The sequence below is a fragment of the Melanotaenia boesemani genome, chromosome 23 (assembly GCF_017639745.1).
Source record: "Melanotaenia boesemani isolate fMelBoe1 chromosome 23, fMelBoe1.pri, whole genome shotgun sequence".
In the NCBI taxonomy this organism is placed as follows: domain Eukaryota; kingdom Metazoa; phylum Chordata; class Actinopteri; order Atheriniformes; family Melanotaeniidae; genus Melanotaenia; species Melanotaenia boesemani.
This window is the reverse complement of record NC_055704.1, coordinates 7,914,126-8,057,500: the sequence shown is the minus strand read 5'-3', so window position 1 is coordinate 8,057,500 and position 143,375 is coordinate 7,914,126. Positions and strand designations below refer to the sequence as shown.

The 143,375-nt window shown below is 38.9% G+C and overlaps 4 protein-coding genes across 9 annotated transcripts in view; 2 read left to right on the top strand and 2 right to left on the bottom strand.

Moving 5' to 3' along the window:
* Positions 1-22,690, top strand: part of LOC121634633 (RAB3A interacting protein (rabin3)) — a 28,998-nt gene extending 6,308 nt beyond the window's left edge. The window contains exons 2-14 of one of the 4 annotated variants that reach the window (XM_041977440.1): positions 4,804-4,925; positions 6,559-6,675; positions 8,960-9,126; positions 9,232-9,403; positions 10,365-10,460; positions 12,342-12,419; positions 15,191-15,403; positions 15,509-15,637; positions 16,636-16,748; positions 16,862-16,885; positions 17,182-17,281; positions 19,067-19,136; positions 20,951-22,690. In XM_041977440.1, the coding sequence (XP_041833374.1) occupies positions 6,586-6,675; positions 8,960-9,126; positions 9,232-9,403; positions 10,365-10,460; positions 12,342-12,419; positions 15,191-15,403; positions 15,509-15,637; positions 16,636-16,748; positions 16,862-16,885; positions 17,182-17,281; positions 19,067-19,136; positions 20,951-21,033 (1,335 nt within the window). In that variant the 5' untranslated portion in view covers positions 4,804-4,925; positions 6,559-6,585 and the 3' untranslated portion in view covers positions 21,034-22,690. The remainder of the gene's footprint in view (positions 1-4,803; positions 4,926-6,558; positions 6,676-8,959; positions 9,127-9,231; positions 9,404-10,364; positions 10,461-12,341; positions 12,420-15,190; positions 15,404-15,508; positions 15,638-16,635; positions 16,749-16,861; positions 16,886-17,181; positions 17,282-19,066; positions 19,137-20,950) is intronic. The other 3 variants (XM_041977443.1, XM_041977442.1, XM_041977441.1) reach the window with 3 other exon arrangements.
* A 1,353-nt stretch (positions 22,691-24,043) lies between these two features.
* tmem19 (transmembrane protein 19) lies at positions 24,044-52,342 on the bottom strand. Its single transcript, XM_041977444.1, has 8 exons — positions 52,129-52,342; positions 47,992-48,139; positions 41,437-41,550; positions 29,364-29,501; positions 29,211-29,287; positions 28,949-29,126; positions 24,534-24,743; positions 24,044-24,444 (listed from the first exon to the last, which is right to left on the bottom strand). Exons 2-8 carry the CDS (start codon positions 48,119-48,121, stop codon positions 24,284-24,286), a joined length of 1,008 nt encoding a protein of 335 aa, XP_041833378.1. The 5' UTR covers positions 48,122-48,139; positions 52,129-52,342; the 3' UTR covers positions 24,044-24,283.
* Positions 52,343-61,537: 9,195 nt separating this feature from the next.
* Positions 61,538-66,612, top strand: kics2 (KICSTOR subunit 2). Its single transcript, XM_041977452.1, has 3 exons — positions 61,538-62,023; positions 63,715-64,003; positions 65,456-66,612. The coding sequence occupies exons 1-3, from the start codon at positions 61,792-61,794 to the stop codon at positions 66,273-66,275; spliced, it is 1,341 nt and encodes a 446-aa protein (XP_041833386.1). The 5' UTR covers positions 61,538-61,791; the 3' UTR covers positions 66,276-66,612.
* A 3,666-nt stretch (positions 66,613-70,278) lies between these two features.
* Positions 70,279-122,992, bottom strand: LOC121634638 (SLIT-ROBO Rho GTPase-activating protein 1-like). Of its 3 annotated transcripts, none has more exons than XM_041977448.1 (23): positions 122,372-122,992; positions 102,519-102,714; positions 99,973-100,027; positions 99,779-99,886; positions 97,266-97,328; positions 96,453-96,650; positions 94,918-95,046; positions 94,392-94,613; positions 94,006-94,107; positions 89,060-89,257; positions 86,285-86,369; positions 86,146-86,173; positions 85,965-85,998; positions 84,530-84,590; positions 82,622-82,699; positions 82,404-82,538; positions 82,021-82,126; positions 81,214-81,438; positions 80,729-80,808; positions 80,184-80,385; positions 78,103-78,234; positions 74,199-74,532; positions 70,279-72,490 (listed from the first exon to the last, which is right to left on the bottom strand). In XM_041977448.1, exons 1-23 carry the CDS (start codon positions 122,436-122,438, stop codon positions 72,029-72,031), a joined length of 3,300 nt encoding a protein of 1,099 aa, XP_041833382.1. In that variant the 5' UTR covers positions 122,439-122,992; the 3' UTR covers positions 70,279-72,028. The 3 variants fall into 3 exon arrangements, with proteins under 3 accessions (XP_041833382.1, XP_041833383.1, XP_041833384.1); XM_041977449.1 differs by having other exon boundaries at positions 80,205-80,385; XM_041977450.1 differs by lacking the exons at positions 70,279-72,490; positions 74,199-74,532; positions 78,103-78,234; ... (3 more) ...; positions 82,021-82,126; positions 85,965-85,998 and having other exon boundaries at positions 82,433-82,538.
* Between the last annotated feature and the right edge of the window lie 20,383 nt (positions 122,993-143,375).

The following is a 143,375-nucleotide window of genomic DNA, read 5'->3' as shown; positions in this document are numbered from 1 at the left end:
GCTGAGGCAACACTGGATTTTTGCTGAGAATCCAAAATAAGACGGTATTCTGTCTAACCCCAACCTGAGCAGTATGAAGGTAATAAATGACTAACAGCCAGCTGGCTCGTACTGGTTTCTCCATCTGTGGATCAAAATCCTGAGTGTATCAGCTGTGTTTTTGCCTCCTGCCTGCACTCGTGTTAGTTGCATCATGGTTTGTGTGTAAGTGCTGAGTTGAGGGTTTTTTGGGGTCAAATCAGCTGTTTGGTTGAGTTGTTGTCGTGTTTAGGACAACACAAAGCTGTGTGTAAACCTGTAAACACACAGGACGATCCTCTGTCAGGCGGTTGGAGTAACTGGATCTCCAACCAGCATCACTCAGTGTCGGGTTACCACAGGCTCTCTGCTGCTGGTCTCCATGGAGACGGATTGAACCAGAGAGGAGGGATTGGTTGGTTGGAGGCAGGTGGAGTTTCACCTGGGATTGATAGACGGGCTCTACCCCGTCATCTGTCTGTGTTTATATCATTATGTCCTGTTTATGGACACTGAAAACACACTGTGATGTAAACTGTGTGTGTGTTGATGTGTTGAACCATCTCTGCGTTTTGATTAGATTTGTACAGAAATGGTTTGTTACAGAAAATGATTGTAGATCAGCTGATCAGTTATTTACAAGTGATTTAAAATATTTAGTTTCTTTTGTAGGTTAAGGATTGGATATTTTTTTATGCTCCTTTTACTCACTTCAGATTTCATTCAGCCAGTTTCAGACTTGACTACAAGACAAGGAGAAAGGTGATTTTATTGCTCCAAGTGTTGAGGAACAGTTGTCTTAATTATTATCAAATAATCCCATCAAGGTAACAATATGAGCAGTTGTCCGCTCTGGGATTACACGTCGTGTGCGTGAGAAAAATCCGCGTAGGGAACATTAAGATGGTTTGATCCCAGCTAGTTTGTCATAGATTTCCTGTGTTTTCTGACCTCTCTCTGCTTTTAACCAGTGAACTCAGTCAGTCCCAGTCAAGCTTCACATTTCACTTTTTAACAAACGTTACTCGGACAGGAGTAAACCAGACTTTTGTTGTGAAGTTAGTACATTGTGTAAAATGTAAAAACAGAAAATAATTTGCAAAGATTTTATCAACCTATACTATACTACAAAGTCACAATATTTAATGTTCAATCTAATCAACTTTGTTGTTTTTGTCGCAAATATTAGCTCATTTTGAATTTGATGCGTGCAGCATGTCTGAAAGAAACTGAGACAGGGTCAACACAGACTGGAAGCTGAAAATGTTCCCCGTTTTTGGGGAACAGGTTAATTAGAAACAATTTACTACATAAGTACATAAGCAAATATAAAGTTAAAGTTTTCATGAAAAGTTCTGTCTGCTTGTTAGCATGTAAGCTAACATCAGTGACGCTGTGTTAAACTTGGCCTATGACGTCACTCAGTTCAACGGGAGTCATGGCTTTGTCCACTGCTTCCGTATTATCTAATTTTTCTTCACTTTCTTGTCAATAAAATAAGAAGGAAACAAAAACACATGTGTATGTGAAATGAATAAATATTTGCCACAACAAAAATAAAAAACAATGAACTTTATCAGTTTGAACAGTAGATACTGTATTTGTAGTGTATTCAAGTGAATATGGGTTGAAAAGGATATTGTCTTTATTTACATCTTATCCCCACTTACTTGGATTTGGGTTTTTGTGTTTTCATTTGTGAATCATGTTAAACTGCATACAATAGTTTGTATTAAGGAAAAACCTCCAGCAGAACCCGGCTCAGGTCAGTCATCTGCCTCAACCGGGTGGGGTGGAGAGGACAGGAAAGAGAGACCAACGGGCATCACAGCTTTTAGCCAGAAAGACCTGCTGAGAGAGAAGAGGAGAAAAACGTTAATGATGCCAGTACTGACATATGTTTAAACATCGGGGGAAAAAAAGGGGCAGAGAGATGAAAAGGAAGGACTCACTGCATCATGGAACGTCCCTCAGCAGTCTAAGCCTATAATGTCTGAAGTATTTCATAGTCGTGTCAGTGATACTTGGTCGTAGTGTCATGGATTTTATATTTAGCCTCTTAGTGCAACAATAATGGCTTTGTTCAGATATTACTCAGCTTTCTGTTCATGTTCCTTCATTCAGTCCTGTCTGTGAAAGTTACAGAGCCATGGTGAGCACTGTTCACTGTTTGCACAGGACTGAAGAGTCACTGAGTCTTTATAAAGTTTATTCATGATAAATTTACTTCCAATATCTTTTTATTAATAAAGCAAACAGTAGAGATGTGGTCAGTTAACTGGAAGATTGCATTTGCCTGCATGTTTCCCTGAACTGAAAAAGAAGCAACCATGAAACAAAAGTGTGTCTTTGCCGATAGAAAAGAATAACACAACTCCAACTAACTGCCTTCATTAATCTGTAGTACAATCACTTATTCTCTGCTGTTGTTTTGAGCTCACGAGAAACTTTCATCCAGTCATCTGTGATGAAGTCGGTTACGGGGACGTGAGATTCTGTGGCGCTATCACATGTCGGTGTGATCCTATCTGCTCTCTTAAATGCTTCCATAACTTCAGTTTTGTTGTGTGGAGATCACTGTCCATCAAATATCCTCTTATCGGATTTATCCCTGAACGCACCAGCGTTTACACACATAAACATGAATTCTTCCCCTCCAACGTGATTCAGGAATAAAATTCCTTCATGTCTGGCATCATACTGATACAGAAACACACTCTGGTCATGCTCAGCTCAAAGTTTTGTGAGTCACATCAGCTTTTGTCTTCACATACAGGTGTCATTATTCTGTCTTTGTGTAGACACTGAAAGGAGGACACACCCCCCTAATACACATAGACACACACCAGGCTGAGCAGGTGGGACCAGTGTGCTGCTCAGTCATCTAAACCCAAAATAGAGGAAAAGTTCACTGACATTACTTCATGAGCTAAATATAATAATCACGGAGGATCTGTTGTCTGTAAATAGACTTGTGGCGACTGGGGCTGCTTCTCTTGTTTGTGTGCGCATTTCTGCTGGAGTTTGACCCAGAGAGTAAAACCAGAGTCCAGTCTGCCTCCATAAAATCTATTATAAAATATATGAAATGGAGAAAGGAGGAGTGAATTGCACTGGGTGCAGAGCTGCAATTAAATAATCAAATGTTCACTCTTTCCTTTTTGAAAAGGAAACTGAACTGTAGTGTGTTCTGTGTGTTGCAGCTTTTCTGAAACTGCAAATGTTCAGAAGTCTTTCACTGGAAAATGCTGAAGAATCATTAAGTTTTAAAATACAGCACATCATGTTTGGTGGTGTTTATTTGGGTTGATATGAAAACTTTTGTTCAGTTTGCATCTTTTTGTATATTATCAACATGTATAATAAATTTCCTAGGAATCCCTGTGGATGAGTTATCGTATAATCTCATCGTTTGGCCCAGTAATAAGTTGCTGACACACACAGAACGTGTGAAAGTCAGGAGGATGCGTGTGAGCGTCTTCTGTGAAACTGTGTGAACTTTAGTGTAAACACAGCTGGATCGATAGAAGCATTGGTTCCATCAGGCGTTTGATAGAGACGACTGAAAGCTGCAGCTCTGGTGCTGCACTTCTAACCTCCATTAATCAAGTGATTCAGCCCTAACCATGCGAGGCAAAACTCAGGGCAATAACACCACACATAAGTTCCTGCTCTTTGCTTTTGAGACTAATACATTATAATTTTTTTGTCATCTTGATAAAACGGTGTTTACAGAGATTTCAGACCAAATGCAACTGAATTACTAAATGTAAAGGCACAACCCTGGCCCCTCTCCATATTGTTTCCTTTTTCTTCATCATATAAAACGCTTTGCTCTCAGTCTCTTTGAAAGTCACGATTCAGCACCTATAAACTGGCTGTGCTTCAGAAGTACAACCAGCTGATGTTGGCTTTTGTGAGTCATAAAAACCAGATTTGGACAGACAGGAGCCTGGATGAGTGGACCTGCGGCTGGTTCAGATCCAGATCTGAATCAGAATTTCATATTTGTGTGTTGTTCAGAAGGTCGAAACCAAAAGAACTTTTTCTTCATTTAAGCCAAACTAAAGTAGTACAACAGTTGCACTCATCAGTGACTTTGTCTACCTTGTTAGTACTGGGTTTGACCCCCTTTTTTCCTTCAGAACAGCCTTAATTCTTGGTGTCATAGATTCAACAAGATTCTAGAAACATTTTTGCCCACGCTATTATAGATAGATAGATAGATAGATAGATAGATAGATAGATAGATAGATAGATAGATGAGTGTGTGTTTTATATATATGTAATTTATACCTAAAGAAAAGTGACGTTAAGTGTCGTTTAAGTTTTTGCATTTTTTTCTCTTGCTATAACAGCATTTGATTTTTCAAATGAGGAAAGTCTGTATAAAATGTTTTGAATTGAAATTACTCTGGAAAAAAGTGCATATAGAGCCATAAGAAATTAATGCAACAGATCTGATTTTTTTTATTTAATGATTAATGTTGTTTTATAGGCACGTACTATTAGGATGTGTTAGTTCCAGGTTCAATGTGTGCAATAAGGTCATTTTTTAAAGGTTTTTAATAAACATTGAACCAGTCTGGACCTCAACTTGTTACAATTTTTTTGTTGTTTTTTTAATGTTCATTGCAAAATAACATTTTGTGAAAAAATCGTGCCAGAGAATCGTGATCTCAATTCTGAGCAAAAAAATCGTGATTCACATTTTTTCTGAATCTTGTAGCCCTAATTGTTATCCAATAACAACTTGCCCTCTCTGTGTCTTTGTCCCTACTTCAGGTGAAGGACAGCTTTTACCTGTGCGGTCTGTATCCTGACTTGTTTCATCATTAGACCTTCCTGGGTTTTTACTGGGAACCTGCATCAAGCCTGCCAGCCTCTCCATCCACAGCTGCACTATGGTACAGTAAATACAGGCTCAACCTCAGAAGATCTTGTTACCCTGCTCAGCACCGCTGGCTTTGAAAATGCAACCAGTGAGCTTTTACTGAATACTAATATAGTAAATTAGACCCACAAGCTTACTCAACTACTAAATAAATTACCGTTTGCAACCTGTCCTTTTTTAAATGATCAGATAATGCCATACACAAGGTGCACTGCAAATATTTTGATTAAAATATATGTTTGACAAATAACAACAGCATTCCCATAGCTACATTTATACCATCCAGCCTTTGCGGACTGGAGGAATCATTGACGGAGTTAATAACTGTAGCCAGAAAACTTGAAGCTCTAATCCAAAAACCTGCACCAGTGTAGTATATCGGTGTGAATGTACCCAACCTGTTCTAACACAGTCCCAGAGGGTGGGATTAATTTATGCTTAACAGGAAGCAGCAGTAAAAAATTGCATAGTTGCAGAAGGTGCACTTAAAGCACTGGTCACAGGAGAAAATGAAAGCAAACAATATATGTAATTACCCATCACGGGAAGCACAGGGTGCACAGATATTCACATTAAGTATCAAAAACAGCAAACTAGTCAAGTACACAGTTATGTAATTGTAGTTTCATCTCATACAGTAAACCAAAAAGTTCACTCTAGCTGGGTTAGGGGTTCAGTACCAGTAATGGTAAACAGTGGATGACAACCTGCTCAGCCAGCAGCACGTTCCGGATGTGTGAAATTCCCATTCATCTTCCTCTGGAAGAAGATGGGCGTCAGTCCTGCTCAATCTGTCTGTAACTATAAAAAAAAACAAAGAAACGATGAGCCCATTTTCATGCACACTGAATTTTTGATCACTACCTAATTACTGTAGTTATCAGATAATTAAAGTGGTCACGTAGACAGTAAAATATATCCTCTATCACAAAACTGCCATTATCATATCATATTGTGAGAAATTGGATTAATACATGCAGATTTTTCTCCAATAGACCAATGTTGTTTTTTTGCATGTAGATCCGTATGTCTGGTTTATTTTGTTTTTTTATAGCCGCACATGTGCAAAGAGCTGCATTGCTTCCGTCCAAAATCAGCTTCTCTCTCCGAGTTGATGCCAAAATTGGATTTTTAAAATAACCCTCTGAATAACTTTGTAAGGCTTGAAAACAATCAGAAATGTCACAAATGAGGATAAAGTGTTTTTGTTGGATTGGGTTTACATCTACATGCACAGAATAAACTTCTTTCATGTCAAATAAGAATTTTAATATAGCACAAGCAATGAACTAAAGACTATTTCTCTTTTTGTTTCTTCACATAAGGACTGTGGAATTGACCCCCCCCCCCCCATCTCTGACTGCAGTATTTTATTAGGACAAAACCTTTTTTTGTTTGTTTTTTATGATTCTGACTATTAACTATAAACTTTTACAGCAAAGAAAAAATGCAAATCAGTTCCGACTGAACAACAAAACAGCTTTGAAACAGTATGGTGCCCTGCTGTGATGATTGTTTGTAGACTGGACTAAAGCCAGACTACAGACGGCTTTCAGTGTCCTACGACTCATTGTGCACTTTTTCTAAATCAGATTATGTTTGATAAATTCATCCCAGCATCACTAAAAGCTGTGTGCTGTCTGCAGAGTGTATGATGTCTGAGAGCAGCTGCTATGGCCTGCAGTGGCGGTCAGAGCAATGCAGAAACACTGGAGGGGTTCCATGAGGTGAACTTGGCCTCGCCCACCACACCTGACCTTCAGGTAAGTGAATGGTTACTGCTTACCTGCTCACCCATTCAGAATTCAGACATTTCAGATTATGCTCCATAGCAGATCGGCTCATCCAGCAGCACAGATGTAGACAAATGCTTTTACAGGGTCTTATAAGGTTAAAGGACAAAACTATAGATGAAACTACACCATGCAGCAGACGTATTTGTTGTTTGTGGAGGAAACTCAGAAATCCTCTTTACGTTGTCCACTTAAACTGTATTTTACACCAGTAAAGGTCTAGTTTCTCCATAAAGTTTGTTTTTGATCAGTTCAGCTGTGTTTTGTTGAAGAGTTTGATTGTGAACATTCAATCTCATTGTTCTGTTAACAGCTAGCGCAGGGATGGGCAATGTTGGTCCTCAAGGGCTGCGGTCCTGCAGGCTTTGGATGTGTCCTGAATCAAGGACTAGTGTGTGTTATTTCAAAGCTGGAGTTTGGGGCTGTGCAGAGCCAAAACTACCAGACCTAACCTGGAATGTGCTGCAAAATGACATCACAGACAACAAGCACCTTCACAACTTATTGCTGTTGAGTTAAACTACATTGTTCACTGTCTGCTGTCGTGTTGCAGCTAGCGAAATTTAACAGACTGCATTTTTTTACAACAGCAGTGTTTTCTTGTTTATTTCTGCAGCTGCCAAAGGCTAGCATTGTTATGTTGTTAACTTGAGTTGCATTCAGTGTACCTCTGAAATACAAGCATGCCAACACATTCAGTGGAATCTGAGAAAAGAAACGCAGTCGGCTCAGAGTTTGCTTTGTTGCTGTTAACAAATCCTATCAGTTCTTTTGACTTAACTAAAAACACAAAATGTCCTATAAATGCTCTTAAAACATCTTGTTTCTTATTTGCCAGTCTGAACTTGGAAATGATGTGTTTGTAATTGTCAGCCTGATCTCTGCTCTCTGACCCTTGGACCTTCTTACTTGTATGGGTCATCTTATGGCCATAGATGAACTCTGTAGTTCATTAGAAGAACATGACTACAAAATTAGACATTTATTATGTTCAGTATTTATGGTCACAGCATGGTTCATTTGGGCTTTTAAAACAAAACAACACAACTGTAACTTTAACCCTTTAATGCTGTGTGGATCAAATTCGATACATACAGTATCTGAGACCCTTTGCATCACTTTATGGTAAAAATTTTGCTCAAAACCCCGTTGTACACAATCTCATACTTGTCTTTTGCCCCCTTGTGGATACTTTTTGTGCAACCATAATTTTGACATATTACCTGGTAATAAACAATAAATATACAAAAATTAGTTAATTTTTTTTTACATTTTTTTAAAGGGCCAAATAAAAACTTCAGACTAAAGAATTTTTTATGGGTTGGGCTTTAAAGGGTTAGAAGTCTGTGCTTCTGAGTGTTTTTAATGACAGGCTGACATTCATTATTTACATTTCTGGAGCCGTTGTTGCCCTGCAGCATTTTTAAGATTAGAAGCTGCACCTCACAACTTTTTCTCCACCCCGAAGCATCATGTTACAGCTGTGTTTTACTTTATGCCACCCAGTCACAAGCCTGAAACTAGATATAAACACAATGGAAGTTTTGAAAGCACCATGGCTGATTAAAACTGAAATGCAGCGACAACATTATTGGAGGAAGAGAAGAAAAGAAAGAGAAAAAGTGACAGAGCAAGAGATGGGACAAGAGTCATCATTGGACTGACTGACTTTTACTAACTGGAAAGAACTCAGAGAAGAGACAGGATGCAAGATAGATGTGGAACTAAGCTGGATTTATACTTGCGTCTGTGTACGGTAGGGCCGGTGTAGCTGACGCTGGTTAAATGTGCTATCTCACTCTAGTAATGTATTGTAGTTTCTCTTCCACGGTTAGTGCACAAATTCAGCAAAAAGCTAAAGAAATCCAGAAAGGTGCGCGTCAAGCCTTTGTGGACCTACACGTAGCCTACAACAGTCACACCTTAACCAACACCAGCTAAATAACACATGGAGCCAGGAGGCTTTTTCATTTAATGTTACTTAGAAAAAACCTGTCAGTCAGTTTCTTCCAAAAGTTTTAATGTTTTTCAATCTTTGCGAAAGACAATCTGATATTTGTGTCAGTTTTTATCTCTGCCATCAGAAGCACAACCGCAGTAAATCCTATAATAGATTTAAGCATTTTTGGGGGTCACAAATGTGGAATAATGTTGTTTAACTCTGCAGAGCTGAGACGTTTAGTTTGTCTTGACTTTCATGTGCTGTCCTGTTAAATATCTCTGTTTTCCTCTGTTTATCATCTCTTTGATGCAGAAGCAAACAGAGCAGCCCCCCCCTGCCCGTCACAGCACCCCACCCACCTCTCTGTACCGCACCCACTCTCTGGGACCGCCCCCTGCTGGCCTCCCTACTTCCCTGAGGGCAGATCAGCTCCCCACGCAGCCGGTTTACTCCACACCGCGACACAGCCACAATGGAAGGTAACCGAAGCAAAACGATCCGCCTCCCGACTTTTTAACTCCTGTCATCTTTGTCTTGTCAGATGTAGTTTATAATGCTCCACTGTTGTTTCCATGACTACACAGCGTTTTGGGTCTGGAGGCCGAGGCAGCCGAGGGCAACTTCCTGTCTGGAGAGGATGGGGAGGAGTGCAGCGCTTTGAGCGACAGCTTGTCGCGGCTGCGCAGCCCGTCGGTCATGGAAGTCCGAGAGAAAGGATATGAGAGGCTGAAGGAGGAGCTGGCAAAGGCTCAGAGGGTAAAACACACAGAGTCTGGGATTCAAGGGTTCATTTCCAGGAGACTTGAACCCTGATTTTTGTCATATATTTTGCATTAAGTTGGTAATTTTCCTAAAAACAAATAATAAAAAAAGCAAACAAACAACCATAAGAACTCTTCTCTGATATCCCATTAACAACTCTCATTCACTGAACCTGAAAATCCTTGGATAGTTTTTGCCCCCCACCCTCAGATCTCCCTTTTAAAGATGCTCACTAGGTTCTCCATAGGGTTGAGGTCAGGGGATTATGGTGGCCGGACCATGATTTTTCTTCCTTTATACCCATAGCAACCAAAGGTTGTAATGACATGTCTAATGACATGTCTAATGACATGTCCATTTTTTAACCTCTTTGAATAGAACACTATTTTTTTAAATGATAAGATGATCTTATTAAGTATCCGTGAAATATCCAGTCTTTCCATTCCTTTCACAAGGCATTGCGTTATTTCACACTTTTTATCCTTCTTTTTCCTCAGACTGCATGGAAACCGTGATTTGTTTAATAACGTGGAACCCTGTCTTTTTAATGAAGCTCATCTGGAAAACTAAAAATCAAACCTGAGGGTGTTAACAGTGATCTGACCAAAGAAACAACACAAACTAAATCCCTCACATAAAAACTACAACCCAAATGTTTCCTTAACTGAAATCTGCATTCAGAGTGGTTTGGAACAGTGGACAACTGAAAATGAGTGTGTGTGTGAATGTAAAACATCAGTACTTACATATTTAATTTAAATGCATCATTTTAGTCTCACTTTTCTTGTTTGGAGTGTTGATGTTTAATTTTTAAACATCAGATTGTTTTTTGTTTCACCTTTTTTGTTGTTGCCATGCTGTAATTTTTTTACCTTCATGTGTTTTTTTTATGTTTCTTTATCTGTTGTTTTCTGTTCGGTATTGTTGTGTGTGTGTGTGGTTGTGTGTGTGGAAGGAGCTGCTGTTGAAGGATGAGGAGTGTGAGAGGTTGTCTAAAGTCAGAGACCAGCTCGGCCAGGAGCTGGAGGAGCTCACCGCCAGTCTCTTCCAGGTCGGTCCGCATCTCCTCTGTCTGTCCTCTTATCTCCTGCTTCCTGTTTCCTTTCCTCCTGAGGCCTGAAAACAAGAAAGAAATCGATAGTTTTAAGTTCTGCATCGGAGTACAATAAGTGATCAAGAGCTTTTATAAAAAGAGCAATTTATTCCTGTCCTTTCAAACTTAGTGTCTACCAATAACATTAATGATACATTGTCAGCTCAGAACAGGAAACTGAGGCTACAATTCAAACAGACTCACCATTAACTGGACAACAGAAGCTAGAACAACGTGCTTGGTCTGAAGAGTCTCCATTTCAGCTCCACATTCAGATGGTAGGCTCAGAATTTGGTGGAAACTTCATGAAAGCATGGATCCATCCTGCATTGGATCAGCGTTTAAGGCTGTTACTGGTGGTAATGGTGTGGGGCATGGGCGTCACACCTGTGGGGTAATGGTAAGAGGGTCCAACACCCCCACTTTTTAGCATTTTTTTATTATTTTTTTTCTTTTCTACAAACTCCCCCCTCTCCCCCTCTCTCTCCTGTTGCTCCTTGAATCATAACGTGACTGTTGGTGATCAGCTGATTAGCTTTTCTGCCCAAGCGCCATCTCTTGTTTGTTTGTTGTTCAGCTTGTGCTGGGAGAAGGAAACTAGCAGGATGTTGATGCATAACGGTAGCCCGTTTCAATATGATGGCCTTTGTTTGCATTTATCTGATATTATTTTCATTATTAGCTGAGGTTTGCAAGTGACAGCTGTAAAATCTGCTGGTCATAATTCAGCCAGATGGATCAGGTTTAGATTTTTAGATTGAAAAGGGGTGTCTTCTCTAAATTCTTGGTGCTGTTCAAATGCTGGATAGTCAGGTTTATCTTTTAGGAGCCATGAGTGTGGTGAAGGGATCGCTCACACTTCTGAAAAGCCTGCTACACACATGGTGTGAAGGATATTTTCTTGGCCCACTTTGGGCCCCTTAGTACCAACGTGGCCTGGTTTAACCACCACAGCCAACCTGAGTATTGTAGCTGACTATGTCCATCCCTTTATGACACAGTGTAGTATCTTCTGATGCTACTTCCAGCAGGATAATGCACCATGTTATAAAGCTCAGATCATCTCCACCTGCTTTTGTAAACACAGCCACCAGATTTCAATCCAATAAAGCAGGTTTGGGATGTGGTGGAACGGGAGATTCTCATCATGGATGCAGCCGACAAACCTGCAGCAACTGTGTGATGCTGTCATGTCAATATGGAGAAAACCTCTGAGGAAGGTTTCCAACACCTTGTTTAATCCATCACACCAAGAATTAAGATAGTTCTGAAGGGAAAAGCAGGTCCAACCCGGTACTAGCAAGGTGGACCTAATAAAGTGCTCCTGTTACTCTGAATTGGATTAAGTGGTTGTAGAAAATTGATTTAAGACAAACACATCTCAGCAGAGAGGTTGGTAGGAGAATACCGACGGATTCTGAGTCAGTGTAAAAACCAGATCTTTTTGAGGACATTTCTTTTTGTTTCTTGGGTTCAGGATGCAGACTGAATCTTTCTGGCCAGCCTTCAGAACATGTTCTTCCTCCTTGTTCTCATCTCACTTTCTCCTTTTTCTCACAGGTGTTGGGACTCTGTGTGTGAGTGTGTGTGCTTTTCTGTATCTTATTTCTTTATAGAAAAAGAAGCATTTGGTAGCCAAATGATTTGCACTGGGATTCAAACCAAGCTGAGCTTTTGTTCTTACGGTTTTATAGTATTTAAGAGTTGAATGTTCCTTCTGTCCAAATTGAGTTTGTGTTGGTGCTGTTTCCCTATATTTAATATTTAATTTAAAAGAATTAAAAATAAATGCCAACAGGTAGATTTGTAGTAAAGCCATATTGTATGTGTGATTTCCAGGAAGCCCACAAGATGGTGAGAGAAGCAAACGTCAAACAGGCAAATGCAGAGAAGCAGCTGAAAGAAGCTCTGGGCAAGGTGACAACACTGAACACACACCATGCCAGCTTTACGTTACCCTTTATTTGATAGCTTAAACACAAATTTAACCTTTGTAGGTCATTGAGGACTTTTTGTTTGGTCCATTCAAGTAATTTTCCTTTTAGTTTTTGTCTAGAACAGGGCTATTCAATTCGGTCCTACGAGGGCCGCAATCCAGCAGGTTTTCCATGTATCCCTGCTTCAGCACACGTGCATCAAATTAAATGGATCTAACAGCCAATCAAGTTCTGCACAATGACTAATTAATTTGAGTCAGGTGTGTTGAAGCAGGGATACATGGAAAACCTGCTGGATTGCGGCCCTCGTAGGACCGAATTGAATAGCCCAGGTCTAGAATTTTGGTTGTTATCCCATTTGAAATGATTTTTGTAAGGAAGTTTTCTCCTTTAAGGTTAACAGGACACCGGGGACAGATTTACTACCCTTTTGGGTCATAGAGGACAAAAAAGTCCTCTCCCAAAAACTGTTATATAAACATTACAAATTAAAACTTTTTTTTCTCCACTTCTTTTTTTTCTTCAGATCTTTTAATCCACTTCAATCAAAACTACCAAATTGGTAATTGTTTTAAATTATTTTAGCTCTTTAAATGTCTGTTTGAGTCCATGATGGCACTGTTTTTATGAAAAAAAAGATGGAGTCTCAAACATACTTAAGATTTAATTGGTTATGCTTGTTAATAATTTTTTGAGAAATTACCTTTTTTGTCCTCGTGTTTTTTACACTGTAAAACCACTTACAATCAAAATCATTGTACTAATATTGAGTATATTTAACGACTGATCTTTTGAAAAATAAAAACAAAACCAACAAAAACCAAACAAAAAAACCCTCTCAACATAAAAACTGCTTAAAAAAATAAGAACACATAATTATTAGCATGTAACTCAAAGTCAGTTCCATTTCTGGGATATCAGTCTGTCCAGTTAGGAAGTCACTGTGATCACTTTCACCTGCTGTTGTACAAATGGAACAGACAACAGGTGGAAATAAGCATTTAGCAAGACAACTCCTATAAAGGAAAGGTCCTGCAGGTGGAGGCTAAGGACCATTTCCCTGTCTTCCTCCTTTCAGGATGATTTTTGGTCATGTTTGCATTTTTCCACTAGAGGTAACATGAGGCGATGTCTGCAACACACAGAAGTTGCCCTGGTAGTGCAGCTCAACCAGGATGGTACATCAAGGCTTGCAGTGTCTCTCAGCACAGTGTCCAGAGCATGGAGGAGTTACCAAGAGACAAGCTAGAATACCAGGAGACGTGGTGGGGCCGTAGGAGGACAACAGCCCAGCCATATGACCTCTATCTGCTCCTTTGTTCAGACTTTGTAAGGATATAAGGGCCCGACATCTATAAGTGGGCCCTCTGCTCCTCACAGAGAAGAGCAGGTTCACGATGAGCACATGTGACAGACGTGAGAGTCTGGAGACACTATGGAGAACGTTCTGCTGCCTGCAGCATCCTCCAGCATGACCGGTTTGGCAATGGGTCAGTAATGGTCTGGGAAAACATATTCTTGGCAGGCTGCACAGACCTCCATGTGGTAGCCGAGGTAGCCTGACTGCCATTAGGTACCAAGATGAGATCCTCAGACCCCTTGTCAGACCATATGCTGCTACAGTGGGACCTGAGTTCTTCTAATAGATGGCAATGCTCATGTGGCTGGAGTGTGTCATCAGTTCCTGCATGATGAAGGCGTCGATGCTATAGATTGACCTTCCCGTTCACCAGACATGAATTCAATCCATCAACTTTGGGACAACGTGTCTCGTTCCATTTCCTGCCACCACGTTGCACCACAGACTGTCCAGTGGCTGATAAATGCCCTGATCCAGGTCTGGGAGGAGATCCCTCAGGAGAACATCCGTGGTCTCATCAGGAGCCCAGATGTTGTAGGGAGTGTATACAGGCACGTGGAGGCCACACACACTACTGAACCACATTGTGAATTGTCTTGTGGAATTTCCACAGACGTTGGGTCAGACTGATCTGATCCTTCCATTTTTATTTTGAGCACGATTCTGAATCCAAGGCACGTTTATTGTATGGCACATTTCATGTACAAGATAATTCAAGGTGCATTACACAAAACATTAAAAACATTACAGCAGGGTGCAGGAAACATTAAAAAGTCTTTAAAAGCAAACTAGAATCCAGACCTCCATGGGTGACTGATTTTGATTTCCATCGATCATTTTGATGTCAACACTATGTGCTGAATAAAGATTTTCAACTGGAATATTTTATTCATCAAGATCTAAGAAGTCTTCCCTTTGTTTTAAGCATTGTGTTATATATAAAAAACCAAAAACTTGTGTATAGTTTTGTATATATTTTCTCATATAAACAGTGCCATAATGAAATCAAATTGGGTTAAAATAATTTGAATAATTGCATATTTGATAGTTTTGAATAGGACTGAAGTTGATTGAAAGAAGAGCAAAAATAAATAAATATAAATGGAAAAATATATTTATCTTTAATGTTTTTATAGCAGTTTTGAGGAGATTATCTCCACTATTGACCTGAGAGGGTAATAAATTAATTGTTAAGGTCAGATTACAGCCTGTGGGAGTTTCCTTGCCAGAGAACTGGCTGGATGGTGAATAGCTTGTGTATTAAACAGCCAGTAACTACAAGTATTTGGATATTTTTCCATTATGCTTTCTTCTGGGAAATACTTAACAACCAGTTTTTTTTTCCTGCTCTGTGGATCTAAATATGACCAGATCATTTCTATCATCTTCAGATCGATGTCCTCCAGGCTGAAGTCCAGGCCTTGAAGACACTGGTACTCTCCTCCCCCACCTCCCCCGTAGGTGAGCTTCCCTCTGTAGGAGGTGGAGGAGTGAAGACCCCCTTCAGGAAGGGCCACAGCCGGAACAAAAGCACCTCCTCTGCCATTCTGGGGACGCAGCCCGACCCATCGGCTACACAGCCCATCGTACGGGAGTGTAGAGAGGTGCACGACCCCAGAGCTTTATCTAGCAGATGACAACAAGACCAAGTCTTCTGCAGTGATGCCTTTAGTGTGGGCATGTGCCGTCTAACCACTCATGTCATGCAGGTGGACAGTCAGCTGTTCAGTGAGTTCAAGGCATGGAAGGAGGAGCCGACGCTTGACCGGACCTGCTGCTTCCTGGAGAGAGTCTACCGTGAGGACATCTACCCATGTCTCACCTTCAGCAAGAGCGAGGTACACAGATGGAGTTTTTCCTCTCCACTGCATGCTCAGGATGGAGGATTGAATCCAAAAAACTCAACTTTTATTATTTGTTTCCTTGCCATGAAATAGGCCCTAAGTGCTGTGTTTGACTTTGTTGTGAATTGACACTTTGTAAGTAAAGTTAAATTGAACTGAACTGAATTAATACAGTTTATTTCCAGATATATTTAGACTGTGGCTGATGAGATTCATCTTACTTCCAGAGTTGGAAATCCAACGCTTAGGAAGATTTAAGTTGCCTTTTCCTTCTTGAAACTGAACATGTAACTTCCAACTGCAAATGAACCACATATTGGTTTGAATCATTAGAAAAAGCTGCAACAAATGAGAAGGAATTTCTTTTTTTTCTTAATCGTGATCTGAATGTGCAAACCCTCCAAAGCAAGAAACAACATCATATAAAATGTGCTGCCGTGGGAGAAGCCTCAGACAGCCTCCAAACTTTCTGAATGTTTGAGATTTGGAAAATTCTCCATCAGAAGAAAGTCAGCAGTCTCCTGCTGCAGGGCCTTCATCCTCAGAAGCAGCTCAGAACTCCTGTTTGCAGTCCTCTGCTCTGTGAGGTCACACCAGCTCCCTGAAGCTGGATTTAGGATGAAAGTTTCTCTTCCATTGCAGGAGAAATGAAGTGGAGGAAGCTTCAGTAGTCCAGTTCCCTCTGCTTGGATGGCGGATTGTTGGTTTTAGAAAGTGATGAGTCTAAGTGGATGCAGACATCCTCTGATTCAGTCCAGACAAAACACAAGTCCACTTCTAGCTCTGAGTCCGGGTCTGGCTCTGAGTCTGGTTCTGGCTCTGAGATGTTTTAATGAGCTGTAGGAATTAAAAACACTTTCTGAAGTTAAAAGTGTTTCTGTCCTGTTCCATCCTCCTTATCCTCCTTCTCCTGTCCATTTCCTCTCCTGCTCTCTTTGTCCTCTGTCCTCTCCAATCCTCCTCCTCTATGTCCTCTGTCCTCTCCTGTCCAGCTGGGTTCGGCCATCCTAGAAGCCGTGGAGCAGAACGCTCTCAGCGTGGAGCCCGTGGGTTTCCAGCCGCTGCCTGTGGTCAAAGCATCAGCGGTGGAGTGCGGAGGACCAAAGTGAGAACCCCCCTCCACACACATGCACATATGTACACACTCTCTCTCTTTCTCCCTTCATCAGCTGTCACTCCATCATCACATCTCCATCTTCCCTTAATTTCCTCTTCTAGTGAGCGAAGGGCTGAGCTGGTCACGTAAGTCAGACTCTCTGCCGTCAGCATTATAATCTCTCCTCAGCTGCTCCTCGAACCCCCCACCCCCAAACACTCCTGCTAACTCTGACACTCCTTCTTCAGTCCCTCCCTCCCTCCTGCCATCCAGGTTTATCAAAGCCATGAGACCAAGCTAGACATCCATCCTTACCTCCTTTCCTCCGTCCTCGCTTCCTTGAATCTTAGTATTAGTCCTGCATAGTTTGTCCTGGTTGGTAGAAAAATTCTGTTTGTTGATGAAACAAAAGAAAACAAAGAAATGTTTGTTTCTCTGATAGAAAATGCGCCCTGAGCGGTCAGACCAAAACCTGTAAGCACAGAATCAAGTTTGGAGACTCGTCCAACTATTACTACGTCTCTCCTTTCTGTAGATATAGAGTGAGTAGAAACACACACACATACACACTGTACATATTTAATGACTCATGTCATCTGCCATAATGTTGAAGGAATAATTCAAAGCTGGTAATTTATGGTTAATGATTGAATGATAATTCATGGTTTGTAGACCAGCTCTACGCTCCCAGCGGGGGTCTGGTGGGTTCATGGGGGGTACACTAACCAGTCTGTATGTACTTCTACTCGTAGTATCTTAGGTATAACTGTTATCAGACAAATAATCCCTGTTATTCTGTGTTAATTTCCTAACACTCCTTGTAGGTCTTTAAATTTATTTCCATCTTATCAACATAAAATAATATAGAAACAAAGTAAAGGAACCAAAAAGTCTCATTCCAACTAAATCCCCTCTGTTCTGTAAAGAATATATAAATCATACTTATGAACTGCATTCCTCTCAGAGAAAACACATGGAGAAAGCTACCGGACCTCTACCTGGACTTGGGAGGCTTCTTTCTGGAAACTACATTATAAAAATGTAAAATAACATTTCTTCTGAATATGAGTAAAGATTTTAGAAACATCTAGCTAGCTTTGGGTGCTGTTTGACACGTAATACTGGAACAGTGAACAGACATAAAACCATACATCAGAAATTAATTAGTTTCTTCTACAGGACATTCCACACTCACCAGCGAAAATGTCCACACAAAAAAAGTTTGAGACCTTTTTGGTATTTCGCATCCGTATAACGTAACATTCAGGGAACACATTTTAACTCAACATGTTGTGCTGTAGTCACAAGCATAGTTGTACAAATTGCCTGAGTCATATTTTGCGGTCTGCCGAACTCTAGTCTGCTAACACTGCAGATTCACTGTTGTTGCATAAAACCTTAAAATATGACTTAGGAATTAATTAGGAATCAATTAAGCTAACATAACGATACAATAACATTTTATTTCAGCGTTACGTTAGGTAAACATTAACACCGTTCGACCCAGTTATTGTTTATTTACTTTTACTTGGCGTGCAAAGCTGGTTATCTTGCAGGTGGTGAAAGATATTCAGGTATTTACTTCTTTCTCTGCAACCTTTTTATGTCATTCTTTACAGCAGGGATCCTCAATCCTGGTCCTTGAAGGCTGGGGTCCTGCAGGTTTTAGAAGTTTTCCTGCTGCAACACACCTGACTCAAATCACTGGGTAATTAGCATCAAATTCTGCACATGTCTGAGTCTGAATCAGGTGTGTTTCAGCTGGTAAACTTAGAAAAACCTGCAGGACACCGGCCCCTCGAGGACCAGGATTGAGGATTCCTGCTTTACAAGCTGGCAAGTCATCCTCCACAATGACAGCTTGGTCATTTTCCTATAACCAAAGTATATCTGACAAGGATGTTTTAATGAATGTGTTTAGAGGGAATAACTCTCCCTCTGCTTGTTGTCCCACTCATACACGCCTCTCCTGCAGCTTGCACAGCACAAAGCAACGCAACAAAAGCGGCAACACGTGGATGGAACTTCGTTTCCATGCATGAGTTGTGCTTATCTGCCGTAAAGTTTCTAACATAATCAGGACAGAAAGTGACGATATGGAAAGATCTTTACGATTAATTAATCGTGGCTTTTATTTATGTGAAATGAAGTAAACGTGACATCTCCTGTTCTGATGGGACCAGAGTTTATGGAATAACTTGTTTGAGCCCAAACTTGTGAGTGTTTGTAACATCAGTCAGAAACTTTCTGTCAACTAAATCCTGGAAAAATGTTTCACAAACACAACATTCAGACTGTAAAGCTAATATTTATCTGGTTTTCTTTAGATCACAGCTGTGTGTAATTTCTTCACCTACATTCGCTACATCCATCAAGGGCTGGTCAAACAGCAAGACGGTAAGACACACACTCACACACTGGCCTTCTACCTGAACCATTTATCATGTCTTTAGTAACTATTTTTTGTGTTGAAATAAAAGTAACCAGAAATGGGAATAAAAGACATCATGATGAGGAAATAAATCTTTAAATTCAGATGTAAACAGGTTGATGGAAGAGTGGAAATCAGCTCTGCTGTTGCCAACTTCACCTTTGAAAAAATTTAAACGATACAAAAATACAATTAAACTGGGAAAGTTAATTGTTTACTTGATTAAATGTATATTTAAATATTAAATACTGATATATAATGTGATAATAAACGTTTAGGAACAGCACCAATTTCAAATTAGTTGGGATTCTGTGTAAAACAGAATACAATGATTCGGAAATCTCATCAAGCCATATTTTATTCCCAGTAGAACATAAACAACATATCAGATGTTGAAACTGAGACATTTTACCATTTCATGGAAAATATGAGCTCATTTTGAAATCGATAGTAAACTTAATCCTGCAGACTAAAGAGGAGAGGGAGCATCCAGCTTGTTATCACACAGGTGAAAAGCTGCATCTCTGATGGGATGGGGCTGCATTAGTGCCTACGGTGTGGGCAGCTTCCACATCTATGAAGCTCCATCAATGCTGAAAAGTACATGGAGGTTTTAGAGCCACATCTGCTCCCATCCAGACAACGTTTCTTTCAGGGAAAGCCTTGCAGATTTCAGCAAGATCATGCTGAACCACATCCTGCATCCATCACAACAGCATGGCTTCACAGGAGAAGAGTCCGGCTGCTGAACTGGCCTGCCTGCAGTCCAGACCTTTTTTACCAGTACACAACATCTGGAGCAGATCATGAAAGCAGAAATCGAGACACCAAGGTCCAGGACAAGACAGTTGTTAACCCTTAAACTCAAAGCCATTTTATACTATTTTTCTTCCACCTTTTTTTTTTTTTTTAATGTAAAACTACATGTAGAACCTGAACCTTTTTAATCCCAGTCAACATCCAGACATGGTTTTTGCAGGACAGCCTCAGTTGTCAGATTATGAGACTAAACTTATGTAAAATTAGTGTATCAATAGTATAGCAACAGTGACCAAGCCTTTTCTCATCTGCACATCATTCTCTCAAGTCTTGGCTTTCGGGAGAAAAAATATTGTCTTTAAAACAAACACACAACAGGAGCTATTTCCATATTTACACTTTTTCCTCATTTCCAGTTATTTCTGCTACTATTTACCTGCTTTTCTCACTAAACCAACTCCAGCTCAGCTGCTTTTAGGCCCCACTGTACATCACTGTCTTCTTGGCTTTATTCCAGCCATAGAGGAGCTTTATTTTTTCATCTTTTCAGACACACACAGAGCCTTCTGCTAGCTTGTTGATCTTTGGCTGCTCTTGATTGGACGTTACCTTCACTTTAACTCTGACAGGAAGTGGCTTTGTCCTATTTTCTAGGTCACTTTAGACCTAATTTAGTGGTGTCTTAGCAAAATAGTAGTGATCGTGATCTCTTTTTATGAAACTGTGATAAATGCTGCCGTGGATCACTCATTGTGGATTTACCATATAGTCTCTGAATAAACGCTGAGCTGGACGGGATAAAAATCCTACTTTTTTGAAGTGGGGTTGTATTAAATTATTACCAGTAGAAACTTTGCTGTCAAGCTCAAAGGTCTTCAGTTCGGCAAACTGATACACTCCATCAAATAATTCAAATGTAGGAACTATTTGATGAGTGAGGTGCAGATAACAGGATCAGTTATCGATCACATCGATCAGAAGATGCTCTGTTTGAGTAAACGTCTTCACTGTGTGTCTGCAGCGGAGCAGATGTTCTGGGAGGTGATGCAGCTCCGACGGGAAATGTCCTTCGCCAAGCTCGGCTACTACAAAGACCAGCTGTGACCAGATGCACAGCCCCGCCCTCCAATCACAGCAGACTCTTTACAGAAGCCCCGCCCACTCCTCCGGTTCGGGTTTCCCTACAGTCATCGTTCATTTCTGGAGCCACTTGACGCCTCCGCCCGCCCTCCTCATCTGTGTGTGTGAGCGTTTCAGTGTGTGTGGTTGTTTTCAGTCATCACAACAAAAAAAGGGACTGAAAGACGGCGACTTCAGCGTTCCGTTGATACGGATCTGGACTGGAACCCAGTTTGATATTTTCTCTTTACCAAGACGCAAGACACTCCGTTAGATGAAGGCGACTGACATGAGAAGAAAACTGTTTCCTCACGTTTAAAAACAAAGAGAAAATTACTTTTCACGCATTAAATCAGTTTGATAAAGATCAAACAGGTTTTCCTAAATTATTTAATTCAGCCAGAAGATGCAGCTGCTGCTTGGAGAAACCGAATATTTTAAGACATGAAGCTACAAGATCTTTAACATTAGAATAAAATGAAGTGTTTAATCCAAGTTCAAATTTGAGGAGAAAAATGTCCATGTCTGAAAAAATGATTCAAGAATTATTAAAATTTAATAGTTTTCATTTACTAGAAATTCATTAAAGTAAATTTGTTAAAATACACAAAAGGGTCAGTTAAATGAAACATGAAAATTCAGTGTTTTAAAATAAAGTTGTAATATTTCAGGTTCTTTATTGGAGCCAAATTAAACTTTTTTTTTTATTATTATTATTTAAACTTGAAATTATTGCTGGCCAAAATCTTCTCAAAAATAGTTGGAAAAGTTAATAAAGTTGTCCTTGTAAAATTCTGACTAAAATGATAAAATATTTGAAGACAAATCATTTTTCTGACACTTGTTATGCTTTTTTCAGATTTAACTATTAGAATTTCTTAAATTTCAACTTTATTGTGAAAACGTTTGATTTGTCACACCAAAAATAAGGCCCGGTACTTCTTTAACAATTTTCCCTTCAAAATTATACTTCAAGTTTAATAAAATTTAATGAGTATGATGATGAATAAAATTAACATTTCTATTGTATTTTTACAAATCTTGATTTTTTTTTTTTTTTTGTCAAATGTCTCGTGTAAACTTTAAAACTACATTTCAGGAAAACCAGAAATCCGACAACTTCATCCGAGAATCAGCTGTCGTTAAATAATGAAACTGTGTATAAGCTCATATTTAAATTAGTTCATGTAGAAGGAAATGATGGAAGGATGGAAAAAGTTGAGTTTTTAATCATTTGATGGACGTATGCTGCAAAGATAATCAGAGGATCTTGATGAATCAAATTAAATTTCTTTATCGAGACGATAAATTTCGTCTCTTTATGCAGGAAAATATTTGATGACCTTGTGACTTTCTGCTGTTTTGTTGTTGGGGGGTTTAGACTCTTGTGAAACTTGAGCAGAGCTATTGAAGCACTACCTTTTTTTTTTTTCCCTGCAGACACAATGCTGACATGTTGAACAGCTCCTGCTGTATTTAATCAGGAATGGTGTAGATAGTGAGCTGTGTGTGAATGCCTGCAGGTCTGTGAATTCTGTGTTAACGTAAACTGAGTCCACTCCTCCGCATCTCCGTCTCACTCCCGGTTTGGTTTAGTGCCTTTTCTCTCAGACACTCTGAAATAAATACAGTAATACCTCTAGAAACCTGTCGCTGTCTTTCCTCGCCTCAAATCGCTGTAACGGAGATCAAACCACCTCCATTTGGTTTTTCTTTTTTTTTTATTTGGGATTCTTTTGCCATCTTATTTAAGTTTGTGTAAAATAGTTTCTGTAGTTGCTCAGTGTCTCATTTTGTTTGCATCAGTTATCTTTATCCTTAAGTATCTCATAGTTGCTGTGTTTTTGCAGTATTTTTTAGTCTTTGTACAGTTAACATCTTTCCCACCTTGTTTTGCACCAGTGTTATCTTTGTCTGTTTTGCATTTTGTGCATGTTTTGTCTAGTTGATTTAACGCCACTTTTTCGGTTTCTATTATCTTTCCCTTTTTTTAGTTTGCATCTTTCCGACCTTGTTTTGCAGTGTGATGTTCTGTGTCTGTAATCCATCCATACATATGAGGGCTGTGACACCTTTTTCATAAAAGGTCAAATATCAGTTTGAACATAAGGAAACTTTAAGGCACAGTTTAAGAATTACTGCCATCTAGTGGTAAAGATGGGTATAAAAACAACTTCCAACGCCAAGCTAAGTTATGAATGGATGGTGGCCGTCAGTGGTCAAAATTCAACATGTGCACTTTCTTCTTCTATGGTCCTTTTAAGGTGTCTTTATCCCAAATGGTGCAGTAGCACCTATCAAACTAAAGGTGGTACTGCAGTTTTACAGCTTCACACAGACTTGTTTGTCCATTCAGAGACACTGTAGTAAAAATGATCCTTGAATGGAAGGGAACTTAACTTTTTTTTTTTCTCATGAAGATGTTCACCTTCTCATCCAATAGACTTCACTTTTTAACGTCTATTTAAATGGAAAACTGAATATCTGCAGATAATTGTCAGTGACTAACTCACTTCTATTAATCGCATTTAAATTAGTGAAGCCTTAAAAATAAAATCCTTAAACTTTCTATTTCCAATCCTGATTACACTTAGTTAACAAATTAAAACAAAAGAAATATTTCAAGTAAAACCTTTTAAATAAGTATAATCCCAAATGTTGAGAGCTTCATCATGATGACATACTATTATAAGTAATTTGCCTTATGATCCAGCAGAGGGCGCTCTGCTACCACATCCAATGCATGCCTGGATAACCTTTTGGCATTTACAAATGTTTGCAGTGGTCCCATGAACTGAGGGAACAGGTGACCAAATTCATAATGAAATGATGAAATGGTTGGGATTTACTAACCAGCAAACTATTTTCTACGTTAGAAATTTATTTTTCTCTTTTGCAATGATCAGTTCAATTAAAACAGCTGATGTTCTGACAGTTATGACTAAGACTGAAGATTTCAAATTACACATTGTATCATACACTGGAAAGAAATAAAAATCTTTAGCAGTTAAGTTTATTAAACCGCTGGACAACCTTTTAAAAATTTATAAATTATTACAGCGAGCAATGCTGCTGGAACTTGTCCAAACATTTGATGCAACAGCACTACAGATTTCTAACTTATGACATGGGTTTTCTGATGCAGGAATGTTTTATCTGACAGTTTATTCCACATTTGTTGACTCTCACGATCACAACCTTTGGAGTCATGTTTCTGTGACCAATCAGTTTCCATCTATTGTGGCCACATTCCCCACGCCATTCCAGGTAGAAACAGGGCGATGAGGACAGAGGAGAACAGGTTGACCGCATTGTTGTCCAGGATGGGCTTCCCACAGATCCTCCGAGTGGTGGCGGACTGATAACTCACCACCTTCCCAATGCTCGCGTCAAAGCCTGAAAACGTATAAGAAGAGATGCCTGCTCAAACCAAAATAGTTGCTGGTCACTGTTGTGGCAAACAGCAATCTGACTCCCATTCCTACCAGAGTACTGCATGTGAGCTCCCAGGAAAGAATCCAGCATTGACCCCAGCAGTCCGGCCATACCTCCATACACAATGACGGGCCACTGGGGGTCTGCCAGGTGAAGGTCGCTGACCATTAGAAGCTGTGTCACAAAGTAAGCCAGGCCTACCGCAGTCCCACCCAGGAAGCTGGCGACCAGTCCAACAGGAGTGACGCCTCCATTAGTTCCTGCAGGGAATGAATCAGAATGAAAGAACTTGCAGAGAAAATGGTCAAACAGAAGTCAAAGCATCAATAGTGTCTGTTTCCGATCATGTATGATGTCTGAAGGTCAACTGTTAGCATGAACAGAAAGCACCTCTAATATGTTTGGTACAATTGAGTATTTTGATGAGCAGGTTTTCTGAAAATTGAGGTATGAGAATAACAAAGCAAGAGATGGTGTAGTGGTTACAACAGTGGTTTTTGGTTCAGTACACCTGGGTTCAAGTCTCCAGTGTGACACCAGAAGTTAATGATTTAGGAAGGCCCTTCACCCCAAATGGTAAACCAACTACTTACTAATCCCCTAATTGGTATTAAATATTTCAAACTATCAAAAGGGGATGCCCCTAATGATGCTGAATTTCAAGATTAAATAACATTCAAACAGATGAGTTAGAAAAAAAACTCACACCCCCCCCCCCCCCCCTCACAGTTGTCATGAATGTAAACTTGACTTATTAACCCTAAAATGGATTTTTGTACCAGGCTTTAAACATATTTCCGCTGTGAAGTTGGCCTTTTTAACGTGGCAGTCTATGGGGATTGACTTTGTTTTGGAGCCACCCCCTAGTGGATGAGGGTTAAACTGCAATTTTTTGCACTTCCACATAGGCTTCACATTTTACCACCGGAGGTTGCCCCTTGACCATACGTTACGTGGTATAATACTTCAGCATATCATGCATTTTGGTATTGTGTGTGCCATAGACACAAGTCATAGTATACCATGTAGTGTGACGCATAACACTATACATCTGAGTACGTGGTCTAGTGAAGTTTTATTCCATCGGAAAAAAACACAACACCATGACAACATTTATTAATCAAAAGTTGGAAGAATCGAAGAATAGCCCCCAGTTGAAAACCTTGATCTTCATGGAAACTACCCTGTTCTCACATTAATTCATAATGCTCAAGGGTTTTCTCCTCAGCACACGCTAGGAAGCAGCAAACCCGAACGTAAGCTAAAGGTTAACATGTTCTTTATTTCATGTTGCCTACTGTACAAGGGCTGTGGTGTAGCTGTAGTTTAGAAGTTGTAACAAGAACATTTGCTGGTCGACTTATGTTTCAAGTACTCTTGTTGCGTAATGAACAGTTGTACATGTGCATTTAAAGGATTAGAAAGAGCTTAGTCAAGTTCACCTGTAAAGGTCTGAGTGGATTTTAGCTTCAGTCAAACTAAAAGCAGTAACATCTGGAGGACAACTGAAACCATAGCAACCTGCAGGAGCGCAACCGAATCCAATCCCAGCAATAAAAGTTCAGAAAAGAATGAGGTGGCATTAATACATTGGTCATTCATACTAATTACATCATCATTACACATAATAAAATGAATTATGCTCTTGCTGTTAGAAGACACAGCACCAGAACTACAACTAAGTTTGTGTTAAAACGTGAGATATTTGTTTAAAAATATAATACACAGACCACTGACTGGCCCTCCATAAAACATTTCAGATTAAACCTGAGAATAAATAGAAATGACAAAATATAAAAAGGTAAAATAATGTTTCATGTTCATTTAGACAGCTTTAACTATAAACTGGTCTGTGAGCCATTTGTAATCGATTATGGTGGTTGAGTGAACCAAACATTTTTTGTTTAATCTTTCAGTTCATTGTTAACCTTAAAGATACCATTCAAAGCTGTCCAACCAATGTAATGCATTTTGAATCAATGAAGCATGAAATGATGCAGCAGCGTTTTGAATGACTCCTTCGGGAGTAGGACTGGGTTAAAAAATAAATCGATTTATGGATTTTAATGGATTTAAATTAAATAAGTCCAACTCTCATTCATAAAACTCAGAGATCAATTTTTTTATACGTCCTCATTTCCGTGACCCTATACTCGCGAGACCTACCAAGGCTCGGCGAGATCTTAGCAAATGATGTGTTGCCTGCGTCCAAAATCAGCTTCTCTTGCCGAGATAATGACAAGTTCGGATGTTTTCATTTACCAGTGTTGATTACATTCACATATACTGCGTATTACCGCTCACATTAGCAACTAACGCTAAGACCGCGGCACTCATATTAGCAGCTAATGCTAACGGGCTCAGCCACGCTCAGCAACAGGAAGTGATGTCACAACGCACGTAATTTAAAATAAATCCGACATGGTCATTAAAGCCATATTTCTTCTAGAACAGGTTTACGTTTCGTCCTTTTATTAAACAGTAAACAATCTGATGCTGTTTATCTGATTTACAAGACTGCATGTCATAGCTGCTCTCTGTGTCCAACCTGCGTGAAGCTGGCCCCCCACCCCACGCAGAACACAGTGGAAATGGTCTCGATCGTTTGTGCTGCGTTAGTGCTGGTTTGTGCAGGAAAAATTTTATTTTGTGCTGCTTTAGTTTTTAAGATATTAAAACATGTTTTTAAGGTCAACCTAAGTTCACCCAGCCCCCCGACATTGTCCAAATTGAACAAAAATGGTCTCGATCGTTTGTGCTGCGTTAGTGCTGGTTTGTGCTGAAAAGATTTTCGTTTGTGCTGCTTTAGTTTTTAAGATATAACAAGTTTATTATGAGGTGATGACGTCACTCAGCCCCCCCGACATTGTCCAAATTGAACAAAAATGGTCTCAATCGTTTGTGCTGCGTTAGTGCTGGTTTGTGCTGAAAAGATTTTCGTTTGTGCTGCTTTAGTTTTTAAGATATAACAAGTTTATTATGAGGTGATGACGTCACTCAGCCCCCCCGACATTGTCCAAATTGAACAAAAATGGTCTCAATCGTTTGTGCTGCGTTAGTGCTGGTTTGTGCTGAAAAGATTTTCGTTTGTACTGCTTTAGTTTTTTAGATATAACAAGTTTATTATGAGGTGGTGACGTCACTCAGACCCCCGACATTGTCCAAATTGAACAAAAATGGTCTCAATCGTTTGTGCTGCGTTAGTGCTGGTTTGTGCTGAAAAGATTTTCGTTTGTGCTGCTTTAGTTTTTAAGATATAACAAGTTTATTATGAGGTGATGACGTCACTCAGCCCCCCCCCCCCCCCCCCCCCCCCCCCCCGACATTGTCCAAATTGAACAAAAATGGTCTCAATCGTTTGTGCTGCGTTAGTGCTAACCAGTCACGGTCGTCACGGCAACGCGCACAGCTGAACAAGCTGAATCTACTGTCATTGAAGGAATTTCTGAATCATATTATGACTTTAAATGGATCAATATTTGTAGGTTTTATTACATCAACACGTTATCTGAGATCTGAACTGTAAGAATATTTAGAGCAACTCCAAAAGGTGTCATCAGGACATTTAACTTTTTTTTACTGCCCCTACGGTTGTATTTTTTCCCCCATCATAGCATTTCTGGCTCTGAATGTGGGGAAATACTGTATTGCTATGGTACTTCAGAAATTGATGTAGATGTGTCAGATCAGATAATTACAGTAATTATTGCATTCTATTTGTGCTTTTCTTGCACCTTGTTGCTTTTATTTTGCTTTGTACCTGTATATATCCTGTCTTGTGCTTGTCCTGCTTTACTGTTGGTGTTGTATTGCTGCTGGTACCCAAATTTCCCTGAGGACTCTCCAAAGGGATTAATAAAGTATTTCTATTCTATCTATCATATATATATATATATATATATATATATATATATATATATATATATATATATATATATATATATATATATATATATATATATATATATATATCTGAGAAAGTCTATTATTCAAGAAAAAGTAGGTGGTGTTACATAATTAGCTGTAAATGAATTGATATTGATCCTGATCTAATCAAAATGGAATTGAAATAGGCTGTTGTGAATCAAATTTATTTAGGGTATTAGTGACGATACCCTGCCCTATTCAGGAAGAGTGTATCATTTGCCCATCACCAACTTATACATGTCCAACTTTATCATCCGTCGGACAGAGGATCAGAGATAAAGTGGACATGTATTGCCTGTGTAGACCTTTCCCAAAGTACCTTCTGTAGTTCTGCTAGGAGATGTGAATGCAGTGATATATACTCGTATATACATCACAATGAGCAATAAGCTGTATAATAAGTAATGACATACATATGATCTACTTGGTTTGTGCTGCCGTCAGACTCCCTTTTCGTTGTACTGATGATGGGAGATCGTGGTGAAAAATAAATGCAGCTCTTTTTAGCATTGCTGTGACAGACGTGTCTGTGTCTCACCTGCTGGGACTTCCTTCCAGGTGGTGATGAGTCTTGGCTGCGTCTCACTGAGGACAGGTCCCACCTCAGACGCCCACGTGTCACCAGCGCTGCACGCAAGCGCGCCCAGTAGAGAGAGACACATCCAGGAGCCAGAGTACTGTTTTCCAAAGTCAATGGGGATCTCGCCCGGACCAACCTGAGGGTCACAGAGTTACTTGCATGTAACGAGTTATTGTGCTGTGTTTTAAGGCTGCGTATGTGTGTCTATGTGTGTATTTACCTCTATCATATACAGCAGTGCCAATTCTGTAGGAACTCCTCCGTTACAGAAGACCTGAATCCAGTTTCTCTGACCCCCTAACACAGATACATTTTGTTCTAGAAAACCAGACATAACACAAAATGTATGCATCAGTTCAAGCCGTCGTCTTACCTTCCTTGTAGTCGACATCTATTTTCTTTTTCTGTGCTCCTCCCCAGCGAGTCAGCTTGGAGGAGGTGATGAAGAAGGTCAGCAGAGCAGAGAAGAAGCTGTAGTTGGCCATCGTCAAGACAAATCCCACCAGGATTGCTGAGAAAACACAATTCACAGCACAGAAATAACTGCCACTGGACCTCTGCTGTTAGAACAACTAAATTCACAGAAACAACGATTGTTTGCATTCATGCACCAAAACAACAGCTTCCAAAATACCTCGATGATGATCATCATCATCATTATTATTATTATTATTATACAAATCCTTTTTCAAACAGCAAACATGAGAAAAGGGACAATTTTCTGCAGCGGAATAATAACTTCGTCCTTTTGTGGGTATTTGTGGCTGCAAAATGATGTGAGTTTGTTTATAATACAGACACCTGACACTTTAAAAAAGAAAAAAAAAAAAACCAAAAGCAAAATTTCATTCCTTATTCTGCTTCTTTTTTATTTTTTTTATTTTTTATTTTTATTAGCCATAAATGTTTCAGTAAAATATGAACAATGCTCCCTTTTTAATGACTGCCTAGAACCAGTGCTGACAACCTTGTGACATTTGTTAAAAGAGAAAATATCTCTGAAATCTGAATAAAAAAAATCCCCTCTTTAATTGTGAAGCAGCAGTAAAGTAAAGATGATATCTGAACTGCAAATCAATTATCTCCAAACCCTGCTGCAGACATTCAGGAAGGCACGTAGAAGATGAACTTTGATCAAAGGGCAACACTGAAGAAGAAAGTGGTGGGATCAGTGGCTATGGATGATGTTTGAAGGGTTCACAATGATTCTTCGTCACACTGATGAAGAAGATGTCTTCAGAGTAAACGCTGAGGCTCCTTGTTTTCTCTTCATCATGTAATTTAGCTGCAAGAAAGCTAAACCACAAGCAAAGGCTCATGATTTAATACACTGCTTGGCCAGAAAAACAAAGTCACCACCTGGATTTAACTATGCAAATAGGTAGGAGCCTCCTACTGGATAATTACTGCATGGATGATTATCTTTCAGCTGCAACAAGTTATTTAAGCCTATCTGATGTAATTAGTAGCTTCTTGTTTCCTAAACAACCATGTGGAAAGACACATCCTGTGTGGAAAAGATGTTAGTCTGTTTAAGAAGGGTCAGATCATTGTCATCAAGTAAAGCAAACATCTAAGGAGATGCAGACAAAGCGATGCAGCCTTCATGATTAGTGCCTACTGTACAAGCCTGTGGGGGCAGTCTATGATCTAGGGTTGCTGCAGGTGGTCAGGTCTAGATTCAGCAACATTATGTGTCCAAAGAATGAGGTCATCTGATACCCGAATCTATTGAATGAGCAGGTTATTCCATCTTTCCTAATGGCAGAGCCATATTCCAAGATGACAACACCAGGATTCATGGGGCTCAGACTGTGAGAGAGTGGTTCAGGGAACAGGACACATCATTTTCACACATGGATTGGCCACCACAGAGTCCAGACCTGAACCCTATTCAGAATCTTTGGGATGTGCTGGATAAGGCTTTGCACAGAGGTCTGACTCTCCCATCATCAATACAAGATCTTGGAGAAAAACTAATGCAACACTGGGTGGAAAAAAATCTTGTGACATTGCAGAAGCTTATTGAGACAATGACATGGCAAATGCTCCTGGTATCAAAGCTAAACAAAATATTAGTATGACCTTGTTTTTTGGTGGTGACTTTTTTTGGCCAGGCAGTATAGTTGATGTATGTTTGGCCCTCTATTATGATCATGGCACTAGGGTATAAATCACAAGTTGATCCCAACACAATATATCGATTCAGTGGATAATGATTTGGTGTTTATATCAACGTTTCTTCTTCCAGACAACATTTCATGTAGACGTTTGTTTTACCTTCACATGTTTCAACTGTTGTCTGTGGGCTTCCTCAGAAGTGTCATCTGACCACTCATCAGCTGTTATTCTAGACGTGGCCAGATCTGCCAGGTTGGCCACACCACCCATCATCCAATGGTCTCTGGAGGAGAGACTCCCAGGTGTGAGAGCATGAAAGCTTCCTCAACACAGATCATAGCGTCCTTGGTCCATTTCTGATTTCTACTGCCTCCTTAATCCATCTTTTGCATTTGTTTGTTTCTGCTCCGATGACCTCAGAGTTGTCCCGGTCCATGATGTGGTTGTTTCTTTTAGAATGATCCAATATGGTTGATTTTAAGTGTTCTTGTAAACTGTCCTGCGGTCTCCTTTTCAGATTCTTTTAGTGTTCTTCTTTTCTTGTGCTCAGTGACCTCACCGTTTCTACCCTGTATGTTTTACTGTATGATCTGCACGGTATTTCATATAGTATGTTGCATTTTCTGTGAAACCTGGTAAATCTGTCATTTCCGTAACAAAACACTTGATAATGGATAAAGGGCACGTCATAGGGGTCAGATGATGCTTCTGAGGAAGACTGCAGACACAATTACTTTTATTCACATCAAATAAAAAAACATCTAAAATAAAAAATAAATAAATAAAAAAAAAGCTATTTTCATCCTGAGCTCAGACATTTAAATGAAAGGCAGTCAGTTCTGGTGTTTTGTTATCTATTTTTATTATTTATTATCTATTTATTTAAACAAGCATATTCATATTTTTTTCAGATTTGATTAATTTGACTTTTTATATTTGTTTTATGACATTTACTTTGCTCTTAATTTAGCTTTAAACTTGTTTTACTCATGTATGACTATGTTTTACTGTTGTGAAGCACTTTGTGACATTTGCACTTGAAAAGTGCATATAAATAACATTTAAATCTTTAAAAAAAAAAAAAACAGTCTGAACCTCATTCTGGATGTTGGGATTTTAAATGATCATTTTTATCATCTCAAATAAAACAAATAAATTTCCATTTGTAGACATAATGCAGGATAAAGTGGAAACCTTCCTCCTATTTAGAGTCTCAAACTGAATATTTTTAGGACTGTTATAATAACAGTCCATAATAATAGTAGTACAGTCTGACTTTATTATGGTTACACAGCAGATATTTGGATTTTGGCATTTTCTCTCATCAGATTCAAAGAAAAATTTTTAGTTGGAACAAAAAAAAAAAAAAAAAAAAATCTGCATTTTATTTACAAGAAATGTACTCTAATAAATAAAATAAGGACATGAACATCAGTGGAAATTAAACTTTGTAAATCAACACACAAATCATGTACTTACTGGACTTTACATACTTTCAATAAACGAGACAAAGGCATGAAACCTAAACAGTGAAGCAGCAACATGCCTGGATATCGTTTCTGATTACAGCACGTCTTCATCTGCAGTGTTAATAAATCCGTTAAAGCACTTGCAAAATCATACTTTTTTTTGTTAATTCAGACATATTGTCATTTGCATTCGCGTACTATGTTGGTTTTACACCTAGAGGAAGAGCCGCAGACAACAGAGAGAAGCTGAGCGAAACGACGCTAACAGGCGGTGCGCGCTCCCGTGGCCGTATAATCAATTTTTGGCAGACATTGGCTGTGTCCGAATGTCCACCCTACTCCCTAACCCCTTGTTCACTACATAGGGATGCACTATATAGCACACTACATAGTGACTCATTCTCTTGGCGATTGGGACACGAAGCTGCCTATTTTTTTTGTAGCCGCAAATCACGTGACTACCGCCATCACCACGGCAACCACAACCCGCGTCAAGATGTCATTCCAAATCCAATCCAAAGTTGTGTGTAAATATTTTTAGGGTCCGAGCCATACAAAGTATGGCAAGGCCCTATTGTTACTGAAATGTTTTTTATTCTTCTCCTTCTCCTTCTAAGCATTTTGAGCCTAAATATCACCCCCTAAACACCCATGAAAAGTTGTGAAATTTGGCACACACATCAAGCCCGGTGAAAAATTTGATATTCTAAAGTCCGTATAGACTTCAATGCAAAATTGGCTCAACAGCGCCACCTAGAGACACCAAAAATCCCCAAATGAATGGGGTCCCCAAAGTCTACTTCGACATAGGAACACGAAACTCGGCACACACGTATAACACCCCAGGCTGAGCAAAAAAGTCTATTGAACATCTGTTGCTATGTCAACTGGGTGCCCGCCATCTTGGCGTGTACGGCCATTTTTGGGCCATTTTTTGCACTTTACACACATCGTATTTGAACGAACTAGTCTGAGGGGATTCGTGCGACTGACTCCAAACTTGGTGGGAAGCTTCCTGACAAGTTGGGGACCAAACGCTATTCAAATCTTTCTAATAGCAGAAAGCGTGTTACCGTGGCAACCGACGGAAAATGACCTTCTTGCCATGAAACACGGTTTGATCATATCTCCAAAGACATACACGGGATCTGCACCAAACTTCACAGTATTCATACGTGTCACACCCCAAGTCCAGCAAACAAGTCAATCGAACACCTGTTGCCATGGCAACGGTGTACCCGCCATCTTGGATTTCACTGCCATTTGAACGAACTAGTCTGAGGGGATTCGTGCGACAGACTCCAAACTTGGTGGGAACGTTACTGACAAGTTGGGGAACAAACGCTATTCAAATCTTTCTAATAGGCAAAAGCCTGTAACCGTGGCAACCGACGGAAAAAGCCTCCTCGCCATGAAACACGGTTTGATCATATCTCCATAGAAATACACGCGATCTGCACCACAGTTCACAGCATTCATACGTGTCCCACCCCAAGTGCAGCAAAGAAGTCAATCGAACACCTGTTGCCATGGCAACGGTGTACCCGCCATCTTGGATTTCACTGCCATTTGAACGAACTAGTCTGAGGGGATTCGTGCGACCGACTCCAAACTTGGTGGGAAGCTTCCTGACAAGTTGGGGAACAAACGCTATTCAAATCTTTCTGATTGGAGAAAGCGTGTAACCGTGGCAACCTTCTCGCCATGAAACACGGTTTGCTCATATCTCCATAGGAATACATGGGAACTGCACAAAACTTGACATGATTCATACAGGTTGGGTCCTTAACGCGTTACACCACCTGTTGTCATGGCGACATCGGGTGGCGGGGTCCAGGCAGCTCGGACCCGATGGATGCCGCTTGCGGCTTTAATTATTTTTATTCCTTATGTTGTATTTTATTTTTTGTTTGTTTGTTTGCTTATAGGTAATTTCGCGCGGCTCAATTTTTTCGCCTCCTTGCGGCATGTTGAGCTTCTGCCCGCAATGCATTGTGGTTTATATTGGCTCGTCTAGTGACCATCGATGCTCACTACTTTTCAAGATGCATTGTGGGTAATTTTGAGTGCCCTACTTTTTTTCTCTCTGGACATTCGGACACCCCTACAAAATGGCGTGACCCCTATATAGGGCACTATGTAGGGAGTAGAGTGCACATTCGGACACAGCCACAAACTTTAGGGCACAACACCTGGCAAACAACTTGTATGTTGGAGAGCGCGAGCTGCTGCCGGGGTCTCCTTCGTGGCATCATAGAACTTTTTTGCCACTAGTTGCATACACCAGCTTCTTTAAGCACAACACAGAAACAAGTAGGCCTACCTGGCTCTCCTAGTTTCTGGCACCAGCTCCCAAAAAGCTTGCAGTCTTCACCCCTTCTTCTATCCATGCCCAGCGCCATTTGGTTCTAAGGCCGTTGTCAATTAGGACGTCTTTCCCTGGCTTCATGAAATTACTCTGCTTTTTTAAAAATCTAATTTCGGTGAAACAACCATCGGCTTGGATGCTGCGTTCAAGACCACTCAGAGATAACGTTCACGCTACAGGTGAACTCAGCGGAGAAAATGAAGTGTGGCATATTGTCACTATTTGCTGAACATTGAAAACATGCAGCAGCAAGTTCTGCTTATTTTCGAATATGAATACGTGTAATTTCCGACTTTAACGTTGTTCATTGTTCAATTTATTTTCTACAATTCAGAGTCTCAACCACTATACCCATAGTTAACAGTTGTTTTTTTTTCTCTCTCTGAATCATAGTGAAAAGCCGGAGATCCGGCACGGTGCCGAAATACTTGAAGCTCTGCAAATGATTACTGTATAGATGTTTAACTGATATTTTACTTTAAAAAAATCTATTTCCATCGATTCAAATTGATTTAATCCAATACTGATTAAAAAAACTTGGGGAAATAGATTTTTTTTAAAAAGTTTCCTTTTCCGGTGACAACAGTGACCCTACTCTCGTGTGATGTACCGATGCTCGGCGAGATCTTAGCATATATACATACTGAAAGATTTCCGGAGACTTCCGGCTGAAATGTCCGCCTGAGAAGACGCATGCAGAGACGCTTCGCACCAACTTCTGCTGAGAAATGTGCTAAAATATCTGTAACATAAGTTAATCTTCTCTTTCTGCAAGTTTTATGTGATATTGACACTTTGGTGAACATTACTACTCTTGCAATGGGGAAAAAAGACAGCATTCTTCCCACTCTGCCGAGCTAACAAAAACCAGTCTGACATGTGCGCTAGCTTCTGGAGGCCATCATTATTTATTGAATGCCGGGGCCATTGACCAGGATGATTTCCGCCCTCTGCAGACAACACCAAGTAATTCGCCTGCGCCAAAGAAAAAAACACATGATCCAACTAACCCTCCATTGTTGAGTGATATTCACTCACAGTTAGCTAGCTTAACAAAGCTTATCAACAACAGATCCGATGTGATTGATAGCAAAATTACTGATCTGAATGAGAAAGTCGATCGTGCTTTTGCTGACTTAAAGGAAATCTCTGCAAAAATGACCAAACTTGAGGAACGAGTAATAATGTAGAGGCACCCATTAAAAAGCTACAAAGGCGATTGGATGAGTTGGAGTCCTACACAAGGAGATGGAATTTAAAGTTGACAGGAGTCCCTGAGTCTGTCCATGAAAATATCCGAAAAGAAGTAATTAAAATCTGTCAGGAAGTTGCTCCAGATATCAAAGAAAAACTTGCTGATGTGGTTGACTCTAATCATCGTCTTGGGCGAAAGCAACAAGATTCGAAAGATGACAGAAGACCCAGGGAAATCATTCTACAGTTTACCTCGCGCATCTGTAGGGACGCTATTTGGAAGGCGGTGAAAAACTCTTCCTACTTGAAAAGCAACGGCCTACGGTTCAAGGAGGACTTTTCCAAGGGGGACAGAGACGGGAGACTGAAGCTGTGGCCAGAGGTGCAGAAGGCTCGCGTTGCAGGGAAAACGGCTTTTTTTTGCTGGTGCAAGAGCTTTCATCGCAGGTGAAGGTGAAATAAAACTTTTGGACTAATTTTTCTATGGTAGTCCACATATGGATGCTCGCTTACGTGTTTGACTGATTTGTTCTTGACTTCAAGCTTATTTTTTCACAGTTCCCTAATAGTTTAGGATACTTTTAGCTATTTATTTTTACTGGTTTAGGTGCTGCGTTTCCCAACCGACCTATTCTCTATAAAGTTCTAGAGTGTTAAGTAGCTGTTTAATAAGGTTATTCCTTATCTTTGTTCATTCATATTTTCCTTTATTCTTACTTGTTCAATTATGTATTTTTCTATTTTTCCTTAAATACCAGGGGGTTAAGAAATACTTTAAAACGTAAAGCTTTATTTTTATTTGCAAAACAGTTTAGAAGTGATTTCGTCTTTTTTCAAGCATCACACTCTCTTACTAAAGACTACAATTTTTGGAGATCTCAGTGGGGACACGACATATGGCTGTCACATGGCTCTGAACACTCTGCAGGGGTTTGTTGCTTGAAAAACAGTTTTAAGGAAGAAGTGCTGCTATCGGATTGTGACAAAAATGGCCACTTTGTTTAGTCTCAAAGATGTATAACAAGATTTTTATTATTGTTAATATCTATGGCTACAATTTAAAAGCGGAAAATGATTTGTTATTAGATTTGTTAGATGAGAAAATTCATATCTACTTGTCCAAGTTCCCAGATGCACATGTAGTAATAGGGGGCGACTTTAATGTTGTTTTGGATAAAGTTATGGACAGAACCCTCTCACTCAAACACAAACCTTAAAAATTTAATGCTCAAATATGATTTAACTGATATTTGGAGAGATAAATGTCCAGTCGATAGAACATATACCTGGTCTAATAAAGACCTTTATAGACGTTCACGCTTAGATTATTGGCTTGTTCCCTGTTCACTTGACAAAAACAGTGTCGTTATTCAGATCTTACCAACGCCCTTAACTGATCATAAAGCACTAGTACTGAATTTTAACCTTTTGCCAGGTGAAACCCTCTCCAAATGTTTCTCATTTTGGAAAATGAATAGCTCCCTTCTGAGCCACAATTGTGTAAAAGAAAAATTAACGCGGCTCATTTCTTTTTATTGGGAAAAAGCAAAAAAAGAAAATTCTTTTGGATCTAATTGGGAATTTTTAAAATACGAGATGGGTAAATATTTAAGGAATTATGGTAGTTTATTGGCTAAATCTAGGTCACTTGATCAAGAAAAGATTGTCAGGGAAATTACAAGTCTTTCTAATAAAAATGCAGTAGACTTAAATGATGAGGAGAAATTAAATCTTTCAGAATTACAGGAAAAACTGGATGAACTTTATAAATACAAAGCAGAGAGGGGCATTTATAAGATCGAGACAAAAATGGCTCGAGCACGGTGAACAAATGTCATCTTATTTTTTTAAGTTGGAGAGATGACAACAATTATTGATTAATAATGAGGTTACTGATAACAAGGAGGATATCTCGAAATTCTGTTTTGAGTACTTCTCCTCTTAGTATAAAACTGAGTTTAACAATGACTGCCTCTTAAATTTTTCACAGCGCCTGGGAAACATGAAATCGATTAGTCAGGAAGAAAAATTATTCTGTGATTCTCCTATTACTGAAAAAGAGATTGCTGAGGCTATAAAACGGCTAAAAAACAACAAGTCACCGGGCAGCGATGGCATCACCGCAGAATTTTATAAATTATTCTCTGATACTCCTACGCCTTTTCTTCTGAAAGTCTCAGTAATGCCACACTCCCTGTTACCATGACTCAGGGTGTCATCAGTTTGATCCCTAAACCAAACAAAGAAACTACTAATATTGAAAATTGGATACCAATAACCTTAATAATGACTATAAGTTGTTTGCTACTGTTTTTGCTCAGAGATTTAAGTTGATATTGGATAGTATTATAGATGAAAATCAATCTGGTTTCATGAATAATAGACACATCTTCAATAACATAAGACTAATACTTGATCTGATTGATTATTCCGATCTTATTCAGCTCGAACACTATACACATGTATAGTATACAGGTATATACAATTCATACTTATATCTGCAAATAACTCGAGTGTGCACATCTGTTTATTTCTGTAAATATTTTATACCTTAGATCTTTTATTTATTTATTTATCTTCTATACTGCTCTCTTTGCACTGACATTGGGGATGGCTTAATCTCATTGTATATGTGTATAATGACAATAAAAGGCATTCTATTCTATTCATTCTATTATTGATGAAGATAGTTTCATCCTCTTCCTAGACTTCTATAAGGCTTTTGATTCTGTTGAGCATCCCTTTATTTTCTTTTAGTCTAGAAAAACTAGGGTTTGGGAGGTTTTTTTGTTCCGCTATGTCAACCCTTTATGCTAATGGTAACAGTTGTGTTAAATTAAGTACCGGTGCAACTCCTAGGTTCCAGTTAGAGAGAGGTATTCAGCAAGGATGCCCTGTCTCTGTGTACCTTTTTCTTATTGTGGGGCAGGTCTTTTGTCATTTCCTGAAATCGAGCAATATTGAAGGAATTTCCGTTGCTGAAAGGATTTTACTATTGAGCCAATTGGCGGACGACACTTGTTTATTCTTGAAAGATGCTACCCAGGTGCAGCAGTCATTCGGCTTTTTCCAAAGCCTCCGGTCTTTGTTTAAACCTTAATAAGTGTGTTCTGTTCCCCTTAAAGACTTGTGCTATAACCTCTATTAATAATATTATGGTCAAAGATCAGTTAAATTATTTAGGTGTTACTATTGCTAAACTCCAAAAGGACAGAGTCAATCTTAACTTTGCACCTCTGATTAAGAAAGCAGAGAGCAAATTCAATCTTTGGTTACAAAGGGGCCTGTCCTTAAACGGTCGTGTTCTCTTGTCCAAAGCTGAAGGTATTTCTAGACTTATTTATGCTGCATCCTTGGACAATAAAACCACCAAAAATTGATCAATTATTATACAACTTTCTATGGAAAAACCATCTGCAATACATTAGAAAATCAGTTGTAGCCAATTCCTGTGAAAACGGTGGCCTTAATTTTTTGGACTTCTCTACCTTAAACTATGTGTTTAAAGTCAAGTGGCTAAAACAAAGTTTAATGAATGGCTCTTCCATGTGGAATTTCATTCCTAAATTTGTTTTTGATAAAATTGGAGGATTGCCTTTTCATTCTAATGTGTAATTACAAAATTAATAAATGGAATAATAGGGACATTCTACTTAAAAATAAAAGTTTTTTTTTTTTTAAAACAGTGGTTTGATAAAGGTATTTTCTCAGTTATGCAATTGATGTCTCCTAACAGCCAACTTATGAGTTTTGCTGATTTTATTTCTCGTTTCAATATTCAAATCTCTGATAAAGAATTTGCTATGGTCATTAAAGCTGTCAGTCTTGCTCTTTAGAAATGTACCACTTCAGGCCGATCCTGTTTTGATTCATCCCTCTAAAACCTTCTGTGGGAAAATTTGTTTTTCCTCAGGCCTTAAAAAATGTAACAAGGCTTCCGTATCTTGTTTTTTGTCTGATACTGTTGCCAAACCTAATATTGTTACAAACTGGAATAATTTTGTCAAGGATATTCCGTGGGCCCAAGTTTGGATGTTGACAAATAATTATATTTTAAATAACAACATTAAAAAAGTCTCTTTCAAAATTTTGCACAAATTTTATCCTGTCAAACATTTCATCAAGAAATTCATTGACGATGCTGATATTAACTGCTCTTTTTGTCATACTCACCCTGAAACTGTCCCTCATTTATTTTGGCATTGTGAATACAGTAAAAAATTTTGGTTTGATATTGTTTATTAATCATAACTTGCTTATTGATTTTTCTTTGTCCTTTGAACATGTGGTTTTTGGTTTCTTTAAGTATGATAAAAATTTTGTAAAAAAAAAAGCTTATGTGATTAATCTACTGATAATTATGGCTAAATTCTTTCTGCATAAGTGTAATTTCTCACAGCGTAAAACTCTTTTCTTATTGTTTCACAGAATGTTCATGTCTTATGTTAAATCTTTGACAACAGTTAACAACGATAAGGCGAGAAGGGCTGTTGCTTCTTGTATCACATTTAACTTATGTACGCCCTGATCTGTAATGTGTATTATGTAGTCTTTTTCTGTATCTTTATCTTGGTATTGGTCACCCCTGTTTATGTTCTCTTTTTATTTATTTATGCCCTTTTTTTTTTCTTTTTTTTTCTTTTAACTTTTTGCCCTTCTTGTTGCATTCTGTCTTGTCTTTTTATACCATTTCACCAATGTAATTCTCTCTTACTGTGATTAGTTTCTATATTGTTCATTATATGTCCTTATTATTTATTGAACTAAATAAATGGTATAAAAAATAATAAAAAAAACTACTGAAAGATTTCCTCCATCGCTTCAGTCCAAAATTGCAGAGTTGATGCCAAATTACTATTTTTAATATAACACTCATAACTTTGTTTCTGGATACCTAATGAAAAAAATTCTAAATGTAAGGCTAGAAAACCATCAGAAAGTTTATAAATAAATAAATATAGCTTTAAAGTTGCTAAGTTGTTAGCCGAGCTCTGATGTGCGCAACAGTCTAATCGGTGTACTGGAAACCGTGCACTGACAAATGTTCCACATTGTTTAGAATTCAAACTGCAATTAAATGTATTCATTTTTTTTGATGTGTGTATTTTTTTTTATTTAATTAATTGTAATTAATTAATCATGATGGTGTGAAATCCACCTTGATCATCAGTTATTTAAGAGGAACTTTTAAATGAAGATGATGAACAAAAACCAAAATGATGAACTGAAACAGAACTGAGAGGAGCACCAGAGTTGTTACACAGCGGCTGGTTAAACAGAGCAGACACACTTACCCCCTAGTGCTCCTGATCGGTCCAGACTGCGTCTCCTCAGCGCTCGCAACGTCAGCGTAAGGGGAATCAATATGGAGAACAACCATCGCCATGGCGACACAGGCTGTAAATTACCTGTAAACACGCACACAACCACAAAATTTTTATTGTTAATATAAATAAATACACAGTATTTGTATAGGTAGTAATTGGTCTCAAAATTGTTCCAGTCCACACAAAAACACCATAAAATTTGACCAGATATAAAACGATTTTACCAAAACATTTAAAATTATGTCTGCTCAGTAAGTTTTTTCTAAGGGTTAAAATAAGATCAAGATTATGTGCTACTGTGTCAGAGTAAACAGTAAAAAAAAAAAAAAAGTAAATGTTATTTTTTCCTAAAAAAAAAACAGTGAATTTCAGTGAAAACCAGCGGATAGTAGCTTAGTTCATCTAGGAATAAGTTAGGTAATGTCTGATGGGGAACTCTAAATTTAGAAAGCAAAATAAATGTTTTAATAGTGGGATTATGTAAGTAAATATTTAAGGAATCCATAGGTTGATTTTTGATTAACAATCCTCAAAAACCTCAATCGTTGGTCAGTGTGAGGAAAATGGAGGGATGGCCCCCAAATCCACCTTAGAAACACCATGAGCATCAAGAAAGAATTAAAGCCCAAGATAGTCTATGATAGGAAGAGAGAATATTTCACTATAATCCCCCCCTCACTCCCTCCATCTCCATGGAAACCAGCTGGACCCTCATTCCTCATTTGATTCATTTCAAACATAGATAGTCATAGGAGAACACATTAGCAAAGTTTTTTAGAGCTGGAATAAAACTTTTCACCACAAAACAAAAGTAAATTTTTTTTTCTTTGTTACTCTTTGCCTTGACGAGACAGACATCTTTATATTCAGTAGAGGCTCTGCTTTCATATGACACATTGTTCGTGTGGTTTGCCTGAAGTGGACAGTGCTTGACTGGACTTTATAACCCACAGAGATCTCCGAGGTCTTCTGACTAGTGATGTTATGTCTGACACAAAGGCCCCAAAGCCTGCGTCGAGTAAAGGGGGAGTGTCCAAATGAAGCCTGCGGCGAAGCCTGCAGTAGTTTCCTGAATATCACATGACCAAAGACAAATGAGGCCCTGTTTTTCCTAATTCACGCAAGTGTCTCGTTGTGCGATTCGGGATGCTGAAAGCCGCAGAAACTGCAAGAAATGCTCTGTGTAATTTGAGGTGACAGTGAGGTAATACAACACATGCGATACTGACAAAAGCAAGAGACGAAAGACATCAGCAGTTTGGGAATATTTTGATATGATGTATTCCAATAAAATATAACTTTATTGGATGGATGGCTGGATGGATGAATGAATTTACAATACAGTTGCATCATTATGTTTACATATCTGGACTGCTGGACGTCAAATGACCAGCAGATGTCAGTACTACTGTTAAAAGGGTCCTCGTGTAAAGACACGTTAAGCGATGCAATTGGCTACAAAGACTCAACACATAAACGAGGCTTCATTACACCATCACTACTTCTGACCAGGGACTCTTAGTAGTACAAAGATTCAGGCTGAACCTTAGGGGCAGTCCTTTCTTTGCTTTTCTAGCTCCTAAACTATGGAACAGCCTTTCCTCCCATTTGAGGGTGGACACTTTTAAAAGCAGTCTTAAAACACACTTTAGTTCCAGATTGGTTTTAATAGCTGGGTGTGTGTTTGTGTGTGATTTTTATGTTCTGTTGCTGTACTTTTAGCCGTTACTCTGGTATTATCACAGCCCTGTGTGTATTTTATATGTTTTATGTTGTAAAGCATTCTGGCAATCCTGGTTTTTTTTAGATGTCCTTTATAAATAAAGTCTACTAGGGGCGGCGTGGCTCAGTGGTAGAGTGGTCATCCTGTAGCCCAAGGGTTGCTGGTTCGATCCCGGCCCGGAGAGCACATGTGGAGGTGTCCCTGAGCAAGACACCAAACCCCTAATTGCTCCTGATGGGTCGTGGTTGAGCGCCTTGCATGGCAGCTTCTGCCATCAGTGTGTGAATGTGTGTGTGAATGGGTGAATGTTACGTACATGTAAAGCGCTTTGGATAAAAGCGTAATATAAGTACAGAACATTTACTTGACAGTGCTGTTATAAGGTTATTCCTACATTCCTGCGTAATTCACTGGAGTCTGAATCCTATTTCATTTGGATATTAATGCTTGGTAGAGAGTTTAGCTGAGTTTCTCCCTATCATTTTGGTATGCTGCATGTCATGAGCAACAATCTTCTTTTCTGCACATATTAAATGCTGCCTCACATACAGGGAGCTGTAGTCAACAAGAGGTTAACAAAACTGAAGTTAAAATTGTTTTGCGTGGTAAAACCTGGAACATTTTACACAGTAATCACACACATTTGTGATAATTTTGAGACCAATTATCGCCATGTGGACTCTGAACTCAGAAAACTTCTCGGGAACGTTTATCTAGAATCATTCAAATAAAAGATCCAAGATAGTATAATCACAAACAAACAAACATGTATAAATTAGGGTTGTCAAATTAATAAAATTTTTAATCAGAGCTTACAAATTTATCATGATTTATCACCAATGCCTGGAATGTGCCCGTTTTTATTGTATTGTATCAACAGAAAGAGCCAATGCTTACAAATGTTAACAGACCTTCACTTTAAATGACCACTTGAGTTGTAACGATCAGTTCAATACAACATAAAATCAAGAAAATCTAATTTTGCCTCCTGCTGTCTGTCCCCTCATCAAAGCTTTTCTGCATAGCTGAAGTATAAATCCTTTCTTTTCAAACCCTGTCCTGTCCAGCATCAAGACATGTAAAACAATGGTCTGTGTGCCACATTGTGTCGTACAGATTAGCTCTACCAAGGGAGGCATCTCGTATAAATCCTTTTTACCACCCGTCTCCTACTTTGTTAGTGATTTATATCTCAGAACCTGTTCATAATTTCCCTCATCACATTCATGACCCATAAATGATCAGAGCTGTCTCCAGCATCTGCACAGCATCAATCAACCTGATCTATCTTCATAGATGTGTGCATGGCTGTCTCACACAGCCGTTTCACTAGCAAACCCCATTAAACAGAAAAGTTATATGAAATAAAGGCAAACAATGTCTAACTGAAATAGGATTCTATTATCAAGTTTTCATTATTTAGCTTCACGTGACACGTGTCATGGATCTGATTGACATGGGACAGATAAATGTTCCCTACTTATGCTAGCATGTCCAAAAAATTATACTTTTGGGTAAATATGTGCCAGTGTAAACCCTGAACAGCTAGTTTCTTCCTTTTCAGATGAACGATATACACATACAACAATAGAGAAAAGCCGATCAGCTGGAGAGGGAGGGGGGAGGATGCCGCAAAAACAGTGACGACCAGAGCAGTAACGTTTGTGTAAAACTACACAAAAAGTTTTTTTTTTTTTTTAAATTCAGGAAAACCCTCTTATGAGCAAAAAAAAACAACAACAAAAAAAAAGCAGTCTTTAAGTCCACTAAATGTCTATATTGTTCATTCAAAGGTAAAGAAAACTATTTTTTCCCAGGTGAATAGATTCCATTTTTGTCAGATCTAAAAAAAATAAAATAAGGCTTTTTAACTTAAGGAAACATTTTCTTTGCCTGTCTTCTTTGTGCACTCTGTTGTACAGCAGCTATTTTACTGCTAAAATTTCCAGTTAATCATTAAAAACACAGGAGATAAGGAGACACAGGAGATTAATGCATGATTTTCTAAGCAGGTGAAAGTCAAACTCACTGTCAGATTACAGATTACTGTTCAAGTTACACAGATACCAGATTAATGCTTGAAATCATTATTTACTGCCCCCATCTCAAGATCAAGAGGTTTCAAAAGCTGGTTTTGTCGTAACAGAATTAATCACCATGGTTATTAGACATCAGGACAGCCATTACAGCATGCACAGAACTGGTGTACACTGCAAATGTCAAATGACAAACAAACAGAGTCTGGATGTCGTCAGCAGTCATCTGAAACGTTGCTGGTTGAAGCAAACCAGTGTTGCTTGATCTCTCATCTTTGGCAAATATGAAGATATCATCAGCTCAAATGACTGAACAGCAAACAAAGCTGCACATTTATGCCTCCTCTTAGTGTTCAGCTATTAACAGCAATGACAGCTATAATCAGGTGTGACGCTCATTTTCAAGCTTTCTATAATCATCCTTTTATTTCTTAAAAGCAAAGTTTTAGTTTTACAAAGAATACTGTTCATCCGTCTTAAAAAAAACTAAACAAAAACCAAAACAGGCCTGTTTAAATTTTAATATACATTAACTTGTTATCATGAGAAAATCTGAGATCATAAAACAATGAACGTGCAAGCTTATGAATGACAACAAAATAAATAGCTGCAGGCCATTACAGTATTTTGTCAGATATATTTTTTCACTTGCCTCAATAAACATATTAAAACAAAAAGAAAGGAAAACAAAAATGGAAGAGGTCGGGGGCAAAATTCAGGAAAAAAAAAAAAGTACAGATTACATATAACAAACAACTCTGCCTCTTCCGATCAGATTCGTTCTGTCTTCGATTATTAAGTCTCCATTTTCTTTTTATCAGACAGATGAGAAAAAGTTTTTTGTTACCTTGACATGTTTTGACTACACCTGTAGTCTTCCTCTGAAGGGTCACGTGATGGTACTGCGACGTCTTATCAGCTGTTAAATCAGCTGGTTATTGCGGTTACCAGACAGCAGGGGGCGTGGTCTACCCTGTTCTCTGGCACCTCGAGTAGGATCGCATTCCAGGTGTGGGATAACGTGGATAAGGTGTGGGTGGTTAGCGTTTCATTTCTGAGACCTATTGCATCACTTTATGGAAAAGAACTTTGCTCAAAACCCTGTTAAATAAAATCTGACACTTGTCCTCTAGATACTTTTTACATTATAATATTTCTGACATATTGCAAGGTAATAAACAGTACATATATGCAAATAGGTATTTTTTGATTTTGATTAAGGGCCTCATAGAGACAGACGAAAAAAAAAAATCTGCTCACTATTTCCTGGGTCAGTTGTTAAAACGGTTAAAGCAATTACTAGAAAGTGGAAAAACTAACTTCCCAAAACAAGGCAGAGAACCAAAGCTGGGGGACGGGCATCAGTAAGGAAGCAAAAACGTGTTTTTACATTACGTTACAGGAAGGTTTAACTCCATGCTTCAAAGATCCATGACAGACGGTCTCCCATCAACATGGGTGAGATCAACAGTTTATGACAGCGTCACAAACATGAAACTTTTTTTATATAATAATAATAATAATAATAATAATAATAATAATAATAATAATAATAATAATAATTATTATTATTATTATTATTATTATTATACTAATTTACGCCACAGGAAGCATAAAGCTGGGGTTTGTGGAAAAGTGGCCATTTACTCTGAACTAAAACAAAAAAGCATGTTTGGAGTTCACCAAAAAGGCAATGTAGATTCTCTAAACATGTGGAAGATGATGATCAGATGAGACTAAAGGCGCATTCACACCAGCACTTTTGATTCGAATCCCAGTTTATTTGCTTGGAAAGTCCACTTTATTTGGGGAGGTGTGAAACAAACTTTTAATATTACAAATAAAAATACTAATACTAATAATAATAGAAGTCATCATTATCACAATCATCAACATCCACGTCAACATGCCATCTGTCATCATCTCTATTAAGAACAATAAATCATAAAATATAATTATATATTGTTCATTTCACCACAAATCAGCAGAGCTAAGACCAGGAAACAAGCCAGGGCTCAGATCCAGAGGTTTCTCAAACCTGGCCACCAGGGTAGGATCAATCAGACCACAGGTGTTGTTTTGATTTCCATATTCCATCCATCTATTTTCTACCACTTGTCAGGAGTTGGGTCGCGGGGGCAGCTGCCTAAGCAGGGAAGCCCAGACTTCCCTCTACCCGGCCACATTCACCAGCTCATCCAGGGGGATCCCGAGGTGTTCCCAGGCCAGCCGGGAGATGTAGTCTCTCCGGGAGATGTAGTCCCCGGTCTCCTCCCAGGGGGATGTGCCCGGAACACCTCACCAGGGAGGCATCCATGAGGCATCCTAACCAGATGACCGAGCCACCTCATCTGGCTCCTTTACTACCGGGTATGAACTTCTTTTTTATTTCTTTTTTACTTTTCACATTATCAATGTGCTTTTGTGGAATTGACTGTAAAATGTTAAGCGGACTTTAAAACAGGTGACCGTGTCAGAAAGTTGACAGAGTGCAGCTTTGTGATGAAGTACAACCACGATGGAAAACTAAACCATGACAAATTTTTTTGAGGATGTTTCTTTATTCTGTGAAAAGTTCTAAGTTCTAATAACCACAAATGAGCATGAAAACAGTACACTATTCATAGAAGGGCATATGATTTAATGGTTTTGTCTAAACGTATTAGACGCAGGCAGCCATATATCCGCAGAGGAGCCGCTGGAGCGCAAACAAAGAGTGACAAACTATGGGATATGTGACACGAAGTCTTGCAGGCAGCTTACCAGAGATGGTGCTCATGGTGAGGGAGAGGAGCCAGAAGAAGAGAGACAGTGCCAAAGTGGCACACAGCACGATCATATCAGTCATCATCTTGATGTACTCCTTCATCAGGATCTCCTTCTCAGAGTCCATGATGGAAAACAGGCCAAGCTGCAGGAGGACAGAAAGATAGCGTTAGATCAGAGGAATCCGTCTCACATTTCTGACAACCACCATGACAGATCATGATTTTAAGATTAAGATTTTATTACGATCCCTTGCTGATGCTGCAAGCAATCCAGACTACTTTAAATGTAGCGTTACTAAGAATAAAACAAAAAAATAAACATGAACTAAATCAAACAAGCACTACACTTAATTTTGCCTCAAAGGTCTTTTGGGGTTTCTACTTGAAAATGACATACATTATTGATTCGATTGCTAAACTATGTAAACCATCTTGTTATCAAAATAAAGCTAATAAAGCAGATGCCACTGTATTAAAGTAATCAACAATCAAACATAGGAAAACGTAAAGAATGTTTTTCTAAGCTAAATATTTTTTGCATAACGCTTTGAAATTTTGCTTTCATCGACAAAAACCTCCAGAAAACCACGACAACACATGGACATTTTCTGTGCAAAGTTGCATGGGCCTGAACTGAAACACAACAAAGTTACAGAGGATTTAGAGAAGAGATGGCGAGGTGTATTTCAGTTTGGTGCATTTTGGCACTGATTAAGGTTCTCGTCATCCGATGGGGAATCTGGGACACATAACTCTGTCCCACTGTCTTTAAAACCATCTCCAGCACCTTTTTATTCTAAAGCAGCTAAAAAGTGGTCAAAAACACAGTAAAACACATGCAACCATGCATAATACTAGCGTGCATATAAACACAGAAATACAGTATATACTTTCTCTGTCGGGTACAGCTCTGAACTCCCGATTCAGCCAACCGATTTACATGATTAACCCCTATTATTAATTGTGCCATCCAGTAGAATTACACTTATATCACCATGTTTACATCCATCTGACCCCATCCACGATATGGAGAGAAGGATCTGAGACACAAACTGACTGACACTTATTATCATCCAATCAAACCCATGTAACTGGGCAAAAAATAGTGATTTTGAATAGGAAATTGCTCCCAAATCACAATAGACTGTTTTCCAAAAACATTACAGCTTATAGATCACAATGGATCTACAAAACATTTAATCACAGTTATCTGGATCCTAAAAAAATACAGTATTTCACATTTTCAGGATACAGAAGTAATTTCAAATGTACATAACTGTAGATTTCCACATCTGCGGAGTAATCCTACCCCAAGAACTAATCTCATAATACAAACTGAAGTCAGACCTATTAAGGTACAAAAATATAAAGTAATGAACATCTTAGAGCTGGGTGATTAATCGATAAAATCGATGAATCAAATTTTCCATTTTTGGCGATTTATTTAGATGAAAATCAGGATTTTTTTCCATAGTTAGTTAGCAGCAGACTTCGCCCTCCCTCCACACCAGAGCGGTGTTTGTCTGACAGGTTTTCAGTGAAGTGACCCTTCACTCACGCCTGGGATTTAGCTGTGTGTATAACTGCAGTGAGAAATGCTGCTCTCTACGAGATGCAGAAGTCAACTTAACTCACAAACTCTAGTTAAGAGACAACCTTCATCAGGGGAATTATTTCTGCAGTGGATCCTGTACGATAAGGATCCAAATGGAAAGAGATCACGGATGCAGTTGTGTTGCATATTTCTATGTAAGATATGAAGTAGTTTATATGGCCGAAGAGTTATGACATTATATGCTTCAGTTTTGAGGGCATTCATTTATATACATAAATAAATGTTTTTTAATAACTTTATTTATGTTTTGTATGAGAAAAGAAATAAAAATCAATTAAAATCAGAAATCGGATTTGGTTATAAAAGATCGTAGATTTTATTTTTAGGCCATATTGCCCAGGCCTAGAACAAGTTATCTGCCTTGGAAATGTTTTAGAGTTACACATAAATTAAACCTCATATGAACAAATTAGGAATTACAGCTACATTTATTTTAAACAAATGCAATTAATATCTTCTATGTCATTTTCACATTTGCCAAATTTATACTGTGGGCCAGACTGGACCCTCTGGTTCAGAATGGTTTAGGACCAAAACACATCAGTGACCTCTTGACCCAGTATGAACCACCAACCAGACCCCTCAGGTCATCTGGATCTGGTTTCTCATCAGAACTAGACATGGAGAAGCTGCATTCAGCTTCTATATGCTCCACATGTTCGGAACAAACTCCTAGAAAGCCTTAGCATTAGCCTTAGAATTAGCTGAAAAGCTCAAGTTTATTTAAATCCAGACCAAAAGTCCAAATCTGCATTAGTTTCTTTTAAAGGTCCCATATTAAGCAAAATTCACTTTCTAATGGTTTTCTAACTGTCATATGTGTCCTCATAACCTGTGTATGAGGCCCAAAAATGCTCCCTATCTTGCTCCACTTCTTAGCGAATGTGTTCTCAAATGGGTGAGTCTGAGATCTTTCCCTTTGTGAACTCCCGAAGGGAAATAACCACTCCCCTAGTAGTGGATACTTTCATTGACCTGACCTCCAAGCTAGCTGAGCCTGCCCTCTGAAATCACAGAGTGGGCGTCAGCGAAAGCCGGACCCTCTCCCAGAGAGGGGTGTGGACAGGCACCACTCATGAACATTTAAAGGTTTAGACACAGAAACAGCCTGTTCTCAGTAGAGCTCACTAGAGCCACATTTGGAACAGCTGAAATGAAGGACCAAAGCTGAATTTGGGGGTAATACACTTTGAAAACAATGTTGTTGGACCTTTAAGCTTCAACTTGATCCTGTTTAAATACTGTTTTTACCCACTGTTCTTTTTCCCTTTCTCTTTTGTTTTTAACATTACATTACGCTTCTTATTTTCTGTAAAGCACTTTGAATCACCCTGTCGTTGAATTGTGCTGAAGCTACCTGACCTTGCGTCTGGCAGCCGGTTTTGGCCCCTGGACTGTATGTTTGACATCCCTAATCTTCAGTCAGATTTTGGCCAAAATACTTGTTGCAGGGATTTCTATACCAGGCCGTTCTCAACATAACTAAACCAGAAACATTCCTAAGAACACTATATTTCAACTGGTGTTTCAAGTTGCACAATACTTAAATTTATGCTGTACATTTCAACCCATGTAAAACAATCCAAAAAATAAATATTTTTTTAATTCACCACTTTCTTCTCACAAAATCCTTAATATTGTTTTCTGACCAAGGCTGTATTAGGGAGAAGGAATTGCAGCACTTTGTTTAGATTACTGGCTGCTGCAGTGTAAATGCAGGTGGAATGAACCTACCAAAATTCCTTAGTTTCTGTGAGTGAAACACAGCCTAAGAGACTAAAAATGGTAGTTTTGATAAAATCATAGAGCTTACAAGGCCAACACTTAGACAATAAATTGAGTGGTCAATGCAGAAAACAGTACAGACTTTCATCTTCCAACACCACCAGGGACCGTGTGGTTGTTACATGGAGTGGGCATTTTGCAGACACATTTAGGTCCCCGTTTGCTGTAAACCAGTTGTTCAGTCTCATGACATTTATCCTGTACAGAAACATTTCTGTCCTGAAGAGAGTAGTCCCTCCCAGGATTAATAAAATTTCCATCCATAAAATTCATTTTCCTGGGTTAAGCATGAAGATAATGTGGGAAAATATCCCATGGCTTTCATTGGAGTCCTGTGACATTACTACAGATAACCTGCATGTGTGTTAGCCAAAAACGTCACATGCATGTTTTGCTGCATTTGTTTCTTTTAAGCTTTTCTTTTATCTGCATATCCATGAACAGAGTTAGCTAGTGTTAATAGTAACTAGAAACATGCCAAATTGACGCCTTCGATGACATTTCACAAGAACAGCAAACCATGTAGATCTTACCTAATATTTCTGACCACATTTCACATTTGTCATCACCAACTTGAGGACTTTAAATCATTTCGTGAGTCGATGACATTTTAAACGTAAACACGTGAAAATGTTTGTATCATAAATGGCAACAAATAAGATTTTAATGTGTTACTCAAGTCCCTGAAAACAGTTAAACATTAACGTAGCGTAATGTACTGAGCAAACTCACCAGTTGCTGCTGAAGCCATCGTGATTTAACGCTACCGCACCCTTTATTTAAACCAGCAAGAACTGTTTTAAATCGATACCAATATATTTTCCACTATTAAAACGCCTTACTTATAAAAGAAGTAACAAAAATCAAAGGAATGCGCTTGACAATCGAATTGCTTGTCATTAGATGCTCCGAGTTGACCACCGAATGATTTAAATACGACACGGAAGGATTTAACTAACGGACCGACTTCCGCAAAGAGATTCCTGGAGGAAATCCAGATTAAAAAAAAAAAAAAAACTGTAAACAACACAGTATCACTTAATTATGATGAAAATCACACTTACTGTTGATAAAAATTTACATATTTTTCAGTTTTTTTTAAAAACGGGATTTTGTGGGTAAAAATGGCTAATAATGCCCTCTACATGTAAAACCAGAGAGGTTATCTACATTAGTGGTTCCCAACCTGGGGTCCAGAACCCCCCCACCCCCCCACCCCCCAAAGGGTATCCCCCACAGGGGGTCCCCAAGGCTTTAAACATTCAGAGTCATTGCAATTAATGTTGACACATTGTCCCTATTTTAAGAAAGAAAAGTAAGGTAAATGTTGTTTATTTAACTTTGGCATTGTGGGAGGACAGTACTCAGCCAGAATACTTTATTTATGGTGACAATCTCACTTTTGAAAGCATAAAACCAGCATGGGTTCAGCACACAGTGGGGAAGGGGGGTCCATGTTTTTTTAGTATTTGCATGTAGGTTGGTCCCCAAGGAAAATAGGTTGGGAACCACTGATTCACGAGGTAATTTCAAAAACCCCACAGCCCCTCTCTCCAGATGCAAACAGATGGGTTCTCGCCTTGCAGGCATAGAAAACCACGCCCACCAACTCATGTGAAGGGATGTGAATGTATATGGTGTAGATTTGCTAGTTTCAGACTTCTATTCTTTCATAGAGTTTCTGATTAAATATTTCTACAATGGGATGGATTTGTGCTTTTGAAGGATGTAAAAGTAACACCAGACTTTATTGTTTACCTGCTGATCCTCATGTAACCAGAGACAGCAGCTCAAATTGTAGCAGTGGCAACTTAGAGCAGCACTTCCTACACCTGCCACAACCTGCTGCGAGTCTCCACAGCTTTCCAGAGCTGCTGGAGCTGCTGACAGGCTAGCGTAACAGCTCTAAAGGCTCAGACTGATACGGTTCAGGTCTGTAAATCATTTCTGCCTGTGTGTCCCAACATGCCCACTCTCCACCCCGTGATCACCCCACACCTTCCACCCACAGACTGTTTATAAAAGATGGACAGAGCCTCCGGGACGTCACCCATCGTTCCTGAAGAGCTGAACTGAAGCTCATTGGGCGGTTCCCACTGTCGCCATCTTGGCAGTGTCAAGCATGTTGTCATTCCAAAAATGGACAAAGAGGTGGAGCTGAGAGGGGGACTGTGAAGGTGGGGGTGGATGATTGACACCCATCAAACTCCGAGCTGCCTGTGGCTAAGAGCTAACCGAGCTAACCCGGAGCTAATGGTAGCTAACCAGTTAACGGAGGTAGCGCGCTGTTAGCCAGCTAAAAACCGCGGTTGTGGTGCACTCTCCCTTCTTGCCACGGATATCAATCAAAAGGACACACTCCTAATTATGCCAAATTTCAAGATTAAATAACATCCAAATGGATGAGTTATAAAAAAATCCACCCCCCTCACAGTTGTCATGAAGGTAAACTTGACCTATTAATCTTCAAATGGATTTTTGTACCAGGCCTTAAACATGTTTATTTCTGCTGTGAAGTTGGTCTTTTTAACATGGGAGTCTGTGTGGATTTGCTCTGTTTATGAGCCAGCCCCTAGCGGATGAGGGGTAAACTGTATTTTCTGCACATCTGCATAGACTTCACATTTCACTGCCGGAGGTTGCCGCTTGCTCCCTAACCCTTGCAGTTTCAGGCATTTTTAAAATTTAGTGTGGCAGTGGGTGGAGTTACGCAAAAAGTAGTAGTTACACTTTAAACTGAAAGTACCAAATATTACACATGGGGGACATCAGCTCATTCAATTAAAGATTTTGCTGAAAAATAAATTCACTCAGTTTAAAATTTTTGGTTTAACCCTAATCTTGAATAATATAGGATAATTACTTTGTTGATTCATATTTCATTTCAGAAAATCTGCAAAATAACAGCAAACTTGAGCTTAAAATAAAATTTACTTATTTACTTTTGAATCTTTAATTATTATTATTATTATTATTATTATTATTATTATTATTATTATTTCTTTCTCTGTTGTTTTTTTTGTTTTTGTTTTTTTTACTTGAGCATCTTTTGTCAGTTTCCATACAAGGATAATTTTAAATCTCTCTAGTTTCTGCTCTGTATTCTCTCTTCAATTAAGCTGGCATGATTATGCAACCTCTAACTTCTAACACAGGGATCATCCTCTCTGGACCTCTTGGGCCAGTGTCCTGCAGGTTTTAGATGTTGACCCACTGCAACACACCTGACTCAAATTACGGGGTCATCTACAGGCTGGTGCAGAGCTTTACAATAGGCTGTGAGAAACATCTAAAAACCTGCTGGATACTGGCTCAAGAGGTCCAGGGCTGGTGATCTTTGACATAAGCAGAGGCTTTAAAAAATGCACATTAACTGTTGATATATTAATCTAATGTATCCATAACTGCTGACTGAACAAGGCTGCTAAGACAGCAGTGTCAGTTGTAGAGATAGAATTACAAGGTGCCATTATGTATTATCATTTTGCATTTTCTATTCATGTAATAAATATGAGGGAATCCTGGTTAGAAGTATTTTAGGCAACAAATATTTAAAAATATATGTTACATAAAACATGCAAATTGATTACATGGAAAAATATGATATCTTACTTTGAGAAATCAGGATAAAACACAAATAGAAAGAAAGCCTCACCATTTTTTCTTGAATTTCTGAACCCCTGCTGGTTGTCACAAAGTTTAGAATGGTGCAGAAGATGTTCCCTGTAAGCCGGGATCACATGGGAAAAGTTTTCCTTCTTGACAGCAGGGAAAGCAGCAAAGCACAAAAAGAGCACTGTCTCTAATTTGCACTCTTCCCTTAAATTTAAACACAAGCTCTGTTCTTTTAGCGTCAGAAAGTGGAACTAATTCTTCAGATCATCTGACATTTAAAATCGAGCTCCACCAGCTGGTCAAAGTTATCATGTTGCTGTGAAAGATCTCTACATTTCCTGGAGAAAAAGCTCAGATTTTTGTATGACTGCCCATTAATTTATATCAGTTTAATAATTTACAATTTTTGTCAGGGATGAATATTTTATTCACGTTTCTATTTTTGTTTTTTCTTTCTTTCTTTTTTTTTTTTTAACTATTAATTAATTGATTCCTACAGAGGATGAAATTTTGTTGTTTTGGTGATTCTTATCCAATAAAATATGAAAAATAATCATATTTTCTGGATAAATAAGTCTGAAATTTATGCCCATGGTTGTGATTTCCAGTTGCATTGGTACTGATGAGATAAACAATTTTATATTTCTCTCAAATATATTCTCAGTTAATTCATGCATCATAAAATTGTGTACAGAAATGTATCCCAGGGGTTAAATCCTTTCAAATCTGGTGATTCTCTCATGGTTGATCTGAAGCTATTAGGTTAAAAGACTCTGTTGTAGGAGCTGGCCCAAGTCTTTAACTAAGTTGCTTATTGTTGAATGGATCTATCATCCTGTATCCTGCCGACTTTGGAGATCGGCTTTTACTTTTGGGCCACTTGACAGTTTTTAATCTTACTAAATGGATTACAATACCATGATGCTTTCCCCATGGGGGTCCTCCACATTGGGAGCTATGACTGCTGAGACTGCATGGTTGTTGCTGTGGTGATTGTCCTTGTGTGGGTAGTCAGGATCCTGCACTGCAGCCCTATGGTAGTGTGGCCCTGATCTGCCCTGGTGGTTCCCATGGTGATGACCTCTTTGGTCATGAGGGTGGTGCACCCCTAGGTTATCCTTTCCTCACCTGGTTCATTGGTGCCAACACATGTTATAGTTTTTTAGTTATCTATCTATCTATCTATCTATCTATCTATCTATCTATCTATCTATCTATCTATCTATCTATCTATCTATCTATCTATCTATCTATCTATCTATCTATCTATCTATCTATCTATCTATCTATCTATCTTGCTCTCTCTCTCTCTCTCTCTCTCTCTATATATATATATATATGTGTGTGTGTGTGCGTGTATAGGTATTACATATGCATGTATATGTATATGAATATATTTATGTATAGATACTTGTTTTATTACTCCTGTGGTTGTATTTAATTATTATTTATACTTATTTGCATAATTGTTTTATATATTTTGTTATACTTTCACATTATTATATTCTTCTTATTTTTATTTTTTCCTGATAGTGTAACAGTGCGGGATGTAATGGAACTTCTATTTTTCTGAGGAAACCATCCAAAGGGATTAATAAAGTTGTTTCAAGTCTGAAGTCTGAAGTCTGAAGTCTGAAGCAGCCTTACAAATGAGTACAATTATTTGATGATAAATAATTTGGCTTGTTTAGAAGACAGTTCTCATATAGTATCTGCACCAGTGAAAACGTGTGCAGCTTTACTCTAAAACAAATGATAAGATCCTCAAGGCTCAAAGAGAGTTTAGAAATCCCAAAGGAAGCTCTGCTTTGCACAATCTGCTTTTTCAGTTAGGTTGGTTAAGTTGTGGAATAAACTTGTTTTGTTTGGTTTGTTTTTTGTTTTTTTTTTAACCATGCCAAAGATGATTTTCTGTCATGACAGACAATAAAGTTTTTCTGCTTCTGATTAATGTGGGACTGAATAAATTGTTCTGAGGAACCAGTGCTGTCAACATTAATACATGGACATTGCAGGTGTTATAATTTTATTTTATTATTGATTTTTTTACTGTTATTTTAAAAGCTGTTAATAAATCCATGAGAAAAAGTGAAGCTGTTCATTAAAGGGGGAGTAGGTTTATGTACTGATATTTTATAATTTGAGTTTTATTGTTTAATTGTATTTGCACTGTTATAATTTAACTGTATTTATTTGCTTACTTGTCTGTCAGATGAAAATTAGTCAGTGGCTAAATGTGATACAATGTATATCTTCTACCCTGAGATAAATGTGTTTTATGCATTGAGGTCAAACTATATGTAATTTGCTATTTCTTTGTCTTTTAATTTAGCCATCTGTTATAAATCACAAATTCTGGGAGATGCGTTTATACGCTATCTTATGTTAGAGGGCTTTTACATTTGCTCGTGTGATATAATCTAGAGGTTTCAGACTGAACAACTTCAGTGTTTTCTATTAGCAGTATGTGCTGGAATGCTCCATCCAGACCACAACATAATCTAACATATAAATCTTTCATCAAGCTGAAACAGCTAGAAAACACCAAAACATAAACTTAACTCTGTCTATATGTGCATATGTAATTTAGTTAACTTTTATTTTACCAGTAGAGTTCTTAAGGTGATATATGATGTAAGCAAGCGAGAAAACACAGTATGACATTGTGTTAGGAAATGTGGACCATTTATGTGTTTTTACACTTTTACAAAATGCCATGAGCATAATTAGATACATTTTTCTCAGTAACTGGTGGCAAAAGCTTTATTTACAACCACAGTGATCATGATTTCCAACAATTTTAATGAATGTGTCCTCTGGAGTTTTGAAAAACTCTGTACCGCTTTGCCAGATTCAGGGTCATGGGGAAGCTGGAGCCTATCCCAGCAATTAGCAGACGAGAGGCAGGGTACATCCTGGACAGGTCACCAGTTCATCACAGGGCCAGCATAGAGACAAACAACCACTCACACTCACTCTTAGGGAGAATTTAGAGTGACCAATTGACCTAACATGCATGTCTTTAGATAAACTTCTATTTGGTAAAAACCTCAGTCTTACTGTCATTCACTCTGGTATGTTGTTTATTGTACAGGTTCTGGATGGGATTTGGATTTAGACTGGCTCTAAAGCCACAGCAGACCCTAACCCTATCGGGAATTCCCTCTTTTACAAGGATCTTCAAAGCTTCCTCGGTTTGACTGTTTATGGTCTGAGCATCTTAAGAAATACATAAGAAAATGGAAAAAAAACAAAGAAAAGAAAAGAAAAAGATTTCTGCATTCATCAAAGGTGGTCAAGAAATTGCTGGCAGAAGACAGTTTCTACACACATGTTGGAGAGTCCAAACCTAAATCTTATCTGGACTTTGTTGAGGAGACCAAGTCCTTAAACACCTGGAGATCATAGCAGAGGTGCAGTTTATCATCTGCAAGCTTGTTAGTGGTTATAAGAAATGTTAGATTGCTGTGATAGCAGAAAAAAAGGCTTTCCACTGAGAAGTGCTATCATCCTGGACAGGGCATTTTTAACCTTGTAAAACCAAAGTTCCCCTAGCTGGAGGGACTTTTAGAACAGATGGTACCAAACTGTGCAAAAATGACTATTTTGGATGCCTCACCTGAACTATCTGTTCCAGTTGTATTCTGCTTTGCTTTATCAGAGCTGGCCTTTGCAGAGATGATGTTTGTATGTTGTACTAATAGAGGTTTACAGCCATGACTACATCATTCCAAAGGAATATTCAGCCTGAAAGTGGTTTTCTTTTTTTTCTTTTTCTTTTTTTTTATTTTGTAGGGAAGCCTGAAACTTTTCTTATTTGTGCGATGTGCCATCATTTATTCTTCACCAGTAACATATATTGATATTTATACATCATAGCAAATCTCACAAGCATTTCTTTTATTAGGACTCCATTTTATAAGTTTTCAAATAAACCTCATAGTTTATATTAATTTTTTTTTAGTATGAGCCTCTTTCTTAGCGAAATTAAACTTCCAACTTCCAATAAAATTTCCACCAAATCCATGAAGATCCAAGCCGAATTTAATGAGCTCTTAAAAGTTACAGACTGTAAGAGGAGAAATTATCTGTTTATTTCTGAAAACAAAGATCCATCTATTTAGATTTAAAGTGAAATTCTTGATATAAAGCTGTATTTCTTAAATAAATAAATAAATAAATAAATAAAATGGAAAGACTGCAAATCTTGAAGACACATGCATGAGGGAGACAACTGGAAATCACCTACCGACCAGAGATGAGAGGATGAAGATCAGAGGAGATGTGGTGTGAGCTCGTTTTCAGACAGCTGACACTTTTTAAGATGCACAGATCCACCCCTTTGCAGAGATGCAGAGAGTTTTGCATGCATGCACATGGTCAAGATTCATGGGAAGTGTAGTTGTTGAATGAGTTCAATTAAAATGATGTGTGTATTTCAACCTTATGTAAATCAGTTCTGCTGTATTTAGAAAACAAACAAATTTATTTAAATAAATTGAACCAAGTTTTAAATTAAAGAATGTCCTCCAATGTCAACATGCATCCACCTCTTTGAGTCTAATTTAACCTGATTGTAATGCATTTAATAGTGAAAGGGTGGACTATCAGACTGAAATCCTTTTGTAAAACTGTGCTGTCAGCACACATTAAAACAAATGTAAACACAGCTACAAATAAAATTTGACCTTTGGCTGATGAAGATCTGACATTTTCGAAGAATAGGATTTATATAGTTGTGGCTAAGAGAAGCCCAACAATGTTACTTTTGATAATTAAGCTAACTTTCTAATAAAATAAGGACCACTTCGCAGAATCATCATATGACTGTGTGCACCACCTTGATTTCCCAGGATGTTCCCCTGGAAATGCAGCTGCTTCAAATTAGAATGAAATAAATTCCCAAAATTGAAGCAGAAACAATCTCATTTGCTCTGGCTGTGTGGGCTGAGCCAGAAAAACATAAATTAGAAGAGATCTGCACACATGAAAGGAAAAGGCAGAGGTTTGGTCATAAAAATGTAAGATATGGAGACATCACTGTTGATGTTCTTTGCAAAAATGTTTGATGAGACTCGTGAAAGCGTACTATATCTCATTATGTATTAAATACTGTAAATGTGTACTTTGGAAAAGTATGCAGACATCTGGAGAAGATGTGTTCTGCAAATTGCAGTTGTCTACACTAATTTGTAAATGTTTACACCAATGCATGGATATGTGATTACAATTGCAAATATGTACAGAAACATGTAAGCATCTAATAACAATCATAAATGTGCACTGAAATATGTAAAAATAGATTTAATGTTGGAAATGTTTTGATCTATATATTCACATCAATTGCTTGTTAATGTTGTTGTTGACATGGTGAAGACGACTTGATAAAGCATCAGAATGAGGAAGAAAAACTTACGAGAAAAGAAAGAAAAGAAAGACTTATGAGTCTTTGTACCATCTTCCAATGGTTACTTCTTTTTAGGATAATGCACCATGTCACAAACCTCAAATCATCATGCATGTTCACATGTGACTTGTGTACTGATTTACTCCACATATGAATACGCTTCAGCAGGAAATTAAGTCAACATGAAGTAAACATCTATAGTTTTAGCACAGAAGATGTGGAATACCTCTGCTGTGACAATACACTCATTCTTTAAGCTAATTCCTGGAAAGTTGTAGCAATAAAATTTTAAAAACAAATCCAAACTCGTTCCCATGACTTGGTGTGATGATACAACATTTTTGTACATAAAAAATAAAAAACCTTCAAGGAGAAAAAAAGTTGTGAACCACTGCTCTTATCTATATATATGTACAAGTATGTCTATATGTATAACTGTAAATGTGAACCCCTTATTTGTAACATATAGAACTTGAGATATGTAGTGCAGCCTACGTGTGTATTGAAAATTGTAAAGGTGAACCCTCAAACATAAATGTGTATTAAGAATTGGACTTTCATCTGCAAATACATTAATGCACTGTCTGGATTACAAATGTGCACATTAATCTGTAAATTAGTACTGAGAGATAAACCTTGTCTACACTTGTTTGTAAATCCATGCTATAACTTGTAAATCTGTGTAATTTATCTGCATGTACAATATATTGTGAATGCATACTCTGATTTATATGAGTGGTCTGAAAAGTAAATCTGTAACTGTGCATTCAGATTGTACACACAAATACCAAAATCTGTACTAAAATATGCACATGACTATATGTATACAAAGAAGTGTAAATGTGTACATTAAATGTAAATGTGTTTGCCAATGTGTAATTATGTACCATTTATTAGGTTAAACACATATGTCATGTCATCTGTGCAAATATATCTTCTATGTAATTTCTGTAGTTATAAAGCAGAATTTAACACCATTTTTCATTTCGTGGGCTTACTGTAGAACAATTTACAGGTTTCCTTACATTTAACATGTTATTACAAATATTCTAAATATGAAAATGTAAAAATTTATTTCTCCACAAAAATTTGGTACTGTTGACTTTCCGTACTGTTTACATCCGGTGTAGCCAATATGGCGTCGAGCAGATGAGCAGTTCGTAAGGATTCAGGCTCATTGTAAAATAATATTATTTTTGGCATCAATATGAATGTGTTAATTTTATTATAATGATAAGTTTCTTCAAAGTCAGTAGACTTCGTGTATTTTGTTTCGAGAAAATTATATTTTCTTTCCCGGATTTCATGTTGCTTACACGGTAAGTTAACTCCTAGCTGCCCCGACAGGCAGCCTCCGGGAGAACCTGAGAACCATGACGGAGGTAGAGGAGCTGCGGCCCGTCCCACGGGAGCGGGCCATTCTAGAGAGCTTCTTCACACAGCTTGGCATGTTTTCTTTCGACCGAGCCAAGGATTATGTGGAGAAAGAGAAGGACATCAGCAAGAGCGCCGGGGCCATATGGTGCGCGCTGCTAGCTGCTCTGGCTCACCTGGCCGCCGCTGAAAAGGTGTACCACAACATGACATTCCTCGGACAGAAGATAGGTAACGTTGATATATATATATATATATATATATATATATATATATATATATATATATATATATATATATAGCAATCTGCAGCTAGATTGCTGCAGTAATTGTTTTACACTAAGTCCCCATGTTTGATATTTCTAAGTTGTAGATAAACCGTAGATTGTAAACTTTTAACACTAGCGAGAATCCCCCCATCCTCTTAAAAAAAAAAAAAAAAAAAACTAAAACAGCCTTGACTCATTTAAGCATAGACTCCATTAAATCACTTTACGATCTACTGTTGTATCTGCCACCAAACTGTCAGTCCAAAAAGTTGCGCAGGGTGGGCCTCCATGGATAAGACTTGTGATTCTAGCACATCCCATTGATTCACTGTTGGACTAAGACTTGGAAACGATGGAGCCCAATTCAGTAGGTCCAGCTTGGGTAGATCATCCTGCTGAAAGAGGCCACAGCCATCAGTAAATACAGTTTCAATGAAGGGGCTGAAACTGATAGGTGGTGTGTCAAAGTAATATCCACATGAAAGGCAAAACTCAAATTTCCCTGTTGAAAACTGATCAAAACATCACACTGATGCTACCAACTTGCCTTCTTCCCATATTGCATCCTGGTGTCGTGTCTTCCCAAAGGAAATAACACTCACAGACCGTGCCATCCACATGATACAAAAGAAAATTAGATTCTTTAGACCAGACCACACTTTCTATGCTTCACTCTACAGATGCATGAGAGTCCTGGCGAGACATGCATATGCATATATGCTGGTTTCCTTCCTTTGACCATTTTTAGGAGGTGCTGACCACTTGCACACTTGGAACATCCTACAAAAGCTACTGATTATTGTGTTTTGAAGATGTAATGGCCCAACCATCAAGACATTGGAATTTAGTCCTCGTCAGTGCTCATATTCTTTGGCTTATCCATCAGCTTTAAGGACATAATAGCCGTATTCGGCCTGATTTATTTCCCCTCTGCCAGGTAGCATTTTTAAACAGATAAACAATGTTTTTAACTTTACATGTCATATTGTTATGGCTGATCTGTGTTTAATTGGGAATATGTTAAGAACTGAAAGTCCCCCGTCAGGTATTAAGACAAAATATAGTACAACACTTTTATATTAACAACAATGCTTATTTATTTATTTATTTATTTATTTATAATCAATGTTTTGATTATTGATTATTTAGATGCTGGAATTTAAAGGTATTCATTGCTACATTATAATGTTGCAATCAGTCTATTCATCCAAAGTTAATGGACTGTTTACAAAAGCAGCAAATAGATGCTGAAAGAAAATTAGTCAATCTATTTTTAGATTTTTTTAAAAAGAAAATACAGAAAATGTTATTTCATTTCAAATATTCTAGAAGTTAATAACTTTCCTCATCATAAATATCAGTATATCAAATATTTTCCAATTTTGGTCTGTTGGTGAATGAAAATAAGACTGAAACTGTCCAGTTTTACAACTTTTCTTTACAGATATATTGTTTAACAAAAAAAAAAGACGAAAAAATCAGCAGATTATTCAGTAATTTAGAATTAGATTTGTAAATAGTCAGAGACAGCATCATAAATCCAACACCAGATGGCGCTGTAGCACATGAAGCTAAGTCATGCTCGTCTTTAGGTGACACACAGTCCTCTGCTGGTATCTAAGCTTCAGCTTTCCTCTAATCCCCTCTCTGCAGGCGGCCAGTCTTTCTTCAGCCGCAAAGACTCCATCCGCACCGTCTACACCTCCCTGAACAATGAGCTCAGAAAAGTGGCGACAGGGCGCCACAGCCAGCCAGGCTCCTCTTTGTCCTACCTGGAGGACCTGCTGTCTCACCTGTCGGAGCAGCTCTGTCACTTCACCCAGGCTCGCATGGAGATGGCCGACCTGTACGAGAAGCTGCACTCACTGGGCAGCCAGAAGAGCATCAACTCAGAGGAGCTGGTCACCACGCTGGAGGCCATCATGCAGAAATACAGCTCCAAGTGTGTATCTGAGTACATCTACCCAAATGAAAACTATAAAACATAGAACAAATTAGTTGAGTTTCTGGTGCAGCAACTAGCCTCAGTTTGATTTAAATGTTCAAAACTTGAGATATTTTTGCTTTAAATTTAAAGTATGCATTTAAAACTTCCTATTCCTTCACTGACATTTTAATCTAAGCTGCAATAATGCCACAAAATCTTACAAAGGAGAGAGACATATTGAGGTTGCTGCAGGAAAACTTTTGCATAATCCAACAAAAACAGTATTCTAGCTTTTTCCACTGGAGTGTCCGCAAAACAGCATCCAGCAACTGGAACACAAACTGAGCATCGAGCTGTTGACTGAGCAGGTCACAGTGTGACACACTACACGTCGCCACTTTGACCGTGCACTGAGGGGTGAAGGTGACAGGCTCAGCAGCAGACCTGCAGAAACATTTGAGCACCAAATGCAGTTTGTGGTTCAGAAATACACATAGCAGCTCAGACTGCACCTGTCAGGTTGTGGTAAATTAGGTCAGCCACTGAGAAGATAGATGCACTGTACTGTCTCCACAGAGAGAGTTGGACTGGACTCTAGGGCCCTCATTTATCCAACATTTTGTAGAAAATGTTCTAAATTTATTCTTATTAATAAAATGAATAATGTACATGAGTACAATGAACTGTTGATAAATTCTACATGTTACACAACCAACATGCCTATTCATGATCATTTGCATTAATAAAACACTCCCTATAAACCATATACAGTAATAATACATTCCTATAAAAAATCACATAGAAATTGCTTGTGTGCCTCCTTTGAGAGGGAAAAAGAAGTGTTTGCTGCTGAGACCGAATCCAGCCAAACATTTATAAGGTGCATTGGATCCATAAGGGAAAACAATGTGTTTTACATAAATCAAATATTAAACATGATTTGAGGCACATTTATAAAGGTGCAAGAGCAGAAGATGAGCATATTGTGAAGCCACTCTATGTTCTCCCCAAGCAGATCAGTGCTCTGTCTGTAAACTAACTTGCTGTGGAGATCTGTTTGCAGAATCACCAGATAATGACACATCAGCAATGGCAAGTTTTCAAATACCTGACTCACCCGTTTTTTTTTCCCTCAAAGTTTTGACACAAGTTAGTTTAAAAATATACATAATTATTAAATAAATGATTATTTTGAGGGAATGTGGATGTTGGATTACCTTCTGCAAATCAGTGCCCTCTATTTAGTTTCCCTATTCTACCACTAGATTTCGTGCCTAAGCAGGTCAGGTCTTACACACTAAATACACTCAAATCTGTGTGTAGCCATGGTGGCTAAATTAAGATCCACATCAACAGGTTATTTTAATTTTAACTGTTTAATCAACTGTAAAATCTCCTGACATGGAGAACTGATCAGTATAGGCACAAATCTGTTTTTAAATGCAAACTCCTCTTTTTTTCCTTCAGGTTCCACCATCCCATCCTGGGCCGTGTGGAGGAGGGATTCCAGACCGAGGTGGACGTGGTGACCCAGCTGCTACGCTGCCAGGCCCAGGTGTCGGAGTGGCACTTCCTGCCTGCCCTGCTCAGCCTGCACAGTGCCCACACTAAGCTCACCACCTGGGGTCAGCTCTTCCAGCGGCAGAAAGAGACCCGCAAGAATCTGTTTGGTGGTCAGTCCCAGAAGACTGTGCAGCCTCCTCACCTGTACCTGTGGCTGCAGCGCTTCCAAGCAGCGCTGCTCGCCAAGTTCAGCTTCTACTTCCACGAAGCCCTGAGCCGGCAGACGGCTCCGGCTGACATGAGAGCGCTGACTGCCCGCACCACACCGGACTACCATGGAAAGATCTCCACCTTCATACGCAAACACGACGCCAGCAATGTGTCGCTGGTGTTTGACAACCGAGGATCAGAAAGCTTCCAGGGCCACGGGTACCACCACCCGCACTCGTACCGGGAAGCACCGAAGGGCGTGGAGCAGTTCCCCGCTGTGGTGTCGCTGCCATCGGGAGAGCGGCCACTCACGCACTGGCCAAACGTCATCATGATGATGGGTGATCGCGCCACTGAGCTCAACACTCTGGACAAGGTGGTGCACTTCTATGACGATAAAGTGCAGAGCACGTATTACCTGACGCGACCTGAGCCACATTTCACTCTGGTGGTGATCTTCGACGGCAGGAAGTCAGAGAAAGACCTGCACATCACTGCCTTCCTACAGGAGATCTCCACCTCTCTTAGAAACTCCAAACCCTTCAGCATCCTCAAACCAGGGTCAAAGGGCTGAGCAGCAACAAGAAGAAGAAACACAATGAAACTCCACTCAGATCATCAATTGCAGCTCGATGCTCCTCTCGTGTAACGTATTTTCTAAGGTCCAACTTCTGCTTGAGTTCCGTTTGAATCTCTTAGCCAAAAATGTTTTAGACCAAAGACTCAACCAAGATTCAACTGACCTGTGAATTTTTTTTACCTTCTGATTGTTGGACTCTGACAGAACCACAAACCGAACATCTAAAAGCCTTTATGTAAAATTATTTTTAATTAATTTGCATTAACTGTTTTACCAGCTTTTTATTTGTAAATTGCTGCACTTGATATAACTTAATAAAGTTTTGGGATGATGTGGGATGGCATCACGTCACATGACAAATTCTTTACTTCTTAAGGGGAGTTCACCATGTTGGCAAATTTAAAAACAAAGGGAATAGCAGACCTCTCATCAACGTTTGCCTTCACCCACCACCCAAGATACATATATCCCAAAGAATATTGATATACTAAATTGAATTCAAACTACCTTCTGTGAATTTGTCATTCTTTCTTTGGCTATGAGAGGAATCACCTATACGGGTCCTCAAGGTTCACTGTCCTGCAGGTTTTAGATGTTTCCCTCTGCAACACGCGACTAAAATTAAATGGATCCTCAACTGCTTGTCAAGTTCTGCACAAGTCTGCTAATGGCCAGTTCATTTCAGACCGGTGGGTTGTAGCGAAGAAACATCTAAAACCTGCAGGACAGTGGTCCTCGAGGATCAGGTCTGGTGATCCCTGAGCTATACAAGTACTATGTTTACTACCTTTGCAGTACCTTAAAGATAATAATTATAAAAGTAAATCTATTTTAGTAAAAAAAAAAATGTGTATGACAGCTGTTTAGAAAAAAAAAGGTGTCCACTGAATGAATGCAGTCTTTCTGTGCTGTAAACAGGTTTCTGACGAATGGCAAATTCATGCAAAATAGATTTAGCATTCAAAATTAAATGGAACGGGTTTCTTGTAGATTATTAGTTAGGGCTGGTCTTTTTTAAAGCAGGAGGACAGAAGATGTTCTCAGAATGCAAAGACAACAGGAGGGTTAAGAACAGCAAGAAGATAAGTTAAACGCACCCACAACCCTCTGACATTCATGCATGATACGCGTACATGTACACACATACACAAACATTTATTCATACCTATATATGCACACATGCATACATATCAGCTGACTTTTTGCTTTGTATATTTGTATACTATTATTCATGAAGTTATAAAAATAGGACAGTTAGATTAGCCATTTTAACCATACTTTAAAGCAAGTTAAAGTCTATATCAAAGGATTGAAAACTCAATTGACAGGAGCCCTTATTCTTACAAATCCTTCTCTTTATACCTAAGTGTTTTGTTTACTTCCTTTCTAAAGTGGAAAAGAATAAAGGAACAATTAACCCAACATCCAGTCAAAACTCCAGCTAGCAGGTTAAAAAAATGTTGCACTTGCGAACAAGCAATCTTAGATCTTGAATAAGATTTATAACAACTCAAAAGTCCACAGAAAATTCCGAAGAGTCAGAATTGCGTCCATACCAAGCAAAGTGGGAGCAGAGGGACATCCAAGACCCTGCTGAGCAGGTAACTGCAGTCTGACATACCCACAGACTTACCTGCAAGCTGCTCAGGCTTCAGCATATTCCCGTCCACCCCACATGAGGAGGAAATGGAGATCACCATCACAATTTAACCAGCAGCAGTTGATCTATCTGATAAATCAGGTAGATCAAGGATGTCTGAAATTGGTCCTCAGTGGCCACCGTCCTAGAGGTTTTAGATGTTTCATGCGGAATCACACACTTGAACCAGTTTAATGGTTCACCAACATGCTTGGGCAGAATTTGACAAAAGGGTGTCGAGGAGATCCATTTAATTTGAATAAGTTGTGTTGAAGCAGAGAAACATCTAAAACTTGCAGGACTGCAGCCCTTGAGGACAGAGTTATGACATCCCTGAGGTAGATGATCTAAAGACAAGGCTGCAGAAAAATCTGTTTCTCTCATGAAATATATTATATAAATATGACAATAGAAGTAGAAATTTAAAATTTTTTTCTAAAAATAGACCCGATAAAAAAGAAAAAAGCCAAATTACATTAAAACTAAAGACAAGCACCACTGTGCATGTCTATAGAAATAAAATATTGTGTGTGGAAAAATTGTGGCCACCTAGTCTGCCTCTAGCCTCCATAGAGGCGTGGTCATATTTGCATGATCACACTCATCTCTCATCCCTCCTCATCCCTCATACACTGCATGCTGACACAGTCACTGAGTTTTCCAGTGAGTTTATACACTAAGAGATGCTTTTGTTTAGGTTTATTTGTTTGTTTGTTTCTCTGGTACTTTGGTTGTTGCTGTGATACATGTTTGTTTTTTCTTTTATTTTTTTGTTTGTTGTGTTGGTTATTTTTTTTAGGAACTCCTCATGATTGTCAGCTTTGTTTTCCTGTAAAAGGTGTAGGAAATTCTCTGTTCTGTAAAAAGGTGTAGCAGTTGGTTGTCGGGTGTTAGGTTGTATTGAAGTGTTGTTGCTTCTATCTATTGTATCTTTGTCTCCTCTTTTTTCTACTTTTCTTTTTACTTCTCGTCACTTTTGTCATTTCTTTCCTGTTCACTCTGGTCAGGTCCAGCAAGATTTCATAAATTCCAATATTCAAAATAAATAAATAAGATTAAAAAACAAATCAGATTCTTAAGAGGAGCCTTATACCCATAAAGCTACTTTTGGCAAAGCAACTTTATTCGGCACAACACAGCAGGTAGACCATCATTCTGCTGCTACCATGCTGGACAGGACAAGTTGAAAATAAAAAAAATAAATAAAATGTGGCACTGTGTTTTAATAATTTATGTATCAGAGGGTTTATATTACAATAATAATCTTCCTCACCAAGTGGAGATATTTGCAACAAGTTCAAAACGGTCCTTAGAAAGATAAGCTGGTTCAGGGGTGCAGGTTCTGAGCTTGATGTGATAGAAGGGGGATCTGTTCTGGTTTACTGTCTGGTGGTGGTATTAGACTGGATCCTTGTGTGGCTACTCCACATTGTGAGCTGTCAGGCTGGAGTGGGGTTTGTCTTGGCTTGATCTGTCCTTCTCATTTCCAAAAATGTATTAAATATGCCCCGTTCTCTTCATTATTATATCTTCTGATTGAAAATCAGACTGGTTACAGGCTATACTTTTCCACATGTTCATGCTATAGCTAATTTAAAATCAACTAACAGCCTTGCTAAACTCCTGTTTAAATGAAACTGGATCAGGTAGTTCAAGCTTAATCAGTGCTAAGCATCGTGGATACTGGAGTACTCTTTATAGTTTGTTTTCAGGGACAAAATCTCTTCTAGAAACAAGCAGCTAAAAGTAAATATCTTTAAAGTATGATTAATTAGGAAACTACCTAAAAATCTGTGAAAGTGACCTGTCAATCACCTGAGGAGGCACCTGGGGTGTCCAATGAAATTTCAGAGGTGGCCCATGCCACCATGGTAACCCCTCTAGCTCCACCCCTGGTTTCAATTTGGTGTTTACAACCCATACACATCTTAACCTACATATGCAAACCCTGGCAACAGCTATAACAGTGATGTTTGTGTTTGTGTTGCAGAAGCTACTGAGCATGATGTGGTTTTTACAGCAAAACCTGTAAAACATCCAAAATCCACACAAATGTCTTCTTTTTAGTTCGATTCTCCAACGTCTTCTTCTGTGCATGTTTACACTTTTACGTGCATGCTCCACGTCTTATTGTCTGTTTTTGCTGTATTTTGTATTTCTATGTCAGTACTACAGCACCACTTACAGGCCTGGCATCCATCCATCCATCCATCCATCCATCCATCCATCCATCCATCCATCCATCCATCCATCCATCCATCCATCCATCCATCCATCAACTGGATGTAGCCCAAGTTTCCTCTTCAGGAGCAGCTGAGGGTTAATCTGGTTTAAAATAAAGAAAGTTTAACAATGCACTGATTTACACAGAGGTTTATTGAATGCTCAACAAAAACATTTAAATAAAAGGTTCAGTCGGTGAATGACTTGAGTGCTAATTTATTCAGGTTTATTTATAATATAAATACAACACATTGATACAATCCATTTGGCTATATGAGCTTAACTTCAGGAAGCTCAGTTTTCAAATACAGCAACACTAACAGACAAAAACCGTTTCCATTATTATCAAACACATTCAAAGAAACCTCCCTTTGAGTTAAAATGCACCAACATGTTATGATGCTACATGCCAAGTACACGATCCTATACATCAAAGTGCAATGTCACAATGGGTTAATGCTAGAATTCATAATTCAGTAATTTACTAAACACTATGATTATTTCATTCGGAGTGCTGCTGCTCTTCGTTCAGGACATGCGTGAGTGGATTCACAACTCTCAAAAAAGACAAGGATTAAAAAAAAAGGCACTTTCACATACATACACACACACACACACACACACACACATTTGCATCCTCAGCCATCTCAGCACGTCATGTTTCATTTAAATCACCACACTCACAGCCCGGTCGGAGGCCACATTCAGTGTGCTGTAAAAGTGTTTGTTTTTCTTTTTTTGGGCGTTTACACACAGAGCCCCACCCTGTTAGCTTATTGTGAATTTAAGGTTAACCAGTGACTTCAGTGTAACAAGCAGGTAAACCATTATTCGGACACATACATACAGAAAGTGGCATGCTTTTTGCACTCGTACCATTTTCCCAACTTGCACTCGTGTGTTCTGGCACTCAAAGGCAGGCATGAATTATCTATCCTCTATCTATTCTAGTGCTTCTGCACTTACACGGGGAGCAGAACAAGGGGCAGACAAGCAGGACGCGCACATGTACACACAAAATTCAACTTGCACACGCTCAAATAAACAAGAACGAAATCATACACACACCCCGACGACCCAGAAAAAGCTCCCTCCAGTTTTGAGGCTTGCTCTGGCTGCGAGGTTTCCTCAGACAACACAAGAAGGCTGTTAAAAAGCTGAGCGAGCCGCCTCACACAGCAGCTCACTGAACATTCAGTAAGATGGCTGAACAGTCGTTAAAAGCTGAAAACATTCATTTAATAGCAAGAAGTTGGTAAAATAAGTTTCCTGTCACTGACGACCTCAAGAGGCGCTTGAGGTGCGAGTGAGCTTAGCAGCTGAACAGAGTGAAAAAAGAACATAAAAATTAATTATAAGTCATCCAGACGTTGAACCATCGTTGTGTCATCCTCTTAACCAATCGAGTCACTCATCGCAGATACAGCAGCCAATTGGTGATAGCCTCTTCGGCTAGCATGGGCCTATCCTCATGACATTACAGCCAACGTTCACGTCACTGAAACTACATTTTACTGGAGCTGGACTACACTCCCCATGTCCCTTTGACGCAGGACAGGAAGCTCCGCCTACGCTCGGTCCTTTATCTCTGCATCAGCAGTTCTTTTAGCTATCCTTTGATAAAATGCTTCAATACATGGAGAAAGTAAACTCCTACACACCAAGAGAGTACACACCAACCTGACGACATATAAATATCATGGCATATCATATCATAGGTCATGTCATATATTATAGTTTATTACTACATTAAAAGCCTTTTCATCTGTCCTACTGTTTCTACCCTCATGTTGATTATAATCATTAAGCAGTACCCTGATCTCCTCTTCTGGCCCATTTTTGGCCCGGGTAGGCCTGATTTGGCCTTCTGTTGGCCTTGTTTGGCTCACATGGTGCAGGATTTGTCCAACGGTGGAGGCAGAGGTGGGGTGCTGCTCTTGGGTGGGACCATAGGTTTGGGCCTCAGGGCAGGGGGCCGCAGCGGAGCCCCGATGCGGGCAGCTGCCACAGGCTTAAAGGAGCCCAGGGCGTCTGGAGAAGGGTTGGTCGGTCTGGGAGGTCCAGGTGGGGGCCCAGGGAGTGGACTGATGGGACTCAGTGGACTGAGGGGGCTTGGGGTGCCAGGGGTGCCAGGGGTTCCAGGGGTCCCGGGTGTACCAGGGGTTCCAGGCGTGCCTGGTGTACTAGGGGTGCTGTGGGGGCTGGGAGACTCGGAGGAGCAGGTGGTGACCGGGCCGTTCTTCACCTGCTCCAGAGTGTCCAGCACTACGTCTGGGGCCGGCCGGCAGCCCTGCCGTTCCAGCTGCCTCAGCTCCCCGAGGGCCACGGTCACCGTCTCCTCGATGTCCTGGTGGAGGGAAAGCAAGGATTAAAGGGAAAGTTCACAGATTTTTAAATCCAACCTAAACCTAAACTTTTAGGGAGCAGACATTTTAAAAGTGAATATTTAGAATTTGACTATAAAATTTCAGTTAATTTTAATATATTAAAAATTGACTTTTTGGCCCCTAATGTGCATACAAAAAAAATAAAAAATAAAAAAGGGTAAATGGAAAGTATCTGATAGAAACAGAAATTAAACTTAAAACTATTTTCATATAACAAGTAATCATTTTGAACATTCGTTTGGCAAAAACTCATGGAAGTGACTCTGTACCATATTTCAGTTTAAAATGGACTAACAGAAATGCTTTTTCATTTTCAGAATACAGCTGCATTTTTTGACTCATAAATAAAATAAATAAATAATACAAACTGCATTTTCATTTTCTTCTCCAAGACTGCTCATTTTGTAACATAATTAAAATAATAAAGAAAAGAACATTTAAGATTTAATTTTCCAAACATTCCCCAGCAAATAGGAACCAAAATTCAATTTGAAATGTCAAATTTGAAAAGTAATATACATTAGCAGAAAGGCTTTTTCATTTCAAGGTCATAGGTGCATTATTTGACTCATAAATAAAATTAATAATAGATCATCCAAACTACATTTTATTTTCAACTTCAAAACTGCTCTTTTTATGACACAACTAAAAAGAAAACGTAACAGACATTGCTTTTTCATTTTCATGTCTGCCCAACAAAACATGTTGCAAAATTCAGTTTGAATTCGCAATCCCAGGCGGAGCAGGACAGTGGCGGATTTTAAAACATTAGCTCATTAATATTAGTTCAAGTCATGCAGTTCTCAGTTTCTTGCTTAGCAACCACAACCTTTATGAGTAAAATGAGAAAGCAGCTGTGGCTTTTATTAGTACATTAGCTTTAATTTAGACACAGCATAGCAGAGGCTAACAGAGAAGAACAATAACCAACTGAAAAAAGTTATTTACAAAATCTTAACCAAGCCATCACTGCAGACTGACATGATTTGACTCAGCTCCTTATGATCAAACGTTGTTTTCCAGCAATAAAGAACACATCCGTCACACACACCAAATGGGGTTTCTGGAGGTTGCAGGACTGCAGGTTGTGGTTTCATGACTGTGACCACAGTAACACTTTCAGCACTGTTTATGTCCAAACATGCAAAAATGGTTTGAGTGAAGGTAACAGTACAAGGCAGGGTTGCATGAGCTCTTTATTACTCTTATTGCTGTTAATTCGTACTCCTACGAAGTATCTATTGTGAAAAATGATGTTGCTAATGTATCAATTCTGAAACTGCAGCCTCTGGTACGGCAGACAAACCTCTGTTCCAGGGATCTCCAACCCTGGTCCACAATGTCCACTGTCCTACAGGTTTTAGATGTTTCCCAGCTGCAACACAACTGATTAACATAAAATGAATCTCCGACAGCTTGACGTCAAACCTCTGCAGAAGCTTGTAAATGACCCATTAATTTGAGTCAGGTGTGTTGCAGCATGGAAACACCTAAAACCTGCAGGGTAGTGGTCCTTGAAGAACAGGGTTGGTGATCACTGCCTTACGCCACACGTGATCTGGTTTACAATGGGTAGGATCACCACCACTTCATGCTGCGGACAACTAATGGCGCAGATTTAATATCATGTGAACACCAGCCACAACTTGTGTATGTGTATTTGTCTACCTGTGCAAGTGTGTCAGGGTCCATCGCTCTGGATCGAAGGGAGTCGCTGAAGCTGTGCTGCCCGCTGCTCGAGCGCCGAATAGGCGTGTCCTCTGGCCTCCGCAGCGAATCATGACGGCTCACCGTCATGGTCACAGCGGCAGAGCGGCGGCGGCGCTCGGGACTGTCTAGGGGCGGAGTCAGGCCTTGACCTCTCCCCAACAGCAGCTCTCTTGGGCTGAAATGACCTGTCACAGGTGGAGAGCTTCGCTCCATCACTCCTCCGTTACCATGGTTGTCGTTGGAGCGGCAGAGAGGGCGGCGGAACAGACCGTCGGTTCGCTTCCTCCTGTGACTATGTCATCAGCAAAGATAACCAGAATTAGCTTTCGGTCAAGTTACCTGAACAATAAGCATTAATCCATTTTCTTGATTTTATTAATCTTCATAAATGAATTGGTTTTCTTAAACATACATTAAAGTTATGTGACTGAGGTTTTATGGTTTATAAGACAAACGACATTTTAAAACATCAAGCTGTTTCAACTATCCAAAACAATAAAAATAGAAAACTACAAATCAGATTGAAATGATTCCCATTACATTTAAAATGACCAAAACTGCTCAGTCTACTCTGATCAACAAATTATTAAGTATTAAGAAACATTTGAGGCAATACAAGTTTTTTTTTCTGCTTAGCTACTGTTTCTTTGAAAACTCTAATATAACAACCTTTTGTTACTTTGATGGTATCACATATCATCCAACTCTTAATCTACGCATACATTTACCTTTAGTCTCATTATCCAACACAACAGATTAACACTGAGTTTTGTTTTCTGAGCAAAATAAGAAAACTTTGATGTATGAAACGGGATGTAAAATAAAAAGTAAACAAACAACAATCCAGACTTCTAGGAAGAGAAAAGGTTAATAAATAATGAAAACTGTTATGAAGTGAAAGAGGGATGGGAAAGGGAAGAGTTAACAAGAAAATAGAATTGCTCTGCAAAGAGAGTCCAGCCACAGTTTCAGTCAGTCCTGATCTGAGTTTACAGCAATGAAACTTCAGCTGTTTTTCAAAGAAAACTACAAAAACTACATGAGATCCTTCATTCCGTACATTCTTTCCATGTAGATGGAGACTTCATGGGGGGTTTGAGTAAACCAGGTGGGTCACCAGAGCAGTGGGTTGTCAATTAGATGATGGGTTCCACACCAGTCGATTTTAAAATTGACACCAGTGCGGATGTGAGCATCATTAGGGAGAAGACCTACCATTCACTCATCCCCAGCAGCCCGCTGGAGCCTGCGGACATGACACTGGACAGCCCAGGTGGTGAGCTGCAGTGCATTGGAAATTTCCGGAACACTGTGACCTACAAGGGTAAGACATACCCACTCACTCTTTGTCATCCAGGGGCCTACAGTAAATAATCTACTCAGCAGGCCGATGTCAGTGAAAATGAATCTAGTGAGAAGAGTGGAAGAAACAGCGGTTAACAAGGAACACAGCGGACATGTGGAAGCATATGGGGTGCATGGGACATTAAAGACTGAACCAGTAATAATACTGCTGAAAGGGGGCGCTCAGTCTTCTCTTAACTGGATGCCGCTTGTGGATTCTTCCAGATCCCGTTACACCCAGGCAGCTGTAAACTCACTTCATCACACCGTTTGGCAGTTTAAATTTAAGCTGCTGCCATTTGGGATCACAAGTGCATCGGAAATCTTCCAGAGGAAGATGATGGAGACTCTCGATGATCTACAGGATGTTGAGATCTTTATTGACCATGTCTTCATCTATGGGGTCACAGAGAAGGAGCATGACGGTCGTCTGAAGAAGGTAACGCAGTGCATAGAGACAGCTGGCCTGAAGCTTTATCGTGAGAAGTGTCTCATCAGTGTCTCAGCTACAGTTTCTCGGGCACATCATTGATCGGTCCGGGATCCAGCCTGACCCAGATAAAGTGGATGCTATCCAGCAGCTCTCCTTGCCGAAAGATTTGCAAGAGTTGAGGAGGGTGCTGGGAATGGTGATTTACCTTGGCAGGTATGTTCCAGGCCTCTCAACAGTAGGAGCGCCGGTGTACGAGCTCCTGAAAAAGAAGAACGCATGGACGTGGAGCCATACCCAGCAAACAGCTTTTGAACGCATCAATGAGCTGCTGTCAACATCACCAGTTCTCACCTTCCACGACATGAGCATCCCATTGCCATGTCTGCTGATGCCAGCAGCTATGGGTTAGGGGGTGTGCTACTTTAACTCCATGGCGAGCAGTGGAAACTGATGGAATAGTGTTCACTGCACCTCACCGGAGCAGAATTGCACTATGCCCAGATAGAAAAAGAAGGTCTGGTGGGCTTGTAGGCTTGTAAGAAATTTGAGCGGTACCTCAGTGGACTCTGCCAGTTTAAGCTAATAACAGACCACAAGCCCTTGTGCCTCTCATTAACAAACACAGCCTGGACAACGTGCCTCTCAGATGCCAGCAACTCCTCATGAGGCTTATGAGATTCAGTGTGGTGGCAGAGTAGGCTCCTGGAAAGACTCTGTTCATTGCTGATACTGATAGTCCCGCAGCCCAATGGCCAACACATGCACTGACACGGAGATACAAGGTGAGGCATGCTGTGTGGCTAGTGTAGTGGGGGGGTCCCCAGCGTCCGCAAGCAAGATGGACAAGATTAGAGTGGAGAAAGCAGCTGATGCTGAACTGCTGTCAGTCATGAGACTTATCAAAAAGGGATGGCCTGAGCACCTAACCGATGTGCTTATTGAGGCGAGAGGGTATGTCCTTCTGAAAAGTGAACTGTCAGAGAACAATGGACTAACACTCAGAGGGAACAGGATTGTCTTGCCGGGGCAAATGAGAAGAGAGACCCTACAGAAAATCCACCAGGGCCACCAGGGTCTACTAAGATGTAGAGAGAGGGTGGGAGCAAAAGGAGTTTTTGTTGCACCGAAGCACCTCTAACTTGAAATACTGTCTCAATGCCAAGCATTTGATAAGGATTTAATTTCAAGTGCAGCACCTAGTTTGCAGTCTGGCACAAGCTAGATGTTAAAGTTTGTAAGTGATTAATTCTAATTAATCCACATCTATCCTGTGATAAATCAGATTAAAATTTTTAATTGTGCAACAGCCCTATATATTGTCACAAATAAACTGCTAAATAAATAAAAAATAAAAATAAATTGCTGCTATTAACATAGCTAGTATAGGACTGTGACTTATTTCAAATGTAAGATGTAAGATTTTAGCTGAATACAGTTCTGAACACAGGATTTTTATGATATAGGGAGTACGGTTGTCACTTTTTCTCAACATACTTAAGTTACTTAGATTGTTAGTAGTTTGTCTGAAGATATTATTTGTCTTAGCGAATTAGCTAACATTGTGTGTGCTACGTTGCTACAAAGACAATCATGACGCCAAATATTTAGAGAAGCCGTGTTTGAAAGTATTTTTTGATTTGTAACCATAAAAATGTTAGTAAGCAACAAAGACAAGGCCATTTAATTGTATGTAAAAAGTATTTCTCTTACTACATGATTCACTTGCTAGCTAGCCAGCCACTCAAGTGAGTCTGCCAATTAATTCAAAACTGATATTTGGAAAAAGATAACAGCCCCAGTATGAAGTATCTGTATGTTCCACCACTGTTTAACGCACGAAACATTTGTTCATAGCATTTATACCGCCATCTTTGATATATGGTTGCACATGGCTTGTGAGGAATGACTGTGAGACTGTGAGAGGTCTCTGGAGTCAGCAGACGGGCAAACTGATTAAATGAGAGGCAGTTGTGAAAACAGCATGATGAGATCTGTAGGTATTTTTAGAGGTAAGACAAGAAGCTAGAAAACGGGTTTATTCTCCTTCTCGCCTGGTGATGAAGGGAGGTGTCTTACATGACAGACCTGTTATAGTTCTCTGGTGGTCGGATGTCAGTCGGGGAGCTCAGCTCACTCCTGGACCTCTTATCTTCAGTGCTGCTGCTTCCTCCGTCGCTGTCAGCTTTCTGACTGAGTGTGTCGGACATGGCATCAGCCCTGAAGACACAGAGCACCAACTCAATCAAGGGCAAATCATTGTTGAACTCGCACTTACTCCAATCATCAATTAACTGATCAATGGCACTGTGGTTAGAGAGTCTGTGTTGGTTAACGAGGCGTGTAATCCAGTGACAAATCCACTCAAATCCATCACTGCAGGTTGTCAACGTATCAAATGGGCCAATTACTGTCCATCAAATTTCAAGTCACCATTTCCTGTTACAATGTTTTAAAAATAAAAATATGAAACGTTTAAAAGCTTTGAAACAGTTGAGCTGTGTGAAATGTAATTTGTTAAACATCAAGACATTATCATATAAATGATTCAAAACAAACATATATTGTAAATTAAGTATAACCTCTTTCATTTCTAAGGCTTTATATTTCAGAACATTAAAAACATATATATATATATATATATATTTGCTTCTTAGCAGGTCTTAAAATGGGGTAGATACAACCTCAGATGAACAGCAAAACAAGACAAATTACACTTTGTTTATTATTTATTTACTAAAAAGAAAAAATGCATAAGTAGTTTCTAGAAAGTAAGCACACACCATAATTTAATAACTGTTTTTAGAGAAGAAGCTTTCTCTTCCAACCCTTCCAAACAAGCAATACTTGTTCAGTCTTTTTCTAATGGTACTGTCATGAACTTTAACATTTAACATGCTAACTGAAGTCCTGAGACTGTCTGAGACGCAGCTTTTGGGTTTTTTGCAGTTTCTTTGCAGAACTCAGACTGATCTTGCTGGGAATTCCACACCTGGGAAGACTGGAGTGTTTTCTACCTATGAATAATATTTCCTTCTGTACGGTGGCTGTCAGTGGCCATTGATGGACTCCAAATAATTTGGAAATGACCTTCTAACCATTACAACACCTGATTGTCCACTAGTCTTGATATGAGCAACAAACTGACAAAAGGTCTGCTTTTACACTGATGATGATGAATTAATAAAATGCATTGATTAGCAGCACCTGGCTGCTATTTAACTTCTTAATTAATGTGTAAGCAGAAACTTCTTTTCAAACTGCTTCTGTTTTTTTTGTTTAGTTTGAGTTTAATAAATAATAACTCAGCGTATCAACTTATATGTTCTTGTTCATCTGAACACCTGTAAATCTGTTGAGGTTGAGACTTTAATTATGTTAAAAATGTAAAAAAAAGAATATTTAAAAAATTATACGTAAACCTTAAAACTGAAAGAGGACATTTTTTATAAACATATATATGCAGATGATCTATTACCATTATATTAATATTAACTTACAATGCATCTATTATTGTTATAGAACAACAATAATAATAGTAAAAAAGCTGAAAACTTGAAAACACATAAATTTAGCTAAATATGTATAATCATATTTTCACATGAACTTTACATGCGCATGCAACACTAAGGCACAAATTACACAATAATTGCCAACACAACTTGACAGGTATATCTAAATAAACATTCAATATTTGAATAGTAAATTAAAAATAAATAAAATTACATATTTTAATTTGATCAATTATTTAATTCATAATCTAAAAATATTTCTAAAAATGAAGTTATAAAATAAATCTGATTCTTTAAAATATTTATAGATTAATGTATAGGGTGTTTAATTAAATTAATAAAACTGAAATTATGACAAAAAAGAGGTAAAAAATTAAAAAAACATGCAAATATTTGGGTGTAATTACATTTAGAATAAAATCACAATCAAATGAATGACTTAGGATATAATTTTAAGCGCCAAAACAAAAAAAACCTAACTTAATATTTTTAAAATTTAAAATTAAATCAAACCAAATTTTCTTAAACATATCAGTAAGAAAAAAAAGATAATCTGTCAAACTCAGCCAACAAAAATAATTTTGTACTACATACAGAAATATTTTGAGCTTGTTTTCAGACTGCGTTGTACTTATTTTATGTCTGAAGTGTACAAACCATCTGGGGCTGTGCACTCGCCTGTCCTTCACCATGATGTACTGATGAGGCACCAGGCCGTGGTTGCCGTTGAGTCGGCCCTCCCACCAGTCATGTGATGCGCGCTGGAAGAGCTGCAGGGACACTCCCTTCTTGAAGGAGAGCTCGCGGCCGGACCGGCCAACGTAGTCGAACCTTGCCACCGCCTCCACGGCTTCCCCCTCTACTAGGGAGATGGTGAATGAGAGGAGAGGAGAGCAGGAGGTGAAGATAAGAGCTAGATGTTAAAACAGGTGAATCTGAACCTGCCAATCAACCGTATGGAAGGATTTTATCCTCTTACAGCTGAACCAATCAGAAGAGCATATATAAAAAAGTCTTTTGTATTAATTCTGATAGGGATGAGAGAAGTGAGGAAGGGTAGGTGGGTGTTCAGAGGGAAGGAAGGGAAGGAGGGAAGGAGGTGGTGTCTCCATGGCTGCTGTTGCCGTAGCAACCACTCTCCACCAGGCGGGTATAGGGACTGGAACGTGGGCGATTGTGTGAAGGTCAGAGGTCAGGCGTACCCTCGTCGCTGGTCTGGGTCTCAGTGCCGGCATCAGGCTCAGCCTCCTCCAACGCTCCCGGCTCGCTGAATGGACTCTCACTGCAGAAAGAGGCAGAGGAGGAGGAGAAGATCAGGCAATGAAGCAGGCTGGCAAAACGTCCATTCAGTATGGAACAAAAGGGGGAGGTGCAAACACAGCGGGAGACGATGAGTCTCATCAAAGACATTTACAGAAAAATCTGAATGTCAAGATTTCTTCACTGTGGCTAAAAACAGGAGCAGAGCCTGTCACAATGAAGGAAAGAGGTCTTCCTCACCATGTCTGGTAATAACATCTCAGTGTGACCCTGCAGGAATTATAACTGATATGCATGTGAACAAACAGTTAAATCAGTGAGGTTAAGATGTCTAAAGTAAACATTAAAAAAGAAAAACAAGGATTCAGAGGGTTAATCTGAATGGAAAGCAGGAAGTAAGTAATCAAAGCTGATCTCTGAGCCTCACCAGTACTGGTCTCCGGTCATGCACTTCTCATAAACGGGGCCAGGAAGCTCCTTGGTGTCAGGAAAGATGTTGTCATGGTGCAAAATGACCGTTTTTATGACCTCATTCACGTGCGCCTGGCAGGCCACCTGATCCAATGTGTCGGGTGTCGGGAGGAGGGTGGGGCCGAATACGATGGCCAGGTTTCCAGCATCCATCATGTTCTCGTCACTGTACTGAGAAAGGCTGTGAGAGAGAGGAGGCAGCATGAGAGCACTGAAATATTAGAAAAATCTCCTCAAAAATCCCTTTATAAAAAAAACAAAAAAAACAAAAAACAACATAATCATGGAAAAGTGTTAATTCATAAAAGACATCCTGGAAAATGCTGGTATCCAGCAGTGCAGCTTTATGTTTCATGTTTGCATGATTCAATGAATCTCCACCTCTTTTCTTGTGATAATAATAGTGATCTAAATGAAAATACTCTCATGCTGTTCCTGCTTTAATAACATTGTAGCTGAATGCATTTCAAAGCTCTGCTAATAAACACATATTCATCCAGCTGGTACATCACACTTTCACATCACACTTCCTGCTCACACCTCCTGCCTCGCAATCCCAGGCTGTGCCTCATTCTATGTTTAAGAGGCAGTGAAAAAAACAAAATGAGCTCAGTTTTATCATTTCTACAAGTGTGCACTTTCATCCCCTCTCAGTACAAGAGCTCTCACACCTAAAACCACGTGGGAGCTCTGGGAAAGTAGAAAGAAATGGGCAGTTATCATTAGATGAGAGGGGCCTGGTTTTGTGTGAGTGGACACTCACTGGTTGAGGAAGGCGAACAGGTAGCGCATCACCACCAGCGTTGCCCTAGGGACGCCAAGCAGGATCTTACGGATGCACTGTGCTCTCTCGTACAAGTTTTCCATTCCTGCGGCAAGAAATATGCATAACAAAGTCATCACAAGTACCGAAGACAGCACGCGGTGTGTGTAAAACACAAAGCGACACATCCTGAAAAACATCAGCCGGTGCCAAAATAATGAGAGGCAGCCAGCTCCATATCTCTGCTGCGGAGGGGATGAGTTTCAAAAAGACAAAGAGACACTAAAGAGAAACAAAGATTAAGAAATTGAGAGGGAAAATGAGTGTGCGTGGGTTGAAGATGGACAGATTCAGCCTGTGTTTTCATGCATCGTGGTACTCACGGATGCAAGAGATGAGGTCATTAAACCTGTCCTTGGGAAACAGAGGATTTTCCAAACCCCTGAAGTAGAGCTTCAACACTCCAGCCACAGAGTTGATATCATGGTTGCTCTCCTCATCAATCAGCGGGTCGTTACCTGGACAACAGACATCCTCAGTCTCCGGTTTTCCGGTTTTTCAGTTACATGACTCTTTGATTATCTTTGAGTTGACTTCTTACCTCTCTCAAATGAGTTCTTGATGTCGTTGACCTCAACCTGGGATCCTGACACACGAAATATGCCTTGATGCTGAAGACCTGTGGGGAGCAGCGAAGGGCGTTCATCTGAGGTGTCAGAATTACGAATGTGTACTGATTTTCAAATCCTTATTGAATTATAAGAAAATTACGATGACAGAGTGAGAGAAAAGCATTAAGCTCTTTGAGAACTGCCATTACGCAGCAAAAGAAGAACTTTATTAACACCTGACTTCAGTAAAACATGTGTGGTGCTGTGTGGGCGTTGTATTCTTGGGAAACTTCCTAACCAAGTGAAATGACCCTGAAGTGTCCAAGAAGCAGCCATGATATAGCTCTTTGAATCCTCCAAAGACCAATGAAGGGAACTGAGGAGGAGTGAGTCTGAGCAGCATGACTTTTTTGGCTTTTTCTTATCTTCTTTAATTATGAACCATGATAGTAGAGTAATATTTTATATTAAATCTTATCACACTAATATGATATACTGTCTCAGTGCAACACGGTGATAAGATTGCTCTAGATGGTGAACATCTTTAGTTTCAGTTCTCTAGCTTTTGCATCAAAGCTTATTTGAAGTGTGGTGAGATTTTCATTGGAGTGTGAATCCTTTCAAATATCTCCTACCACCTTTAGTTGACCCTGTGATGTCTTCCAATGAGGTAAATAGAAAAAGAACTTAGAAAAGTTATGCAGGAGGAAATTTATTGTAATTTTTAATTCATACCCTTAATTTAGGACAGTGCTACTCAGTTCTGCCCTACAAAGGCTGCAGTTCTGCAGGATTTCAATGTATCCCTGCTCAAACACACCTGAAACAAATTAAAGGGATCCAACCGCTTATGAAGTTACATACAATGATCCATTAGTTTGAGTCAGGTTGGCTGGAAAGGCAATACATACCTGCAGAATGCGACCCTTCTAGGACCGAACTGAGTAGCCCTGATTCAGGGTATCAAACACTTAAGGAAGCCGGAAAATTAACAGGAATTTTTCTTAAAGGCACAGAGTGCTAGAATTACTTGCATCTAGTGGTAAAGATTGGCATAGAAATGCCAAGTGCAGTTGTGAATAGACGGTGGCTTACAGAAACCTGTTTTTCTTTTGTTTGTCGATGCAGAGGTACCATAGTAAAAATGGTGGCACAAATATGTTCAGTGCCATGTGTGTTGACCCATGGCAAGTAAATAAAAACGGTTCATTGTAGTTATTCTAATAAATTAGTGGTTTATTACCAACAGAAAGTTTTCAATAATACATTACACTTTTCTGTCATTGTTCTGTGATTTTGTTGCACCTTTAAAGCCTCCTGTCCAGGGTTCGAATTACAGGGGAGCCAAGGGTAGCTTAGCTCCCCTGAAAGGCAGAGGAGTGCACCTAAAGAGATTCAGCTGATACTTTTGGAGGAGCCCTAAAAATCTTCCAAACAACGAGGATGATCCATTCAGTTTCCTTCAGCATGGTGGACAGCAGCATTGTTTGTTGTGTGCTGTGAGTGTCCACACAACCTCCTGGTGTGCTTCTTTTTGTGGTTAAAGAGCTTGTTGTCACTGTTTCTAATTAAACAAGCTGCATACAGAAGTTTTTTTTAATAGTGACCATAATTTTAACCACGCTAAGTGCACTAATATAAATGCGTGTGCATGTGATGCGTGAAGTCACAGTGCACGTGCAAAAATAAGACTCCCCCGAAAGCCCCAGTGTAATTCGAGCCCTGCTCCGGTCACACAACTAGCTCAACATTTGGTCAACATGTATAAAATCTGATAACTACCCTACAACACATGCAAAAAATAAAAAAAAGCATGTTTTCTTTACTTCACTGGCAGGCACATTTTAAAATTGCAAAAATGCCACTAAAATGGTAACAGCTGATATAATCAAACTCACCATGAAGGTTGATGTAGCGAATGCAGCTCTCCACAAGCAAAGGTATGGCTTTGGTTGAATCCTATGAACACAGTAAGAGCACCATCTTAGATTTGATATTTCATTTTTACTTATTTAAGTAAAAACACGTGTAAAACTTTTTTAAAAAACACATTTTGACTTTCATACATAATAATGTGTTACTACTTCCAAGTTATTTACTTCAAAGAAGTTAAATAAGAGTAGGCATTGTCTGTCTAGCCTCAACAGAGTTCAGTTTCTTGTGAGCAGAGAAATAAAGACTTTAAGCAACTTTAAGAGGAAACAATAGGAGGAAGGTGTCTTCTAAGGTGTCAGTATGAAGTTAGATTGGCAGCTGCCATTTGAGATATAGTTAAGAAACACAGGGAAAGATGTGGAAATGCACAAACCCTGCACAAAAGAAAAATGGCACAAATTTCTACATTTTGGCCAAACTAATCCAATCTATTTCATTTTTTAATCTTCTTATGAAAGAGATCCTAAACTGTCCAATGATTTCCAGCATCTTTTTACCCTTTAATGCCTGATCCAAGAAATAATGGGCAGAAATTGCATTTTTTTTTAATCCAAAGTCTTTCTTTGGCCTTTTAACTAAATGTAAAATATATAAATAAAATAAAAGATAAATAAATAAATAAAATGGGCATATATGTGCAGTATATTACCATGTGATGTCATAATTATTGCAGTACAAGGTGATACAAGTTATGTCTACAGGCATCATCTCAGTGACATGTAGCTAGACAAGCCAAGCCAACTTTATTTATAAAAGCACTTTACTACAGCAACCACGGAACAAAGTGCTGAACATAAAATAACTAAAACATTAAAACATATCCAATACAGATAAAAACAATTCAAGCAATAAAAGCAAAACTTATACTGGGTGAAACACCAATGAAAAGAGATAGGTCTTTACAAACTCAGGGCACAGTAACCCCATAGCCCCCCTCTTTGTTGCTTGTTAAGCTTGTTGTGCTTGGGGGAGTGGAACAAGGAAACCAGCTAATATACATTAATCCTTACGCTGATGACACCTTTCTTTAAATTTGTACAACTTCCTCTCCCTTTTAGTCCTTTTTATCTGGTTTCTAACCCTAACTTGTCTTAGTCATAACTCATTTAGGCTATAAAATTGATAATATCTTTCACATACAAATCATTTTCAGACTCTTGACAGCTTGCATTGACGCTCTAGGTCTAGTAAATTCAAAGTTTTCTGCAAGGACTCAATTATTCTATGACACTCATTAAGTTTCACTGGCTCCCTTTTAGAATCTTCAACTTAACTTTAAATAACGAATTATGAAAAGTGCATGCCACATCAACAGTGGAAATTACACCCCTAACTGGGAGCTGTCATCATATACTCTCAGGCAAACCCCTTTTCAGCCTGACTAAAGTAAAACTCTACCTGGTGCTTGCTATGGGAGTTCTTCCGCCCACGACTGTGATGATCAGAAAAGGGAAGAAAAGACAGAGAGAAACAGGAGTGTCTCAGTTTCACAGAGTTCAAACTCAAGTGGTGGGAAGAGAAGTAAGACTTATTATTAACATAAAAAGGAAATGAACACTGACATGAGAGAACACCTTACCTGGTAGTAAGCAGCTCAGCTTTATATCCTGCAGGAAGAAAAATGAAGAAGACAGAGAAATTTAAAGGTAAGAAATACAGATTACCATTTGTATCACAACATATATGATAGAAGACAAGGGACTTTTGTTCAGTCTTACCCTCTGCCAAGGCTTTCTTTAATACATCGTGTTTGGCCTGGAGTTTGGAAATGAGATTACTTCCCTCCAGGTACTCGCGGAATTTCTAAAGGATTGAAAAAGAGACAGATGGATACTGGCCTTTATTAATTCCAGTGGGAATTGCAGAGTAACTGCAGCCACTTCATATAAAACATAAAAACAAAAGCTGAATTATGGTGAAGTTTGAAATAAAGAAGACCAATGACAGAATTGTAGTTGCATTATGTGATAAATATGCAGAATAATAATGAACACTTTTTATTAGTGCAAGTAGAGAAGACACTCTAAGAAAAGCTGTGCATTAAGGTGCAGACTTGACCATATTTGAGCAGATTAAGAAAAATGACAACACACGAAGAAAATTATTATGTGATTACATAATGGAATAAAATCTAGCTTGGTTGTATGCTATGCTATCAAGGACAGTCAATAAAACTCAAAAATACCAGTTGGGTTCATTGTATAGTATCTGTTTATGCCATAAGGCTAAAATCAGAATATTTAGACAAATGACATCATATCAATCTATGCATGACAGTAAATAACAAACCTTACCAAATGCATTTTATTACCTGTCATTAGCAGGTTTTGTGGTTGTTTAATTTTGTTTACTATATATTTGTTTCTTAGCAGGATTAATCAAAGGGGGTATGGATGGATTTAGCATGAAATTCTACCACTGGTGGGTAATAATATGACCAGGATTTTTTAAATTGAGATAAAAGAAACAAGACGGTTTCTCTGTGTTCTCATTACAAGAAGATTTTATCATATTGGTGTTTGTGAAGTCATATTTAGAAGATGAGAGGAGATGTTGCAATGAAATTGGGTGGCTAATGGCTAAAGTATTTAAGTAACATAAATTACATTAATGCATGAGGTTGAGAGAGGTGAAAGCTGGGCTTCAGAGTGTAGTATTGTAGCAGGGCCACCACCAGAGGGGATCTTGGGGTGCCACATTTAGACAGGCTGTGCCTTCAGTAAAAAAAAAAAAAAAGGAAGCTGTGGAATAATTTACGACTTACTGTAAGGGACTTCTCAACATACTTCACCTTTAAGACTCAAATAGACCAATGGTTGGAAGAAGATCAAGTCTCTGATGATATATTGATGATGTATATTTTTGTTTTATCTGCATTTGTGTGATCTCTTGGAATATTTTCTTTTTATAGCAAGTTTGCTAATTTACTTTCTTCTTACCAGCCTTGGTAATATGAAAGTAAATTAGCAAACTTGCTATAATTTTAACTAAAAATTCACTTTTTTGTCTCAAATTATTGGTGTTTAGAATAAAAAGGGTTTGTGGTAGGTTTAAAACAGTACCTTGTGGTTTTTAAAAGAAATCCTTTTGAAATTTTGTATTGCTAGTATTTACGTGGTGTCACATCCATTCCATAAATTGTGTGTAACATGAAGCGGCGGTCAAACCTAGCTCACTGCAGACCAGAGCGTTTGTGACAAATTTGCTCTCGACTGAAAGAAAATGCCTAAACTTACATTAGTTTTGGCTTTATCAATAGTTTAAACCATGAAACTGATCAATTGGATGGTTCCTTGTAAAGTAATTTAAGAGGAGAGTAATCCAAAGATTTTAAAGATAATGAGAAAAGTAGCTTACAAATGTTTCGTAGGAATCAAAAGAAGCTGAGTTCTGAAACAGTTTAGAGTTAAAAGTTTAGAGTGATCACCTGGTTCAAAGTTTGTAAATGATTTTACTTTTAGTTAGGGTCCCTCTCTTAATTTCTGCTATGTTCTGGGTAAATAAAGCCATCACTGCTTTCCTGTTTTACTCATCAAGATTGCATAAACTCAATAAAAGCCATCAACAACATGTGAGCTCATTTTAACATTAGCTAATGTTTTGCTTCATTCACCAGGATGCCCTATTGATCTTTACACTACGGATGACATAGACTCCACTCCCTACAAAGGATCCAGGCCATAATAGAGGGAATCAAACTGAAACTGACCTAATGATGAAACTTGGCTACCAGTGTCCATATTTATAGCCTGATCTGTTTGTTAAGGTCATGTCATCAAAACAGCATACCTGTGTACCTATGAACAAAATCACGCTACCTATGTATGCCATTTTGATAGCTAGAAAAAAAATCAAGAGAAAACTTCACTTTTAGAACATTTTCATTCACTTCATCTGGGGTTTTAAAGTTAATTTACCTCAAGCTTTAGTCATACAAGAGATTCAATGTAATATGACACAAAAAATAACTGCTAGTAGCTTCAGTCCCTGTATGCCGATGCAATTTCTGAGTAGTCGGAGGTATGATGAAATGATGGGTCTTTTGCAGTTTTCTGGGCTATGCATGCACATTAACCAAGGGTATGCCTTTCTGATGGGCATGCCAAACTGTCAGAACACCAGTGGTATGTGAACTTCCAGAAGTAATGGAGTCTGGGGCAGTTGCATAGTTTCTAGTTATTTGGGAGCTTATAGGACAGAACTTCAAGTCTGTTCTTGAGGTGCATTGTGAGAGATTTAACTAATTTTCCTACTTTTTTATGGAAGGTTTATGCAGCTAGAATGAAAGATGTGGATTAAGCAAACAAAGAAAAAAATTTTGTTTTTTAAAGCATACAGCAGATTTGTGCTTTACATCAATCCAACCGAAAAAAAAAGAAACACAATGAATGAACCTTACACAAGAAGCACCATTAACAAGTTTAGTCTGTGATTTGAGACATTTTGACATTAACCCATCAGAGTGTGAACATGACGCCCTGCAGCACCCTCACATTAAAATAGAAGAGCTCTGTCTCCTGCTGGTTGGCCCGTCTCTTGGTCAGACTCGGCTTGTTCAGATATCCGTCAGACACGCTGGATTTGACAGACTCTGAGGACGGGCTGTGGGTGAAGCTCTGAGAGACGTCGTAGTCGTCCAGCACCGTCATGTCCTGTAGGGTGGTCAGAGTCGCGCCCCAGGTTTTCTTCACCTAAAGGGAAACAAATACAGAGTAGAAGTTGAGCTATGGTTCAATTAATCTTAACTTATAAATTATGAATTTGTAATTATTTAAGGGTGTTTTTTTTCCCAAAATGTTTGAGGCGGTGTGTGCATTCCCACTCACTACATATGCAAAGTGAGCTGATATTTACAGCTGGGATAATGGATGTAAGGGTGTTTTTATTTGCCTATGATAATCAGGGTGTGTTTTTGTGTATGTTGTAAGATGCTGAGACGTGCAGATGCAGCTCATTAATCCCAACCCCTTCAGCATTTTTATGCCCTTCAGGCTGAGTTAACAGCTGCCCTCTGTGCTAGACAACAGTGAGGACACCAACAGACTGCAGCACAGAGGCGCTCTCACATGGCTCAATTTTATTTTTAGAGGCTACATCTGCTACATTATCACCCCATTAAAACTGTATAAATTACCATAACTCTAAGCAAAGTTTTAACCGACAGAGAAAATCTTTAATGTGTATTAAATGAGTTTTTGGGCCACTTCAGGACAGTTAAACAGCTCTAAAACTACATGACAAGCCTTTAGAAAAAAAAGTGCACACAAGAAAAGTCTTGAAGGATTAAATCCAAAGAATTCCCTGGTCAAACAGCTCTGCCACTGAGCTCACTGGGAACTGTTGGAATGATAAAAAGAAGAAGCAACTACCCCAGCATGAGAAAAAAAGGTCAGAAGTAATCTTTACATCAAAGCATTTCGTTAAGAATTGTAAAAAAAAAGAAAAGAAAGAAAAAGCAAACTGCAAATACTGAACCTAGTCCTGAACTCAATTAAACAACTACAGGAACCAGGATACATAGAACTGATGATTTTTGACAAGATTAACAAGAGCTCAATTTTTGTAAATACAAAATTTGATGGAAAGCTTCATTTTTAGACATTTCAATCTGAATTAAATTGACTTGAGGACCAGCATTATGGGGCTATTATTGTAGCAATATTATCTACAAATCCGTGTTGAAAGTCACAAATGCATACAGAGAGTCGTGTATCCGTATCTTAATTTGTGTGTGCACAGTTGGATTCGCAAATGTGTAAATAAATCCACAAATGTGTGATGAGATTTCTGTGTCTGTACAAGAATCTGCAAATGTGTAAAACAACTTGTGTGTAACCCGGTTTGCAAATGTGTAAAAAAATTCCACAAATCTGTATTTAAAGTTGCAAATGTGTAGACCAATCTGTAAATGCGTGCTAAGATCTGCACATGTGCAGACCGATCTGTATCCACAGAGAGACATGAATGCCTGGAGTATTTCAGCTACAAGACCCAGAAATACAGACAAATCGCTGGTTACGAGTCAAGCAGCTTCTGGATTGGCTCTCTCTACACACGTGGATTTTGCTACACTTGTTCCGTGAGAAATCCACAAATGCGTGTCAGGATTCGTATCCGTAACGCTTGGGTTTGCGTGCCCTGACCGCTGGCTCACAGGCTGCCTCACTCCGGCTGCCGTTGGTTCGCTTGCTCTGCTTCTACTGAGTGCGCGCGAGTTTCACCAGGGCAGGAAAGATGGCGGTGGCTGCTAATAGCGAGACGGAAGCTGAACTTAGCTTCCGATTCGCACAGCCTCCGATTCGCTAGTTAAGGGAAATTTTAAGGGACCCTTAAGTCAGAATGCAAGTGACTGTATTTCTCTATTAACCCTGCGTTTTACTGATACTCAGTGCCGTCAAATATGGGGCTATTATTGTAGCAATATTATCTACAAATCCGTGTTGAAAGTCACAAATGCATACAGAGAGTCGTGTATCCGTATCTTAATTTGTGTGTGCACAGTTGGATTCGCAAATGTGTAAATAAATCCACAAATGTGTGATGAGATTTCTGTGTCTGTACAAGAATCTGCAAATGTGTAAAACAACTTGTGTGTAACCCGGTTTGCAAATGTGTAGACCAATCTGTAAATGCGTGCTAAGATCTGCACATGTGCAGACCGATCTGTATCCACAGAGAGACATGAATGCCTGGAGTATTTCAGCTACAAGACCCAGAAATACAGACAAATCGCTGGTTACGAGTCAAGCAGCTTCTGGATTGGCTCTCTCTACACACGTGGATTTTGCTACACTTGTTCCGTGAGAAATCCACAAATGCGTGTCAGGATTCGTAGCCGTAACGCTTGGGTTTGCGTGCCCTGACCGCTGGCTCACAGGCTGCCTCACTCCGGCTGCCGTTGGTTCGCTTGCTCTGCTTCTACTGAGTGCGCGCGAGTTTCACCAGGGCAGGAAAGATGGCGGTGGCTGCTAATAGCGAGACGGAAGCTGAACTTAGCAGATTTCACTCATTTTTCTGCTGTTTTTACCCATAAGACCTGGTCCAGATGTTATAATATCACACTGAGTCAGGTCAAACCTGTCCTAGATTATTCTACAGAGCCTACTGAAATCTGCCTTTATTGCATTTTCACAAATCAGAGAAAGGTTTCACAAATCAGAAACTATGTTTTTCAGATTCAGTAGGCTCTGTAGAATAATGTAAGACAGGTTTGACCTGACTCAGTGTAATATTATAACATCTGGACCAGGTATAGTGTGTAAAAATGGCAGAAAAATGACTGAAATCTGCCTTTATTGCATTTTCACAAATCAGAGAAAGGTTTCACAAATCAGAAACTATGTTTTTCAGATTCTGTAGGCTCTGTAGAATAATCTAAGACAGGTTTGACCTGACACAGTGTGATATTATAACATCTGGACCAGGTATAGTGTATAAAAACGGCAGAAAAATGAGTGAAATCTGCCTTTACTGCATTTTCACAAATCAGAGAAAGGTTTCACAAATCACAAACTATGTTTTTCAGATTGTGGAGACTCTGTAGAATAATCTAAGACAGGTTTGACGGCACTGAGTATCAGTAAAACGCAGGGTTAATAGAGAAATACAGTCACTTGCATTCTGACTTAAGGGTCCCTTAAAATTTCCCTTAACTAGCGAATCGGAGGCTGTGCGAATCGGAAGCTAAGTTCAGCTTCCGTCTCGCTATTAGCAGCCACCGCCATCTTTCCTGCCCTGGTGAAACTCGCGCGCACTCAGTAGAAGCAGAGCAAGCGAACCAACGGCAGCCGGAGTGAGGCAGCCTGTGAGCCAGCGGTCAGGGCACGCAAACCCAAGCGTTACGGCTACGAATCCTGACACGCATTTGTGGATTTCTCACGGAACAAGTGTAGCAAAATCCACGTGTGTAGAGAGAGCCAATCCAGAAGCTGCTTGACTCGTAACCAGCGATTTGTCTGTATTTCTGGGTCTTGTAGCTGAAATACTCCAGGCATTCATGTCTCTCTGTGGATACAGATCGGTCTGCACATGTGCAGATCTTAGCACGCATTTACAGATTGGTCTACACATTTGCAAACCGGGTTACACACAAGTTGTTTTACACATTTGCAGATTCTTGTACAGACACAGAAATCTCATCACACATTTGTGGATTTATTTACACATTTGCGAATCCAACTGTGCACACACAAATTAAGATACGGATACACGACTCTCTGTATGCATTTGTGACTTTCAACACGGATTTGTAGATAATATTGCTACAATAATAGCCCCATACAGCATACTGACTGTGGAAACCACCACAGCCAGTGCTGCTGGCAAAGCCAAAAATGTCCAGCACCAGAAGTTGATCCATGGAGACCAAACATGGATCCTGGATTGTTCAGTCACTGCACTGCATAGTCCTACATAGAATAAAAACCAAACAAGCTTCTCCTTGACTGGCTATAACAGTTGTAAAGTACAATGTACAACAATGTATTTAATATACATCACAGAGTCTTGCATGACTCTTTAATGTAGCATCATTAAATCTCTCAAAGACTGTTCTGATGTGAAAGATACTTTAAAATTTTCAGACATGCCTCTGCTACGGCATAGAATTGTGACGTCTGTCTCACTCCAATGACACAAATGCGACGTGATTGTTCAGTGTAAGGTTGCTTTGATATGTATCTGATTTAGTACACGTGTGACAGTGGTCTGGGTCAGATCTGTGTTGTTCAGACTGTGAAAAATAGCAGATTGGGTCACGTATGAGCAAAAAAAGTCCAATTTGAGTCACTTTTGCCAGCAATGTGAACAGAGCCTAACAGGATTTAGGCTCTGGATTTAGCCACATTTAAAGATACAGTGGGTAATCATTACTGACATCTAGTGGTAAAGATGGTCATAGTAATTACTTCAAATGCAAAACTCAGTTGTGAATGTACGGTGGTCGTCAGTGGCCAAAATTCTTCCAGACATAACAATATTGTAATCCAGTGTGGATCCAGTGGCCTCAGGTGCAGGAGTAACTGCACCACAGGTACCTACTTCAGTACTGTGTACATGTGTACTGTCTTCTTCTATGGTCCTTTTAAGACGTTACTTATCCCAGCTTCTATCAAAATAAGCTGGTTCTGCAGTTTTAAAGTTCAGAGCATTCTCACTTCCCACATGGAGTTTTGTCTCTTCAGAAACACCGTAGTAAAAATGGTGACACAAATATGGCAGCTGCCATGTATGTGGGCCCACAGCAAGTAGATATTATTGGCTCATTCTAAGAGAATTAAAACATAACATTTATTTTAGTAAAGTGATTAGATACCAATAGAAACAGTTTTTAATGACATAAATTTTTTGTTAGTTTTATATACCTTTAAGTATATTGTTACTCCTCCTGTCCAGGTAATACATTTATGTACTTTGACAAACATGTTTTTGTGGTACTGACCTCCTCATTCTCTATTTTCAGGGATGCCAGGCGGGTCTGGAGCTGAGTGAGACGGAGGGTGAGCTCAGCCTGGACCTGCGGCTGCGATGTAATCTGGGCCACCTGACAAGAAGTGAAACAACAATATGACAATAAAAAAGTCGTTTTGTCCTTTTTTACAGCAGATATTCTGGTCATTCCAGGTTAAATTGTAGGGTAGCTTGCAGTTAGGGTCACACTCAATTAGAAGACTTTATTTACAATCTAATTAATTCTGCAATCGTAAAAACAACCAATAGAAAGAGGATCACTGGTTTCTATTTGCTTTGCTGAGGTTTGAATTGGCCGTCTTGTATAATTTAAATTAGATTAAATGACCATGTTTGTAAATATTAAATAATACTGACTGCGTCACCCATGTGGGCCTGGAAACTAAAGCGTTGCGGCGGGCAGAAGGCAGTGGGGTAGAGGCCCAGCAGGCGTTGCCTGTCCCGTGCTGGGTCCAGGTTCTCCACAGCCCCCTCCAGCACCTCCAGACCCGCCCTCCTAGAAGCTTCAAGGCTCAGTTCGGCTGATAGGTAGGTCCTCAGAGCCCGGCTCAGACTGGAGTGGTACCCTAAGTCACAGCACTAAAACAGAGATGGAGGAATCATGCTGAAGTATTTAGAAACCATTTTAGGAAACATTTAGTGATCACATGGACTTTATAGCTGGTAAATTAGCAAAGTGAATCGATTTAATGTATTGCTTTTCATTATTATGTAAAAAACAAACTTTGGCTTTCACACAGTGTGACAGATGTTAGAGGATTTAAAACTCTGCTTGGTTGTTTCTTGTTGAAAGCAGCTTGGGAGTTTCTATAGACATCCTGCTTTTAGAAACACAAAACCCTCTGACAGTTTGTGCCATTAATGCAAGAAATAAAATACTCACATCTATAATATCGGGCAGATCATGGATGTAGTATTTAAACACAGAAGCATTGGTGGCCTCCAGAGTCAGTAGATACTCATTTCTGGCTTTCAGGGTCTTCAGTTTGTTCTCTGAATATTTTGCCTTTCTCTGATCAAGAAAAAAAAAAAAGACATGAAAGATAAAAATGTTAATTTTAGTCCAGATATAATGTAATATGTTCATTTTTTGTACTGCCTTGTGAGCAGTAATGAGGGCACTGCACCAGTATGTTGTTGTGAAGAGGGAAAAATACTAAAATTGTGACTTTCTGGTCCATTTCCATTCCAACCTTCACCTATGGTCAAGAGATTTGGGTAGCAAACAAAAGATGGAGGTTGTGGATACAAGGTGCTTTTTCCTTTAGAGCAGGGTTATCCAGTCCAGTCCTACGAAGGCTGCAGTCCTGCAGGTTTTCAGTGTATTCCTGCTTTAACACACCTGAATCAAATTAAATGGATTTAACAGTCTATCAAGTTCTGCACAATGACTTATTAAATTGAGTCAGGTGTTGGAGCATGAAAAACCTGCTGGATTGCAGGAGCAACCCTGCTTTAGATGCTAACTGGACTCAGCCTCAAAGATACAGTAAGGAGCTCGAGTATTCAGGGGGAACTGGTAGTACAGCTGTTGTTTCTCTGCATTGAAAGGATTCAGTCGAGGTGGTATGAACATCTGCTTAGGATGCACCCTAGTTCCCTCCTTTTGGAGGTTTTTTGAGCAAGCCTAACTGGGACAAGACCCCAGGGGAGATCCAGAATACCCTGCAGGGAATATATTCCTACTGGTCTAGGAACAACCTCAGGATTCTCCAGGAGGACCTGGACAGTATCACTGGGGAGAGGGATGTCTGTTCTTCTGTTGCTGCTACAACCTGACTTTGGAAAAGTGGACGTTAATCGATGGATGGATGTTATAAACTGTATTTTACTTTGTTTTCATTTTTAAACTTTGCTATCACTGTCTGGCTGATTTTGGTTGGTACTGGCTTGTTTGATAATCAAAAGTCCCCAAAAATAACGAACTTTTCTGGTCTAAAGTTACTTTTCTTTTCTCTTTGCTGATCCAAGTTATCACAGATGGTCATTGGCGAGTAACAGAGGAATCATTTCCAACTCTTAGGCTACAAATACATGAGATGAGAAGAGTATATGTGCCTTTTTTGTTCAATGAAACTAAACCTTTAACATATCTGCCTTAAATTTGGGAAAAAGCAGAAGTGAAACCATCCATTCATCCATCCATCCATTATCTATTCCCACATATTCCAATGCAGGGTCGTGGTGGGTGGGGTGGGGTATAGGGGTGGGGGATGAAAGGGAAGAGGGCATCTTGGCCAGACTGGGAAAGGGAAACAAAATATATTTAAAGAGCTTTATAATTCCTGTTCTCATTAACAGTAAAATGTTAATATATGGTACGAAAATCTTTAGTTTCTATATTGCTGATTTTTGATGTGCAGCACCTTGGAGACGTGCTTTATAAATAAAGTAGATTGGATTGGATAAGAGTGTTACCTTCTCTCTCATCTTCTCCATCTTGCGGGCGGCGTTGCGTCTCTGGTGGCGTTCTTCTATCCGCAGGCCGAAAACAGGCTCCACCCCTCCACCTGTGCCAGACACGCCCTTTACGCGACCCTCCTGACGCTCAGCTTCCCGCAGCTTGGTTTCTGCATTGATCGTCTCCACGTGGTACATGTGATATGTCTTCATAACCTAGGTAACACAGCCCATAATGCCACAGTCAGACAGAAGAACAATGTTGCAGAGCAGCCAGGACCCGCCATCTTAATATGCCCAAGGTTATCAGGCTGGTTCTAATCTGATTTATCGTGATTACACAGAGAGCTTGAAGGGCCACAACTCTGACCTTAAATAAACTTTGATGGGCTGCTGATAATCAGCAGATTTTCTCCTTCAAAGCTCTTTTCAGGCTGGGCAAACAAAATGCAGAGGTTTATCATGGCCCAGAAAAACATCTTTGAATTTGAGGCATCGAGAAATTCTATCAAATTTACATTTAAAAGGAATTCATTTTGAGCTTCTCAAATATCCCTCTGTGACTCCTCTTTGGCCCAGTTTCTGTGTTGTTACAGAAAAATGCACATTAATTATATTTCAACCTTAATTTTGGGCCCTTTTTTGTTTCCAGGTGTTATGCACATAAAATAAAGACTCTTTTGAGACCAAATATAAAGGAAACTGTTTCTGTTTTCTCTTTGCCGATTATCTCCAAGGGAATCTTCCCAACATGTTCCATAATAAGTATAATAAATTAAATTTCGTGCAGAAATTCTGGTTATAAATGTTAAAGAAGAGAAATAAACTTACAGTATAGAGCTCATTCAGAAGCTTCATGAGATCTTCCTGGAGCTGAAAGATGATCTCTTTACTCTGAGGGACAGATGAGTACAGAAAATATATCATTAAATGGTTTAAAAATAGCTTAATTTTCTAATATCATTAGTTAATTAAGCAGCAAACCACAGGATTCAGTATCATAGTATTACAATGACGTTTTAGTACATTTTATTTTTTAAAGCTGCTTTAGGTAGAGCCCCTTAGTCCAGTACTAGAGTACATGAACTCACCACCTTTGCATTGTTTTTGTGTGCAAACCTCTAGATTCTGCTTTTTTTCTTTTGCTTGCTTAATAAAAAGTAAAGTCTGTACTCCCCTGAGTTCTGCTGGTCCGCTGTGGAGTTTAACAAATTAAACACACATGCACACACACGCATGCTCTGAGCCGCCTCTAACTTTAGCTCTGCATGTTTATTATTAATCTCGCTTCCGGCTCCTCTTTTATTCATGCTAACTAAAGTGCAGCGGCTGCCAGCAGCTATGAACAGTAGGACCTCCATCACATCACTTCGTCCTCTCAGAAACTCCGCTCTGAGGAGGGACATAGAGGGAGGAGAGACAGAAGGCTGAGTGTCCATGGAAACGCCAACAGCCCTGTGGCCATGGCGACAAGCTCAACTGATCTTTTCTCAGTGGGTGCTATGGGAATGGGATTCATCCATCCTGGGATTCCACAGTCATTTAGCATAATGCAATATTGATGCTGCCACATAACTCCTTCCCCAAACTGCCCGGCTGTTTAATGTATGAGGCAGAGATTCAGCAGAGCAGGCAGCATAGCTCGGCTTGTTTCATTTATGAATTCATTTGTTTGTGTGTGGTCAAATCCATTTATTTATCTGGAGCTGCTCAGCATGCCTGACAGATCTCCAGTGTTTCTGGGCAGTGTTTGAAGAGGTGCTCACACCCTTTACTTGAAGCAGCTACCAGTCAATAAATTATAGTAAAGAATCGGATAATCTCTTCTAGTGATGAACCTGCAGGAGAATAATCTGAATCTGCAGCTCAGTTCAGATGCATTCCTCTTTGCAGCAGGTTTCATGTCATTAAACTGTCCAGCTACAACCTCACTGTTAAGGTTCACCTTCATCAGGCTGTTTAAGCATTAGCAGTCACTCATTTTATTCACTTATGACCTCCCTCTATGGAATATTACATATAGATTGTTTTTATTTCAAAAGACCATCAAAGTGTGAAATGCAGGCATTGTATATAAAACATAGTCATCCTATACAATGCTGGGTGTTTTTAGGCATTGTATCAAATATGCTTGTTCTTACATACTTTACCTATAGTTATTCTATAAAGTGCCTCAGCATTATAAAGAATTACAAATACGGTTTAGGCAAAGTTTAAAATGTGCACATTGGACGGGTCACAAAACAACTAATGTGGTTATTTTGACAGAACAGGATCTTGTCCTGGTCTCTTAAGTTTTCTGATGTTCTGGATCAGATGGTAGTGAAGTATTCTGTAAAGGGTGATACGCTGAGATGCTTGTTGCTATATTTTACAATATTCTAGACTTTGCAGGAATAAATGTCGACATCATCTTCAAGAAGTGCAATGGCTTGAAGGAAGTTTCTGCAGCAGAACATGCAACAGAAGGGAATTGGATCAGGAGCAGAGAGGCGATCTGTGCTGGCTGTTGTTCAAGCCTCATTGTAAATAAGTAAATACCTAATAGTTAATAGTGTAAATAGTTATTTAATATAAATATTAAATACCTCGTTACTGACTTCCGTTTGTGTGTTCTCTATCAATTTATTCCACCCCTGCTGACTGATGTTTAGGGTTATTGTGAACATTTAGGTTATATGCAAATTGGTGATTAGACTTTGTTTCTGATAACTGAAGCTACAATTACTGTTGTTTTATAGTATCTTATTTTTTTTTAGGATTTCTGAGATAAATGAATCAACAAAAATTGCTTCTGTAAATATGTGGTCTGTTTTTAAAATGTTTGCAAAAAGAAAAAAAAACAAATCGATAATTAAACTTTATGAAATATCTATTTTGGTTTTACTTTGTTTTATAAAACATTATTAAGCTAAATAATTGTAATATTACCATAGCTGTATAAGAGAATACAGGATAGTTTCTGTTGCAGCACAGCGGGGTCATGTGCTTCGACCTTGGAGAAAAATGACGCAGGTTCCACTGACCAGAATATTTTAGACTCTGGTTTTCCTTTTAGCTTCATATAGAATGCTGGATTTCAGACTTTGACAGTAACATATAAATAATAATAATAAAATAATAATAATGATAATCATCAAAATACTGTAATGTACCAAATAAATAAATAATGCTTTTATCCTAGCAAAATTAAACTTTACCATTTGTTCATTAATTAAATTCTAGCATCGCCATTTGATTTGTCATCATTTGATCAGTTAAGGACACTCCCATCAAAAATAGCACCAGTCAAAAACTAAAAAAATGTGTTTTTCTTAATGTTTAATTATGAAGAGCAGGTTCACCCTCTTCAGCAGGCGAGCTGAGTCCTCACTGATGTGCGTCAGGCGGGTGATGACATTGTTCAAGTAGAGGTCGCTGAGGGTGGCATGGTCCTTACTCTCTCTCCTCACCTAAAGACCAAAGACAAGGTTGAAGGAATGTGAGGTTTTCCCATTTTAAATTGGTTTTGGGGAAAGTCCAAAAGACATTTACTGACCTGGTTTAACAATAAGTACCAGCAGTTGACAGGAGAGAGCAGGTTCTGGTCCTTTCTAGAAGAGGCAACAAAAAAAATACTTAAAGGAAGAAAAATAAAAAATCACAGCTTATTTGAGTGGTTTATTAAATCTATATTGCCCTGACACAGACAAAAAAATTTCCTGTTTATCCAGTTTTCTGCATTTATAAACAGAGACTGTATATAATTTCATATAAAGTTAGTCAACATTCAGTCTGATGTAGACTGAGATTACAACCGAAATTTTAAGCAATTTAAATGTAATTTATTTTGCTCTGTAGGTTTGAAAATGTAAAAGAAGAACATAAATCTGTGTCTAAAAAATCATCAGCAGTTTGCTTGTCATAAGCAAGAAAGATAATGTTTCATTATCTGAGTTATCTGGGTGAGTAATTTTTTAGATGCATTGCAATGCAGACGTTGATGATTTTAAATGAATCATTTATTAATTTATTTTCTGTACCGCTTAGTCTAATTCAGGACCGCGGGGGAGCACTCAGACCATTTGTGGCATGACAGACTTGATAGTTGAGCATGAAATCCGACCGGTACCCTCTGCATTAAAGCTAGCATTTGGAGGTACTTTGGCTTCTGTGGGCGGCTTTGTTTGCTCAGAAAGTCCGGTATATTTGGGGAGATGTGAATGTGCAAACAAGTTATGATGCAGCTCAAAGAAGCAATCTCTGCTCAGCCTACAAATATAGCTCTCAGTTAGCTTCAAGGGAACCAACAGCGGGAAATGGACTACAATGCAAAGGGCATCGTAGATTAAATGTAGAGCATTGTGGGTAAACACAACCAAAACATATGATGTGGGACGACAGCCGGCACTGGCTGTGAAAAGGCTTGCAGTCCTCTGTTGAAGACCGTGATAAGAGTTCTAGCATGGTGATCGTCCTTGTCGGGGTGGCTGGGGGCCCTGCACTGCAGCCTCGTGGTTACGGCCGAGGCCCCTGTATGCTCTGATCTCGGAGGTTTAGATCTACAGAACTATTTGGGGGAAAAAAGAATTTTGTTTGAAGGCTTATTCATCCTTGAATAGATCATGACCCTAGACTATGAATAATCAAGTCATAAACTAATTGTAATAAACAAAAAATATTAAAGGTACTGTGGTTGACATTTGATCTCACGCAAATCTCACAATCTCCATATAAATTTATCCACCTGTTTATTCTTCAGTTTTCTTACTAGTTTGTTGAATAATTTTCTAAATAGAAACATTTACAACCTTAACTGAATGGTGATTCACCTCAAGAGTACATTAAAATGATAGCAGGAAATAAGAGCTGATATTTTAGCTGCTATGTTAAACTATGTTATGCTCGGCTATGCCAACATAAGTGATTCAGCTTACAGCTGGGCTACTTTATTTTTCGCCCCATTATGTTTTACGGTTTAGTTAATGTCATGGGTGTAGCATGCCAAATCAAATACTTAGAACAAATAAATAGAGAAAACAACAAGAGTCTGTAAATTAGCTTTGGCTAATGCAACCGCCATTAAAAATCTAGAGTCAGTGTAATGTCATGCCTGCTTACATCAACGGAGAAAAAGGTGAGCTTCAGTGTAAACATGAAGTTAAAACAGCAGTACATGAGCTCGTCATTTGACCCAATGTTTTAATTTTATCAGTCATGTCGTACATTCTGCCCAATGTGCATCATAAAGCAGCATTCACAACTGTCTTAGCAAATGGTTTTCAGTGTATTAGTAAACTATGTTTGCAGATGAGTCATTTATAAGCAACAGGTTCCAGCGCCACAGAATTTAGTATTATGGTGCAGAAAACAAAATATGTGACATCCCCGTATGAGGACGCTAGGGATCAGGAAGTTATTAAATAAAAAATTCTGAATCTCATTCATGCCATGTGCTCTGTCTCCAGCATTTAGTACGTTGAGTGACAGATCTTTCTTGAGCAAAAATCCTGCTACGTTTTGAATTGATTTTGTGATTTTAACACTAGTTGTTTGGTGCAAATTAGACTTCAACATAACCTTTCTCATGGAATGAGTCAGCGATTTATCACCAGCTGGCACCTACAGATCCCACTCAAACCAATAAATACTTAGCCAATAACGGGCTCTAGGGCTAGCCTACCATCATTGTCTAGTCAAAAAAGGTTTAGTGAGAACGGATTTGGGCCAGTTTGGACTGGAAATTTATCAGGTTTAGAAGTATTGAAACCTTCTCTAGATCCCATGTGGTGACATGGACTTGGTGAAGTTTCAGCGCCCGGACTCTGACCAGTGACCAATCTTGAGGTCTACTTTATTTCTTCTGACATCATGGATTTAGGTCATTATAAATCTAAAACATTTCTGCAACTTGGGCTTTATGAATGCATTCTTTAATATTTTAAATTTTTTTTTAGATTTAGTCAATTTGAAATCTAATATTTACTTTTTTTACCTTTCATTGCAAACCAAATCATCAGACTACATTGTACTGATTTAGCTGAAGGAAACTTACTGTACACAGATGTATAGATATTTACACAAATTAATAACACATAAACTTACTTGTATTGCTGATGATCTTTTGTGCTGCGCGTTTTGGCCATGAACCGCTCCGCCAGCTTCTCCAGGTTTCGGGAATATTCAGTTTCGATCTCTGCCTTCTTCCTGAAGAAGTCCTGCAGGTCCTGAAGCAGCTGGACACGCATCTCTGTCTGCTGCTCCAGACAGCGCTGCTGCTCCACCAACTGGGTCCGCACATCTGCAGGCAGTCGAAAACACATTCCCAAAGACACTGAGTTATGTGACAGAAAACCGGATGACACAGCTGTTTGAGAAGCTCATACCAGTGAGTTTTAGAGGAATTTGAATGTTGGAAATAAGTTTTCTGTTTTCAATAAGCAATAAATCAAAAAATCATCTCTATGCTGCTGAATGGCTTCGGTTGTCTGGAATCAAGAAGACATGGACATTTATACATATATGAGTTAGTATGAAGTCTAAAGGGGCTACCTGATGATTTAACTCAGTCCAGTATTTATCATGACTACAGCCTCTAGAAATAAATATAACCAATGTAAAACTGAAAAAATGATTCATAAAAAGTGTGCAGCAAATTACTAAATTATGTAAATAGCTCAATGCCAGCTTATAAATAAAAGATGATTACCTAGATCAATTTAAAAGACGTCTTAAGATTGAATTACCTCCACCAGGGTGGAGGTCATGTATTCAGTAGTGTTGGTTTGTCTGTCTGTTAACAAAAAGGTATGCACAGACTTTGATGAAATATTATTTGAGAAATATTTTGTGTTCACGTGTGAGGTTGCCTCCTGGGCAAACGCATTTGATGTAGCCAGAACTGGCAATCCTTAGACGGCGTTTGATCATTTGATGATTCTGGTCATTTTGAAATGCACAAACTTCCAGTGGCAGCCTATCAAGGCTGCATAAAGACGTAGATGAGACAGATCTGGGCATTTACTGGCTTGCTGATTTTGTCTGGTGTTTTCAAAGCCCACCATGAGTCTACCTTGAGCTTGTGGTACAAGGAGATGGGCTCCTTTTTCAGGCCTCAATGACAAGGAAAAGCTGCAGACTAACAAGCTTAATCCTAGAGTTTACTGATCTGCAGACAAGAATCAGTGATGACGGTCAGGCCAAGGGTCTGGTACCCCATTTTTGTATTTTTGCTTTAATTGAACATTAAACTGTAAAAAACATTGAGCTTAACTGCATGAAAAAAAAACAAGGGATACAAGGGATGGCATGCATTATTTGTCCAAATAGTAGAGTGCAAGTCTATATTAATACAGCCGAATTTCCAATAAAGCTGCTTTTATTCACATGCTTTTGTTTCTTTTGTCAAGAACGAAAAGTAGCCCATTAGGACTCAACTTGTGGTCATTTAAAGCATTTCAAGACTGTAACTTTGCTCTAATAATGTCCTGATTTTTATAACTGGAGTCATTTAAAGACAACATTTGTGCAGTAAATTCAGTTAAACTCACATGTATGACGATCAGAAGTAACAGAATGTCCATCCACAGCATCAAGCACACTTCAGTCAATAACTCAATTCTCCTTGCATCCATGCATACTGAGACAAGGACAATCGTCTGAGTAAACAACCAAACTCTTGACTGTAAGTTGACTCTCCTGCACATCTAAATGTACTGAATGTCCATATAAAACTGATGCAGGGATTTTTTTGTGTCACTGGAGATCATGGTAAATGCTCTGTATTTATAAAGAGCTTTACTGTACCTGGAATGATACCCAAAGCGTCACATCTACCCATTCACACACACATTCACACACTGATGGCGGATGCTGCCGCGACCAATCAGGAGCAATTAGGGGTTCGGTGTCTTGCCCAAGGACACCTTGACATGAACCCAACTGAGCCGAGAATCAAACTGGCAACCCTCGGGTTACAAGATGACCGTGCTCAGGACCTGCAGGACATATTCCTCAATTCTACACCCGAACTGGGTGTAGAATTGAGGAATATGTCCTGCAGGTCCTGAGCAAGTTCTGAGTTGTCCCTATCATGTTAGTAGCACCAACAGCTAAGAGATCAGTGCCACATTGTTCTTGATCTACAACAAGTGGATCACTGCTAAAAGGCTCACCTTATAACCCAGTTTACTGTTCTGATTGGCTCCGCTTTCTTGCTAATGTGACTGGCCGTCCCATGTCCCTCTGCCTAAAGAGGTAGCGCTTCTGGCTAGATAATGGTGGATATCAGGAGTTATGTTAGTATGAGTTACATAGAAATTATTTTCTTTACTTCAGATAAGTCATTAATGGTGATAATTCGGATTCCTTGTTTCCTTATCATACATGAAGGAGAGTTTTAGCAGTCAGAGTTATGACATGGGCTACATAATTAATTAAAACCTAATCAAAGTCATAATATGGCTGGCTGAAACATTCACCTCACTCACGTGATATTGTACGGACTTTAAAAGGCATTTGTGTTGTTTTTTTCAATTAAAATTACACTAATAGTGATTTAAAGATTAATATTGCCTTTAATTTTACAATTTTTTGTAGTTATGAGTCAAAAAGATCACATATAGTTTCTTTTTCAAAATTACTATAGCTACAAATATGATGATATACTGTGTAGCAACAGTTTATAACTGTGTTTGGATTATACACACACCTCCGTCTGTTAATGACAGAAAAACCCACAAGTCACTGAAAATAACTTGAAACTGATGAAATTAATAATAAATAAAAATTTACTGGAAATCAACCAGTGAAAATCAGACACTGCTTTTGAATTGTTGTTCAACGGCATGTTTCAGCTCCTTCCAAAGATGTTCAGTAGAATTTAGGTCATGGCTCATAGAAGCCACTTTAGAATAGCCCAGTGTTTTGCTGCTAGCCATTCTTGAATGTCTTTAGCTGTATTTTGGGTTCTTCTCCTGTTCGAAAACTCATGACATTCGAATGAGACCAAGCTTTCTGACACTAGGCAGCTCATTTTTCTCCATTATGCCTTGATAGTCTTGAGATTTCATTGCATCCTACACAGATTCAAAACATCCTGTTCCAGATGCAGCAAAGCAGCCCCAGAACATAACAGAGCCTCCTCCATGTTTCACAGTAGGGAACGCAGAGCTGATGTGCTGTGCCAAAAAGCTCCAGTTTTGTCTCATCTGTCCATAGGACATTCTCCCAGAAGCTTTGTGGCTTGTCAAAACGCACTTTGGGAAATACAGTTTCATGTTCAACAGTGGTCTCCTCCTTGGTCGTCTCCCATGAAATCCACTTGGCTTCAAACAGCGACAGATGGTGCAATCTGACCCTGATGTACCTTGACCTTGGAGTTCACCTTTAATGTCTTTGGAGGTTGCTCTGAGTTCTTTGGTTATCATTCCCATTATCAGCCTCTTTAATGTGTCTTAAATTTTTCTATTGGCGACCACATCCAGGGAGGTTGGCTACAGTCTTGTGGATGTTACACATCTGAATAACATGCAGCTGTAGTCAAAGGAACATCAAGCTGCTTGAAGATGATCTTATAGCCTTTACCTTTAACATAGTTGTCAATGATTTTCTTTCTAATCTCCTGAGACAACTCTCTCCTTGGGTTTCTGTGGTCCATGCTCAGTGTGGTACACACCATGTCAATAAACAGCACAGGGACTACTTATCACCCTTTAAACAGGCAGACTGACTCATTACTAGTTTGACACATTAGAGGACACTTGTTTAACATGTTCCTGTAGTCAAATGATTGTCAGTGTTTTCTGGGGCTGCCATTATTTTTGTCCAGGCCTGTTTCATAATTTTGTTTGTGTCTGGGTAGAATATTTTAAGTTATAGTATAAACATCTGCTACTATTCTGCAAACCACTGGTGCTCAGGTCCTTGATATCTTCTATCCTGTCTCTTTTAGATGCATCGCTTCTCCAACACATCTGAATAAAATATCTGAAATCCCTCATCAGCATGTTATTCTGCGCTGCAGAGGCTGGGTAGAGACCCATTCATATGATTCAGGTGTGTTGCATCCAAAAGTTACAGGATAAAAGATATCAAGGACCAGACCTGGGCACCCCTGGTTTAGATTCTCTATAATATTGTAAATTAACATTTGTTATAAATACAAAAAAAAAAAAAAAACAATATATACATATATATATATATACACATATATATATCAGAACGAATGTCAAAATCTAACTTACACCCTTGCTAGAAACTCCAAAAATAATGTCCTTAAAGGTTGGCACTTTATCTTCATTTATACACCAAATTAAAAATCCTTATTTTAATATTTTTTTCTGGTTTTACACTTCTTAAAATATAAAAGTGCTTCAAAGAAATTGTATTTGCTGTATTTATACTTTTGCAAACAAGAACTGATGATAAAAACCAAATGATGAAATCCACTCAAACATTAATGACAAAAGTTGCTTTAAAAAACACTCATTACCTCAGTTGTTGCTGGCTAAATGTGATGGTTAATCATCATATTGATTTTAGATGATTTCACCCTGGCCGGGTTTAGCACGTTTGCTTAGTATATCTCAATAAAATGACAAATTCTTTATCAAAATGTTTATTTTTTCATCTTTACATTCTTCATTTTTGTGTTATTAATGATTTTTCTGTGAGGAGTCACCTTGGACCCACACACACACACACACACACACACACACACATGCTACAGTCAGCATGGTAAAGCCTGGCTGCACGCTTCACCGCTCGCTGTGTTTTAGAGCTCGATTTATCTGCAGCAGCCCAATAAGAAAGCGAGTACAAAACACAGCAACTCCACCTCTCTCCCTCGTACACACACAGAGACACACACATGAATCCCCAGAGACCCTATCCACTCCACTACCTGTTGTCTTGGTAACCACACACTGTGTGTGAACCATGTGATGAGGAAGGTGAAGAGCTTGTAGCTGCCGCATCGACTCAAACACACACACAGTTTGCCGTGCAGATCTGAACAGAAAACTGCAGACTATAGAAAACTCTGTCTATTGTTGTGTGTGTGTGTGTGTGTGTGTGTGTGGATTCTGGTATCGTTTGCTGTTCTTTGCTTTCTAAATTAAAATGGCTGCCATCTCATGTGGCTCACATACGCTGGGAAAGTGGTGAGCTGCAAAAATTTCATATGAATGAATGTGAGTGTTGCTGCTCAACACCCCTGATGGCCGTTGCAAATCTTAACCAAGGCGTTTCTGATTGGGTGATTGGCCAAACGGGAGTTTTTTGTATCAGAGTAGTAGGCATTTTTATCACTCCCCTAAACAAGTGTTGACGCCACGTTATTGTTTGAAGCATAACTACAACCATCTGAGAGGGAATAATATAAATTGATCGGCTTCTTTATTAGGTTTTCAATCACTTGTTAACACAAATATTTAATCAGCCAATCACATGGCAGAAAATCAGTGCATCTAGTCATGTAGACATGGTCCAGCTGAAGTTCAAACTTAGCACCAGAATGAGGAAGAAAGGGGATTTAAAAACTTTGAATGTGGCATGGTCCTACAGGGATTTTCACACACAACTATCTCTAGGGTTTACAGAGAATGGTCTAGGGTGCCTCCTGTCAGCTAAGAACAGGAAACTGAGGCTACAATTCACACAGACTCACCAACACTGGACAATAGAAGATGGAGAAACGTTGCTGGTCTGATGAGTCTCAATTTCAGCTCCACATTCAGATGCTAGGCTCAGAATTTGGTGGAAACATCATGAAAACATGGATCCATCCTGCCTTGGATCAATGATTCAAGCTGCTGGTGGTTAACGGTGTGGGGGATATTTCTTTTTTTTTCTTGGCCCACTCTGGGCCCCTTAGTACCAACGTGGCCTGGTTTAACCAGCACAGCCTACCTGAGTATTGTAGCTGACCACGTCCATCCCTTTATGACCACAGTGTAGCGTCTTCTGATGCTACTTCCAACAGGATAATGCACCATGTCACAAAACTCAGATCATCTCCACCTGCTTTCTAGAACATGACGATGAGTTCACTGGACTCCAACGGCCTCCACAGTCACCAGATCTCAATCCTACAGAGCAGCTTTGTAATGTGGTGGAACAGGAGATTCTCATCATGGATGCAGATGAAAAATCTGCAGGAAAAAAATGAGGTCCAACCCAGTACCAGCAAAGTGGACCTGATAAAGTGGCCCGTGAATTCATGAGAACTTCGTCCTTTGGCATGGCAACATTGCTAATGATCAGCAATCACTTAAACATTTGGAGAAGTAAAAAAAAAAGTAGAATTAGGCTATGTCCAATAAACATAAGAACATTTCTATTCTACTATTCTATTCTACAGTCATTTAGCAGACGCTTTTATCCAAAGTGACTTACATTTGAGAGTAACTTCCACATGAACAATGTGAAGAGAACTCAAGGCACTGGAACTAAACAGCTGTGTAGCCATAAGAAAACCACTAATCAATAAGGCTAACTAGAGAAAAAGGCTTCAGTTTGCTATAGGAAGCATAAAGGATAATGCACCAAGTCACAAAGCTTAAATCATCTCCAGCTGGTATATTGAACATGACAATGAGTTTACTGGACTCACTGGACTCTAGGGCAATGGAAGAAGGTCATGTGGTCTGATGAGTCCAGATTTACCCTGTTCTAGAGTGATGGGAGCATTAGGGTAAGAAGAGAGGCAGATGAAGTGATGCAGCCATCATGCCTAGTGCCTATGGTAGTCTATGATCTGGGGTTGCTGCAGTTGGTCAGGTCTAGGTTCAGGTCTACGTTCAACATTATGTGTCCAAAGAATGAGGTCATCTGGCTACCTGATATACTCAATGAACAGGTTATTCCATTTTTTCTGATGGCAGAGCCATATTTCAAGATGACAATGCCAGGATTCATGGGGCTCAGATTGTGAAAGAGTGGTTCAGGGAACAGGGGACAATTTTTATTTAGTGTATATAGTCCCATGATAATTGTACTGGCTGCTGATTATTGAGTTGTTCCTACATGAACTCAATTAGTAATCACCAGATTCTTCTTTTATGTTTAAATATATTTATGTTTAAATTAAGTTAATTTTCCTTCCAAGGTTTGTATCTTTCCGTTAAACACCATTTCCATTACAGAAACAAAAAACAAAGGATTTTGGACCATTTTTTAATGCAATATCATTAAGCTGAACTAATTTTCAGTCTGAAATGTCAAACTTTAAAGATATTAAATATCACATGTTTTGAGTCTCATCCAGTTAGTCATATTTTATCAATAGCATGTGTGGGTGTTAACATAAAATGTTGATTGTCTGGAATCTGTGACCGACACAAGAAGAAAAGTAATCTCCGAAGAATGAATAACTCCCAAGTTTTTCCCTGTAACAGGCCACAAATGAGTGAAAAAAAATTCCATCCAAAAGCCTCTAGTGAAAAATTCTAATTCCATAATATTAATGCAAGTTTATAAATATCATATCATCATGTATTTACCTCTGTTTAAACACATTTTCTCATCCTGTTTCACAGAAGCTTAGCATTTCATTTATGGCTGGTTAAGAGACAAAATACAAAGCTTGCTGATGCTTTTTTTATTTGGATTTTTTTCATACCTATTTTATTTCATGGACCAGACAAAGAGCAGCACTTTTCTTTCTTGAAGTTCCCTTTCAACCAGGATTTCAGACTTTAAAGGGTGTATTTGCTAAACTGGCTGCGAACATGAAATGATTCAAGCATATTAGTCCTCATACACTTCTTATCATTTCCCAGCTGAGACCGATGTCAGCGGTAAGAAATTTGTTTAACAAAGATTTAAACCAAACTTCAGCTGTAAGTACAAGAGATGTGGAACTTTAAACTGTTCTGGCACTGTTGCATTAAGAAGCACTCTTTTTCTTCAAACACATATTTGCTTCAAGCCATATTCCTCTTTGTCCACAAACATTTTTCAAAGGTTTTCACTACTGAAGGTGGTATTTTTTCTTTGACCACCTCTTTTTAGGTGATGGTAAGCCCCCTAGGCCCCTCTACAACAATGAGTTTTGTCAAATGCAATAGTCCAATCCTCAGTAAGGGAGAAAAAGCTGCTTCACATTTAAAATGTGTCTTAATTTTTTCAGACATTTTTAATATGTGGAAAAATCTATACAGATTTTAGCTGGTGAGGAAAAAGGCAAAGTGCAATATCGATGCGTTGCTTATTTGTTTATTGATTTGACTGCATTTAAGGCCCATTTAAGCTCAGAGCTAAAGACGGATACAGAGCCCTTTGTCTGTTTTCTGTGTCCTTTATGTGCGTTTTTGGGACCTTTGCAAATGCGTACCCTGACGTAGCAAATGGAGCAGTACCATCAGAAACCGTGGGGCAGTATTAAGCAGTATTGCTGACGTGCAACCAGCGAAAGAAACAAAAAAGCAGACGCTGCAATGTATTTAATGGCTACACAGACTTAGACTTTACTTCTCTTTCTGAAACTGTACATTATCATGCTCTCTTCCACTGTTGCCATATTTATTATTGTCTGATACAGACATTGATACTTGGAGGTGAACTCTGACCTCTGCACTGCCCTCCTGTGGATGTATTGGCTAACAATCACACTGACCTAGACTTAGAGTTTATTGTTATTCAGATATACAGTGTATACCGAACGAAATGTTGTATGCGCTCACAACAGTATAAAAAAATATAAAATATAAAACATAGAATATAGACAGTGATATAAAATAAAGACAGTACAGTGCAAATGACAAAAAGCAGTGCAAAATGCATAAGAAGTACAAGTGCAGTACGATACGATTTAAAAAAGTGTCAGTAGTGCAGTAGAATAGTGCAGACTCTGGATTTAAGAATTTAAGAGTCTGATGGCCAAGGGGAAAAAACTGTTCATGAACCTGGTGGTTTTGCATCGGTTGCTGCAGAATTTTCTACCGGAAGGCAGAAGTGAAAAAAGACCATGGTGTGGGTGTGAGGCGTCCTTGATGATGTTTCTGGCCCGGGACACACAGCACTGAGAGGCAAAGTCCTGCACAGAAGTGAGGGAGCTAAAAGGACACATGGGACTGTGAGGACAGTGACGATTTAAACAGACATACCTATTTACGTACAGTATGTAAAGGGAGCACAAATGGAGCTTTACATAGGATTTGTGCATTCGTTCTCCTCATATTTAAATTTTAGGTGTAAAAATTTAGAAGCAACATGTTTTTAGTATCACTAGCTCTTGCTAAAAGAATAGAAAAACTTACAAATATAAATTTGGACTGACCAGACCACATTTATTACTTAAATGTACTTTAACAACACAGGGTGTTATGTCATTGTAGTTATCTTAACTTGACCACTGCTGATTCAGTTTTTAAAAATACTTATGAATTAATAAAATATAGATAAAGTTCCAAAGATGTCAACCATTGGTGTGTGTCATTTTGATACCTCAAGTCTGACATTTGGTCACTGACATTCTTATCTTTTGGAGTTATTTTACACCATGTCTGTACAAGACAGTTCAAGAATAAGCTTTTAAGGGAGGATATTTATTATTAATATGGAATTAATTTTAGAAAGACAACCAGCACATTAATCAGAAGGAACTAATGACTTAATAACGCCTTGTGGCACCAAAACAACTTATTCATGCAGGTCAGCATAGACAATATTTCATACAGTTAATGGGGCCAACAGAAAGTAACCATCATAACTAAGTAGCTGCAAAACTATCAAATGTTATGACTGCTAAACAGAAAACAATGCAAAAGGCATCAAAAGCTGCAAGCTAGGCCTCTTAAAAAGATCTTACTTTCAGCAATGTGAAAAAGCTGAAGAGAACTGATGAATATTAAAACTGTTTTAACCATAAACAATTTAACAAAACCTATGAACAGAAAAAATGTCTTTTTCCCCCGATTTCATTTTCTAAACCAAAATTAAATAACAGATAATGAACTAGTATTCGTCACATGACCCAGAAGTTATCTCTACTCTGTGTATGCCGTGTTGATTACATGTCCAGAGCTGTGTGGAACTCACTTAATACTCATCATACAAACAGAATGCAGTATTTTTTCAGCTTTGTCATTTCAAAGAAAAAAAAAAACAAATGCCTGAAAGTATATGGACCAGTTCCCAATACCTTCCTCTGAAAACCTACATACAGGGATAAACACAGCCTCTCAGACTCTTCAAGTCTGCTTTGCTTTGCTTTACACACCAGTAAAAGAAAGCAATACATTAATAAAACCAAAACAATTAGCTTCCCACTGATGGAATCAGAGCAACTGGTAGCTGCAGGCCTAAAGAGAAGCATCCCTCTTTGTGTCCTGAGAAGACAAAAATGAGATTTGCTGTTACAGAGCAGGAGGAGGAGGATTCCTCCAGCGAGGCGGCGAGATTGTATCAATGAAACTCCTCAGCTTGGATCACAGTCGAGTGGAAGTGAAAAGAGGACATCCGCTGTGTTTTACCTTTTGATCTCTGAAATGCTTCTTCTTAGAAACTTCTTGTGTGTCCTTGTAACACCCCGAACGACAAGACTCAACCTCTTTGATCAGACGAGCTGCAGACGGTACAGTCAAGTGAAACACTGAGTAAGCAGACTAAGTAACGAGCAGCGATTTTTTTCTAGTTAAATCTGTGGAATGATTCAATCTGAAAGCTCCCCAGAGCTCATTTTAAAACTTTACTGGCGTAAAGTCAGAGAATAAAGAAAATAATGCTTGAGCTCCACAGTGAGATTATATGAACACAGCTTTGGTCTGAGATAGAAAACACAGAAGAATGTGCATAAATAAAAACCTGGAAAGTGCCAGCTCCTACAGGAAAATTATTTTAACTGCATTCATTTTGGGCAACTAGAAATAAACAAGATGATTAGCTATTTTCATCTCTTAAAGAAAAATAAAAATATATGTCTCTTCAGCAGCATTTTACAGTGCATGTAATATTCAGACTTGACCTTCTTGTGTTTAGTAAAAGGAAATGTATTAACAGACAGAAATGTTACTGGAGCCAGTAGACTAATCATTTAGATCACTTTTTAAATGTCCAGTTTTAATTATGCACGTGGAGATAAAACCAGTACAAACAACGCATGGCAATAAAAAAGTGCAGATAAGCCTGTTTGGTGCAACATGTCAGACGGTGTATAAAATACTACACCTACAATCTTGTTCATTTACCAGATGGATTTAACCAATTTAACTTTTATGCTAAAGCTGACTTTAACTTCTCATTACTAAAATGATCCTGATATGATCAGTTTGACCATCAGCATCATCAGAAGCTGGTGGTCAAACGTCAGTATTTTGTTTGCTACTTTGGGGCTCAAACATTAAAGTAATTTCTGCACAACAAATGCCAACATGCAAGCCTGACAATGGCTATGTTTTACATGCACAGCTGTATCATGATATTACACATGTACGGCTATATTTAGAGTGACCAAACTTATTTAAACAATGCGGAGTGTGAGACATTACTCCACATGTTGACATGTGTGCACCAAAAATGAAGTATTCTGTTCCTCCAACCGCAGTTTTCAAAGCTTGCTGCAGGCTTGATATAAAGCATACAAAGCTCCATAAATTGGGTCAATTCAGTCATCTAGGCATGTCACTTTTTATTTTTGCTTCTCAGGCGTTCATTGAAACATGTCTTTTAAAGTGAGCAATGGTGATATAGACATGTGATATGTGGCATTTTGCAAAAATGGATGGTTGCACAAATATGGTGTACACAGTAAATACACACCAGTCATTTTATTAGGTCCACCTTAGTAGCTCTGGGTCTGACCCTTTCATCCTCCAGAATGGCCTTAATTCTTGGTGGCATAGATTGGACAAGGTGTTGGGAACATTTCTCAGAGGTTTTGCTCCATATTGACATGACAGCATCACACAGTTGCTGCAGGTTTGTCGGCTGCATCCATGATGAGAATCTCCCGTTCCAACACATCCCAAAGCTGCTCTACTGGACTGAAATCTGGTGATGGTGGATGCTGTTGGAGTACAGTGAACAGATAATTTGAGCTTTGTGACATGGTGCATTATCCTGCTGGAAAGTAGTATCAGAAGATGCTAAACTGTGGTCATAAAGGGATGGACATGGTCAGCAACAATATTCAGGTAGGCTGAAAACTATGTCATGTTGGTACTAAGAAAATATCCCTCACACAATGACACCACCAGCAACCTCAATCATGTTTTCATGATGTTTCCACCACAATCTGAGCCTAGCATCTGAATGTGGAGCTGAAATAGAGACTCATCAGGCCAGCAACGTTTTTCCATCTTCTATTGTCCAGTGATGGTGAGTGTGTGTGAATTGTAGCCTCAGTTTCCTGTTCTTAGCTGACAGGAGGCACCCGGTGTGGTCTTCTGCTGCTGTAGTCCATCTGCTTCAAGGTTGGACGTGTTGTGTGTTCAGAGATGATATTCTGTAGACCTTGGATGGAACCAGTGCTTATTTGACTTCCTGTTGCGTCTTTGTCATCTCCAACCAGCCTGCCCATTCTTCTCTGACATCAACAAGACATCCTGATCCAGACAACTGCTGCTCACTGGATATTTTCTCTTCTTCAGACCATTCTCTGTAAACCCTAGACATGGTTGTGTGTGAAAATCCCAGTAAAAACTCAGACCAATAACCATGCCACATTCAAAGTCACTTAAATCCTCTTTATTCCTCATTCTGATGCTCAGTTTGACCTTCACTAACTCATTTTGACCATGTCTGCATGGCTAAATGCATTGGCAAGCATGCAGTGATTGTATAAAACAAAGTGGCGGAAATATCACTTTTGATTAAGAGTGTTGTACTGTCTGGGGGTTTAATAGCAGCACGTTAACTATGTAGCTGTTATTGAATTAGGAAAGGTGATCTTACGTCATCTGATGACACAGATTAATTGATGATACTGTAACTGCTTCAAGATGAAAAACTGCAGCACTGCACAAACCTGTAGTTACAGTTTTCTGATGTCATTTTGTCATAAAACATCATTTTAAGCTAAGAAGCATGCAGCACTGTGTTAAACAAGACAGAAGTGGGGTGGTGACAGTTAAAACACTGATAGAAATTTATTTACATCATGCAGAAACTGCAGCAGCATGTCAAACAATTCTCAACACATTGTTCATCAACAGCCTCCTGACAAAGCTGCCTCGCAATGGAAAAAGGTCTCCATTCCCTTCTTTTTTAATTATCCATGATCTCATCTGTCAATGCTGATATATAAAAAAAAAAGAAGCAAGCTGCATCCATCAGCCAGTTCCTCCCTGACTTCTGTCTGTCTGGCACTGCACTCGCGCAGTGAGGTTACATATTGTCTGATGACAAGGATGTCTACAGGCTACGTCGGAAACTGTATGCTCAAGCGAATATGATACTGTATGTCGTAAGTTTAGCATGTGCTCTGTATCTGGGAAGATCTCACTCTATAGAGCGTATTGTACAGACTGTGGAACCATTGGCAAACTTGTCTGCATGTTAGACATTGAACATTGTGGAACTTTGTATGTTTTAATTATTTTTGTCTGTTTGATTGTTTGTTTTTGTTTACTGTTATAGCTTTTTGTGATATGGATTCCCCTGGGTCTGAAATAAAGTGTATAGGTTTTTTTTTTGCTCCTACTGTGAGATCCCTCTGCATTAATTTTGACTGTTTGAAAGGGAAGGCACATATATCTGGACATGTATGACCTTGATGAAACTGAGGGCTCTAAAAACCCATATTTTGTAGGTTGGGACCACAGACTGTATATAAAAGATGGATGGAGCCCTCTGTGACGTCACCCGTAGGTTTCTGAAGAGCTGAATTGAAGCTCATTGGGTGGTTCCCTCTGTCCCCATCTTGGCAGCGTCATGCGTGTCATCATTTCTGGAAAATCCAAAAATGGGCAAAGAGGTGGAGCTGAGAGGGGGACTGTGAAGGTAGGGGTGGATGATTAACACCCATCAAACTCCGAGCTACCTGTAGCTAAGAGCTAACCGAGCCAACCCGGAGGTAACTGTGGTTGTGCTACACTCTGTCAATCAAAAGGACACGCCCCTAATTATGCCGAATTTCAAGATTAAATAACATCCAAAAGGAGGAGTTAGAAAAAAATTCACCCCCCTCAACGTTGCCATGAAGGTAAACATGACCTATTAATCCTAAAATGGATTTTTGTACCAGGCTTCAAACATGTTTATTTCTGCTGTGAAGTTGGTCTTTTTAACATAGGAGTCTATGGAGATTGACTCTGTTTTGGAGCCAGACCCTAGTGGATGAGGGGGGAACTGCAATTTTTGCACTTCCGCATAGGCTTCACATTTCACCACCAGAAGTTACCGCTTGGTTGGTGCATTATTTTGCTTCTGTAGATCAGTGATTCTCAAACTTTTTCAACATTGTACTTCCTGTAGGATCATTTTTCAGTGAAGTACCCCCTAAACCAAAGGGTGTCAAACTCATTGTAGTTCAGGGGCCGCATGCAGCACAATTTGTTCTCAAGTGTGCTGGACAAGTAAAATCATGCATTATAACCTATAAATAATGAAAAATCCAAAAGATTTCCTTTGTTTTCATGAAAATAAGTACATTATCAAGATGTTTAATTTAATGAACTTTAGTGCTTCTGTTTGAGTCAGAGAACTTTATGGGCTCAATATTAAGTCAAAGATTTTGCAGTTGTAAATGAATGTTTGCACATAATTTCAGAGTTTGCATCTGTAAATCAAGCTTGTCGCCCTGTAGAAACAATCTACCTGAAAAATTCAAGTTTGCAAATGTGCAGAAAAGGGTTTGCATGGTTGTAAAAAAGGTTTGTATTTGTGGAAAAAAACATAACGTTCTTTTGCGAAAAACCAGTTCACTGATGCAAAGCACAAAACTGAGTGTGAAACTCTGAAGTCTCGAAATCTTTATAACTTTTATCTGATTGGATGGTGACAAATCAAACTATCCAATTAGAGAGCAGACAGCTTCCCATCCTTCCGCACAGATGCAAACTCTGAAATTATTTGCAAATATTCATTTATAACTGCAAAATCTTTATGACTTAATATTGAGCCCTTAGATGTTCCCTTTGGTATTTTTGCCCCACTTTTGTCACTTTAAAAAACAAATGATTAATCAGAAAAAAATGTGAGGAAGTAACTATTTTGCTCTCAGATGCTCTTCCATCACTGCTGGTGGGAGATTTCACTTCCAGCTGGTGATAAAGATTCATTAATTATGCTCTAGAATGATGCATAACTGAGATGTTATCCATCAAAACCTTGTCTCTGTAATGAGAAAATGTCTATGTGTGTACAAGATGTTGTGCAGAAGTTTATGGTTTAGACGCTGATTTGAAAAATTGATTAATGATTCTCTTCATACTGAAATCACCTCGTTACGTAGATGGGAACGAAAAACTGACACTTTTTTCTTTCTATTTTGTTCTAGTTTTATCTTGCTCATCTTCTCTAAGGCTACGTTCACACTGCAGGCTGAAGTGATTTTTTCAAATGCAACCCAGGTCACTTGGATATGTGGTTCTAAATCCGATACGTATCTGATTTTTTGCCATGTGACTTCAGTCTGAACGGCCAGGTCGCATTAATCCGACCTACACCTCATACACAACATTGTTTATAAACTCCTTATCTGTTAAGGCGCTCACATCACTCTCCCACCACTCCTGGCTGCGACTCCTTACCCACACGTTTCTGTGTACAGACGTTGCTGCTGCTGCTCCACAAAATGCCATGGCCAAAAATCTGGCTCTCCTCTTCTGCAATCTCCTCCTTAAATGATGCCATCGGAAATGTGCTGGCTACGGTTGGATAATAAATTAAAAACTGCAACATAAGCTCCGCTGTTACCGTCCATGTTTATTTCTGCAAACACGAAGACGTCACACGCCACTGTCACGTCGTTGTGTCTTCTACGCATGCGGGACACTTTTGGTGCGCATAAGGTTCATACAGGAGATCACATGCAAGTCACATTTAATTGGAAATGTGAACGGGCTCTCAAAAAAAATCGGATTTCACAAATAAATCTGAATTGAGCATTATGCCCTACAGTGTGAACCTAGCCTAAGCTCAGCCAATCGAGGAAGGTTTTTTCCTGTTAAAAGGGAACTTTCCTTCCCACCTTGAGCATGCTCAGGACACTGGATTAAACTGGAGTAGATTTTATGCAAATCTTTGGTTTCCTTTGCTATGATCTGGCATTATACCATGGTCTGAGTGAATACTCAATTATAATTGGCTGTAGGGTGTCTGTTAAAAAGTGTTATAGCACACCTATAAAAAAAGGTTCCGGTCAAATAGCCTTGTTGTTGTAAATTATTGTGCTGGCCAGACGCTAGTTGTTCAACACTGAGAACATACGCTAACATAAGTTATTTCACCGTTTATTTATCACAATGGCAAGACAGTAGATGAAACATGAGTGATTTTATTTGAATGGTGGAACATATTTTTTTTTAAATAACAACGATGTAGGAAACTATCTGTGGACTTTTATTGTTTGAAACAGAATTTCGTATCCTCCTCTGGACACACAAGCTGTAAGAGGTGCACCTGCCTTCTGAAATGATATTTTGTGTCATGTAACATAGCGTTAAGCAATCATCTCACGTCCCTCCACTGATTATGTCTAATACAACAGCTGCGGCTGGTTCTGTGTCAGAGCCGGTTACCTTGGCAATGCGTCACAACGAGATATATTAAATAGTCCACTCAGTTAGTTCTTGTGAAAAATTATTTTAACGGTAAAAAAAAAACAACATTAACGTATCAATAATTGATTTAATATTTATTTCTTTTGTGAGTGACTTTGCTTTGTTGCTTCTTCGCTGACTTCACAGAAGCAACCGTCCTCTGCTTCGTGTCAGATGGTTCACACCTTCGTGTCGTCCATTCATTTCTGATAATGGACACCTCATTTGGCATTATCCCTTACTAATAGCAATGAACTGGATTGAACTATATCTTTAAAGAAGCACAACTGAACTCAGGCAGATTTTCTCAGTGAGTCACCCTGCTAATTGACAGCTAGTTCGACATCCATCTTACATCCAGTCTCTTCTCAGAGATCTCTCCAGCCAGTAAAAGTCAGTCTGATGTTGACTCGTCTTATGTCTTTCTCTGTTCATTTATCTCTCTCTTTTAATCACTTCCTCCAGTAATGTCCTCTTGCATTTCTTTGATAAATCTGCCATGGTGCTGAAGAGCAGTTTCTCAGCCTGGGGACGCTGCAAGGCATTGACGGCTCAAGGTATGTGCATGTCATGTTGCCATCAAAACAAGTCAGAAATACATATTTTGAGGGTTGGAATGTTACATGGTGCTACTTTAAAGTGCCTTAAGATTACTTGTTGTGAATATATCAATAAACCAAACTGAATTACCCTTTTAAAACCTGAGGTCCCCTAATTGGGGGACATTGAGAAAAGATCCTGCCAAACTACCGACACAAAAAAATTCCTGATTTTTTTCTGCTTTACTTTATAGGAGTTGGTCTTTGCAGAAAATGTATTCCAGTAATGTACTATGATCTGATACAGGTTTGCATCATTCCAAATAAATATTCATATTCGTCCAGAAAATGTTTGGATTTTTTTAGGTGAGCCTTAAATTTTCATTTGTACTATGTGCCATTTTTAATTTGTACTTCACCAGTAACATATATACTAATATTTATACATCTTCCGGACTCATCTGGGCCATGAGCTCAACATCACAAAGTCAGTTTGGACTGCACACAGAAACAAACTGAATTTACAGAACTGTGGAAAGTTCTCAGGCTCCTGGAATCACCAAAAAGTTGTGCACCAAACAACTAAACAAGACCAGGAAGCTGAAGAGAGGAAGCAGTCCAGACTCTCCTCATACCCGACCTGCGTGAGCGTCCCACAGCTGGTCCCACAGCTGGTTTCAGACAAACAGATAACAGAAAGAAAAACCACCGATCAGGTGTCAGAGAGATGCAGGTGGAGGATGTTTAATTGATACTATCCGACATGCAATAAATCTATCTTGAACCCAAAAGAAGCTGAAACTGAAGACTGAAACAACAAAGCCCTCTTAACTGAGGAATTAAAGACATTTGAGGCTGTTATTTAACTGGAAAGCAGCTTTATTTAAACTTCTGCATTTGCAATACAGTGTATAAGATGGCGTGACCATTACTATGACAACCAGGTTCAAGGACAAGAGGGTAAAGTAGCAATGAAAGATCATTAATAAACACACCGATCAGTGCCTTTAAATTGCCCCTTCAGATAATTTCCTGGCTGAAGGGTTACTTTATTATCCGTCTCCTCCTGCTCACCCTGTCTGTCTCTGTATCAGTTTGTCGGGCAGGCATGCAGATGAAGTCACTAATCACCTGCATGCAGACGGAGGCAAAAAACCCCATAAGAGCTGCAGCAACTGCATACAACAGGAATCACCTCATCTCTGCCTCAGCTTCCCCTGCAGAGCTCCTTTTATTCCCCCCCACCCTGGTTTCATTTGCATTTTCTCATTAAAGCCATCCTTAAATCCTTCATTCAGACAGAGTAGGTGTCACACGTTGGCACGGCGACAGTCTGACATCAGTGCAATTCCAACCAGGCCATTAACAAGCATACAAATATGTATTGTCAGCACTGTGCATAATCTCCCTGCTACCTTTTCCGGCAGGCTCACCTCACCTCGCTGAGCGGACCCCACCTCCCCTGTGAGAGAGCGGCGGCCACCTTCTGTGTATACATTACACACCACCTCCTGCATCGACCAATCAGGAGCCAGAGCAGAGAGGCAGACTTGGGAAGCACATAGTTACAACAGTGAATCTATATGTTTGGCTCTCGGCAGGAGAGGACGGGCGCAGTGAGGGCCGGACAGCCGGCCGGCCAGAGGAACAAGAAGAGGAGGAGGAGGAGTGCTGGCTTCATCCAAGCGGTCATTACAATGCAGGGCATCCCCGAGTGTGTTTTGGCAGGGTGCCAGAGCAAGGGCCACATGCACACAAACACAAGCAGACGGCCACAAACAAGACAACAACACACACCTCCGATACTCTCCATTAAATCTAATCACTCAGAGTCTGTGTCAATTCATTGTGCGGGAAGCAGGACGGCAGCCTGCTCTGGCACAAGAATGAGACAAGAAATGATTAATTTCTGAATGAAACTGCTGCACTCCTGAACAGTCTCCCTTTCTCTGTGGATTCAGGTAAGAAAAAGCAAAAGCCTTTCAGAAGAAATTTATAACAGCAAAGATGCTGTGGGCGTAGGGGACAAGTGGATGTGGCAGAACAAGTGTGAGAATCCATGTGGAGCTGAGGGATGTATAGGAAGAAATGCTGTTGGGGCAGATGATCAAATGAGGTGTCGCACCGTTAAAGGTCAGACATTTTGAGCTGCTGAGGTGAAGCAGCGTTATGAGCCGAATGAGTGATTGAGATCATGAGATGAAAATGAGAGTTTTCACAAAAGGTCATCTAACATGATGGCCTCTCAAACAAGCAGGAATGATGGTAACCATGGTGCCCGAAGAAGAGGAGGAGAGAAGGTTAACCAACGGTCATGGCAACCACGGTTGAGTCTGTCATCACCTGAGCAACCCTCCAGGTTATCAGGTAAACACTGCAGTCATAGTCTCAGAGGAATACCAATAGCAAATCTCCCAGACAGCTCTGAGCATAAAACCACACACACATCAAATGAAAGATTTGAAGGGGCTCCACAGAACAGACAGCCCTCTTCATCTCCTCCTCCCTGAGGCGCCATGCAGCACTCAGGATGAACCCAGAAATCCTGACGTCTCGCGGTGAGGCGTCAGCTCCCGTGCAAACACACCCTGCACGGATGCATTGCATGGGCATGAGTGCAGACAGGTGTGTGAGTGTATGCAGTTTGCAGGCGCGTGCAAAAAGGTGTGAAAAGGTGGGTGTGACTGCAGAGAAGATATGAAATGGTTTGGCTCACCTTTCACTTGACTCTCGTATTCTGCGAGGATTTCTTTGTCCTTCTTGCTTTTGTTTGTGTTTGACATGTCGCCAGGATGGAGGTGACAGATCGACAGGTTGAGATGGAGGAAAAAAATAAAAACAAAAATAAATAAATCCGTTTTATTTCCCTCCGCCCGAGGCTTCACCCGCACACATGCTCGTTACATCCATCCACTGCCGCAACAACACAGCGTGTAGTGGCCCCGCACCTCCACGCTGAGGAGCAGGAGGAGGAGAAAAGGAGGGAGGAGGGAAATCACGCGCGCTCAGAGACAAATTACCCACTCGTAACCACCGCCGCTGCCGCGTGGACCCGCATCTAGCTGATAAAACAGAAGATTAAAAACTATCTTAAAGTGGGCTTCACCTAGAGCGTTCAAACGTGCAATCTCACCCGCGCGCGTGCATTCTCACGCACCGGTTTGCACGACAGGAGGGAGGATCGGGCACACGCCCACTAGGTACACATGCGCCGGCTGGACCGACCACACACACACACACACACACACACACACACACTGAAGCAGACAGACAGCAGGCTCAGCATCGGTGTTTGATGTTCTCGTCACCCCGCCATAACCTTTTACACACACACAGCGCGCGCAGCACGCACCTGAAGACCGCGGGTTTAGAAAATGCCAAAAACCTTAAATGAAACAGCCGGTGAGGGGAGATGGGTGTGTCCGCACTGAGGGCGGGGCTAAATGCGTGGTTGACAGCTGATGCGGCCACTAAGTCGCAGCGGACTGTGGAAATTAATGAGAAAATGAGAGGGCTTCATTTTTACGTTTTGATGTTAGTTTGTATAGTATTTTTTTCCTCATCAGACAAACACACAAATCAACTGATAGAAAACCCATTAATAACCGCATTAACAAGAATAAAGCAGTGTTTCATGTTGTCCGATTATACATAAGCTCAGTTTCAGGAGCAAACAGCAGTCTGTATCTGAACAAACACAGCAGAGTGGGTCAGTTACACATCACATTACCAACATTACAGACAACATCTTCATTAAATAATAACAATTTATATATACATATATATATATATATATATATATATATATATAGAGAGAGAGAGAGAGAGAGAGAGAGAGAGAGAGAGAGAGACATTTAGTATTACGAGTATTTGTCTCCACCTTGTGACTGAATGTAATAATGCTACATGTGTAACTGAAAATCACTTATTCTGTCTTCTCTTGCCATTTATATCCATAGATATATATAATAAAGTCCCATTTATTATATATGTCTATGTTTATAGCTACTTGCCGTGGGTCCACATACAGCAGCTGCCATTATGATTCACCATTTTACTTTGGTGTCTCTGAAAGGACAAACAACTCTGTGTGTGAAATGAGAACCCTCTGAGCTTTAAAACTGCTGTACCGGATTTGTTTGATAGGTGCTGATTGACAAACCATTTGAAATAATACCTTTAAAGTAACAGAAAGGAAGTACAAATGCTACTACTACTACTACTACTACTACTACTACTACTACTGGTACTACTACTACTAATAATAATAAATTTAATAGATTAGATTCCTAAAGCACTTTTCAAGACACCCAAAGCGCTGTACAGTTAATTCATTATTCTTTTACAATACAAATAAACTCCTCTAAATGAAATAGTCTTCAGCTACCCCTTATTTCTTTCTGATCTAGTTAGGAAAACAAGAAACAGGTGCATCAGTTTCTTTGAACATTCACCAACATGAATATGAGGCAAAGACAGATTTTGTACAATTCTAGCAAGCTTGAAAGTTAACTTTTGGTCTGAGCAGCTTCATTTTTTAACCCAGTCTGATCTCTTTTAGAAATCTTTAAGTTTTCTTCAGGAGTAGTTATCCAGGTTTCTTGAGTTTCTTAATCTTTTCTTTGGATTTTTCTGCATTTTGTTCTGTTCTCTAGCCAGATAACACCACACTGCTCTGGGAAGGATCCATCCCTCCATCAGGCCTATTGCCACTGATTTTCAGTCCAGTTCTTGTGGCGTGTGACATACCTCAACCTTTTCTCCCTGTTTCAGTCTATCAAAAATGGCTTCTTGACAGCCATCTTTCCATGGAGACCATTTCTGATCATGCTTCGGCCAACAGTAGATCAACTGAAGGTCCAGATGCATCTCTCATGTTCGGGTTCAGGTCTTTGCTGAATTTGTTCTTCAGGACATCACTTTCAGATCCTGATAATCTGCTGTAGATAGTTTATTTATTTATTTTTAGTGCTGACACTTCTTCTTTGTTAAACTGTGTTATCTTTGACATTTCTCAAAGTCTCCTTGAAAGAAAATAAATGATGGCTAGTTCAGGACGTTTGCTCAGTACTGAAGGTAGTTTGGACTCACGTCCACCTCAGATGTCTTAAATTTTGGATAAATCTCACTGACTCTTGTGAAATATTCTCATATCTTCAGAAAAATTACCAAAATATCAAACTGAAAATAAACCAACACAGACTGAAGGACCCTTGTGAATCTTCATGACTAAAAAAACTATCATCCACTTTAAGTACTTCAACAATATTATTCCTTCTTACTCATAACTCATGGATTAGGTTGTATGAACCTAATCCATGAGTTAAGCCTAACCTATGCCTGCTGTGAAAGGGCTTTATATTCCGTACCTGTGTGCCAGGCCCCTACACAGGGTGACCAGACAAAAATGGATCTTTGCTGTATTTGCTCTTTCAGACCACCTCCCTTCATACCTAAAATCTCCAAATGTAAACATCACTGATGGCTAAAACTGATGAGGAAAAATCTGCCTCAAATTTTTTTTTTTTACTGTGAAAATTTTCTTTTCTTTGTGCATTGCATCATATCTTCAAGTCCTGCCTTGCTTGTCACACCATTTTGGTTTTCTTTTTTTTTTTTTTTTTTGGACACTCTGGCTCAGCGGTGTGTTTAGTTTTCCTTGATAAAAGGGGCAAACCTAGAGGGGTGGTACAATGTCACTTCTGACATTCTTGCAGGTGATTGTTAGGTTGCTGCAGGAGCATCTGTCCAGACAAGCTTGGATGACTACTAGTTTGTAAAGTCAATTTTAAAGTTGTTTCCTCCCTAGAGAACCTGTGAAAATATTGACATTTGGCTGTACGTTTCCAGAAGAGATTTAGTAACTGTGCAAGTACAACTACTCTTATACAAGGCCTGATGTTAGCATGAAGCGACGTAGCAGTGCTAATCTAGTTATATGGTAACACTAGATTAGTTTTAAGATAATGTGGGGAAACCAGGTTATATTTACTTTTCAGTGAGTATATTAGGGACTACCCATCAACTAAGTTAACATTTTCACACGGAAGCTGAAAACAATCTATAAACATGCTCAAAGAGAATCTCAGTATTTACATTACTTAGCGCTGATTAAGCTAGCGCTACATGGGCCAATTTAATTTAAACAGGAGGCTAGCAAGGCTGCTAGTTAGTTTTAAAGTAGCTACATCATGAAAATGTGAAGAAATATTTTATTTACTTTATTCTTTTAGTTTGTTTAATTCTAAATTTCCAGATTATTAATAAAAAAAAAATGAATTTGTTTCTAATGTCCCTCTAATGTTTGCAGCTATCACAGTACTGTATGAGTGTGTGTTTTAGAGAGAGAAAAACAATCATTTTCTTTCTAAGTATTTGACAGCCCGAAAAATATAAAATCAGCATAATGACAAAATGACAAAACAGTGAACAATGTTTTCCATGTGTAGGAGCTGCAGTATCAGACATGTAGACTGAAACTTGTAAACTAGTAAACCACCACTAGGTGGCAGCAGAGTATATCAGTTCTTCTCCAGCTGCTCACAGTCCTCACAGTTCAAGCTAGAAGAGATGCACAAACCCAGCTGAGGTGCAGCAGCTCAGACCGGAGTAGAGCCTGACTCAGTAACACACCATCACTGATCCGGCGTGAGACATTGATCAACTCTGATCTGCAGCTGATGACTGCAGGAGGAGTCGGCTCACTGAACTCCACAGCTAACTGACCTTGTTTCACAGAGTCGAAAAGAAAACTGAAACTGGTGCATTACAGTAAAACATCTGCAGAAGGTGGTGATTTTTTTGTCTTTTTTTTTGTATTTTCCTATATAGCAGGGGTGTCCAGCTCCGATCTTCAAGGGCCACAATCCTGCAGGTTTTTGATGTGTCCCTGCTCCAAAACCATCTGACTCAAATTGATGAGTCATTGTGCAAAACTTAATAGGCTGTTAGATCTATTTCATTTGAGTCAGGTGTGTTGAAGCAGGAAACACTGGAAAATCTGCACGACAGCTGCCCTCGAGGACCGACTTTGGACACCCCTGCTACACAGGCTAGTCTCTAATTGTGAAATATGTGCTTCTTTTCTGCAAATTTTCATTTTATTTTATGTATTAAATTTATTCTCAGTAATTATTTCTGTATCCTGCTGTATTAATTCTGCACCTGCAAATGCTTTTGATATTTTTTTTTCTTGTGGTTTTCTTTATATGACTATTTGTGTTCTTCCCCCTTTGTTGGTCCTCTTTCTTCAATATTTCTTTTTTTTAAATCTAAATGTAGTTTTGTAGTTTGGTTTTTATAATGGACTTTGAGGTTGCTTCGTTTATATTTGCGTTTATTTTGCAATTTTGTTTTAATTTTGTTGTTGTTGTTTTTCAACCATTTCTTTTGTTTATTTTGCTTATGAATATTTGTAATCTCTTTACAACTATTTTGGACTCTAATTGTTTTGAGCCTTGTGATTATATCTTTTATCTTTGCAGGTGTTTTATACGTTGTAGTTGTTCACAGTTGTTGCTTATTTTGTGTCTATATTTATGATTGTTTGGAGTATCTTCACACTTTTTTCTTATCCTTTCTGTTTGTAAAATCTGAAAATTCCATCAAAAATCTACACGTCCGCAGGTTCTCAGGGGCTTTGCCTTTCCAGACCAAACCTCGGTCTCCACCTCTAACCAAATTCCCTTAATGAGTTTAAACTGTTTCCTTGTTTTGTCAGCCTCCTCCTTTAAGAAGAGCAGCAGATATTATCAGCCACGTCTCGGAGGTAATAATATATGGAATGTAATTTGTGAACCCTGCTGGTATACATAGTCTGCGCATCCATTAAGACCCAGAGACTTAATGGTTTTGTTTGTCGTATAGCTTCCTGTTGTTCCGGCTTATCTGTCCTGAGCAGAAAAACATGAGCCAGGGTCTGCAGGCCTGAAAATTCAGGGTCTCAAAATGTTTATGCTGGAGTCCACAAGGACACAAAGACGTGACCAAATTTTCTGATTACCTTGAGTTTTAAAAAAAGTTAGAGAGAAAAGCTTCTTCTCATTTTAGTTTCAATTATTATTCACTTTTAGTTCAAAATAAGTATACTCATAGTAAACTTGAATAAACTACTTTTTGCTAAGGAAAGTCTTGCGCTGATGGTGTTTTTTGATGGGACTTAAACTTAAGCTTAACAAACCTTCACCTTCAGCTAAACATGATGGGAAGCGTGTCTTTAGCTATCATCTTTGAAATGAGGTCTGCTATTTGCTTTAATATCATATTTACTTTGTTTGACGACAAAGCTAGCCATTGGCTGATTTGTGGATGGACTTGTTGGATGCTTCACTCTGAAATGGATAATCTGAATAATCCTGTAGATCTACGATACGCTAGCTTTACCAGCATTTGTTGGTGTGCCCCCTTGTGGAACTGTTGATAACAGCAGTCATCAAATTAAATCAAACTTTATTTATAAAGCACATTTCATGCAATCAGTAAAATAAAGCAAGCCTTCACACATCAAAGTATAACATAGTAATTTAAAAACACACACCTTACAATAATCTCCTTCACATGCAAAAAATAAAGAAAAAAGAAAGTACACAGAGGTCAGAGCTGTTTGTCTGCAGGAGCTGGAAAGTAAAAAACCCAGTACATTTCTCTTCATTACAACACAACTAAAATATTTTAAGGTGATCCTTACGATCTGTTTTAACAAGATTTTTGAACAATAGAAAGCTAATTGTTGAATGTATCAGAATGAACATGCAGTGACTAAATCTCAACACGATGAATGGAGCTTTGTAGATAAATCCTGAGGTTAGAACATAGAGATTACAGACTCTTTGTCACTTTGCCATCTTTTCAAATCTGGTAATGTTTCCCGTGTTCCAGTTATTTCCTGACCTCCTACAGTCAGTCCACACATCCAAAACTGTTTGATTTGACTCTTTAACACCAGTTTCTTCTCTGGTGGTCTTCATCCAGCAGAGAAAACCCACCAACACATACTCACACATATACAGTAAACCGAGAAGTGGGTGGTAAAATGAGAAAAATATTTCAAGAAAATCAATGACTGGAGGCAAAACATGAATGCAGGAGAAAGGACACCAAAGGAGCTAAAGGATGCATATTAAGGATGTCTTTTTCTTTTTTTTTTTTATGAAAAAAGAACATGTGTAGTTGTGTATGTTCACTCAAAAATGAACTTTCTGATTGCTGAAACTGGGTTTTTAAATTGCTTTCTGGCCACAATTACATTTCTTTTCACAGTTGGAACTCAGAGCCTTTTCAAATTATCAGTGAGGAGGGATAATCAGCACTGTTGAAATTCACATAAATCTCTCTAGGATTTTTGTTGAAGTTGTGAGGTTTCTTCCATCAGATATGTCTGGAAGTACATTTTAATCTGATCCAGAGTAAATATCAGGCAACCCTCACCCTACTAAACAGACGTGAGAAAGCAAAACAAAGGAGTCAAACAACTGGATCTGAATGACTGGTCATAATGAACGCAATGAATAACAGCACACATATTTACTGTGTAATTTTGTTGCTTGAGTGAAACACTCATCGCCTGGGATTCTATTTATTTTGGCTGTTCTGACCAAAATAATCAATTTGAACTATTTGTTATGACTGTCACAGCTTGTTGCAGCCAGCTCATATCAGCCTGTTGTCACAGCAAAACACAAAACACTTTTTATTTTAACACATGAGCCAAATACAGAACTTGACTTTTGAGGTTACATTTCAGAGACGCCTGTTAAATGTCTCCAACACAGTGAAATGCATCCTCCTAACAACTTATTGTCAAGTGTTGCACAAGCCTGTTAATGACTTGTTAATTTGAGTCAGGCCTGTTGAAGCAGGGATGCATCTTAAAAAAGTACAGCGTCCATGGAAGGCCAGAATTGGACAACCCTGGTTTAAGGGTTGTAGATATTAGGGGGGTGTAACAATACACTGATTAGGATCCTACTGGAAAATATTGATCAAACATGGATACAAAAGTAATTTATAAGTAAGATCATGTGGAGACATTTACATTTACTTTGTGTTGAGAACTAAAATTTTGTAATTTAATGAGGAAAATGTCAATATCCAAAAGGTGGGGTGTGTAAGGCTGGTTATTATAACTAGGTTGTAAAAGTCTTTGGCTTGAAACACTAAATAGGAGTCAGGTTTACACTACATCCTGCTTTAATATCTACAAATAGTTTATTTTAGTTTTATTTCACATTATAGGAACATTTTAAAGCTCAAATTACAGGATGTTGTTATGTCTGTTTTTGTTTAAATATCAGATTGTTTTTTATTTAAATGTTTAATTTAAGAATAAAACTATATTAAGTTCTGTTTTGTGATTTGTGTAAAGACCCGATAATTCAGCCTCACACTAAAGTAAATGTTTTAACAGAAACAGATTTATTTCACAGGGGAGGTAGAGCAGGAAACATAGGAGTAATCCTATGGACTGGTGGAAGGGTCCAGGTAGACTGCGGCATTCAGGAATCTGCAAAACTCCAAAACCTTAAGGTTTAAATCCAAGAGGGAGGGTCAAGAGGGAAGACAGAGGTCAAAAACAGAGAGGCAGTTACTTATCCAGGCAGGCAAGATTTCATGGTTGTTACAGGCAGGGTCAGATATCCAGAGATTTGAAGCATGACAGTCCGTTGTGGGTCAGGCAAGGATAACCCGTGGGCAGAACAGGGTCGATGACAGGAGTTCTGAAACATAAAGCAAGGCTGGATATCAATAGAGCAAGTGCAACTGACCATCTGGCAGGAAATCAGAGACTGGAGAGGGTTTAAGTAGAGCAGAGCACAGGCGAGACAAGGGAGCAATCAGGGAACTCCAGGTGGAGCCAGTGAGCCTGATCAATGGACTGGAGGCCCAGCACAGCAGCAACCATGACAGATTTGATATGAATGGAAGTAAAAGCAGCATCATCACATATCCATCGCTGGATCTGGAATCAAATTTAATAGAAATCGTATCATGGCAGAGTTTGTTATATCAGCAAACATCCACTAAATCCATATATTTTATCTTGATTAAACGTGTAATTTACTCTCCATTAGTACAACATACACTAAACAATGCAAAAACATATGAGATCGAGTGACATAACGTAACGGGCATGAGGTCCAATACAGAACCACGAGGGACCTCACAGGTGAGCTGTTTTAAAATACTGAAGCGGCATATCTGGGAAATTTTTAATGATATGTAAAGAATTTAATTCAATGTAATTCAGCTTTATAGTGCTAATTCACAACAGCATCATCTCAATACACTTTACAGACAATCAGTTAGAGCCAATTCATAATTTATAATAGCCTAGTTAAGGAAAACCAACAGATTGCATCAAATCTTGACTTTGATTCAATCCCCCATCCTGAGCATGCACAGGGGTGTGATCTCAGCTGAAAGACTCTACCAAGCATCGGCATACAAACACTAAAAAATTTAATGGAATAAAAATATGGAATGAAATAAGAAAAACACGAGAACAGCACAATAGACTTTAGAGCGTCTGCCAATTTCTCCACTTCAAGCAAACCATTCAATCAAGGTGTCACATGAAAGCAGAGAGTCTGCTGGTTACAAAGATGTCTGTCTCATCACTGTGGGACAGAAACTCTGGGGCCAGCTGCTTCGTTGGAGAGGCACATTTATGTGACAATAAAAATGAAGATAGCCTTCAATGATTTTAAAATGTACTGTATAATTAAGGCAACATTATAACAGCAATTCATTTACAATGGCCAAATAGTTATATTTTATATAATCAAAATATAATTATTTGACAAAAATATTTGAATCTCTCAGTTATCCATCTCAATGACAAATTAAACAGTATTGTCTCAGCATTTAAGCTCAGCTTCAGATAAATGATGACACAACCAAACACATTTTTTCTTTAACAAAAACACAATCAAAGCCGGTTTTGTATTATTACAGCTCTGTGATGGATCTTTGCATGCACTCATTGCATGTTGTGCCTCTCAGATTTGGCATGCATGGAAAAACTAGCTTTCTTCCTGGGAGGTCCTCCCTGATCTTGCAGATATTTGAGGGAAATGTTGATCAGAAACAAAAGAGAGAGGAGGTAGAACTGAGTAACGTATAAAGTAATTTTTGATGGATTTAGGCACCTATGTGCCCAAAATCTTCTTCTCCCTCTGAGATAATGGCAAATTCAGATTTTAATATAGCTTGAGTAATAATTTTGTTTACGTTATTGCATAAATTAACGTGTTAATTCCACAAGTTAATCTCTTTCCATTAACGCTTTAATTTTGTTCTTTGGGACCACTAATTTTGTAGGCTGTCAATGTTTTTTTTTTATTTTTTTTTTTATATCATCTATGAACTGCACGTAAACTGTCGGCCACCGTCTCTTTATTGGGTCTGACTGGAAAAATGAGCCACACTTTGGTGAAATTATTGTAAAAAATAAATGCTTCCAGCTCTGCCCTCAAAGTGGTGGCAGGGAAATAACAGCCCTTTTAAAACACCTGTAAAACTGCTCAGCTTCACTCTTTAGCTTCTACTGTAGCACAGCTTCTCATCACACATTACTCATTCCTAGCTGAATTGGGCTGCTAACCTCTGGTTTTCACTGAAAATACTGTGATTTTCCATCAGGCGGAGACACGTGTTTTGACACCAATATTATATTTACAGCTCTTGTAGTAAAGGTAGACTTTCTTTATCTTGGGTGTGTCATTTTGAACAGGAGGCAGAAAAATAGGCCTCATCAAAAAGGTTAAAATCAAATATTTTCTATCAGTCTTGTTAGCTGCCTTACTTTGCTTGGTGTTTCTTTTTATTTGCTAATTCCCTGCTACTGCACCACTTTTGGTAGATTTGTATTATCCATCTGCCTCCTAGCTGCACATCTGCTTTTGGGTCCTCCGCTACATCAATCATGACAACAGTAGTACTTTCAAAATCTACCTCCTTGCCTCTGATATGTGCTGTTTTTAAAATGTTGTCAGCATGGTGCAGATTGAAACCCTGGCAACACGTTTTTCTGCCACACAGGTGAACTTCTCCACAGAAAATAAGATCATATGAAAAAATTAGAAGTCAAACCTGCAGGTAACAGAAGAGCTGAAACTCATACTAATCATTTCCACATGCACCAAGCTTTTACATTATTATGTTCTGTCAGCTAGTCTCGCCATCAGACGCCATTAAAGGGACATGGAGTGAAAAGGAAACTGGTGGAAACCTAAATTCAAACATATCAACAGCTAAATAAAACAGCCATCATTTATTTTGTTTTCAACTCACAGCTGGAACGTAACCAGGAAATTCACGTCTCTATAAACACATTCCGATGAAATTAGCAGCATGTTTCTGTTGTAAATTGTTTTCTGGTTTAAATTAGGAGGGTTTTCTAAAAGCTGCTGAAAAGATGGAGAGATTCATTTTGAGAGGCAAAGCAAAGTTTTCTTTAACAACACCCACTTTGTAATAATTCACTGTAATCTGCTTTCTTTCTCAAGAAGGTATTATGTGGTGTATATAACCCGAACTGAAGGCTCAAAGTCTGTTCTTCATTTTTCAAAGACTTCTTTGAGCTCAAATACATACAATTAATCTAAAATGTGGTTCCCAAAAGCATCGTGAAGATCCTTCTAAAACAGTAAAAAATCTTCAGGAGGAGCCATAAACCAATCAATTTATAATGTATATCATTATATCATGAATATTATTGTGCTTTGATGTGAAACAAGTGATGATTCATTGAGAAAGTAGAATTAAACTTAATACAAACACAAAAAATAACCTCTTCCTGGAGCACCCCCTGATGTCTGGATTATAAACTACAGTCTGTAGCTGTAGCACAAATGAAGCTCTCAAAATAAGGGTTTATTGACTTGATGGGTTTCTGAGATTCATCATGTCAGATGTCTCCCTGCAACAAGGGGGGCAAAAAGAAATGTCCCCTGCACAGAAATTGTTCTGAATGTCACAAAATTCAAAACTCAAACTGTGTTTAAAACTGAAAATTCAGAACACATAGTTAATATAGCGTTCAGAGCTGGACTCTATCGTAAAAAAAGCTATGGAATTTAACTAGGTACAAGTACTTTGTTACTGTACTTAAATATACTTTTCATGTATCTCCTTTACTTAAATAGATTTAGTTGTGGATACTTTTGACTTTTACAGCAACTATTTCTACTTTCTACTCTGCTACATTTCTATAATGCGTTGTGTTAGTCGTTACAGGTTTTATTGTTTGCCTTATTTTAAATAATTTTACGGTTCCTCTGAACGCTGCAGAAAGTTCCATTGGACTAATGGGCTATCCCTTATGTCTCATAATGACTGCTGCTATAAGCTTCTGATTCCCATAATATCATTCCCCAGTAGTCCGGTTACTTGTCATGACAGAAACTCGTGGTAATTTGTATCTACCATGTTGCTAAGGAGCACCTGCGACTTTAAAGTTTTGTTTGATAGAGGGACTATTTTTTTTGGCAGAAGTCATGACAGGATGATAAAATTATTAAAATGAAATATAATGTGATTTTTTTTTGGTAACCGTATAATAAGCAGGATAATGTGTATTTATCAAAAAAAAAAAAAAAAAAATCCTGTTTCGTCCTTTACATGATCAGTACCAAGAAGGGAATTGGTCCCCTAAGCCAATTCACGCGGGCAGGTAATGTTAGACCCTCCTCCACCTGCAACAGCAGCACTAACCGGTGGTAAAAAGTCAGTCTTCTTTCTTACTTTAATGGCATTTAGCTCTGCAGGTCACTCCTAAAGTAAAAAACGTAAGTCTGCTTTAGAGAATCATAAGTAAAAATGTGAACTCTGTCACAGAGGTTAAAATCAAATAATTGATGTGATATTTTTTCAGTGTTACCAATAGCATCATCTGTATCAGTAATTAAAATGATCACGTGATATTCAGAAATACAATACAGGCCTCAGTTGGACACGCCCCTCTTTGCTCGACACAAGCTTCAGGGCTTCTGTGTCAGACGAGACATTACTACTACCTGCGAGTTCATCCATCCTCTGGTCACTCTGCACTGCCATCGTCACCTGCCTCGAAGGCTTTTTTTTTAAAGGAAAACCCTGACAGTCAGTGGAGCTCATTTCACTGTGGATAGATACTCACCTGTGGATTCACCAGTTTTGTTGTCTACAGCAGTCTCCCCCAGACTCCTCTCCATCCTGTGTCCCATCCAGTCCCAGCAACTTCAGCTCCATCTTTTCAATATTTCATTCATAATTTGCAATTTGACTTTTTTTCTTTTGGTCTCTGTTTTGGGTCCTGCCTCCGATACCAAACCCACAACAGTACAATTAGAAAAAGACTGAACAAGTATGGCTTGTTTGGAAGGAAAACATCTTTTCTCTTTAAAAAGAACATGGCACCATGGCTTAGGTTTGCAAAGCTACATCTGAACAAACCAAAAACTTCTAGAACAATGTCCATTGGACAGACCAGACCAAAGTGAAGAAGTATGGTCAAAATGCACAGCAGCATGTTTAGCAAAATATCAGCACAAACACCTCCACGCCTACTGTCAAGCATGGTGGTGGAGGGATGATGATTTGGGCTTGTTCTGCAGCCACAGGACCTGGGCACCTTGCAGTCATTGAGCGGACCGTGAGCTTTAGATTTCAAAGTATTCTAGAGTCAAATGTGAGTGCATCTAATTTGGTAAATTTGGTGCGCAGGTAAGTGTCACTGATGCTGTAAGTGACGTAGTTCCAGTAAGATGGCAGATTCAAACCATGGGTGCTGAAAAATTAATTAATTCAATTATATTTTTGCCAGTCAAATAATATCTTGAAAGTAGGAAAAACGTGTCTTTTAAGGTACACTCTGGAGCACAGCAGGAAGGGGCTGGCCAGCCTGACAGATTTTATAGAATCGGTGCTCCAACAGAATCGTCATGGGGAAGTCAAACAACACATCGACCCCCATCTACCTCATCCAAGGCCAAGAGACAGTGAAATGAGGATTCATCTGGAGCTATTTTACCACCGGGGAACGATTCAATGGATGTTCATTCTCTATAGATGAGAAACTTAGTAGTTTTGATGTGTGTTTGACCCTGGTGGTAATTCTCAACAAAGAGATCCAGGTGTTACGTAAGTCAGTGGAATTCAGCCAGAAGCAGGTGGGAGCCCTGGCTGCGAAGAACGCCGGCCTCAGAGAGTCGGTTAAAATCCCTCGCCAAGGTTGACCCAACTGCAGGCATGTAGTGCATGGCGCACCCCCCAAAACCTTTTTATTTCTTTTTTCTTCATCTTTTGTTGTTGATTTGGTTATTTAGAAGCTCTTGATCATTGTCAGCTTTGTTCTTTGTCCATAGTTTGGATTGAAGGGTCATTGCTTCTGTCTGTTGTGTCTTTTACTCCTCTTTCTTCTTTTCTTTTTGCTTCTTTTTGCTGTCCTCCTTCTTTTTCTGTCCCCTCCGTAGGTCAATTCAATTCAACGAGGTCAATTCAAAGTAAATAAATAACAGTAAATAAAAACATAAATTAATCAGATTATTAAGAGGATCTTTATACCCATAAAGCTTCTCTTGGCAAAGCAAATTTGTTGGGCACAACACAGCAGCCAGACCATCACTCTGCTGCTCCCATGCTGGACAAGACAAGTTTAAAAAAAATGAGTGCTTCTGTCTGACAGCTAAAGTTTGACTAAAACTGGCTCATACAACAGAGCAATAATTCCATACACAGCAGAAGATCTACAACAGAGTGAGACAAAATAACAGAATCAAGGCTTTGTAGTAATCCAAAGTTCAGGCCTCAACCTGACTGAAATGCTGTGGTCAGACCTTAAGACAGCTGCGCATAAACAAACACTGCAAACCTCAATGAACGGAAGCGATGTTGTAAAGAAAAGTGGACAAAAATGCCACCACAACCACGAGAGACTGATAGCAGACTCAAACAGCATAGCTTCAGTTTAGTGGTGCTTAAAATGGTTCAACAAGCTGCTGAATGATGAGGTGGGCTTTTCATTCACTGCTTTTTATTCACTGCTTTTTATTCACTGCTTTTTATTCACTGCTTTTCATTCACTGCTTTTTATTCACTGCTTTTCATTCACTGCTTTTCATTCACTGCTTTTTATTCACTGCTTTTCATTCACTGCTTTTTATTCACTGCTTTTCATTCACTGCTTTTTATTCACTGCTTTTGAGATCTGGCTTTATTTATGTTTATTAAATAATGTCAAATGTTGCTCATCTGAGGTTGTATTTAACTCATCTGAAGATATGACAAAGACGTCGTTATTTTTTTTCTTTCTTGATACTCCACATTGGATTTTAGCTACTCAGCAGTTGTTAACTATATTTCTGATTTAATAATGACTCATCTATTTACAGGTCTACTAAAAAATAACTCACAAATACATGTCTCCTGTGTTTATCACCATTCTACACATCATGTTTTTATTAAATGGTTTCTATTCCAGTGGACTTCAAGTGGATTCTTACTTTGAACCTTTAGTTTTTTTGGGATGTTATCAGTCTGAGTAAATCTTCAACCAAAGGGACTAAATGTGCTTCACACACTCTCTCTAGGTCTAAAGCCTATGATGCTGATTAAGTGTTTAATGTCAGATTGGAAGGGCTGCAGGGATTTCTGTGACAGATTATCTCAAATTCTTATAGATCTGTATCTTGTGCTCCCAGATTACCTGATCTGACATGATCTGTGTTTGATCCTTGTTTTATTACAATCACTCCATGACAGCCAGCGAACTGCAGCATTGTCAGGAAATTCTGTAAGAATCAGAGCGCCAGCGAGGATCTGCCTGCAGACAGCCCAGCAGGAGATCAACCTGCACGATTATATTGTAAATCTAATATAAACATCAACATATAGGAACAGGAATAGTTCTACATGTTAAGAAATATCTCTCCAGTTTTAAGTTAAATATAGAGAAAAAGCAGATGGAGACTCTCACTCACCTGCAAACCACTATAAAGAAACCGGGTTACTTATTTGATGCAAACATTGTTATAAACTTACATAAATAATTTACTAAGTACTTAGATGGTGACTGACCCTGTGTAAGTTTTAATTAAAAACACCAGCAGTGACAAATGCGCATTGCTGTTTTATATGACAGTTAATTAGAAATGCTGACTTACCCTAGCTGCAAGACAGTTCAAAGACAATTTATGTTTTAATATCTCATCAGTTCAGAGCCCTTTGTGCACCCCTGTAGCCTACACTTACATATGAAAAAGATGTTACTGTCAAAATATTGCACCAAGCAAATTAAATTTCCAGGGAGATTTCTAAAACTTCTAAAAGTGGTTGATCACATTTCTGCTGGTTTAATGCTAATTTATAAGGCGACAATGCTGGTGGTTGTAGTTCAGTAGAAGAAGTGTTTGGCTAAACAAAAAGGAAACAATTAGGATGAAAAAAAAGAAAAAAAAGAGAAATCAGGACAGATCTTCTTTAGGAATTTATTTTTGCCCTTGTCCACAAGTAGGTGCAGGGAAAGCTGGTATTATCAAACTAACATGGCTTTGCCTTAACTAGATCCTTCAATAAATATGAGTAAATTTAAAATTATATTAATAAGTATCAGATCTTCACTAAAAAAAACAAAATCTGTTTAAACAGGCTAAGAATTTACAGTCCAAGCAGTGTAACGCTTTCATTTAACTTTACACGTGAGTGGCAGGTCGAGTGGTATGCCTCTTTATTTGCTGCTCATTTGGACTAAAACCATGTGGATCTGGACCAATGACAGAGGACTTGATGTGAGGGAACAAGCTGTCCCAGTGTGTGTGGAGAGAATATGTGGAAATGGTGGACATCAGTACTGACAAGATGGTTTTTCCTTCTGGTTTCTTTAATGTCCTTAGAGGAAAAACTTGAAGTAGGGGAAACAGAGAACATCATTCATTTGATACTCAGATTATAAGGACAAGCATCAGAATCAGCTCATGTATTACTTGGTTTAAACAAGTAGTAGGCTAGTGTAGCTAAAAGGCCATTTTTCTGTTTATGGTGGTTACCTTTTAGAAGATGAATAAAACTAAAGGAAAGTTTTATAATATAATACATCAGAGATATAAAAACTATTATTAAGGTAGATAGTATAGATATTAGCATTTAAAAAGACTTCTGTGGAAGTTAAAGTATGAACTCATGCTTTTTACTCAAGTATAAATGTACTGATTTCAAAACTACTTAAAATATAAAAGTAAAAATAATGTAAGGAAAAAAAACAAGCTTAGGTTGTGTACAGTCTGTCCTGCCACTCCTCCAGCACTCCCCTGTTCTGCCTCTCCTCCATTCACTCCTCACTTCCCTGATCCTCCACACCAGTTCCAGATCCGCTCATCATAATCATGTCAACCTGCCACACCTGTTCCCCATTGACTCTCCAGCCCTTATATACTCCACCAGTTCAGTCACTCCTTGTTGGACCTTAACCACGTACCCTGGACTCACTCCCCTGCTATATGCCTCACCTCTGCACTGGTAACAGTATGTTTATCATCCGTATATCAGTTCCTGAATAAACCTGTTAACCTTCCTTTGTATTCCTGGAGTCGTTACGTAACAGGTTGCACCACAGTGACCTGTAGTGCACCACCCTACCTCCCCAAAAATACTTTATTCTAAACTTTAAAGGCTGAATAATTAGGATTTTTCTGTAAAATTAATTAAAATGTTCTAATTTGTTGAAAGGAATAAAAGTAATCTTCCTATAAACAATCTGTCATCAACAATTTCTTTGTCAAGTTTTTTTCTCCTTCAAAGTAAGAGTTCCGTGCTGGAATAACTTTGGTGTACTGTGTAACTCTTTCCAACTTCCTGGTTCCTTATCCAATCATATGCGACTCCCCGCGGCTGCTAAACAACAACGTTTTGTATTTTATGTCGGCAAAAGAGCAGCAGCATGCAGGTATGGAAGCTAGTAAAAGAGGCAGACCAGAAATAGTTTCAGAAAAACCTAAAAAGCCTCTGCATCCTGCTAAAAAACCAAATGACCAAAAACGGAATAAAACGAGGATCAAGGGGGAAAAACACTCCCCATGTTTTTCTCTTTCGACTGCAGTTCTGATTTGAAACACTAGGTGCCAATGCTACTTATTTTGCCTTTAATTTTATATTAGATGTTAATGTTGAAAAATGTGGGTACTGGGCTACATATGTCTGCTATGTCCCTGCTATGTTGGACTGAGTACCAGTAGGGTGTCGGAATGGTAATAACTCTCATCCAACCACAATCAAAGTCACTGTATTTGGATGCTGTGATTTATCTAGATAGGTTTTTTTTATTTTTTTATTTGTGTGATTGTGTGTGTTTTGACGACAAGCCAGAATGAATTAGGAGTAACAAGGTTATTTTTAAAATGTATGGGGTAGTACAGATAATTGTGTAAAAATGTAAGGTGTAGAAGTAAAAAAAAATGGGGTGAAAGATAATTCACTAAAGTATAGATACCCTAAATTTCTATTTAGGTAAGGTAACAGAATACACCTCTGTTTATCATTGTAAACAGATTGGAGCAAACATGGAAATTCATTCTGTGTGAATTTCTGCTCAAAAGGTAAATGATGTGCAAAAATAAATTGTCTGCACTCAGATTGCCCATCTGCTCGCTGAGGAATGAGGAACAATAATAACTCACCTTTTCTTATTTGCATTTTCTAAATACTAATGAGAACAACAGTGATGTAAAACACAAATTGTTTGATAAATTTTAATAAACGTTCCTTTAACAGCCTTGAGATAAATGCCATTTGAAGAGTCTGTTTTTGTTGCAAGAAAATAAACAAGAACTCACAAAACTCGTTTAGTACCACTGAGGAAAACTAAAACCTTCATACTTGTGCTGTGGATGAAGTTGAGGATCTGGTGTAACTTTGAGTAGGACCTGTTTGTAGTTACAACATTGTCCTTTATCTCGCATTCATCTGTGTTATTTAACATTTTCAGTGCACAAACAAGACTGTGAGATTATCAAAGCTCTGCTCAAACAAACACCAGAGTGGATTTGCCCGCCAGTGAGAGCATCCTCCACCAGACAAACAGGCAAAAACACCGGCTCATGGGTTGAAGGCCAGCAGTGAGTGTGTTTGTGTGTGTGGGTGGGATATTATCTTATCAGTCAGAAGCCACATTGCTGGAGGATTTTTTTTTTTTAATCTGAATGTTCAGTTAGAGTAATTTGTCATCAAACGCCCTTAAAGCAAAACATATAGCTTGTATGGCCTTTTTAAAAGAGCCTTTAAAAAGGTAAACTGATGCCGTGTTGCCTTAAATAAAAACTGTTTACGATAAAGTGCAAAAACACAAGTTCATAAAAAAACTAACCACTAACTTGTACGGATTTCTCCCAAATTCTGTTTTGAATTCAATGAAATTTTAACTAGTTTTTCCAGCAGAATCTGACATTGTTTTGTCAAAAAGACAAAAAGTCATACTGCTGCATCTGAATTCCTCTTTAAGCACTCTTTTCATCTTTTCCAGACAAATGATAAATGTGGCTCAGTGGAGCTCTGTAATGAAGCTCAGCATGATTAATGGACATCCTAATAATCAGACTTTCACTATTGAGCTTCATTCCAAACAAATCCAATCCTTGGTGTGTTTTTGTTTAGTTTTTCTTTCGTATAAGAGCTGCAGATAGACTTACAATGTTCCAAGGCTTCTTCTTAAAACAGTGACTGCAAAGAGGCTGTAGAGCAACGCAAACAGATTACACAACAATGAGGACAGACAAACAGTGTCATGACAGACAAAATAAGCAATGGCGGGTAAACTAATCTCAGTTACATAAAACAGCTATAAATCCACACGAGGCATCAACAGGCAAACTGGTCTCTCAAACTAAAATGAGTAAACTATCCACAACGATTATAAATACCCATCAGCTATAACATTAAAACCCACAACAGGAAGTGTGATGAACACTGATCACCTTTTTAGCTCACAATATTCTGATAAAACCTGCATCCTTTTTGATGATGATTACATATAATATATATGTAATATATTTTTTTTATCTGGCAGTGGGCCCGGGGAGCAGTCGGGGGTTGAGGGCCTTGCTGAGGGGCCTAACTTAGTTGCTAGCATGGGGACTTGAACCCAGGTTCTCCGGACCCAAGCCCACCTCTGCCCACTATTGTACCTACCACTACTGTACAACTCTACTGTCGCATCATGTGTTGCTTAGGATGGAATGAAGTATTATATAGACTGAGTACTATTATTGTTACTGTTATAATTGTAATTATTATTGCATAACTCCACCATTACAATTATTGTAGGCTTAGAAATTATTTAAACATAATATATATATTTTCATTACTATATTGGTTTCATTATTATTATTACTGTTATTGTTGTTAGTACGATCATTATGTTTTATAGCTTCATGACAAAATTTATTCTGTAAGGAGATATTACTGAATATTGTTATCATCAATATTGTTTATTATAAGATAATGTAATATCTAGTGGTTATTATCAATAATAAAAGTGATTATGGTATAATGATTGAACATTCTTGTATTTTACTGGGGTGGGATTAGATAAGCTTCCTTCTAAACTTTTTTTTTTTTTAAGTTCTACTGTTGTGTTTATATTTTGTCACTATGTTCAAATAAACTTTCTCAATAAAAAAAAAAAAAAAAAATCCTCACATACATGTTAGTTTGAAACATTTTGGATCCCTGGTAAACAATAGACAACGCGCATGTGAGGCCACCAGGGCTTTGTCCACCATCTTGGGGGAACCCGGCTACAATTTACATCCTTACCAAGACTCTATGAAGCAATGCCAAACAAAACACCCAAACAATTATACGAGAACAGGTCACCTTCACTCCAGAGCTTCTGCTAATTTCTCCACAAACCACACAGGTGACATAAGAAAGCAGAGACTCTGCTGATTACCAAGCTGTACCAAGACACAGTCAAATTTTTATCAATTCTGACTCTGTAACAATCTCACATGTCTCAACTTTCCTTTGAGACCAAGATTATACATACAGCCCTTGTAGCAGTAAAGATATACTTAATTTATTTTGGGTAGGTCATTTCAGACAGGAGGCAGAAATAATAGGCCTCATGAAGAAAGATTTTAAGGTTAAATATTCTTATACCATTGATTTGTCATCATTGTGTGTTTCTTCAGTTATTAAATTACATTTCCTGAACATATTCAATTTTGTTAATGTTAATTTTGTTAATGTGGGAAACTGTAAAAAAAAACAGCTCTGTAGACCAGGCTGTTTGCCTGGTCTTATTCAATATTGATGTATTATATTATTTTAATGATGCAAGGATATTTCTGAAATAAGACACAGTTGATGTGATCCGTTTAAATAAAACTGATTCACCACAGGAGCTGCTGATTCAGCAGAATTACTTTTGTTTACGCCACATGAAGCCTGAGCAGTGACTGGTAAATCTGCTTCTTGTGCTTTTTAAAACCATTTTCAGACCTTTATTCAAATTTTTATTTGGAACAATCCACGAGTAAAAGAAGAAGCAAAAGAGAGACAGAAACTACAAAAATGAGGTAGTCGGAGGGACGGAGGGTCTTTAGCATGTGTTTGCCTGAGGGCCACAGCTTCCTCCGTGACAAAGTTAGTGTTTTACCTTCAGGTGAGAAGCTCTGACTGCTTATCGTCTCTTTATTGTGTTGGAGTCCCGTGAGATTTGATTTCCTGAAGGCTTTACTGTTCTAAACGTG

Excerpts from the sequence above, each read along its gene's own strand:
- LOC121634638 (XM_041977448.1), bottom strand. The coding sequence starts at position 122,438 with ATGTCAAACACAAACAAAAGCAAGAAGGACAAAGAAATCCTCGCAGAA. Across the intron at positions 102,715-122,371 it reads ATACGAGAGTCAAGTGAAAG|ATGTGCGGACCCAGTTGGTG; the intron begins GTGAGCCAAACC and ends GACTGCCTGCAG. Across the intron at positions 82,700-84,529 it reads TCGCTACATCAACCTTCATG|GTCTTCAGCATCAAGGCATA; the intron begins GTGAGTTTGATT and ends TGCTCCCCACAG.
- kics2 (XM_041977452.1), top strand. The coding sequence starts at position 61,792 with ATGACGGAGGTAGAGGAGCTGCGGCCCGTCCCACGGGAGCGGGCCATT. Across the intron at positions 62,024-63,714 it reads ATTCCTCGGACAGAAGATAG|GCGGCCAGTCTTTCTTCAGC; the intron begins GTAACGTTGATA and ends CCCTCTCTGCAG. Across the intron at positions 64,004-65,455 it reads ATGCAGAAATACAGCTCCAA|GTTCCACCATCCCATCCTGG; the intron begins GTGTGTATCTGA and ends TTTTTCCTTCAG.
- tmem19 (XM_041977444.1), bottom strand. The coding sequence starts at position 48,121 with ATGGACTCTGAGAAGGAGATCCTGATGAAGGAGTACATCAAGATGATG. Across the intron at positions 29,502-41,436 it reads CCGATCAGGAGCACTAGGGG|CAATCCTGGTGGGATTTGTC; the intron begins GTAAGTGTGTCT and ends GTGTTTTCTCAG. Across the intron at positions 24,744-28,948 it reads CTGGAAGGAAGTCCCAGCAG|GAACTAATGGAGGCGTCACT; the intron begins GTGAGACACAGA and ends CATTCCCTGCAG.